Here is a 115,000-nt window from a genome sequence, read left to right on the forward strand (position 1 = left end):
CTATCTCAAAGCCCACCCGCTAGGAAACCACTGCCCCGAGTGAGGAAGCCCAACCTACTCTCGGACCGTGGACAGGATTCGAACCCGTGCGCTTGGAGACCCCTCGCACCCCCATAAGCACGCATGGTTCCACAGTATACTTGTTAACTCTGGGTCTATGTAACGTCTCTACATTTGTTGCACTGATTTTGTTGAGCCTATAGTGTAAAATAAAGTAGGTAAGAATATTCTACGTTTGTCTTGTGCAATTTGAAGTAATGTTCGTATTCTCAAACACTTCTGCGCTTCGCGTCCACTATTTCAAAGGGGTTTATTGAAATTTACACGAGTTTTTAAGGTGTTTTTGCTGTTCTTGAGGTAGAGTGACAAGATTTCTAAATTATTAACTGGAGAGACACTCTTGTACGGTTCTAGAGGCAGAGTGACAGGATTTCTACATTATTAACTGGAGAAACGCTCTTAAAAACCGGCTAACAGTCGTGGCGAGAGAAGAGTATTTTTTAAGGGTGTTTTTGAGGTTCTAGAGGCAGAATATCAAGATTTTTTGCATTATCAACTGGAGAAACCCTCTTGATAAACATACTAATTATCTCTGTAGTCTCGGAAAATAGTCGTGGCGAGAGAGCAAAGCGTTTTTTGAAGGTGTTTTACGGTTCTAGAGGCAGAGTGACAAGATTTCTACATTATCTATAAAAACACTCTTGAAAACCCCGCTAATCACCTCTGTGACCTTTGAAAATAGTCGTGGTGACAGACAAGAACGTTTTTAAGCAAGTTTTTCTAGTTTTAGAGCCAGATTGACAAGATTTCTACATTGTTATCAATAGAAACACTTGAAAACCCGGCTAATAATTTATGTGGCTTTGGAAAGGAGTCGTAGTGAGAGGGAAGAGTTTTTTTTTAGGTGTTTTGATGCTCTAGAAGGAGATTAATAAGATTTCTATATTATTAACTGTAGAAACACTCTTGGAAACCCTGCTTACCATCTCTATGGACTTGGAAAATAGTCCTGGTGAGTGAAGAAGATCGTTTCAAGCAAGATTTTACAGTTCTAGAGGCAGATTGACAAGATTTCTACATTGTTATCTATAGAAACACTCTTGAAAATCCCTCTTACTATTTCTGTGAACTTGGAAAATAGTCATGATGAGAGACAAGAGTGTTTTGAAGCAAGTTTTTACAGTTCTAAAGGCAGATTGACAAGATTTCTACATTGTTATCAATAGAAACACTTGAAAACCCTACTAATAATTGCTGTGGCCTTGGTAAATAGTGTGGTGAGAGCAAACACGTTTCTAAATACGGACCTTAGTGTCATCATGTATTGTTACACTTTCTTATATATAAATGTTGTCACAGAGAGAGAGAGAGAGAGAGAGAGAGAGGAGGATCAGGGCTGTTTTTTCTCTTATCTTCTATTTATTTTTCCTTATTTTTTGTCCTGTGTCCCATATCCATATCATTGGAGAATCTGTGTATTTTACTTCAACGTTTAGCTTTGATATTATCACCACTACCAACTCATTATATTGTGTTCTCATGAATTTTTTCCTCCTCCTCCACTCCCTGGTCTAATATTCTTACTCCTTCTTTCCTTTTTTTCCTTCTCCTCCTTCTCTTTCTCCTTCTCGTTCTCCTTCTCTATCTTTTTTTTCTCTTTCTTTTTCTCTTTCTTTCTCCTCCTTCTTCTTTCTCTTTCTCCTTTTCTTTCTCCTTCTCCTCCTTCTTCTCCTTCTCCTTCTCCTCTTCGTCCTCTTCCTCCTCCACCTCAATTCTTTTTCTGATGAAATAAATTGCGTTTATGATAAGTGTGTGTGTGTGTGTGTGTGTGTGTTTGTGGGGAGAATTTATATGAGACACGTAATGAGTCTCGAAGTGTCAATGTGTCACAAATGAAGCATCTGAGTGTCGTGTCGTGTTCATTGTGACCTGCTTCAAATCACTGGTCTGTCTGATCCATTTAGAGATTCGATAATTTCTACCTATACTCTTAATATGTCCAAGCAGGAAAGGTGACAGTGAGCAGATGGAAGGTTTTAGAATGTAGATTGAGAAGTTCAGTGATTTGTAGTTGTTCCCTGAGAGAGTCAAGGGCGGTAAGGAGGCTCCCAGCTTTCCCCTTCCCGTCATACCTGTGTTAAGTACATTATAGCGGTGCCCTCAGGTAGGCAGCCAACTTATAATACCTAGACAAGTTTTCTGTTGGTTGCTGTTACTATTTCTTTACCTCTCCTCCTCCTCCTTCACTGCCATCCCATTACTAACTACCGAGCTCCTAAAATATGAGAACATGAATCATAACCACAAAAAAAAAAAAAAAATACATAGAAATATATATGAAACAAATACACGTCGTTACCAGAGAGAGAGAGAGAGAGAGAGAGAGAGAGAGAGAGAGAGAGAGAGTAATAAGTGACGCAAGACTATATACGTTTCTCATAAATCTGTGACGTCACGCTCCATCTGGTTGTGAGCGGCATGTATGTGGAGGGAGAGAGGGAGAGGGAGAGAGGGAGAGGAAGAGAGAGAGAGAGAGCTTCAATAATGAGTTCATTGAATGTATCGCCTTTCCCTGCGGCCACTCGAGACAGTATTGGGGAACCGTTTACAAATACAACACTTGAAGCTTCACGTGCGCTCCAATACTCTACATTCCACTGACTCAGACCTGAATTCAAGAAGCGCTTTGATTTCTCACCACGACGATTTTCGATGGCTACAGAGATGACTAGCCCGATTCCCAAGAGTGTTTTTCCTGTTAATACTGTATAAATATTGTTAATCTGTCACTAGAAAGGTGAAAACGCCCTTAAAAACTCATAGCTTCAAGTAGAGGCCTTTGAAAGTAACGGGAATGCAGATGAGAGGTGTTTCAAATGATAGTCCTGAGACACAGCGCATGAATAACATTGACTCGGTTTCCAGTTTGTTATTGTTATTGTTACATTGTCACTAGAATTACAGAAACATCCTTAAAAATCCTTGTATTTCAACTAGAGCCCTTTGAAAATAGTGAAGGTGCTGTGAGGCGCGGAAGTGTTTCAGAATTATGGGCTAAAAAGTCAATGCATGGAATTCTTTTATGTAGTTACGAGAGAAAGGGGTGAAAAAGAAAAGGCGTTACAATTTTAAGCTAGTACAATGCTTATAAGTGAATGTAGAAATCAAATTATCTGAAAATGATTAACTATTAACTATCATGACGCATTTCCACATTCATTCTGGTGACTATTTGGTGATTTTGCACAGCTTCAGAAACTTATGTGGGGAATTGAAATAGTGAAGACTGTGCATGCATGGCCATTAATCTTCTGACCTCCATAGACCCTTCCTAATGTCAATAAAATCGTCTAATTACACCCAAAACTCAAATAAAAATGCGTCCCAGTACTGAAGAGGTTAATAATGAAGGTAAAAGACTTAATGGTGACTTCCTGCTTCCCTCATATCGTTATTCACTTTTTATGTCAGTATAGAGTCACAATTCTGTATTAATTTTCCACTTGTTCTGAGCGTCACTCCTAACCTAGAGACTTAAGAGGACACAGTGACTCTTATTTTCTTTCTTTTTAACCTTCCTTCGCTTCCTCCTCCACTGGGACTTATTAGGAATCACTGAGACACTTTCCCTAACCTTCCTGCCTTTCTTCCTCTCATCGCCTGGCTTCACTGTGCGCTTCAAGGAGGTCACCCTTCATTTGCATTTAGTAGGGGCGACGACAGTGATGGGTATGTGTGTGTACAGTGTGTGTGTGTGTATGCATGGTGGTGGGTGGTGTTTTGAGGGGCAGGTCGGTGCAGGGTCTCGATCATATCACGGACTTGGCGAGGCAATCAATGGCCGAAGCACTTCCTTGGTCTTGATGGTAAGGTGAAGTACGAATAAAGACCATTGATAGGTAATGAAGGTAATGAAGTCAAAGGCACTGAATAGAAGACTGTGGTGACATTCTTACGAAAACCAATTTTAGTGACGTGTGTGAATAAGAGAGAAGGAAGAATCAGTTGGTGATGTTTCTGTAAGTCTTAAAGGATGATTTTTGTGGCCATGGGTAGGGTGTTTGCTTGAGTTAGGGTGTTAGCATTGAGTAGATAGATAGATAGATAGATAGATAGATAGATAGATAGAGAGAGAGAGAGAGAGAGAGAGAGAGAGAGAGAGAGAGAGAGACAGACAGACAGACAGACAGACAGACAGACAGACAGACAGACAGACAGACAGACAGACAGACAGACAGACAGACAGACAGACAGACAGACAGACAGACAGACAGACAGAGATGAGTTCACGTCGCTAAATTAAATTCATTATTACGCCTCTCCACAATGCAACGCTTCATTGAACCTGTGAGCGTCTGTACTGGCTATGGTGCGTGGCGGGGCGGCGGGCACTGCATGGTCACAGCGCTACAGGTGGATACAACTGCATAGACCGAGAGGAACACGTTGCTGCTTCACCTGTCCTCCTATAAATCAGTGTTTTCTTGAGTGTCTGGTAAGGGCGGGATAGTGACGGACAGAATAGCCTCACCTTTTGTCCCTCGATAAAGTATAGAAGTGTTTTGTTGAAGGAAAAGAATCATTAACCCCTTCAGTACCATGACGCGTTTCCATATTCATTCTGCTTACTATTTGGTGATTTTCTGCAGCTTCAGAAACTTGTGTGGAGGGTTAGGTTAGTAAAGACTGTGGCTATTAATCTTCTGACCTCCATAGACCCTTGCTAATGTCAATAAAATGGTCCAATCGTACACAAATCTCAAGGTAAAAAAGTATCCCAGTATTGAAAGGGATTGAGTGGAGAAGGAAACGAAAACTGAAGAATGATGACAAATTTTCACATACGTATTTATTAAGAAAAAAAAAATTAATGGAGTGAAAGCTTAGTTGAATATAAATAAAGAGAGAAAGAAAAATAGTCTTGAAGGAAAGTGCAGTTAAGCAAGAAAAAATAAATGAAATATGAAAGTATAGGGAACAGAAGAAAAACAAGAAAAGGAGCGGAAATGAGACTGTAGGCCGATAGACAAACAATCTCATGTATACCACCAAGCTGAAAGAAAAAGATAAATAAATAAAATAAGGAACCAGGCGAAAATAGATGAAAAAAACAAGGAGTGTAAAAAAGTAAAGAATAGCGCTACGTTTGACCTGCAGGCCGATAGACGAACAATCTCAGCTATTCCACCAAGCTGAAAGAAAAATAATAAGTAAATAAACCAAGAAAGCAGGCAAGAATAGAAAAAAAAAAAAAAAAACAAGGAGTGGAAATGAAATAAAGAAAATCGCTACGTTTGACCTGCAGGCCGATAGACAATCTCCTCTATTCCACCAAGCTTGAGCGATAACCTTTCTACCCCAGACCCGCACCGTGACCCCGAGTTTGTTTGACCTCTTGACCCCACTTGCCCTCCCGCCCCTGAGGGATTCTGGGGCGCGCTGCATCTTTTGGGACTATATCACCATTGGTCATGTAAATGAGATGTATGATTACATAGTTAACGTGGTTGTTGTTTTTGTTTGTTTTTCTTGATGCAGGCGATAAGGAGGAGGAGAAGGACGAGGAAGAGGAGTTGTGGTGGCTGGAGAGAAAGGAGGAGGAGGAGGAGGAGGAGGAGAAGAAGAAGGAGGATGAAGAGGAGTAGTTTTCTGGGATATTTTATTAGTTGTCTTAATTTTGAAAACATTAGTGCAATCGTACTCAAATTTCTAGGTAAAAATGTGCAGGAGGAGGAGGAGGAGGAGGAGGAGGAGGTGGAGGAGGTGGAGCAGAAGGAAGATTTTTCTCGAGTATTTTCTTGGTTATCTTAATTTTGAGAACATTAGTGCAATCGTACACAAATTTCAAGGTAAAAATGTGTAGAGAGAGTAAGGGGAGGAAGAGAAGGATGAGAAGGAGTAGTAGGAGCAGAAGGGATGACTTTTATAGAGTATTTACTTCGCTGTCTTAATTTTGAGAACGGTAATGCAATCGTAAACAAATCTCAAGGTAAAAATGTGAAGAGAGAGTAGGAAGAGGAGGCAAGACTCTTTGGTACTTTCTTAGCTGTCTTAATTTGAGAACAGTAATGCAGCTGTTTGGGAAGGGATACAGTGATGATAGCAGTGGTGGTGATGGTAGCGGCGTTAGATACAGCGCTTACCACTAAGGAAATATTGTGTAGGTACTTAATTATCAACGTTTTTTCCCCCAAGAATTTAAGAGGGATGCATTTCAATCAGTACACGAATGTTGGTGTTGCGATAATATTTATTGTTGGTGTAGTGGCCGCCGTGGTGGTGGTCCGGGGTGTGTGGCGGCGGTGCACCATGGAAGCTGGCGCTAGTGAGAGGATTCTTTGTTATGGCGAAGCTTCATCAAATTGTGTTATGTTGTGTGTGTGTGTGTGTATGTGTGTGTGTGTGGGGAGGTATAGCTGATAGTTTTTTTTATGTAACAGTTAAATTCAGCTAAAGAAAACAAAAATGGTGATTAGATTAAAAAAAGAAAAAGTCTCATTGATGTGGTACTCCCTAAACTAATAGCCGAAAGGAAACTATAGGATTATAATAGGAGCCTTACTATTGGTCATGCCGAATAGAGTGCAGCAGTTCACTAATCCACCGAACCACAACAGACCTTGATCTCTTGTAACATGTTTTCCAGACGACGGCGAGACGGAGGGCGGCCTGGTGTCCCGCATGATGGGTGGGCAGGGCATGGCTGGAGCGGGGGCACTGCTGCAGACTTCCCCTAACACAGCAGCAGGTTCCCGGGGCGCCTCAGATGGTACGGGGCAGTGCGGGGCCTTGAACCAGCCATACGCAGGGGAGATGTGTTCCTACGGTCCTATGTATGGCGCCTATGGGTATGGCGGCATGAAAGCACGCACCTCACCATACCCCCGCACCTCACCTGTCTACCCACCACCTTATCCAACGCCTCCGCAGCTTAACACACAGCTTTACCGCCAGCCACACGCCTACCACGACTACTCCTCCAGATAGACGCCTTCTCTACGGTGCTACGCCTTCCAAGTGCCTTCCAACACCCCATCATGAGCTTCGCCGATCTCGCTAAGTGCTCTCCGCCCCGCCACGAGCTGGAGCGTCACCTCAGCCACTGGAAGCTAGACTAGTGATCACGTGAAGTCTCCTGGTGTGGGTTGTAACTTGTATTACTGAGTAGTGAGTGAGGACGTGGACACATACTTTACTTATTATCCTCCTCATAGAAAGCGGTGTTAGAGAAAGTGATGAAAGTAATTATTTACGATGATGAATAGTGTTTTGTATGCATTAAGAGTTAGTGTGCCAAGGAAGGAGAGTAAAGACAGAAACAGACAGGCAGAGTGGTGCACCCAACAAACTGTACACTTATAATCGCGACAGAAAAAAAATATACTACTAATTATGCATAGTGATAATATTTCTGCTGACGAAAAACACAAGCTTGGAAGGGCAGAAAGTGTGTGTGTGTGTGTGTGTGTGTGTGTGTGTGTGTGTGTGTGTGTGTGTGTGTGTGTGTGTGTGTGTGTGTGTGTGTGTGTGTGTGTGACGTGAACAGCAGGTAGTGGAAAAGTGAGGAGAGGAGGTCAGCACACACACACACACACACACACACACACACACACACACACACACGAATGACATACTTACACATTCCTGAATAAAAAGAATAAATAGAACAGATGGATGATAAAATAAGATAGAAAAATATATCCATCAACTCTAGAGGAAAATTGAACTAAAAAATGAAATACTACAATAAACACGATAGTGATAAAGATGAATTCCTGAAACAAACAGATTAAAAAACTACCTAAATATTTCCCCCTAAAAGAACATGAACCATAAAAAAAAGGAACAATGTAAACTAATCTTAAATAATGATCTGTACTTTGAAACGCTTTGCTCTCTCACCATCACTGCTTCCCAAAGGCTCCAGTTGAAGATACTCGTGTTTCTAAAATCATTTTTCATAGTTCTGGTGATAGATTGGCAAGATTTCTGGTTTATTAAAACGAGAAACTGTCTTGAAAACCGGGCTAGTTGTCTCTGTGGCCTTGGAAAATTGTCGTAGTGAGAAGAGAAGGCTAATAATAACTCATCAAAATAACTTTCGTACATGTAACCACACACACACACACACACACCACCACCACCACCACCACCACCAACAACCAGCTCTTCCCTACCTGCTGTGTTATCGCTTCCAGTATATACCAATGAATGCAATATTGTGCTGTGCCGTGCCGTGTATATAGTGCTGTATATAGTGCGTATTTATAGCGACTAGCCCCCCTGGATGAAGGAAAGAAGGATATGATGAAGTGACTCGATGTACATGAGCGTGTGTGAGTGACTGAGTGACTTGCTATGAAGAAAAAAGTGAATAGAAGGTAATGAGGAGATGGAAGAAGAAAAGGAGGAAGTCAAGGAGAAGAGAAGGACAAGATAATGATGGTAATGACTGGAGGAAAGGAGGAGAATGAATTGATAAAAAGAAAGAGAGAAAGAGAGGAAGAAAAGAGAACAACAAGGAGAAGGAAAGAATGGCAGACAAACTTGAGTCAGACATGAACCAGTATTCCAAAAAACACTTTGCTCTCTCACCACGACTGTTTTCCAAGGCCACTGAGATGACTTACCCATATTCTCAACACTGTCTCTCCTTCTAATACTGTAGAAATCTTGTCAATATGTCTCTAGAAGCGTACAAGCCCCAATAAAAGGCCTAAACTACACGAATACAGTCTTGTAACAGTGGTGGTGGTGAAGAGGCGACGCAGAGGTGGTTTTAGAATACAGTTCATAGATGGCGCTGATTTTCCAAGGAGAGAAACAGATGTGATGCTTTTCTGACGACGGTTGATACACTGAATTTCCGCTCTGTTAGAATAAACAATATGATAATACAATATAATAAAGAGATTCATATATGCAAACTTTATTTTTTCAGTAATATTAAAGGAAGAAAGCATACACACACAAACACACACACACACTATCTCTCTCTCTCTCTCTCTCTCTCTCTCTCTCTCTCCACTAATGACCCGCCGTCCCAGCTCGGTCTTAAGTATTTCCTCTTCTCATTTGCATATATCTTATGGGAGGGAAGAAGTGAGAGAGGAAGAAAGGAAGGACGGGGGAGAAAAGAGGAATATAGGAAGAGAGAAGAGGAAGAGAGAAGAGGGAAAGAAGGAATAATGAGCTGGAGAGAGAGAGAGAGAGAGAGAGAGAGAGAGAGAGAGAGAGAGAGAGAGAGAGAGAGAGAGACAAACACGGAAAATCACATGGGAGGCAGATGAATGTGAGACAGAGAGTATTTAAAATGATGAACTGCCAGAGAGAGAGAGAGAGAGAGAGAGAGAGAGAGAGAGTAAGCGAGCGTGTAAGTGTGAGCCTCTGGGTAATAATGGCACTCTGTTTTTCAACGCTCATTTATTATGTGGTGTCAGTCTGTCGCTTCCGTCCCGCCCACACCCTCTGAACGCCCACGCACCCTTGACACGCACCCTCTCCCACCCACCACCCACCACCGCGCACCTGTAGCCACACACACACACACACACACACACACACACACACACTACTTGCATTTCATTCTACCTCTGTTTTTTTTCTTTTCTATTTTATTTACTTTCTTGCATTTATTCTTTTTTTTTATTTGTTACACGTTATTCTTTTCATCTTCCTTGTATTTCCTTGTCAATATTACGTCTGTTTATATTTTATTATTTATTTTTTATTTTTTTTGCATTTCTACGAGTACATTTCTTTTTATTTTGCTCACTTTCATGCTTTTATTAATTTCTACGTCATTCTTTTTCATCTTTTTTGCATTTCGTTGTCAATATTACGTCTGTTTATTTCTATTTACTTATTTATTTATTTACATTTCTACGAGTACAAATTTTTTCTATTTTATTAACTTTCTTGCTTATATTAATTTCTACGTCATTTCTTTTTCATTTTCCTTGCATTTCGATCTCAATACTACGTTTATTCATTCATTTATTCATTTATTTGTCATTTTTTGGTGCTTTTCGACAAATTCATTCCTCTCTATTATGTTTACTCTCTTGCTTTCATTAATTTCTACGTCATTTTTTTATTTATCTCTTAATTAATTTTACCTTGTGCTTTGTTATTATCATTTTAAGGAAACTTGATTAATATTCCAAACTTTCATGTGTGTGTGCGTGTGTGTGTGTGTGTGTGTGTGTGTGTGTGTGTGTGTGTGTGTGTGTGTGTGTGTGTGTGTGTGTGTGTTCGGGCCAGTACAGTACACAAGGCCTAGCGTGGGAAAATCTGGTAAAAAAATCTACTGTGAATATGATACAAGAACCTCCTCTCTCCCTCCCTCCCTCCATTCCTCCTCCTTCTCTGTCCCTCCCCCCCGTCTCCTTCCGCCCTCCTCCGCCACCCATGTCTCCTTCATCATCATTCCTCCTCCTCCTCGTCCTCCTCCTCCTCCTCCTCCTCCTCCATCTTTCGTCCCTCTCTTCGCTGTTCTCCACATTTTCCTCCCTTGCATCTCTCTCTCTATTCCTCCAAGATGTATTTTTATCTTAATTACGTTTTGCATCTCTCTCTCTCTCTCTCTCTCTCTCTCTCTCTCTCTCTCTCTCTCTGTTACCTTTAAGCAGTTCAAAATAAAGAAAACAACGAAGAGAGGCGAGAAAAAGAAGAAGAGGAAAGAGGAAGAGGAGGAAAGTCGGGAGGTTTTTCTGTACTTTCTCACACCCGAGTGATTTATTGTTTCTGTGACGGCTGGCCTTTCTTAATATCCCCTCGCATTATACCCCACGGACACCCAAGGACTCGGGGCACAGCAGGGCATAGCAGGACACAGCAGGGCACCAGAACCACGCCACACTGCAGAGGATACGCCACGGCACTGTAGTTAAAGGCACGGCTGGCTAAGAGTGGCATGGCAAAGCATTAATGGCACGCCGGGATTCTTAAAGCACCACAACAGATCACCAGGGTGAGATTGACATCCTAAGACAGTGCCACACCAACACCCGCACCTACACACACCGGCCTTAATATTTCCTTCCCCCCACCACACTCTCTCTACTTATATGCCAGCCGCTCACCAACAGGAACACACGAAGCGCGATGCCGCAGCAACACTCCCTTGACAAGCCAGCCTCCCTGACCACTGATCTCATCTAGCGCTGCAGTGAGGACTGTGGTGCTATTCTTGGCCAACGTGGCTGCATCACAGAGAAATGCAGGCACATATTAACTGTTCAGCATACCTTCCATCCACGGCAACATGAAGCGATGAGTATGTTAACTCCTGCCATCATTATTCAAGAGGATAGTGGCGCCATAATAAGGCAGAAACGATGTTGTTATTTAAGACACACCATTAACTCAGGCCTTCAAAGGAAAGAGTGACCCCTTAATTGATATTTCACAAACGTTTTCTGTGACAAACCACCATCTTCAGCCCCTCTCAGATCCACCCACGACAAGGATCACCACCAATCATAACTTGGTTCTCCCAGGCTGTACCGTTTCCATTGGCCGACTGAATCAGTGGTGGGAGGCTGAGCGGTGCGGGGATAATGTCTCTGTAATCGAGGAACAGCTGACGCCCCTGACGGAGTATTGACAGACGAAAACGAATGGTAGGCGGTCTTGTGTTTACGTTGGGAGTCAGGGAGGGAGTGAGGGAGGGAGGGAGAGAGGATGAGAAGGGATGGGAGAAAGAGGGAAAGAGGCAGGCGGGGAGAACGATGCATGAAGAGAATATATATATATATATATATATATATATATATATATATATATATATATATATATATATATATATATATATATATATATATATATATATATATATATAGAGAGAGAGAGAGAGAGAGAGAGAGAGAGAGAGAGAGAGAGAGAGAGAGAGAGAAAATTTTTTTTTCCTGTGTGATGGATGGCATTGGTTTGTTTGGTGTTGTGCAGTGTAGTGGTGTGTAGTGAGCAGCAGCAAGGTGTGGTGGTCGTCGTGAGTTGCTGCACCGCCGCGTGGCTGCACTGGTTCACAATTTGTTCACCAGGGAAGGCTCGAGCATAAGATTAATGAAGATGTCGCATCATAAATGGCGAACATTAGAGTGACTCGTTCACAGCAGTGCTAGTTATTCGATACTACTTGGAAGCACACAGCAGCACCACCACCACCACCGCCAAAGGCAGCAGCAACAGCAAACGCAGCAACAACAGCAACAAATGCAGCAACAACAACAAAAGCCAGATAGAACAACAACAAAAACATCAACAATTACCACTAATAATAAACAACTAACTTCGGGCATACAAAATTGTCTTTTGTTCGTTCTATCTTTTTTTTTTTTTTTTTGCATCCTTTCTGCCTTTTTTTTTCTTCTTTTCATAGCTGGAATGGTGTCTTCCTTGCACTGTGCCTAATTCACGACCCTTGACCACCGTTCACTACCCAATTATCAACAGCAGGAATGGTCGCATTACTCCCAATAGTGTTCTTAAAGCACTAATTAACACTGCTGATCCACCACCACCACCACCATAATCACCATCTACTACTACTACTACTACTACTACTACTACTACTACTCATAATGATGATGATGATAATGTTAACTCGAAGATAGTTAGAGCGAGAGAACACAAATAACGTCATCACCAATAGATTGTTACCGTTTTCCCTCAACGAGCACTCAGATTCTCAGCAGTTACCACTCAACATTCAGACTTGAGGAGAGAGGACGTGCACAGCCAGTACCAAGTATAAGCCCAGGGTAAGCCTCTCTCTCTCTCTCTCTCTCTCTCCCGTCAATCATCCTCCCAGCGCCCGAATTAGCCTTACTCTGAAACACGAAGCTCTTTTTTTATATAATGCTAAATGATCTCTCTCTCTCTCTCTCTCTCTCTCTCTCTTCCCAGATCACGTAAACAGCTTTCTTTCCTCTGCCATGCCGTGTATTATTAAACAGTCACGCCCTGCTGTCGCTGTCTAGTAGGCTGCATGCTGTCTGGCTGTCTGTCTGGCTGGCTGGTTAGTTGTCTGGCTGTCTGGATGTCTGGCTGGCTATTTGGCGGCTGGCTGGCTGTCTGTCTGTCTGTCTGTCTGACTGGCTGGCTGGCTGGCTGGCTGGGTGTGGCTGGCGGTAGCATATATCTTGTGTGTCGGATTTGTCATTATCTTCGCCACTCAGTCATCTTAAGAGACGCTGAAGACTGGATAATATCAATAACTATTAGTATTTTCTTGCTGCATGTATTGTTTTAGTCTTTTTACATGCATATTGAAACATATTTTATTTTTCTTCCACATGTGCATGAGTGATTTATTCATCCATGTATCCACACGTCTCATTCTACCGAATTTTCTGACGCCCCACCGTAGAAAAGTGACCAGGAAACTTAGCTGACCCTTACGATAGCACCAGCAACACCACCCCACCATTAATAGGAGGCGAAGCTCACACACACACACACACACACACACACACACACACACACACACACACACTCATTTTCATTCATTCTATCACCTACGATCGTCTGCTGGTTACTCTATCTCTACGGAGCTCATAGTGACCCATCTTGGATAGGACTGAGACACCCACACCCATCCACCAACACACACACACACACACACACACACACACACACACACACAAAATTAAAATTAACACATTGACACACGCCACATTTACCAAACCTTCACCACACCTGCACACATCTTGTAAATGCTTAATTAAAGACACTCCATATATTACTTGTAGATTAATACTAGTAATTATTGCATATCGTCAATATTTTCTCTAATATCTAGTGATTTCTACGTGTTTTCGTGTGTTTCTAGGTTCAGATGTGTAGATATGGGTAGCAGAAGAAGGAAGAAAGTCGAAATAAAGGAGGATCAGGAAGGAAGGAAGAAGAAAGGGAGGAGGGAGGAGAAGCAGCCAAGCCACAATACCTAAGTCACCCTCCATTTCCTCAATATTTTGTCCAACATCTAGTATTTTGATGTGTTTCTAGGCTCAGGCGGGTAAATTGAAGCAATGGAACAAAGAAGAAGGTGAAACAATGGAGGAGGATGAAGAAAAAATGAGAAATAGAAGCGGAATAGGAGAAAGAGCCAAGATGTAATATTTAGGTAAGTGTCCCTTTTAATATTAACGTTCTTTATAATGCATATTGTTGGTTTTGGGATGTATTTAGGGTGTTTCAAGTGTGTTCAGTAGTGTTATAGGGTGTTATGAGTATGTTTTGGTGCATTTTGTGTGTTTTCAGTGTGTTTTAGGCCTTGAGTATGTGGATTGAGATGTGTTTCAGTATTTGCATGTTTTGAGAGTGTTTTGGGAGCATTTTAAGGGGTTGTGTGGTGTTTTGAGTGTGGTGCCTGCTCAGCTCTAATTAGTAGGTCCTTTCAGCTGACTCAGAGTAGACCACATTCAGAAATGCCTCGCACCCTCACCACAATTAATTTTTCAAGGCCACAAAGACGACTAGCCGGGTTTTGAAGACATTTCCTCCTTATGATAAACTAGAAATCTTATTAATTCATCACCAGAACCATAAAGATACCCTTAAAAGCATGAGTATCTTCAACTAGAGCCTTTGGTAAGCAGTAATTGTGAGAGACTGAGAGGGCAAAGCGTTTCAGAATATAGGCTACCCAGAATCCAGACTTTGAAAATATACAGGAAGTCTGCCAGAAGGTAATCACTTATATGCTCCAGCGGTTAAGATATTCCGGAGGGAAAACCCACAGTCACCTGACAAACGAGAACAGACTCTATTGTTACAGCTTTATCACTTTAGACTATCATTTTTGTTACCTCTGCTATTGTACTTACGTTCACCTGCCTTCACGTAACTTATACCACCACTACTACCTGTTAGTGAATATAATTCGTTGTTTATCCTTCTTAAATGGAAACAACCGGTCTTAAGGTGAGTTGCCTGTGTGTTTTTGTGGAGTCTAGTAGATTGTAAGTGGGTAGCTGACACTTTGATACGTTGATACCTACTGGTGTTACGCATATGATTAGTGACTACACCTCCCTTCGTTCTTGTAGTTGCCATTTCATTTTCTCCGTTAATCTATTGACAACTAACAAACGCTGGTTCATAGGTTAGTAACAGTGATAGATAATAGATATAATGTAAATAGGGACTGAAATGAGCAGTTCTGAGCAAGGATATTGAAATGTTGCTGGTGTCAGGTCTCGTTTATGAAGTTGCTTGTCATATTTACATTCATTAATTTTCTGTTAATCTATTGGAACAGTTGACAAATGCTGGCTCATAGGTTAAAAACAGTGATAGTCTTTTGATAGATATAATGTGAATATGGACTGAAATGAGCACTTCTGAAGCAAGGATATTGAAATGTTGTTGGTGTCAGGTCTCGTTTATGAAGGTTGCCATATCTCCATTCATCTATTCTCCGTTAATATATTGGAATAGTTGACAAATGCTTGTTCATAGGTTGATAACAATGAGAATCTTTTGATAAATATAATATAAATAGGGAATGAAATGGAGCAGTTGTGAAACAAGGTAATTAAAATGTTGCTGGTGTCAGGCCTCGTTCGTGCAATTGCCATATCGTTTTCTCCGTTAATCTATTGAAACAGTTAACAAAATAGTGGTTCATAGGTTAATAATAGTGAGAATCTTTTGATGAATATAATATAAGTAGGGACTGAAATTAAGTAGTTCTGAAGCAAGGATATTAGAGAATGTTCGTTCACTTGGTTGCCTCCCGTACCAAAGAGTGAAGTAGCCCAGCCGTCACATTTGTTATTGGTCCCTATCAGCAGCAGCAGGAGGCGGGTCCGTCCCTCATTATGGTAGGTGATCATGCCTTATTGTGTGAGACCATCGTAACCTTCATAACTCATCTCTCTTTAGTTACTGGCACGGTAAGGTAAGGATGAACACACGTGAGAATCCCAGAGGTGTGAAGTGCGGGGCTGCGAGGAAGGTGTGTCCGGGTCAGATGTTCCGCCAAGTGTCAGCTCAGCACCTCCTCACAGGGGCGTAGCGAGCCAGGTTCAGACAGGGCCAGTGAGGTCAGGTCAGGAAGTTTGGTCTTTCTATTGGTGCTCTCCTGGTGTTTCTGGTCTTTTATTCTCTATTTTATTCTGTCTAGCTTCTTTCGCTGCCTCTCTCTCTTTTTCCACACTCCATAGACTGTTTCCTTCTGACAGGTTGGCCGTGAGCTTATTAGGAGCTTCTTTAAAGTCTAGTAAGGATGTAGAATTTTTCATCTCTCTCTCTCTCTCTCTCTCTCTCTCTCTCTCTCTCTCTCTCTCTCTCTCTCTCTCTCTCTCTCTCTCTCTCTCTCATGATGAAACTACTTTTTTCTAGCACTTTATTTCCATAGCAAATCAGTAGTTTCTATTTTTATATTCCTCCTTTCTCCCAAATGTACAGTTTATCCCATCAGAAAGTACTGTACTGCAGTGAAAACGATAAAATGATTAATAATAAACAGATCAAAATGTGCCTGAAGGAAGTAGTTTTCTTATCACAAAGTTCCACAAAAGTAACAGTCCAAAATTTTGACTGTTACTGCTGTGGAGAGTACTTGCTGCCACTGCTGCCCAAGCCAACCTATTGAAACTTGTATATTTAACCAAAACTAACCTATCCGTAATTTTCACCTAATGTCACCTAGTTGAGTAGACACGATGTATATGGGTTCAAGTTACTTAGAATGAAAAGCTCTATAAGCTTGGTGGGTTGGCAGGGGCAGTGTAAGGGTTGAGGTGGCTGAGGAGGGCGGCATACTCAGGTTGCAGCTTAGTTCATGAGGAAGAGGTGGTGGTGGTGGTGGTGGTGTAAGGAGGCAGAGTTCTCTGCCAACATTCTGTATACTCTCTCCACTGACAAGGACATCCTTGTTCTGTATCTCATGATTACTCTGTGTCGATAAAGATGGTGACATGCTCACTACAGAGGATGGACTGTGTTGTGCACTCACCAGGTGTACGGTAACAGATCCTGGGGATGGTGGCATTATTTACCCAGTCATTTGCCTCCTTTTCAAAGCCCCTGCTAATCCCTTGCTGTAGCTTTGCAATCCTTGCTTCAGTAGAGGGTGCATGCCACATCCCTGGACCTCCAGTACCGTTGTGCCCATCCCAAAAGCTGGCACAGACAATTGTGTTCAGGCCAATATCACTCGCCTACTTCTGCAGAGTGCTAGAGTGTGAATTACTCACCCACCTCATGTTCTATCCACGGGACAAGTTATCTCCCTGTTTGTATGGCTTCCTGCAAGAGAGGAACACATCATTGCCTGATGGAGCTGTAAGCCCTCCTCTCACCCAACAGTGTTGTCACACTTCTTAATCTAAGGTGTGGTTGTGATGTTGCTATCAGAGAGGTTATTTTCCACCAGATGGTCTAGTTTTGTGTACAAGGAAATCTCCTGAGGTGGATTCGTGGTAGGAAGATGAACACTTTGATGGATGATCCTTGTCCACCCTCATGTTTCATACCCAGCCTGTGTGTAGGTGGTGGGACAGTGAGGCAAAAATATTTATTCCTTTTTTTTTTTTTTTTTTTGCAATATGAAATAAATTTTCATATATAAAGAAAAATGTACTGACCTTTCATCTAGTTACTACAGGTAAGCACTTAATCGTACAGTGAAAGCATGTTCCTACTACATTAATAGGCATAGCTAGCATAGGTTTCTCCTCTTACTATTAGATATACATACATCTCATTTCTTGGTACTGCAATGCTGTTACTCACCGCTTCCCTTGTTCACACTCTCTTAACTTTATTCTCCTTATAAACAGGCTTGGAAAAAATGGATTTAAAAACAAACAAACCCACTATTTTTTTTTTTTTTTGTTAGTTTTTTTCTTTTTAGGTCTCATTGCTTTGTGTTTTATTTATTTTTTATTTGTGACAGGTGCTGCTCTTGTTGCAGGAATTAGGAAAACTGCTTCATTCATCAAGTAGGGATCTTTTTGTACATATATAGATCTTATTTATCAAAATAATAAAAAAGCTAGATTTTTATATGCAAATTATAAAAAACATTTAAGCTGTTTTTTTGGTATTCTGAGGTGAGTTTTTTTATTGGTAACCTTGCTTATGATACTACCCAATCATCAACTGGTGGTGCATGTTGCCATCCCCATTGCAATGGTGCTCAGTCCTTTGTAGTTTGATATAGTACTAGACTCAAACTTTTATATACATAGTGTCGACTGGGGAAAATTGGACTGTCCAACGAACCGGTACAATTCGGACTGCCTCATTCTTATTTACAATAAATTCATATATAAATTTCTTTTTGAAGTTTTGAGCATTTCACGATAGAAAGTAACTATTTTCACATTTCTTGTGCAGGTTTGATAAAAAAAAATCGATACAGGAAAGAAATTACAATTATATGACTGAAAGCACTGAATCGTAGCCAAAAAAAAAAGTGCGGTAAAGTTTGTTTACCAAATCAGTGGTTTTGGCGAACTTTGTTGTGGCGGTCAGACGCGGCTAACTATTCTCTTCCAAATTGATAAATATAGAGTGTTTTACCTCTACTTTAAAATGTTTTCACCAGCAATACTTTATTTAGCTTCGTTTTCTCACATTTTGGTTTAATTTACCCCGGTAAGGAAAATGCGGCCGAGGGAAATCGAACCGGTAGTTTTTAGTGCGCAATTGTTTATATTTTGAGAATATGCATTAATATTTTGCCCTGTGCCATCTTTGGCTTATAAAGGGGATTGCTTAGACTCATTATATACCAATAATGATTATTAGGATAATTAGGGTAATTTAGGGAAATTTTTAATGAAGACTATAAGCCTATAAAGGACTTCAAAAAGCTAGGAATTGTCCGCTCACACTCTCTCTACAGGCTAGCGAGCGATAGCGAGCTCAATAATCTATAGAAAAATGAATGTGGAAACCAATGAGCAGTATTTTTATACAAAAAATCAGCTCCCTGTTGCTCGCTAGCCTGCAGAGTGGGAAGGAAAATTAACGTGACCAGTCTTTTGACACCCTGAGCCTATACCCTGTTTTTACTCAGCTGATCCTCTTTCGTCTGCTAGAGTGCCCATTAGTAATATATATGCATATAATCTGCTTATTATATGCTTATGTATCACTTCATAGGGACCTTATAAAAGTACCTTTCACATTCAGAATAAATAATCTTCTTACTGAATACAATAACTTCAAGTGTTACACCAAAACATTGGCTAAAGTAGCCAAGTAAATGAGTAGGCTATGTAGTCTATGAGTAACAGTTTTTTGTTCTACACTGTTTCTTGCCATTGATTTTGTTATTTTGAATGTGAAAGGCTCAATGTTAATGAAATAAAACTTTTATTTTTTGAGGAATTATATCCATTTATATATATATATATATATATATATATATATATATATATATATATATATATATATATATATATATATATATATATATATATATATATTTATATTTTTTTCATTTATAAAGGGTGGTTCAAATTACCCCATGGGTGGTTCAGTTTACCCTGGTGGGGGTTCACATTACCCCATTTTTTTGATAACTGTGAACCACACTTATTACTTCAAAGCTGAAGAATCTGCTATGAATGATTTTTTTTTTGTTAGTGATTTAAAGGCAATAACTTGCTTATGTTTTCATAAAATTTTTGTAAGTGTATCTTAACAAATGTGGGAACAGTATCAAAGTTTGTCAAAACCTGGTCCAAATTACCCCAGTCGACACTATATAATCTACTGTACACTTCTTTACACTTACCACCTCCCTTGTTCTCTCCAGTGGTGTCTTTCACATTACTACAGTACTGTTACTGCTCACACAATGGTCTGTGGCTCATTCTGTGTCCACACTTGACTTGTGCAGTGTTTGTTTTGCGGCTGTGTTTATTTGATAGGAGCCATCCTTGGCAGGCAACAGATAGGTAGATACATAGTGGCGAGTGGCCTAGTATGGGTTCCATGATTGTTCTTAGGCGACTCTCAAAACTCAGGTTATTGTCCCACCATTACAGCTGCATGTTGTAGCTTGGACCTACAGTGTTGTGCCAAGTCAGAGTTACAGTTTTTATTTTGATACACACTGTCCCTCTTCTTATTAAGTGATCCTGCCACTTCCCCTGTAAAGTTTTCTTTTTCTTCTCTCTCCCTCTCCATGCTTGCATAGGATGGAGGTATGATACATACACTCGTACATCTCTGTTGATTGCTCTTTCAGCCACACATACTCACATTGTACACTGCTTGGGCCATCATTTGTACACATTTATGTTTGGATCTGCAAAATCAGTCACTATGTTTTGGTTAAATCTTCCTCAGGCAAACCACTTTTCTTTATATTTATTTCCAGTTTTTTGGGAATTAGTTTTATATTGGCAGCTAATTAGTAATGATATAACATTGATTTTCACTCTTTTTCTCTGTTTATTTCCACTTCTACATTAGCTCGCTAGCCTTTGACTTCCCTTACAAGTCTGTCCCAAACAAACTGAACTGCCAAGGGGACATCATAAACTCATGCCTGACTTTCACCTGTACTCTGGACCTTTTGTTGATTTCCTTCACAAGCAAGCACAATATGAGTACACCTGTTTGAAAACCTTTGATTCTGTCATGTAGTGCAACTTTCTACCCACCTGTAGCATATCCCAGCTTACTCATCATGTGCTGCCTCACTGAATGAAGAAAATATTTTTATTTCTTTCCTCTCTATGATTCTCACTTAGAAATTTTGATTTGCTCATGTTTATTTCTAGCTTTTTATGTTTCTTTACAACTTTGCTTATTGAAATTAGTCTAATGGTTTTGAGTTTTGCTGTATAGTTTGATCAACAGGCTTGCCCTTCTGTAGTGGCCTTTTGTGTGCTTTTCCTTCATGCAGTGGCTGACTGGAGGTGGTGCCTGCTGCTGTGTTGTGGTAGAACTTTCCTAATAGAATTGCAGTTTTATGTACTTATTTTCACACTTTAATCTAAATATTTTTTTGATACTTACTGTTTGTCAGGTAAATGCTGCATCTGTTCAGGGTTCAGGTCTTCAGGGTGTCAGTAAAGGTCAAGAGTGCATGGTGAGGTTATTTTTATTCAATCTTGGGGAAAAGGACTGAGCCTGTACAGTGTTTATGAAATCTTGATACATCACTAAAATTATGTGAAACAAAGAAATAGAAAATTCCGTTCTGATCGAGGGGTTGTAATATATATTGTCACTGGTTTAACCCCTAGCCGGCGGCAGTGGACGTTGGCTGTCTCCTAAAATGTGAATCGTCTATATATAGCTTCTGCCGCCTACTGGTGTGCAGCATAAATTTAGTTACACCGCATTTTGTTACGTTTTGACAGCATCTTTATATAGACTCTACCGCAATTTCGCGCCGTGTTTACAAGTTTCTCAAATCAAACTTTAGGCTTTAAAGTGAAATTTCTTTATATGTTTACTAGAATAATGGAGTCACTCACACCCACATTAAAAAATGTGTCCAGGACTTGTGACCTGGATGTGGTTTCCCTCCACCCTCCCAATTTTTTTGTTTTTGTTTTTGCTTTTCAGTTATGTGATGGTTTCCTCTCTTACTAACTCATCATCTAAATCATGCGCTAGAATCAGCTGTAAATCCTCATCAGTGATTCTCCTCCTTGTAGGAAGCATGGTTTTGCCTAAAATTCCCAAATATGTCCAAGAAATAATACTATATTGGTGGAATGACAGGCAGACAGGAGCACTCCACCCTGCCTGAAAGCTGGGAACAGAGTGTGGTATGAGTGTGAAAAGTCACGTACACCAAGGCCACTATTGACTTGCCAGTTATCATTTTTGTGGCTCGGGGGCACTCACACGTGGCCGTCTATATATAGTCGATGCTTAGAAATACAAGGGATAAATTTTGGAGACGAGTCTATATATAGTCACCCCGCAAATTTTTGATACAATCAGGACCGTCTATATATAGTTCCACCGCCGGCTAAGGGTTAGAAGTGACCTCAGATAACCCACCCATACGGAATTTTACTCTGATCACACATGGCCATTACCGTCAGTGAATGTCCTCAACACATTGATGAAATTGCTGATCGGCCTCAGCTTACAAAAGTACAGTGTTTTACTACTACATAGTATTGACAATAGATATGTTTTTGTGAACCGTAAGCTACAAGAAGTAACTGAATGGATGTTACTTCTTCAACCCTTCACATCTCTTTTACAGTAAAGACAGTTTTCTAATTTTTCCAATTTGTCCATCACAAACATTACTCCCTTGCCCAGCTCGATCTACCTTTAGTTGTTGCAGGAAATTTATTTATCGCTGGACATTTTTTTGTTCTTTTGTTAGAACAGTGATTGTGAAGAGAAGTCATTTTAGTGTGACATGATGAAGACACCTGTGTTGTGTCCGAGATTGTATAAGAGTTGTACAGTTTGCAAGAGTGCTTGTTTATTGTGAGGACAAATGGGAGTGAAAGATTGTAAGCTGTGGAATAAATTGAACATCATCAAATGAGAATGTTTATTGCTATTACAAATGGAGTAATTTTGGATGTTTTCACTTCAGTATATAATTTTCACACCTGCTATTACAAATGGAGTAATTTTGGATGTTTTCACTTCAGTATATAATTTTCACACCTTTATGTAACTTGGTGCCTGACTTAGTGTTCATCTTGCTCATATATTTGCAATGAGCCAATGATAGTCACTGAACGCATACACTGATGACAAACGATTCTCTCCACAGTTGGTCCTTGTGCTTGGAGATCTCCACATTCCCCACCGGGTCAGTTCACTGCCGGCAAAATTCAAGAAGCTGCTGGTGCCGGGACGTATCCAACACATTCTGTGCACTGGCAACCTGTGCACCAAGGAGAGCTATGACTACCTCAAGACCTTGGCTGCCGATGTCCATGTTGTGCGTGGCGACTTTGATGAGGTGAGTCTGTGTGGTAAAAGGAAAATTTTCTTAGTTATTATTACTGTGTTGTGAGTTGCTGTGATTTACAAAGGTGTTAGAGTCAACTGTAGTTTCATCTCTTGTCTGCATATTCTTTTTATTAAAATTCATTTGTTTCTATTTGGGATTACTTGAACACTAATAGAAAATGTAGACGTGAAATTATGAATGTGCAAAAAATCAGCATGGGTAAAAGATTTAAGTTTTGTGATCAGTGTTGTTGTTTTAAAGGCATTATTCCTCATGTGAAGTGACTATAAAGAGCAGCTGTGTGGAAGGTCTAGCTAGTGATGTAACAGGCAGCATAGTGATGTAACAGAAACTCATTCCTTCACTGTGTTGATAAGAATTGTTACAGCAGGATTGAATGAATGATTTTGGTTGAGGGGGTAAATTCTGTTTTACCAGAAAATGATTTTGGTTCTGACCAGAGTAAAATGGACCCTTCAGAAATTGAGATTTCCATACCAACCACAGCCCTTACTATTCTCCTACAAAAACATGCTTATGTGCTTCTTCCTTGCATGGTCAAGTATTTCCATTTACATGTATCAATATCTGCCATTCTTTCTTGCTGGAAGTTTGTCTACATTCAGCCTTTCCACCTTGTCCTGTAACTCATTAGATTGTCCCTGTACTCCATGTAAAGCAGCAGTCACACCAGAGGCCAGCCATAATACATCCTGCAAACAGTGCCAGGATCTGCTGGGATACAGTGGGGACTCATGTTTGCTTAGTGGTGACCAGTCTGCTTTGACAATTGTAATACATGTGGACTAGTTAATTCTGCTCAATATTTGCCCATTGAGAGTATAGAAGACTTACGATGGAGTGGTAACTGTTTACTGGTGTAGTGTGGTGTGGTGCAGACCAGCTTGTATTGGGATTTGGCTTGTGTGTAAACAACTCAGCTAGGATGGTTTGGATTGTGTCTTTCCTTGACATCTGGTTTAGGCCTCTGCTGTGACTGAAAAGTGTCACACCATCACCTGACACACTGACACATGATGGAACATTTAACTCATTAGTTTTGTAGACAGCTTGTGAGGCTTCAAGTTTTTCAGTCTTGATGCCTAAGACTGCTGTAGCTTGTTTGGCTGGCTGGAATGACTGACTATGCCCATTGTTTGTGCCCAGTCCACTGCCTGGCACTACCATTGTGTTGCGAACAGCGTAGGATGACAGTAACCAATAGGGCAGTGGAATATGACTAATAGAAACAGGAAGAGTGGTTTGCCAGACAGCCAGGATGTGGGGAGGAGTGTGGTGGGTGGATAATACTGCTTTCTGTATCTAAAACTACTCGGTGTTTGTATGTTACTTGGTGTCTTTAAAACCACCATTAAATACCTTTAAATGATGCAGTTTGGACATAAAGTAATGATGGATACTTTACCTGCACCATATAGATCGAAACTTATGGTACTGTCGACAGCCATGGCCTCCAGTGTGTACCATTTGCTACTTTGGTGATATTGTGACCTTTGCTTCATTGTGTCCCTGTCGCTGCCTTGCTCTGCCTCCTCATAACATCACTGTTGGTTGGATGCATCATTAGTTACTGACATTCAGGGATTGTTTGATAGATCTGGTTTGAGTCAATTTAGGAATATTAATTAAAATTTGATGTTAGCATTGAAGTGGGCACAATAAGTAGTACAAGTGAATTTGTGTCTGTTCCTTTATTGATTTCCTCTTTTCCTCCTCAGACGAGCTATCCTGAGCAGAAGGTGGTCACAGTGGGACAGTTTCGGATTGGCATGTGTCACGGCCACCAGGTAGTGCCGTGGGGAGACCCTGCAGCACTCTCCCTCATAGCACGGCAGTTGGATGCAGACATCCTCATCTCTGGTCACACTCACAAGTTTGAAGCGTTTGAAGCAGAGTCAAGATTCTTCATCAATCCTGGCTCAGTGACGGGATCATACAGTGCACTTGACGGGTGGGTCTGTAGTGGTTTTATTTAATGACATTTGGCTGTAACTAAAGAGAAGTGTGCCTATGATGTGTGGCTCTCCCTCCTCTTCCCCTCTTCCTCTCCTTCCTAACCCATTACCTCTTCTTCCTCTCCTTCTTAACCCCCTCGTCTTCCTCTCCTCCCTCTTCCTCTCCTTCCTAAGCCCACTCTTCTTCCTCTCCTCCCTCTTCTTCCTCTCCTCCCCTCTTCTTCCTCTCCCTCCTCTTCTTCCTCTCCCCCCTCTTCTTCCTCTCCTCCCTCTTCTTCCTCTCCTCCTCTCTCTTCCTCTTCCTCTCCTCCCTCTCCCTTTCCCACTCCTTCCTAATCCCCCTCTTCCTCCCTCTCCTTCCTAAGCCCCCTCTTCTTCCTCTGCCACTCCTTCCTCCCTAACCCCATCTTCCTCTTCCTAACCCCCTCTTCCTCCCTCTCCTTCCTAACCCCCCTCTTACCTCTTCCTCCCCTATCTCCCTCTCCTTCCTCCCACCTCTCTTCTCTCCCTCTCCTTCCTCTCCTCCTCTCTCTCTCCTCTCCTTCCTCCCACCTCTCCTCTCTCTCCTCTCCTCCCACCTCTCCTTCCTCCCCTCCCACCTCTCCTCTCTCCCTCTCCTTCCTCCCTTCCCACCTCTCCTCTCTCCCTCTCCCTCTCCCTCCTCTCCCTCCTCCTCCCACCTCTCCCTCTTCCTCCTCCTCCTCCTCCTCTCTCCTCTCTCCTCTCTTCCTCCTCCTCCTCCTCCTCCCACCTCTCCTCTCTCCCTCTCCTTCCTCCTTCCCACCTCTCCTCTCTCCCTCTTCCTCCTCCTCCTCCTCACCTCTCCTCTCTCCCTCTTCCTCCTCCTCCTCCTCCTCCTCCTCCTCCTCCCACCTCTCCTCTCTCCCTCTTCCTCCTCCTCCTCCCACCTCTCCTCTCTCCCTCTTCCTCCTCCCACCTCTCCTCTCTCCCTCTTCCTCCTCCTCCTCCCACCTCTCCTCTCTCCTCCTCCTCCTCCTCCTCCCACCTCTCTCCTCCCTCTTCCTCTTCCTCTCCTCCTCCTCCCACCTCTCCTCTCTCCCTCTTCCTCTTCCTCCTCCCACCTCTCCTCTCTCCCTCCTCCTCCTCCTCCTCCCACCTCTCTCCTCCCTCCTCCTCCTCCTCCCCACCTCTCTCCTCCCTCTTCCTCCTCCTCCCACCTCTCTCCTCCTCCTCCCACCTCTCTCCTCCCTCTTCCTCTTCCTCCTCCTCCTCTTCTCCTTCTCTTCCTCCTCTTCTCCTCCTCCTCTTCTCTCCCTCCTCCTCTCTCCCTCCTCCTCTCTCCCTCCCTCCTCCTCTCCTCCTCTTCCTCTTCCTCTTCTCCTCCTTCTCTCCCTCTTCCTCTCCTTCTCCTCTCCTCCTCCTCCTCTCCCTCTTCCTCTCCCTCTTCCTCTCCTCCTCCTCCTCCTCTCCTCTCTCCCTCTCCTCCTCCTTCTCCTCTCCCTCTTCCTCTCCTCCTCCTTCTCCTCTCCCTCTTCCTCTCCTCCTCCTTCTCCTCTCCCTCTTCCTCTCCTCCTCCTTCTCCTCTCCCTCTTCCTCTCCTCCTCCTTCTCTCTCCTCTTCCTCTCCTCCTCCTTCTCCTCTCCCTCTTCCTCTCCTCCTCCTTCTCCTCTCCCTCTTCCTCTCCTCCTCCTTCTCCTCTCCCTCTTCCTCTCCTCCTCCTTCTCCTCTCCCTCTTCCTCTCCTCCTCCTTCTCCTCTCCCTCTTCCTCTCCTCCTCCTCTCCTCTTCCTCTCCTCCTCCTTCTCCTCTCCTCTCTTCCTCTCCTCCTCCTTCTCCTCTCCCCTCTCCCTCTCCTCCTCTCCTCCTCCTCCTCCTCTTCCTCTTCCTCATCCTCTCCTCCTCCTCCTCCTCTCTCCCTCTTCCTCTCCTTCTCTCCTCTTCCTCTCCTTCTCCTCTCCCTCTTCCCCTCCTCCTCCCTCTCTCCCTCTTTCTCTCCTCCTCCTCCTCTCTCCCTCTTCCTCTCCTTCTCCTCTCCCTCTTCCCTCCTCCTCCCTCTCCCTCCTCCTCCTCCCTCTTTCTCTCCTCCTCCTCTCTCTCCCTCTTCCTCTCCCTCTTCCTCTCTCCCTCTTCCTTTCCTCCTCTCCCTCTTCCTCTTCCTCTCCTCCTCCTTCTCTCCCTCTTCCTCTTCCTCTCCTCCTCCTTCTCCTCTTCCTCTCCTCCTCCTTCTCCCTCTTCCTCTCCTCTCCTTCTCCTTCTCCTCCTCCTCCTCCTCCTCCTCTCCTCTCCTCTCCTCTCCCTTCTCCTTCTCTCCCTCTTTCTCTCCTCCTCCTCTCCTCCTCTCCTCCTCCTCTCTCCTCTTCCTCCTCCCCTCTTCCTGATGAGAAGATGATGAAGGGTTCTTAGTGTGCTGGTCATGTTACTCCTGCCTTACTTAAGTGTGCTGGCTGTCATAACTCTTGCCTTGCTTCTTCCGCAGAGAGATCACGCCCTCCTTTGTGCTAATGGACATCCAGAGCTCCACTGTGGTGACCTATGTGTACCAGCTCATTGGTGATGAAGTCAAAGTAGAGAGAATAGAATATAAAAAAGTAAACTAAATGTGTGAAATGATAGTAAGTGTTTAAATAAGAGACAGTTATTTTCTTCTATAGTTAAAAGGCTTTGGTAATTTGCTATTTTATGTGAAAGTAATGTTGATATAATTGAAGTACATTGACTCACAAATCAAAGTTACAAGAGCACTTTCACGTATTGTTCAGAGGATTCCACATGTTAAAGAAGTAATGTCAGGGTTTTTTTAAGCATAATGTCAGGGTTTTCTTTAAGTATGCTTACAAAATCAATGTTGAATTGTATAAGAGTTTGTCGTTGTGGTACTTGAAGGCAGTAGAATCACTATCTCTGCTGCCAAACTTGAAGGCAGTAGAATCACTCTCTGCTGCCAAAATGATCTTAGGTTCTCAGGCTCAGCCAGAAATGTACTGTTATCAAAACGGCTACCTCTTAAATCTACAATACTACATTGTCTCTAACACTTACACACACCATATACATTGTCTCTAACACTTACACACACACACATCATATACATTGTCTCTAACACTTACACACAGTTTAGAAATATATAGCACTTACAAACACAATAATCTTGCAATTCATATATGAAACTTGACCTCGGACAATAAGTTAGCCATTTGTTGCTCAGAAAACTGATTTCCACACATTTTCATGAGTCCTTTCACCTTCAGTACAGGCTTCTATTTAGATCTGAGGATATTTGTATCCCTCTGCATTATATTAATATGACAAAGTACCAAAACATTGTATAGATTTGGCAATAATTGAACACTTTTGTCATTCCTCAGTCTGTTGTCAGTTGTTGTGGATGCAATGATTTGTAGATCACATGTTTTCATCCCCAGTCACTTTTCACCACAGCACTACACAAGTTTAACTTCAATGCAATGCTTCTTCAGAAACTTTGTGTTCTCCTCAAGTAACACAATGAGCAGGATGTCCACTGTTATCAGCCTCAGTGGGTGGAGGTCGTGATTCTACTGTAATTACAGTATAAATTTGGAAAAATTGCTAAAGATACTGCAGTCAGTAATGATTTCATGGTTTGAGCTGTCAGAATTATTTTCCATTAAATGTATGACTTAATAATAGTCATCAGTGAAGCTGTATTTATCGGAATGAAAAGATCTGGTGTTTTTGTACAGGTATACATAGCTAAGTACACAGGTAAAGGATGAGGTACGTCCTGTACACACACAATGTGATTATGTCTGATCCCAGTCCTGAATTATGGAAGATAGTCATTATTTACATGAATTCCATGGCTAAGCATTTCCATATTTTGATAGTGTAACATTTTACAATTTAGTGTAACATTTTACTATTTAAGTTATGAGTTTGAGTATTGTTAGTGATCTTGGTGCATGTAGCTACAGTATTCTGTTATGCTGGACTGTTGAATTTGTTTGTTGATTACAACAACTGATATGCAGTATAGAGTGGACTGTGCCAGTGTGCACTGATGGTGTAGAGTGCTTCCCCTTTGTATGGGAAAGGGGAAGTAATATATGGAGATTGGATCCAGATATATGGAAATACTTTATAGAAATTTAACAGATTTTACAATAATTATAAAGAATTGTTTAATAGAATGATGTTTGTGCCATACCAGTCAACACATCAAGGAGTGGTTTGATGACTGTGTGGATAGTTACTTACATCAAAGTGACCAACAAACAGTCTTTCCTCGGAAGTTTATGGTCTGTGTTATGGGGAACATCCAGCTGATGTCAGTTATGCCTTTGTTGACAATGCATTAACATGTTTCACTTGGTGCAGCTTGTCTAAGAACAAAGAAGGAAATTGCAGTGAGAAGTAGTCATGATACAGTGCATAACACAGTTTGATTCTGTTTGGGATGAGACCTCAGCTCAAGAGGCTGCTGTTTTTTACCTATATTTAAAGAGTGGCTCTTATTTGTGCATGTTTTAAGCTTCTTGATATTTTAAAAACAAGGTATTGATAATATACTACACACAATGATTAATTTCCTTGTATCTGAGGGTATATTTTCACAAATGCATTTATGTAACTGAACTGACAAGGCTGTAGATAACTTTTCCCGAGTCAGTGAACCTTTCCTTGATGTGTGAAATTGTATGAATATACTGAACAACTGTTTTTGTCTCAGCTTGTTTCTTTATTCTCTCCATCTCCTCAGTGGTCAGTGGCAGTGTGCCTGGGGGTTGGAAATCTTGCCATGGTGCAACTTCTAACACATCCAAATTAAAGATTGGAATCGGTTTTAATCTGTAACTTGTGCTTATTTATGTTAATTGTTGGTGCAATCAAATGAACCCAGCTATTCTTTATATGAGCAGCTAAAACAATGTCTGCACAAGGACTGAAGGAGACCTGGATGCCTTGCTGCCCCATATCATGCCATCACCATCATGTAGAGCAGTGGGTGCCTTGCTTCTTGTTAGTGTCCCTTTATGTCAGGTTTCATGACGTGTAGGGAATGCGGACACACATCGTATACATGCCATGTGTCCCGGGGTGACTGCACCCCTGGAACTATGGATCATTCTCCAAAATATTAGTTTTTACTAATATGTCAAAGTTTAATATGCAAGATTGCATTTGATGGCCAAATTGCATGTCGTGTTTGTGACAAAATTCTTGTATACATGAGGTTTGGATTTGTATTTTTATCTATGTAGTTATCTTTTATATTTTTATCCACAGTTATATATATAATGTTGGTGACACACTGCACTGGCTGGAAATTCTGTTGCAACTCTTGTACTACTTGGAGTCTTGATCTAGATGGAGTCATCCCTCCTGCTTTATGGAGGCTTAGATAGTGGGCAGCTCCCTGTGGCAGGGCAAGCAGGTTAAAGTGGCTCTTGGTGATGAAGACAGGGCTGAGCTGTAGCTTTTGGATACTGTTCAACAGTTTGACAGTGGATTGAGGAACGGCCAGCTTTTAGTGGGATTTGACCTTGGGTTGCTGAGGTCACTGTCTGATTGCTGACCACCACTTCCCCTTTTCTGCAAACACAATCTGCCCACAAAGTTATCCATGTTCCTGTAGTGAAAATAGTTGAACATTATATTGTAATATTAAAAATGATACAATTTTAAACAATTTTATGTACACCATTCAGTGCTTCAGGAAAATCCCAGCCTTCTTGGGATTTTTATAATATGTATAAATGGAGACAGGTTTTATTAGCCTTTAGATTATGGAAAGCGAAAAAATATAAATAAATAAAATGATCTAATGGGACCTAAAGACAATAAATTTTGAATAATGTCCAAGCACTGAAACAAATACATATGGTTTACCTTCCCACTTGTTGAGTTCAGTTATACAAGTGAGTGGTGCCTTGGTCTGGTGAGATATAACATGTAAAAAGATTCCAGGAAGCCTTTGGAAGTAATACGATTCATGTTACGTTCTTGATACATGGTAGCTTTAAATAACCAATCCCCTTCCACATTGTTAATTAAGGCTATAGATTTTTCACACACAAATACCTGCTACCAATTCCATTTTATCATTTAGGGGTATTGATTTGAGATTGTCATTATTATACTGATTATTCTTGGCAGCTCAGTGGATAGCATATGTATTCTTCAAGTGGGCCTTTTTTTGTAATATTTTTTTTGCTCTTGGCTGGCGCTCTATCCTACATAAAAAAAAAAAAAAAAAAAATTGAAATAAAAAAATGTATATCAATATGAAGGGTGACCAATATTTTTTTTTTTTAGTAAGCAAAGTTTATATTCTAGCGAGATAAAAATCAATTCAATACAAAAGTTTTGGTCACTTGCCTGGTTCACATGACTAAGATCTTAATGATAGAGTGAAAAGCTCATTCCCTGACCACAGACAAAATCAACTATCTCCTCTTAATATAATATGTGGAGGTGAAGTGGACCTGTTATACAAAATGAATGCTCAAATCCCTCCACCACAACCACCATTACTCATTCCTTTGACAGTGACAGTTACATGCAGAGGAAAGGTGAAGGTGGGGTGGCCACGTGAAGCAAGCGTGTGAAAACCTTTTAGACTTCAAAAATGGTCTATTGTACCACCTGCTCTATATGAATAAGAAAGTGATTCCCCACATTAACCCCTTCAGTGCTATGATGCATTTTAATATCCATTCTGCTTACTATTTTGTGACTTTATACAGCTTCAGAAACTCCTGTTGGGATTAAAATAGTGAAGAATAGCCAGTAATCTTTGGATCTTCATAGACCCTTCCTAGTGTGAATGAAATTTTCTAGTACTGAAGAGGTTAAAAGGTGGGAGCACCTGAGGAAGAAACTTGGATTGGTAATGGGGAACATCAGCATTTTGATACTCACATGTATACAGGCTTCTAATGAGGTGGTGTATGGATGGTTAGGCTGTAGATGTGTGCCTGTTCCACTAACCTGTTTTGCAGTTCAATAACAGTGGATGAGATTTCAGAAAGGTTTGAAGGGGAATAGTGACAGGGCTTTCAGAACCACATCAAGATTCCAAGATGGGACTCTGCCTCACTACCCTCCTGGGAACCTGAATCTCAAAGGCCTTGATTAGATTCTTCATTACTGGGTCATCTGTTGTGTTAAGCCTTTCAGTACAAACAAGCTATTAAGCGTGGCCTTACAATGCTTAATGACTGAGGTCTTCAACACTCTTTGGAAATAGTCCTGAAATCAGAGGAGTTGCTTGATAGTCTCCACCTCACTAGCTGCACTGAGTGAACAATGTGGAAGCAGAGGTGAAGAAGATCCTGCCACAATGGGAGTTTGCATGGATTGCTGAAGGATCAGAATCGTTCTCTTGAGACCAAAGGGTACAACCAGGATGAGCTTGATCCCTAAGAATGGTAGAACTTGTTTATAATTTTTCTGACAACATAGAAGGGAAGAAGGATGTAGAGCTCCATATGGTGCCAGGGCGAAAAGCATACATCACCACTACCACTGGAATGTGAAACAGTGAAATGAAAGTGAAAAATGTTGAGTTCATATAGTTGGCAAACAGATCCAGTGGAGGATGACACCAAAGTTTCTACAAATTGTCACACACCTGGTGATGGAACATCCATTCCAGAGAAATGACTAAGGCTTTCTTGTTGAAGCCTGTCAATATACTGCATTCTCCCCAGATGAACTGGATAAGGAGAGTAACCGAGTTCACTTTCAGCCACTGCAGTGTCTTACAACAGTGTTTAGGGTGGCTAACTTTGTACTCCCTGCCTTCTTTAGGCAAGACATTATCACTTGAGGCCTGTCTGTAGTCCTGTCCCAGTAGCTGAACAGCTGACACTGGAGACTGTAGCCTGGAAAGGTGTGACAGGGAGGAAAGATGCTCAAGCAGAATTAACCAATTAAGCCAGAGGGCAAAACTTGTGAAGGTTTCTGTTGCTTCAGATAGTTGGAGGTTATATGTCAAGTCAGGAAAACTTTCAAGGTTGCTGAGCACATTTTCATTCATAGGAAAGTTGTGCACTGTCTGGGTTCTAGATTGGGCTTCTTCCAACTAATGGTGGTGTTGAGAGCTTTACATAAATCTAGGAGTGTTTCCTTTGCCATCAGTGCCTCTTGCCTGGAGGTGGCTGGCAGGAACCAATCATCTTGGCATTGAGGCTGATGAACTTGCTAGTATGTAACCACTGAAAGAAGAGCCATCACTGGTGAAAACCTAGGGAGCCATCGGTAACTCAACCAGGGAACCATTAACTGATAAGCTTGATTCTCCCACATTAAACAAATATTTCCAATGTCCCTGGTATTCAAGCAGGGAAATCATCTGTTTCAGTTATGTCCTTGAAACTTTAATATCTAAGACTGATTCACATTTTAAAATTACTGGATAGAAGTTAAAAAAATCTTTCTACTTCACTGCTATACAGCAAATTTTCCTGACACACACACACACACACACACACACACTCTTTGCCTATAATACACAGGATCAACAAAATCCATATTGTACAGTACTGGATTACATTTCCTCTCTGTAGCCTTTCTTGATAGTCATTTTATCTTTGAATGTATGATCATGATATATTTTTAAATAAAATTTTAGGCATTAAAAAGTATGCATGTATCTTTAATGATTGATTGCGAGTTCTTTATGCAGAAAAGACTTGTACAATAAAATGCTCATCACTAGACGATACTATTCTGAAACCTATTTTCTTTCAGTGTCAAACAACTTCTCAGTATTGGAGTAATTTGAATTAAAGAAAGGCATGTTGCAAGTAAAAAAAATACTAATATCTGATATGGGGACACTACAACATGTGCTGCATTCCATAATATCTCTTAATGATCTCAGCTAGCATCTCTTGACTCGTTGCTATCTGGTGGGTGCACTGGTATGCCTGCAGGTGAAAGGGTCGTCATTAGATAGATCCCCTTGTTGGAATCTTTAGTAACACTTTTTGCACCATCATAAAGGCTCCTGTGCAAAAATGAGATTTAAAAATGTTTGAGAGAGTGACTTTCTCACACCACCTCCAACCCATCTCACCCAACACGCCTGCTCCACACACTCCACAACTGCACCTCTCACACTACCACTAAGACACACTCACTCCCTGCCCTTTCATTGCATTTCACTTGTTCATACTCAATAAACTAAACTAAGTGCATACACACATTCCTGTATAACTTTGAAGCTCAAAGTATGGTCTTTCTTGCAAGTGAAGCACGTGACCACAATATATTTAGTAGGTCTGAAAAAAAACTGTGTGGGACAAACTTTGCACCATAATAGTACATACGTATGAACTTATTTTGACTTCCACAAAAATTCATACCGATAGATTCACAGTTAACCTCTTCAGTACCATGACATTTGGTGATTTTGTATAGCTTCAGAAACTCATGTGGGGGTTTAAAATAGTGAAGACTGTGGCCATTAATATTCTGACTTCCATATACCCTTCTAATGTCAACAAAATTGTCTAATTATACCCAAAACTCAAAGGTAAAAATGCATTCCAATACTCAAGGGGTTAAATATTACTGAATACAGTATACAGGCCACTACTCCCTTTGAACAAGGTCAGCAGACGATGCAATTGTTAGCTGGATGGGTTCTAAGTCAAGTGTTTCCATGTTCAATGACTTACCTTGATGGAGATACCTCTTACAGGCAGGAGCACCTGTTCACACAGCACAATAAGGGTACGTACATATGCACATGTGGGTATCAAGGAGTCGTCACCTTTCAGGGTACCATGAGGGACCCAGATTCTGTCCTTCTTTGTGGACAGAACAGCTGCTTCAGAACCACCACAGATGATGTACTATATGGCATACTACTGAGTGGAAAACATGCAATATAAAAAAAGATCCTTTATATAAACCAGAAACAATTACTAGATACAATATCTATACAGTACAATCCATTATATAAAAACATTGCAGTGATGCCCATATGTAAGAAAATAATCCACACATGAGAATATTCTTCTACATACATTTAAGGAAGTTATAAACATATATCCCATTAATGTGAACTAATGACAGAAATACAAGACCAAACATGAAGGTTTACCAATACGGAAACACTGGCAGCCACTGTGATGCAGGAGCCCAAATACTGTGGAGGAGACTAATAATCTGGTTGTTACTACTATACAATACTGTATCAACCTGCTGCAGTACGGACCACCCAATGCTTCCCAGAGACGACACTGAAAGGGATGTGCGTGTGGTTCGTGTCAGTAATTGTGAGGATTGCCTGTACTGTCTGTATCCAATGCCTGGCCCTCAGTTTCCCTCTCTTCCTGCCTTTACATGATCTAATCCTATTCTCCTTTGCCTTTTTTATTTCACTGAAGAGACTGGTTCTTGCACTCATCAAACATACCAATATATAAATAAGATTACATATATATACTAGTGAGTAGAAGAGTTATGTGCAATCTTTGTTACTCATTTTTTGTGGCTAAGCTATCTTAAATGTTCTCCTTTACCTTTTCTAGAACTCAACCCTCAATTTCTTCAGCTTAACGTGACATACTAAGTCGTTATTTGCACTTTCAATCTTTTGACATAATGGTGACATCTCAACTGTTCATTTCTGCAGCTTGGAGTCCTCATCTTTATCTTTCATTGCACATTCAAGCCTCACTTGCAACAATTTTTCATGTAGTCACTTATCTCTATTTTTCATGCAATCACTTATCTCCTTACCTCTGAGCTTACTTTTACTCGCCTATCTTTCATCATATACCCTTAAGAATAGACCACACTTTTTCTTGCACAGCTTCTTATCTTGTCCTCCATACTTCTGAACACATGATATCTAAATTCACACACCTCCTCCACTTTCCCTATTTAGTTTACTTAAGAGATTCTTTTCGGGCATTCAACACAAATCTTACATAAACAATCAAAATCAATCACTACATTGTTTTCACTCCCTTCAAATTGCCTTATTTCTAGTTTACATTCACTTTCAATTATCTCATCATACAGCAACCATGAACCTCATTTATCATTACAGGTGACTAACTTTCTTTACTTATATATATGCAGTTACACAATAGACTATGGTTATTCATGGTGACAGCATTTAATTTGTCACCCAGAGGTCTTGAGTTGAGATCTGAGCCAGGCTATTTTTAACCCTGAACCCCTTATTGTTTTGTGGTGATTCTTAACACATCTTTGTAATACCAAGGAGAGGGTTTCCATGAGATATGATTTAGTAATTGTAGTAAATGAAGAGGAGACCAGAGGAGGGAAGATAGGAAAAAAAAGTCATGGTATCCTAGTGACTGATGGTAAATGTGCTGAAATCAATGCTATAATTTGTCTTGCAAGTGGTCATTCAGTGGGATTGGTGGTGGGTTGCAAAATATTACAGCTTTTTAAATGTGTACAAAGAAGTAGAAATAATGAAAAGATACAAACAAAGTGTCCTAAATAATGAGTCATTTGAATGTGCGGAGGAGTTTTCTTACAGATTTGAGAGATGTGTTTTGTCTGATGCAAGGCAAGTTAAGGGAACAGTTGGTTTTTCTGGGGGTGAAGAGACAAGACTTAATATCTGTTTGGTTAGTCTTCAACCCAAGATCTCTTTATAGCAAGGTGAATGCAGCTAACTATTCCATCTCCCACACATCCTGTACACCACACCCTTGACTCCCAGACCAAAATATTCCACAACTGTTTTCAATTTATACACACTTTGCACCATCCTTAAAATGAAAACAAAACAAAAATAAATCGTATACAGCACTAAGCTACTGTAAGAAAGGACTTGTGGGTATACACTGTACACTGTCATGTATATTGTGGTGAAACATCTCCTTGCCATTTGTGCCATTTCCATCAACCATAATAAAATCCTACATGATAAAAATTCCTGAGACAGTGTTAGTGTCTCTTCTAATTGACTTGATACTCTCATTAAATCTGGCAAAAGTTGCTGCACCACCATCCCACAAACCATCACCCACCAACTCAACCATAGATAAAGCTTCCCCTCTCTAGGCACAGTACACCTTCAGTTCCTTGTCACTGTATCAGATCTAGCATGGGAATATCAATGGTGGAAGGTCATCAGTATTGCAATAGAGTAAAGCTGCGATACTCTTTCACTTGTGTCTGGTACGTCACTTGGGTCTAAATCACCTATTTCTCCCCATTTCTAAAGTAGCAAGAGATGGATTCTTATATTTAAGTTTGATAAATGAATTAATTAATGCCACTGATTACACAAATGGCCTCAATGCAGAAGAATGTCCTAAAAACAGATGGGGGAAAACAGTACATGATTACATTCCACCACGGCCAGACTAGGAATCACCTGACAGGAAAGGAGCCGAGAGATGATGTCAGTGCATCCCATCAATTCAAATACTTAATACAGAATATATATTTCATAGATATCCAAAGTGGGATATCAAAACTTGTACATATTGTAAGAATGAAGAACGATCTCTCCTGACCATCAGTGAGTCAGTGAGGGTGAATGCTACCTGGAGGTGCTTCCTGTAACCTGCCACATTTGTACTACTATCCATCACTGCTAACTCTATCCTAAAACACGAAGGAGACACAACTGCGACGTATTGTCTAGGAGACTTACAAAGGTGACGCATGCTTTACTGCCTAGCTGGTCACTTGGCACTAGTGGCGGACTAACCAGCCCTACAGTGTGACATCACTTGTTGTGTGGTGTTGTGGGTCAGAGGCAGGTGGTCTGGACTCCCTCTATTGACTGTGCCTACCACCTGTATGACATCTGAAAGCAAAGATACAAATGTTTATGTGCAATGGGGGATGGGGAGAGAGAGAGAGAGAGAGAGAGAGAGAGAGAGAGAGAGAGAGAGAGAGAGAGAGAGAGAGAGAGAGAGAGAGAGAGAGAGAGAGAGAGAGAGAGAGAGAGAGAAACTTGCTCTACATGAATTCCTCAGATTGCATGATATCTAGAAATACTACTACAAAGCTATCAGTAATTAGAATGTACCCTCAATATCAATAGTGAGGGAACTAACATTGACTCTGTTGTGCATCATTAAAACATGAAATAGTTTAGTGCACAACATCAAGGAAGGAACACTGGTGCTGGTGAAGTGCTGACGTCATATTCCTCTACGTTTGACCCTCTTCTGTATCTTGTGTACATCAATAATACACAACCACTATACAATACTGCCTCATGAAAAACAAATGTCTATAAGTTTACAGGCATCCGTCATATACATACACACAATAGTGGTTTATATATATTTTTTTTATGCAAAAGGGGAAGGTGGCAAAATAAAAAAAGGCCCACTTGATTGCCAGTTCCCTTAAAGATTGATGGAGTTAGCCAAAAGTCAGGGACATATGTCTGTGACTGAATCACAAGTTGGTAGTAGCCTTTTGTTTATTTACTCGTCTGCTTCTGTGATTCAGAATTTGAGGCGAGTTCATGTTAGCCTTTCTCTATAATCACCTTCAACTAACCACATCTTAAAGACAGTCATCTGTGCCGCTGTCAAGCTGTGGATGCTGCAACCATGACAGCCATTTCTTACATTCGCTTAAGTGTTCCAGTAATGTCTTCTCCCTTGAATAAAAGTTTGTTAATAATGTCAATGTAACGAATGGATACTTGCTTAGTTTAAACGTAACATTGTGATCTTTGCTGATAAGCAACATGAATGAGGGTTGCCTGTATTGTCAGATCTACACTACCACCACTCTACAGAACCAATGATCCACAAATGTGTAATATTCAAGAGAGCTACACACCCTGAATATTGAACTTCTTTACTGGTACTGTGAGTGCTCCCAATATTATGTGTGGCGAGGGAAGCCAAGAGCACAAGGAGACTGATCATTACCTGTTGTTGTTGCTGCTGCTGCTGCTGTTGCTGCTGCTGTTGTTGTTGTTGCTGTTGCTGTTGTTGTTGCTGCTGCTGCTGTTGTTGTTGCTGCTGCTGTTGGTGCTGTTGTTGATGCTGTTGTTGCTGCTGTTGCTGTTGTTGCTGCTGCTGTTGCTGTTGTTGTTGCTGTTGCTGTTGTTGCTGCTGTTGCTGTTGTTGCTGCTGTTGCTGCTGCTGCTGCTGTTGTACTGAACCCATAGGTCTCTGCAGATGTGTCAAGAGGGCTCCCCCTTGGCCAGGACCTCCCGGCCCTGCCTGTGTGGCCGCCGTGGGTCCTCCGCCCAGCATCATGCGCTGCCTCATCAGACTGGCACTGGTGGGGCCCATGCCCTGTGCACCTGGGCCCATGCCTTGTGCACCTGGGCCCATACCTTGTGCACCAGGGCCCATGCCCTGTGCACCGGGGCCCATGCCCTGCCCAGGCCCCATGGCTTGCATGCCTGGACGAGTGTATGCCTGGTTTCCACTCATCATGCCCATGCTGCCGTTAGCACTGGGACCCTGAGGACAACACCGTTACTGTACTCTCTAAACTCCTTCATATATTTTGTTAAGAAGAAAAAAATCCTGATCTCTAGTAAATCTGTATTTCAATAATGAGTAAATCAGCAAGTACTACTTTACTTGTTAACCGAGTTGATTTGAATCAAGGAGCATGCTTTGTTTCCAGGTGTTGGCCAAATATGTAAAGTGTGTCATGACGAGGGGCTTGTTACTCTGATCTCCCACATTGCCTGCTGCACCCGCCACTTGACGGTAGCAACGCTGGGACTAACTCTGTAAACCTATAGTGCTAGTATCAAATGTTAACTTTTTAGTGTCACTTATCATGTCTACAGTTTTAAGGGAAAGGGACGCAGTAGCAATCCAACACACGATTACATGGCAATAATGTTTTGGTGTTGTGTTAAATGAACTCACCTGCATGTACTGTGGTCGCTGAACAATTTGTGATGGACTCATGCCCTGGCCAATGTAGGCACCACCTGGCTGTTGCTGGCGCAGGCCCATCATGGTGGGGTTGCCCTGATAGCCAGGCTGGTATCCCTGACCCATCATGGTGGTAGGTGGGCCACCTGGCCCTGTGGGCACACTGCCTCCACCAGGGCCCTGAGCCATCATTTGGCCACTAGGCATGGGTCCTTGTTGATAGGTACCATACTGGCCCATGCTGCCCTGGCCCGGGCCACCTGGCCCACCAGGGGGCCCTCCTGGTCCTGCTGCACTCATGGCTGAGTACATCTGGCCTCCCTGGCCTGGCATTCCCTGTGGCATGGGGCCGGCCTGCATGGCCCCACCAGCGCCATAGATTGGTCCTTGCTGGGGTCCACCCAGACCACCTCGTAGGTTTGGTCTGTTGAGGCAAGCACAGGTTTTAGAAAATATCCATTGAAGTTATGTTTTGATTCTGAGTTCTGATAATGCATTGGAGTTTGCTGTATACACACATATAGGTACACATTTGTAAAAAATTTGTCTATATACCTGGCTGAGATCATGACATTACCTGAGAATGGGTCCCTGCCGTGCCATCCCCGTCATGGCCCCAGTAGGCATGTTGGTGAAGGCTGGGTTGGCGGGCTGGCCTGTCATGATGGCAGGAGGACCACCAGGGTGACGCTGGCCAAGCATTTGCCGGATGGCCACTCGACTGTGTGACATTGGTGAGGAGAACCTGGTACCACTTGCTGCAGGTCAAGAAACAGTGGGAACTATCAGTAATAATAAAATGAAGGAAGATCTAAAACTTGTATTCTCAAACACCTTCATCTCCATTATTTTGAAAGGCTTTATTTTAAGTTACTTTAAGTTACACAAGTTTTTAAGGTGTCCACTAAAATAGGCTAAACAAGAAACTGATGTTACTCTAGAAAGAAAATCCAGTTAGAATGTTAAATTGTGAGGCTGAAGTTTAAAGAATTGATGAAGGTGGATGTGGATGGCAATGTTAGCAGCATCAACACGCAGAAGCAGCCAATCACACATTCACCCGATGGCACAGGTACTTGTAAATTCTCACACACACTTGGGAACACATGGCACCAGTTTCTAGTTTCAGACAAGCTATCACAAAATATTAAGTTGTACGATCAACTTTACAAATTTTTCACTTCTTTCTTCTTGAGAACTGTAAGAGAGATAAGACTGCCTCCATGAAAACCTCCTTTCCTCTTTTGTCTGGTGAATGTTTCTCTTTCAAGTCCTTTGGTGCATTCTTAAAAGCCTATGGTGTGGCAGGCCAGTTATTAAAAGGTATTATGGTTTTTAAAGGCATTATGGTTTGTAAATGGAGTGAAGGTGCTTGAATGATGAATAAAAGCCCCTCTATCTATATCACCCTACCTCACTAGAGCAGACCTTGGATACAAGTCAGGGATAAGTAGTATATGAACATCAAGCCTAACCTGGCCAACAATATCTTTCCTGTGACCAACACATGATGTACTCTCTTCACATTATCTTTACGCAATGGACATCTGAATTTGTTAAGAGAGGATTTGGACTTAAAGCAATGTGGGGTAGAAAATGAGATACACCAGCAGAGTTTTAGGTATATAGCACTGTTGTTGTCTTTAGAGTGTGCAAGATGGTGTACCTGGTGGGAGGGGCTGCTGATTGAAGAATGGCTGCTGCTGCTGTGGAGGTTGCTGCTGACCAAATCCTGTGTTCCACTGGTTGGGTGCAGGTCCTGTGAAGCCTGTGGGCTGGTAGGTCATGGCCTGCATAGTTGGCTGAAAAAAAATAATATACAATTGTAATGAAATCCAAAGCTTTATGTAGTACTGTAATCTTAATCCATTATTCCTGATTCCTTGTGAAATAAAGAAAAAATCCAGCTTATTTTTGCTCACTGAGGGGAATGAACATCTTGCCATGATCTGTGTGGTGCAACTTACACTGGCCATGTTGTTGACGGTGGGCACGGGGCGAGATGCACGGCGGCGAGTGCGCTGGTTTTTGCATCCCCGTTTGGAGGCACCTCGAGGGGACTGGTCAGAGGTGGGGGTGTCTGGGGCCTTCACTTCTTCCTTCACTTGCTGAGGGTGCAGAGAAAAGATTGACCATGACAACATATTATAACCATGGCAACATATTATATCTTGATGCTCTCCACTGTGCAAGCCAGGTGTTTCTGGTTGGTAGAGCTGTTTATTACAGAAAATATTCAGTTATATAAATTCAATCCTGGCAAAATACAGCAATTTATGGGTGCTACAGCAAATTACCCATCAAGATGCAATGTAGATGACTGTACCATATGAGGTAATGCCCGGAAGTTATCAATGGAATATAATCTATTACAGTGAAAGTCATGGAAGATAGCATGAGTCAGGTATGCAGTTGCTTCCTTGGTACATTCAGAAATGGAAGTAAACAGTGGTGGGTAAAGGGAGTAATCGGCAACATTTATATATCTAAAGGCTTCCTAAGAATGGGAAAAGTAAAGCCAGTGATTATGTGTTTGTAGCAGGAGACTGTCCACTCATTTCCTTGTTTGTGACTGATAATTTCTGCTTTCAGTTTGTTGAAGTAACTCATCCTAGGAATGCTTGACATGCATACACACATTTCAGCAAGTGTGTATGTGGAGAAGCTGAACTTCTGTGACCTCTAGTGTAGCAGAACAACAAATTATAAAATGAACCCATTTAACTTTAGGAATGACTTTATGGAAGTGACTACCCATCAAGTAACAAGACCAACAAATGGTTTCATGCATTACCTGCTTGTCTGGCACTGGCTCCAAATCTTCAGGGGGGAGAGGTGGTGGCTCCAGGTAGAAGGACAGAGGCTTGGTGACTGTGTGTGCGTGGAACCTGAAACAAAACATATTGGTTTAGCTCACCTTTGCTCTTTACATTCTACCAATATATCTGCTTGGCATTTCCTTGGAGGAGATAGCCATGATAGGGTGTCCCCATGTATACATTCACAAACAAGCAGCATTTCCTTGTATTTTCACTTTTATGTCTCTAAAGGGGATGTGACCAGTCCTCTTTGCATCACTTTATGCAATGCTTCTTCACTTACACAGAATACCTGGCAATACTTGCTGCAGAGCTTGAATATCCCTCTAAAATGACCAATCCCTTTCGGTCACTGTGACATTACAATTCTAAGGAAGAAAGTGATACAATGGATAACAGGAAATGACCAGTTATGGTCTTCCAGGAATGTGACCCACCTCAGCAAGCGATGAGCCTCCTCGTACTTGAGAGGTTTGCGCTCCAGCCGAGTGGCTCCAAACCACGCCCAGGAGAGCGGAGCAGGGTTGCGGTGTCCATCAAGGAGATCCCATGGACTAAGCTTTTGCTTTTCTGCTGCTTGTAGGCCCTATAAAAATAAGATTTTTTCATTGTAAAAAAAAAAAAAAATCCTGCTGCTTGTAGGACCTATAAAAACAAGGTTATTTCATTGAAAAAAAAAAAAAAAACATTTTGCAACTGAAATGAGAGGTAGAGAACAATAAAGAGCATATTGATGTATAGTGTACTCACATGCTTTTTATCCTTGTCAAATTCTTGAAGGCGATTGCCTTTAGTGTCAGTGACTGAGCCCCACGGTTCCAGCGTGATCACCTCTGCCTGCAGCTTTGGCAGAGGAATGAGCTGACGCACCAGTCGCAACGACACGTTGTTTCGCTCACCAATGTCCTGAAAGACAACAATGTTACTCACTTACGATGATCTTCACAAAGCAAAGCACATATGATAATAAATGGATAACCCAGAGAGTTTTGCACACAAGTGCAACATTCTATTGATCTTCTCCATGATGCCTTGCTCCTCCTGGGAACACCCTTTGAGAAGGAGCATCCTCCTCTCTCTTCCTAAATGTTCTCTTCTTGCAAAGACAGGAGAAAGCAGGGACTTCTTACCACAGCCATTTCCTTCCACTTACAAATTGCACAAAGAGCTAAACTTGATTCTTCACCTCTAAAGCCTTCATTACAGTACTTCTCATGCTAATGTACACAAGGGACAATTAGGACATTTGGTATTACCTTTTTGATCTTCTTGACCAAGTTGTAGTAGTGTCTCCTGTTCTCCTCTCGAGACTCTGATGGTGCGTCGGACATAAGGGTGGAGTGGATCAGTGTTGCCAGCATGTCCAGCACTGTGTTGAACAGCTCACTGCCACAGCAACACAATGCATCAGTGTTACACAATTAACAAGAAATAAAGTCTCAACTTCAAACTAACATCTTCAAAGGTAAAATTATCAATCATACGAAAAACTCAAAAAGTCTGTTCATCAAATAGCATCGTTATATTCAAACCCTTGATTCATTGAAACACAAATATGTCAAACAATCAAGACAGTTTCCACTAGCAGGCAGGCGAGACAATTCAGGATCAACAACACATAAGGTGTACTGGGCGTGAAACCTTAGACACCTGAGACTGACCATAGCTTAATTTTTCAAGTAAATGAATTATTGCAAAGGAAGAATCATTGGTTACTTTTGTATCACCATCGAGATAAAAACAAACATCTCACCTGTTGTTTGTTAGATCTATGACTCCAAAGGTGATGAGGTTGACAAGCAGCAGCGCCCACTCAGTGATGATGGAGTTGGAGTAAGAGGAAGTGATGAAGTCAAACAGTCCTCCCACAAGTGCAAACCTCAGACTCAGAGCTTCCAGCATCAGCTGCCGACTCCGACAGTCTTCGGGGAACGTCACTTGCAGTGCTCCGGGTTTTTCCTGCATAACATGTAGTGTGTTGGAGAGTGCACAGAGCAACACTCAAAGTACACCATCCTAAATAGTAATCTCTAATCAACTAATGCTAAATAATTGAAAAAAAAGAAAAAAGAATGCTATCCCTTCACTTCTAAAATAGAGAATAGGAACAAAAATAAAACATGAAATGAAATGCAAAATATCAGCTGTCATAATAATACAGTGACAGGTAAATACATAACAGGTGTGTACATAGCTATACCTTACGTCCCTTCCTAAAAACTCCATGAAGGCTACTTTCTCTAAAACCTTTCTTACTCTTCATTAACCTAATCATTTAAAGTTCTACACCACTTTCACTTACAATCTCTCCATAAAACCTTCTAACTATAAAACATTTCAGGAATGGTAACAAATCTCACAAATTTTTCCTGCCTTTATCCTTGTACGCCGAATATATTTTCTACCTTCCTGTGTGATTTCGTGCATCCATTCAGTCAGGCTCTGCACACCTCAACACCTCACCCCTCATTCCATTTCCACACACTGCCTCCCTATTTCTTAAAATTCCTATTGCATTCATTAGTACCCCTCTTATTTTCTTCAGTAGTAACCACCACCACCACCACCACCACCACCACCACCACCACCACCACCACCCACCATTCCAGGACACATTAGAACTGCATCACCTTTGCTTTTATGCCTCATCACATCAAACTTTTTTTTCCATCCAAATTTCAATCAGTCTTTTCTCTATCCATATTCATTTCAACTCATTCGATTTGCTGCCCACAATAATTTTCTTGTCAACCTAAAGCCCTTCAGGATATATCTTTACCATGAGTTTGGGTGTGATTAGACAATTTTATCTGCACTAGGAGAGTCTACGGAGGTCAGAAGATTGATGGCCAAAGTCTTCACTATTTTAATACCCTACACAAGTTTCTGAAGCTGTATAAAATCACCAAATACTAAGCAGAATGAATATGGAAATGCATCACAGCACTGAAGGGTTAATGTTAAATACATGTTCATCCAGCACTATCAAATGCTTCTCAACAGTAACTTCATTCTGATTCTGATCCTAAATATGAATCCAATGAGGCATTTGCTGTTACATTAAAAAAAGAAGAAAAAATCAATAAGGTCTGGTTTCCTGATTACTCAAAGGGACTGTGTAAATCTCAAGGAATTGAAAAAAAAAAAAAAGAAATAAATAAAAATAATAAATAAATAAATAAATAAAAATAAAATAACTGAAGAAAAAGCTCAAGTCATATCTATAAAATTCACTTCCATTGTGCCATTCCCATTTCACCACTAAGACAAGACAGTTCAGGTACAGTACGGAAAACAAGAAGTATAAATATAGCTATACAACACTTAGTGAGTCTGCAATAAAGATGATAAAATAGCAACATTCCTGGGGTTCCTCAATTCAAGAGTTTATGTCATAGTTCACTGTTACTGAAAGCAGGACTCAACTCTACTGTCTCATGCAAGTAATGTCACTAAAGCCACAAAACAGCCATTCATGCTCCACACTGCCTCTGAATGCAGATGGTATTAAACTCTACCAAGATGAGACCAAGTGACTTTCCTCAAAATTGTTGACTCAGAAGCAAGATTCCTTAGACGTTTAGGCACAACAAAAACAGGAATGCCAAATCTTTGTTGCAAACCAAAATTGTACAATGTTATTTATAATGTTGGCTTTTTTTTTTATTGTCTAAGTTCTTAATTAAAATAAATTACTTACCATTTCCTAGATTGCAGTAAAAGTATGTAAGATAGAGGGAGGTATAATGTAGGTAAAGGCCTAAATTCTGGGACTCTGATCTCAAGGAGGTATCTTGCAATGATCTCTTAATCCACTTCAGTAACATCCCATTGTGACAAATAGGGAACACTCTTATTCTGATGCCACTATACAGCTGAACTAAGTCAGGATAAGACATTTGTATTGGTTACCATTAACTGTATGATTTATCTTACATAACTTAGGTTAATAACAGACAAAGGTGCAAAGTCATACCTCTTTTGGATAGAAGAGTGACTGTGTGAGCTGTGTTCTTAAAGACTCTAACAGTTCAGATAGCTGGTCGTCCTGGCCGTCCAGACACATCAGCACCAACTGTAGGAAAGGGACGGTGAGACGCCAGGGGCCAGTGTCCCAGAGACCTGCCACCACAAACATTCTCCATCCCGTTGCTGCTGCTCACACTGCTAGGCTGGCTGTGGCTAGGTGGGGGGCTGGTCACCACACCCTCAGTAGTAGTCGTCTCATCATCTGTCGGCTTTGAGTTACCAGAGTATGCTCCAAAGTTTACAGACTCCAGTACTTGACCTAGAAGAGGAAAAATAAATAATAAATAAATGAAGAAAAGATAGTAGTATTAGTTGCTACTCAATTAATCTTATGAAATTTGGACAATAATATAGATTTTCAGCAAAGTTCATAGAAAACCATGTTCCAATTTCAAAATTTACAGGATAAGATACCTTTTCATTTTGACAGTCTTATTCTAGCACAACCAAGCAAGTAAACACATCCTATTCCTTATGAAAGATCTATCAATTCCTAAGATGACTCTATCCAGCAACTCTCAATATTTCTTAGCAGATACCTAACTCAGCATGAACTAAGCATCTTATACAGAGAAGCAACAGCAAATCCAACTTCTAAACTATCACTCTAGCAATTTAGACTGTGGCAGTGTAAACCGTATGTTGTTCAATGCCTCACAAGCTCAACACAACACAGTTCTCAGTCCATCACATACCTGCCACCTTGAGCACTCTGCCCTGCACAGCCTTGGGGAGCTTGGAGATGAGGGGAGCCACGAGGCATATTGACTGAGGCTTACAAGTCCTGAAATGTTGCAAAGGCACAATGAATACACACTGTTCATGTCTTAGGATCAAAATTATGTTCAAGTAAATGATGAATAACTGATCTGGAGTATTTATTTATTCATTTTTAATGTAAGAAGGGAAATCTAGCCAAGAGAAACAAAAATTATTACACAAAAAGGCCCACTGAGTAGGTCTGAGAGAATTAGTCGAAGGAATGGAATAAATGTATTTAGACCTCCCTCTTAAATAAGTTCAGGTCATAAGAAGATGGAAATACAGAAGACATTTGTCCCTTTATTTCGGCTGACCCTTCGACCAGCAAGGGAACTGGCAAATAAGTGGGCCTTTTTTAAAATTTTTTGTTGCCCTAAGCCACTTTCCCCCTTACATAAAAAAAATGAATAAAAAATAGGGAGCCTAGTGTTGTTTTATTGTTCTTTGAGATAAATACCAACACACACTTAAGAGACGAGGGACAGTTACCGGTGATTGGAGAGTGAGTGTGACATGGGAGACTGGTCCTGGTCGTGGTTGAGGTGGAACACTTCTATGGCTGCCTGGGCCACGTTGTCCAGCCAGGTGTTCAGCTCCTGGGGTGAGCCTCGCTGCTGCTCATACATCAAGTGCAGGTCCAGCCAAGAGATCCGTAAGCTCCACTCATCGAGGTCCTGATGTGTTATTATTTACAAACATTACTGATCCAGCCTGTGTTTCCTTACCTTTACACTCATTTGTCCTCCCTCTATACATTACTATACTTCTCCAACACTGGAAATACTAAAGGCATCTCTCAGTTCCCATTCCTATCATCTGTCACAAGTCAGCTGCAGGCACACTCTATCATGAGACTGGCATGCAAGAAGATATGTTGCTGCTGGGTGTAAAAGAGGCAAGTCTTGTTGAATAATTCCTTCCACACACATTTCCTATTTTTTTATCCATTTCATATAATTGTGATGGTTCTTAATTGAGGATGTAAAAAATTGTCCTACAGGCCAACTGAGTTTTTCAATTTAACGTCTCCTGAATTCAAAGAAAAAGTGGAAAACCAAACTAATAAGCTTATTTTCTGTAAGTTATTCTAAAGATACACCACCACTGGCTCACCTGGAGAATGTGGGAGATGATGGTGCGCTGGTCTTGCGAGGAGTCATTGTGAGTGCTGGGGGAGTCAGGGTGGCAGATCTGGTGCAGCAGTCTCTGGGCCTGAAGCAAAGCAAAAAGGTCAACCAGGCAAATAAATTCAGTTAACCAAACCATCTTGGCAAGTTTTAAATAAAAGACAAGCATGCATTTCCACTGACAGGAATCCTGAGAAGAATGAAACAAATATTACCTGTTTTGTACAGTCAAGCCATTCTAACCAAATTATCAGAGGAAACAAGTCTTTACAATCTTTCCTTCTTGTACGGTACAAGTGTTTCCTAGTTCAACCAAGATAGAGATAATGACATGACACAAGAATCACTATACTGTTAGTGTAATAAAAGGGCTTGTTCCCTTAAGTGTAAAGATCTCACAAGCCATGGCAGATACAGACATTTATCTGTTTATTTGGGCTAACTCTTAGACCTGTAAGGGAACTGGTAACTAAACAGGGCCTTTTTTTTTATCTTTATGTTGCCCTTGGCTAGCTTTCCCCTCTTGAATAAAAGAAAAAGAAATCTATCCATCACGCTCACCTGTCTGGGAGTGAGGGCGCTGTCCAGGAGGTTTTCAGCGCTGCACAGCTCCTCAGGAATCTTGAGGCAGCGTTCCCTCACCCACTCTTGGGAACAGATTTGCCTCAAGGCATAGCGGGCAAAGTCAGCCAGGCTGGCTTTCTCTGCATCTTTCCTGCAGAGTTTGATCTCATTAATTTCTTAAAAATATAAACAAGAGATGAAAAGAAAAAAAAAAAAAAAAGCAATGAAAAAAATTATGCTTTTCTTCAAATTCCTGTTTCTAATTACAAAGTAGTTAATTCAAGCAAGTGAATTACTCCTAATAACATGAAGATTGAGTCACTCACTACAGTTTGGCTACCTTTCTGGGCAGCCACGGGAAGTAATTCACACTTTACCTAACTGAGTGAGAGATAGAGAGAGCCTTGTACTTACCCCATCATATCTGAATCATTGGAGCCACTACCTAAGTCAGACGTTCCAAGGATATCAGATATAGAAGCCTGACTTTTGCTCTGTCCACTCAGAACATCACTGACAATCAACATTGCCTGGAAAGTAAATATAAAATCAATTCCAAGTGGCATAAAATATGAAACAAATATTTTTTTACAGTCAAAAAAGAATAGAAGTGGTGGTACCTTGAGGACAGCCAGAAGAGGACTCAGGGTGATGGCTGTGTGGGCGGCAGCCAGCAGGTGGCGGTCACAGCTCAGACGGATGCTGCGCTGTGACATTCCAGCTGGCACACTCTGGGACGAACCTGAACAAAACAACAAACACTGTATAAAGATGAAGGATTTGATTTGCAGGATTTGCTTCATAAAGGGAGTGACACTAAAGACAGCTTCCTAGATAAGGATGTGTCAGAGAGAGACAGTAAATTTGTTTAAGGTGGTTTTCTTCACATGAAAACCTTGATGGTATGGAAAAAATCAAATGGAACAAGCTTATTTTCTTTCAGAGTGGCCTAACACACAAGTCAAGGCTGTAGGATACAAATACAAGATATGTATGAATACCATTTGGAGAGCATGTCGGAGTTACACCTATGAAAGTTGATAATTACACTGGAACTGCCACAAATTTACATATGAATATCTGAATATCAAATCATAGGAGCTTCAAGTTTAACATCAGGAAATAATCCTAGATCATCTGAACAATTATTCAATGATGAAATACTCTTCACTGATTAAAACATGTAAATGTGTGTTCAGAGGGAATAGTAGCAAGATAAATTTGGCCAAGGGCTGCAGACACTCCAGTGAGATCTTGCATAGTTACTGACTGGAGGGAAGAGGAATGAAAAAAGTGATCTTTGCACAACTGGGTTACAAGGAAGAGTGGGAAGGTTTATGGCTACCTAGTTCATGAAGAAAATGAGTATAAATATAGCATGAGAGTCAATATTAAGACAAACATCAATTAGTACAATATAAAGGTATGCGTGTAATATGAGGCTGCAGAAGCACTGACCTGCTGAGTACTGTGCTGGCTGCGGCGTGTCCACACTCTTGAAGATGCGCAGCAGCAGGTGGCAGGTGAGGCGGGCACCAGGCTCAGCATCAGGGTTGCCCTCCCCTGAGTGGCAGAATCATCATTTTATTACTTGTAATGTCAAATGAGGCTTAGTTTAAGACAATAATGAATTCATGTCCTCTGCTATTTGAACAGTTATTTTTTTTACCAAACATCAGAGGAGATATTTTGTGGTTCTGCAGGGAAAAGTTATCATTAGGAATTATTGTGCTCTTCAGTATCTGAGAGGCCCAGTTAGCTTCTTACCTGTGTTCCATGCTTCCATTAAAGACGGCAAAGCAACACACTTGAGGAAATCAGGGAGAGTGAAGCAGTGGCGAGCGATGAGTATTGCCGTGAACACTGCCAGGGAGCTGTGGATGGTGGGCGTGGAGTGAGGGTCACGCAGACCAACTTGTCCCAGCACATCAATGTATCCTGGGCTGTCCTTGGAGGAGCAACACAGAGCATTCAACACTCCTGTAACATGAAAATACACCATACATCACAGAGCCACACAGGAATTACAAATGACAATTTTCTCCTTTCTTCCCTTCGCTGGATATTTACCTTTCTATTACTACTCTACAACTTCACTGTCCTTATGCTAATGAACTGAAGTCCTTGGAATTTTTAACCACCAAGATTTCATCACAATTCATTGATTAAATAAAATTTTGCTGGATATGCTCACCAAACTTGGCTGAAATAAGTATACAACAAATATTTACAAGTATTGGTCTTCATACAACTGATTACAATGGCTAAAGGATTTATCAGTCACAATCACGATCTCAGTAACTATTCTCTCACCTAACCACTCAGCCGAGAGTGCATTGCAGGAGGCTGTCAGCTCTGCACACAGGATAGCCATGTCATTCAGCTTCTCATTGGAGGTGTTGGGAGAACAGGCATCAATGATTGCATTACACACAAAGCTGTACCGGTTGGTGGGGTCCGTCAGCTGCTTCAGGATCCCTGCATCAACTTTCAATCTGGCAAGAATGGACAGATTCAAGGAATGTTTACAAAACTTACTACTCAAACACAATAAACAACAGATAAATCATCTCATAATTAGTGTTCCTGAAGAAAAAAAACCTGTCACATCACACCACAAAACATGATGTAATGACAGTTATAATCGTGCTGTTAAAATTATTACATTACAGAACTGAAGATAAGATATAGAGTACAAACAGCTGAATAGTGTAACATATGGCGAGTGAATTTTCCCATTAAACTAAGCAGGTGATAATTAGCCAATTCATTAAACATTCCGGTTACCGACCACTTCTCTAACATTTTGGAAAGCGCAGAGTAACCTGAATGACATGACTGGAACTTTTGGCCAAGAATGTACTGGTTTGCTAATCCCATTTGGAAAGATTTTATTCTCCAATTTGAGGTAAAAAGTATCTCGACTGTACAAATATATTCAAATCACTCAAATTAGCATTTTCTTTTACTCTCATTCAAAGGTTAAATTGGAGGTTTCAGCCTTTTAAAAGAGAGCAATTGAACAAGCTGGTGGTGAGTCTGCTGCCCATGTCCCTGATCAGCATAAAGAAGGCAGGTTTCTTAGTCTTCATCTTTGCAATTAACAAAAATCTGAAATAACGTATAAATATACTGTTATCTACTTGGTTGCTTTTGTTATTGTTTAATATATACACATATATATTTTCCTTTCTTCTCATTTATAAATCAGCACTCAGGCTTGCCAACCTCAACTTCAAGGCTGCTAACATGACTGACAAATTCTGAATCATGGGGTGGCATGTGTGTTTGACATATCCACATGGCCAGTTTGCAGACTAAATTACAGTTCCAAGGTTCACCTCCAGAATATTCAATGAATCAGCTGACAGTATCAACATGTCTTCTTTCCCTAACACTTCCTATATTCTTTTGACTATCTTAACACTGGCACACACACTGCCTGGTCTCAAACTAATCAAATCACACCTTCCAGCGATACACAGTTTAACCCCTTCAGTACCATGATGTGTTTCCATATTCATTTTGTTTACTATTTGGGGATTTCATTCATTTTCAGAAACTTATGTGGGGATCAAAATAGTGAAGACTGTGGCTGTTAATCTTCTGACCTCCATAGACTCTTCCTAATGTCAATAAAATGGTCCTATTGTACACAAATCTCAAAGTAAAAATGTGTCCCAGAACTGAAGGGGCTAAAAATATCACTCATCTCATGGTATACTAAGCAGAGGCTGTGGGTGGAATGTGATCTCACTGATATAGGACAGTGCTACAGTGAAGAGTGAGACTGAAAGGATGGGAGAAAGGATTGATACATTGCATACCCAACTCTGCCCACTTCAGACTACAGGTATTTGTCCTCCCTCACTACTGGTTGGTTAGCACACAGCATTATACAAAAGCAGCTGGCTATGACAAGAGGCCAATCCCCGAACACACTAAAATGGAGTTGGAAATACATCCTATTCTATAATTTCCCATACACTTTAGAAATAACACTACTATGCTTAATGAACATTAGCTGCACTCACAAACAGACACAATCACACTGTTATTTTTAAGATGCAGGGGAAATTATATAACAGAATACATTTTTAACTCCATTTGACAGAGGTTGGCACATGGACCCTTGTTGCAGCCTGCTATGAGTGCGTTATGCCCAGTTCTCTGGCTTCTTTTCTCCCAGCCTCATTCCCCTCCTTATCCAGTATATCAGGTCAGTGTAAGAGAACAATAATCTGAAAGTTTGGTCCCATGTTTCAAAAAGAGAAGTAAATTGATTCAAGTTTTGATAGAGTGTGTCACCTAATAGACTAATGGTTGAGGAATAGTGAATGATGGTGAGGACTGTGCACTGTATTTGCTGGAGGGGAGAGAGAGAGAGAGAGAGAGAGAGAGAGAGAGAGAGAGAGAGAGAGAGAGAGAGAGAGAGAGAGAGAGAGAGAGAGAGAGAGAGAGAGAGAGAGAGAATAAATGGATGTTGTCTGCCATGGACCTAAATCATCCAAGAGTTTTCAGAGACAGATTTTAAAGTAAACTGACGGAAAACATTTAACCCCTTCAGTACCATGATGTGTTTCAATATTCATTCTGCTTACTAGTAATTTGCTGATTTTATACAGCTCCAGAAATTCATGTGGGGAATTAAGATGGTGAAAATTGTGGCCATTAAACTTCTGATCTCCACAGACCCTTCCTAGTGTAAATACAATGGTCTATTATACACAAATCTCAAGGAAAAATGTGTCCCAGTCCTGAAGGGCCTATGAGTAAGCCTAACTCCAACTTTCAAAAACAGATTCTGCTTTGAAACACAGGGCACAGCCTACCCAACAGGCCTTACAGGGACTGACTGGACAATGACTGTTCTCATCACCCTTCTGAAACACTCACCAGAATAACACCGTCCAAGCAAATGCAAGTCACACTTTAATGACTCGTTTAACAACACCTCGGATTAACACATTAGAATCAACACAAATTTATTCCATCCTGGCACCAACTTGCCTTAGACACTGACACCACAGAAAAAACACAGAACACACAATTCCTCCTTTCCCTGCTTAGCAAAAAAAGACACTTATAACACAACCTCACTGGGAGCTCTTTGGGTCCTGCTGCTGGCCTTTGCTGGATTCTTGGGAGCTGCAGGTTTCCCATAATAGGGGACCTGAGGCAATTGAGCAAGTAAGTCTGGACTTGTGATGATAATGTGGATGCATAATAAACTGTAACACACATGGGTCTCAGGGAAGCATACCAATCAAGAACTAGGTAGAAAAATTTTGTGTATTAGATATATGCTATTCTTAAACCTTCCATATTAACTAAATCTTTCTTTTGGCTTTTGATGGTGCAAGTGATACACATCTGTTAGAAACTGTGTTCTATGATCAGTGCTCTATTCATTATTGCTACTGAGTTAGAAAGTGGCTAATCTTGGCAAGAAACAAAGCTCAACTCTAGAACTATGAACAGTTCATCGAGTAGTGGAGTTCCATCAACATAACAGCACCATGCAAAGAGCAGCATGCATCATCTGCTTCAACAAGCTCAACATTGTACTTGATCTCTAATCTATGCAATATGCTAATAAGATGTAAAATCTTTTATGTAACCAATTAGTTTGTAATTTTATCAATTTTGCTACATCAAGAACAAGAAAATGATCTCTTTAGTCTTGAAGGTGCACAGAATGAGTAACTTTGCCTTGAAATAATTGAAAAAATTTTAACACTTGTATTTAAGCATGTCTTACAAGTTGTTCATCCACATAGTTAGCCACAAATCAGGGTACTACTGTGTGGATATAAATAGGGTGATTCAAACTTACACTAACAAAATTACAGGGTGAGATCCTAATATGATAAAACATTAAATGCCTAATCCAGAACTGAGGCTGAACAATGAACACTTCAAACAAACCCAGCACTAGCACCACACCACCCACCCACCCACACACCATTCCTCTCTTGCTAATAGAGGGAAGATGGTCAAATATCTAAATGTTCATCAGTCTCAGTTACACAATTCAAACAAATCCATAACCCTAAATAAGCCTGAAATTTAGTGCATGATGGATATTACAAACTGCTCCCTCATGTTCAGTCTGTCAGTCTATCCAGAATAAGAAAAGGTGTGATATAATATTAGTGATATAGATGAAAATAATGATGACACATGAGTACTACAAGAGTGCTGGAGATTACTTACTTTGGATTCTTTATGTAATCTTCCATAAACTGCAAATTCCAGCGGTAAGTGCCCTGTGCCGGGGTGATGCTGGCGTACAGTGTCTGCTTCAGCTTGGGGTACATGGTGGAGAAGATTTCATGGTGCTTCGACTGAAAAGATAATTCTAAATGAGTGAAAAAAGACACAGACACCCTTGCAAGATATAGCAAATTCATATTATTCATTTATTGAGCTATAAAAGAATTTGTTTCATTTGCTCCAATCCGTGAATAAATTTAACTCCTTGGGTATATATTGGGATGCATTTTTACCATGATTTTTTCGGGGGGCTATGATAAGAAAACTTTATTTGCATTAGGAAGGGTCAATGGATATCACAAGATTACTGGCCAGTCTTTACTATTCTAATTCCACACAAGTTTCTGAAGCTGTAAATAATCAAATAGTAACCAAAATGAATATGAAAACATGGCATGGCACTGAAAGATTAAGATTGACATAAGAGAATTAGTATTATTTCCTCCAGCCCATCAACAAATTCAGATCCAAATGAAGCAATCCTCCACACAGTTTACCTTGAGGAAGGAGCAGGAGGCGTACAGATCATAGAGGTAGGAGAAGACCACTCGCTCTGGGGAGGTACACTCTGAGGGGTTGGCCTTCACCAGCCGACACAACCCTTCAAAGATGGCCGAGGTCTGCTCCTGTGACACTGAAACAGCAAACATTCATCACCACCACAAGCACCATCAGGTCATTTATCAACACATTTGTCCCTGTCCTTTGGCTAATTCTATCGGCTCTGTAAGGAGACTGGTGACTGAGTGGACCTTTTTTCTTTATATTCTTATTGCCCTTGGTCAATCCTCTCAAGAAAAAACTAAATAAAAAAAAGAAAAATAATAAAATAAGTAAATAAATATGAATGACACTCTAGGTAACAAAATTCACTAAACCTTTAAAGAATCAGCCTTATAAAGAATGTATAACCAAGTGAGTGTCCTCTAAGGGGCAGCCATGACAGGAGAGCGTACACCACTGCCTAACCAAACAATACTTTTTTCCTTGTGCCTCTACTACTACCATCACCACCATTACTGCTACCATTATTACTACCAACAGCACCACAACTAAACTCTAGACCTCCCAGCCTGCTTCTCTATTTCCATCTTCCTATGACCTAAACTCATTTAAGAGGGAGGTTTCAAGACATTTATCTCATTCTTTTTGGCTAACTCTCTCACACCTGCTTGGGGACTGGCATCTAACTGGTTGTTTTGTTTAATCGCTTTTGTTGCCCTTAGCCCAGATTTCCCAGATAAAATAAAAACCTGATGAAATAACAATTATATCACATACAGATTAAAAAAGGTGATTCCAGAAAAATTATTCTTTAACCCCTTCCGTACCAGGACACATTTTCATTGCTTACTATTTGGTGATTTTACACAGCTTTAGAAACTTATGTGGAGATTACAATAGTGAAGACTGTGGCCATTAATCATCAGACCTCCATAGATCCTTTCTAATGCAAATAAAATTGTCTAATCACACCAAAAACAGGTAAAAATGTGTCTCGGTATCAAAGGAGTTAATACGTTCCAAGCTTAACAGAACACTCACCCAGCAGGCAGCAGTGGTACTTCCTGAGCACTCCCACCACATGAAGCAGCAGCGTGGGGCAGTACCAGCCAGCCAGGCATCCTCGCTCCACCAACTGAGCCTCTATCTCATTCACTTCCTTTATGATCTGTAACCCCCAAAAATCAACCATCTATACCACTAGAAAAATTATCTTAAGTAAATCTAGATTATTATTGGCCCCTGTGAAAGGTTAGGGCACATGGAACTGATGGCAAGGATAAGGTCATGGTTAGGCAACAGGCAAGTCAGAATTAATGGCTCTAATACCAAGTGGGGTCAAGTAATAAGTGGTGTGCTGAAGACATGATGTATTTAAAGTTATATATTGGCTATAATCACGAGAGAGAGAGATTCGTAAAAAAAAAAATCAGACCTGGATGCAGAGTTCAATAAGGCCGTGCACATTGAGAGCCACCTCCATAAGATCCATAAGGAAGGCAATGTGGTCATGGGTGGGCAAGTAGTTGGACATCCCGGAACCACAACCTGACAGCATTTCAAGGACCTGGAAAGACAATGAATAATGGTTAAAACTTGACTTACATTAGCCTGCTAGTGTTCATGGTGTGGCATTCTGAGTGTGTCCTTGTGATGCATGAGAACTGGTACATAACTTACACATAACTTCAGTAAACCATAGTGATCTTAGGAGGCCAGAGCTTTACTGTATTGCCATGGAAAACGAATGTTTGTAATGATTATGTGTGAATACTGGACACTGTTTTAGATTTTGCATGCATTTTTGACATCTGAGGAGGGTATAATTTGCAGTGACATTTATTTAGTACCTCTGAAACAAATGCAATATTTATTAACCCTTTCAGTTCTGTGATGCAATTTTACCATGAGTTTTGGGTATGATTAATCAACTTTATTTATATTAGGAAGGGTCTATAGAAGTCAGAAGATTAATGGCCACTTCACTATTTTAATCCGCACCTGCATTTCTGAAGCCGTATAAAATTACCAAGAAGTAACCAGAATAAATATGAAACATTGTCATGACACTGAAGAGGTTAATAAATGTGCAAAGATGAAGCTTCAATAGCCAAGAAAGGAAGTTCCTCTAGATCTGGTCCAGTCAGCTAATAGGGATCCAAAGGCAAAGAAGTGAGGCAATAAAAGCAAATCTTTAGACTATTCAACATTTCAGTGATAAATATGACAATGCTGTGTATTTAAAGCCAAGACACATGACAAATAGAAACTTTAGGGCAAAGAGACAGTGAGCAGAGTCTTACCTGGGAGGCCACAGTGCTGGTGATGTGGTGCTGGTCAAAGTAAGACAGGGCACAGAAGCGACTCAAAATGTTCTCAAAATTAAATTCTCCACGTGATGATTTCTTTACTTTGCCGCCTGAAAATAAAAAAATACATGATACAAACTAAAAGACTTGTTTAAATTTTGGGTTTTATATTTTCAAGTGATGTAAACTTCTAAAATAAGAGAAATAATAGCGACAATAAAATATACTGCTAGATACTGATATTAAAAGCTACACTACCAAGAATAACTCTGAAATCTTTTAATGAAGGTAAGCAATATGGAGATGCATTCCAAACTTCACCATCCACTAACAGCACAAGGACCACATTCTAAAACACTTCTGCCTCAAACCTCCACAGCTTCCAAATGACTTTAGTTGAAGTGATGCATGTTTAGCCTGGTTTTTTGGTATCCTAGTGACAGATTAACAAGATTTTTACATTACCCTTGAGAACTCAGCTAATCATCTCTGTAGCCTTTGAAAATAGTCGTGGTGAGGGAGCAAAGCATTTCTGAATACTGACCCCACATCAGAGGTGACAATTTTCTATATATGGTATGGATACAAAACACAACAAACCTCTTACCTTCTGCGATGTCATTACTGCATTTCTTACTGAACAGTTTGCTGATTTCCTTTGTTAGTTTCTTGACAGCAGCTCGAGCTTCATCCCTTGCCTTGCCCACTCCATAAAGCAACACGTACCGCTGCAAGATCCAACAAATCACTCCAGTGACAATCAGTTCACTCATATTTCCTACAGGCATCCAACATGTGAGACAGTTTTCAAGAGTTAAAACTACAAGATTACTTTCCAAATTATGTAGATGACTTCTGGTAAATGTATGATGATCAAGCAATTTCTGAGCATTTAAGTCAATGATGGAGAAATATTCATGGTGCAAAAGGATAGATGGCTATATTTCCTTCATAATGGAAAGGTGTGTTTGTGGGATAACTACTTTTTTTAAAACAAGAGGGGATACTGGCCACAGGCAACAAAAAGGCCCATGTGATTGCCAGTTCCCTGAAGATTAATAGAGTTAACCAAAGGTTTGGGACAAATGTCTTGAAACCTCTCTCTTAAATGAAGTCAAGTCGTAGGAAAATGAAAGTATAGAAGCAGGCAGGGAGTTCCAGAGTTTACCTGGTTGATCTCATGCATGTAAGCGTCATCCTGAGGGAGGGGAAAGTGCTGGGCATACACAAGGTGCCTTGGTGGTCGCTGCTTGCCCTCCACTCCCAGCTCTCCTCTTCCCCCTGAGCCCGACTCCTCCAAGCTGGTGTTGACTGCAATCTTTTGTAATATCTTCCCAAGGTCATCGTCAATGTTATCAGTGCCGTCCTGAAACGAGGCAAATTATGATACTTTACACACAGCCATGGCCAAGTCAGCATCCATAACCCTAAACTCTTTATCAACATGAAAGGCACAACAAACCAAAGTGTGAAATAAAAGTGAGTAAATTGAAACTTTTAGAATGATGTTGATTCAAGAACAGTAAAACAGCTTACTTCTTTCTTCTCCCCAAACGACGAGTCCGCCTTCAGATCGGGAGTGCCGGTGGCCAAGTCTCCCCGGGAGATGAGGGTGCACATGTATGTGTCGTGACTGAACACATCTTGACGAATTAGCTCAGAGAATAACAGCACCAAATTACCAAACTCTTGAGACCGTACAGACAATGCATTCTCATCTGTGGGAAAAAAAGACAATTCATTGCAATCAAATCAATACAGTGATATGTTCTTTGTCAATTGATATTGTGAGGGGCAGCGCATTATTTATTTGATTATATTATATGTGTAGCCTCTGGCCCAAGCGCGGGCTGTTGCTGTTCCGTTGTGCGGCCAAACCCCCTCTCTTTGTTTCCACCATTTTGTGCGCCTGCGAGCTTCACATTAGTAATCAGCCAGTCTTCAGCGGAGGTAGACACATGCGCTCTTGGTTTCTGGCACAGGGTGGAGACACGTGTTGCTGGGCTGTTCTTGTTACTCGCTAGTCATTGGTCTGGGAGTTGTGCCCTCCTGTTGAGTAGCTGGCTTGCTACTGGGTAGACCGTGGCTGTGTAGGACAACGGGCTTGTTGTCCTGAGGAAAGTGTAGCCGGTTGGGGCTGCATTTCCTGTTGTGCGTTCGTCCACTCGGGTGTGGCGCACGCGGAGGGACGCGTTATTGTTTCGTCCTGTTTGCTGTTGGTGGCTGTGGTCACCAGTGTGTTTGTTGGGTGGCTGTGTGCCCCACCATCTTTTGTATAGTTTCAGTAGTAAACTGTATTGTAGTGGTAGTAGCCACGCACACTATTGAATGCTGAGAGGCTTCATGTCGGCCAGTAGTGCGTAGTTCGTCCGCCAGACTTGTCTGCGAGTAGTATATAGTGGGTGTCACCCGTAGGTGGTGTCTGGGCTTGTGTGTACATCACCTGATGTGCTGTACACATCATATATTGCAGTAGTAGTAGGCCAGGGATGTCAGTCTAACAGGTGTTAGTAAGCACTTGTTGTAGTAGGATAGTATAGTAATATAATATACTGCGTTGTTCCAGTCTGTGAGTTATCACAGTCTGTGGACAAGGCGGGTGGAGAGGCATTAATACTTCTTAGAGAAGTGGGTGGAATTGTCCTTGTGGGCGGTTTCTCTAGGGGTATTAAGGCCTCGCCCTGTTACACATAACATCTGCCATTTATAAATTCTACTTGGTTGGGTACAGGATGAGAAGGAGTTGCTGAGGAGATTCCCTTACAGTGGGGAAATTATACACTGTTGGCGACCTTGAAAGAACCTGAGGGTTACGTCGGCTGTGAGTTATAGTAGTGGGGACTCTGTGGAGTGTTTTATAATCCCCACTGTACTGACCGTAACAAAGCTGGCGATTTTGCCAGAATAACAGTCTAGTGAGCTGTAGCAGCTAACCGCAGCCGGGTGACGACTTACGCAAACCGTAACAGTGGCGACCTCGCCAGGATAAACCAAGTGCTTTATAGTGTGTAGTGTTATTGTGTGGGGTATTATTACTTATATTATTTTATTGTTTGTGAGAACGAGTCCCTGTGAGCACCATGGAGAGAGTTACTGGTCTTTTCACCCCAGCAGTGGAGGGTGAGGATGCGAGTGTGAGCCGGCGAGACTCACCACGTGGGTATGATGAGTCGGTGGCGCGTGGGGTCAGTGAGGACGCATTTACTACGTGTCATGATAACGCACGTGGCGGTCCCAGTGAAGGTGATGTGGGATATATTAGCCCTGGCAGAAGTATCGGAAGCAGGGAAGGCTCCCGACGATCTAGTCCAGCAAGCAGTATTGCTGATAGTGTCCAGTCAGCTGCCAGACTGGAGGAACTGCAATTAAAGCTGGAAATGAGGAAGATGGAGATAGAAGCAGAAGAGAGGCGAGAGTTGAAGAGATTAGCTGCAGAAGAAAGACGAGAACTTCAGAGACTAGCAGCAGAGAAGGAGGCTAGAGAGATGGAGATGATGAGATTGGAGATGGAGAGAGAAAGGGCAGATAAAGATAGAGAGTTGGAGTGGGAGAGAACTCGCCATGCAGTAAGTACGCCTGGAGTTGTTGGTAGTGTAAGAGGAGGAGGAGAACAGAGTGTTGAGCGTACGTTAGTTCAAAGTCTCCAGCTAGTCCCCGAATTTGATGAGGCTAAGGTGGCTGAATGGTTTGTCCGCTTCGAGAGGAAAGCCAAGGAGTTTGCTTGGTCTCGAGAGAGATGGGTAGGCTTGGTCGCGAATAAACTCAAGGGAAAAGCCTTGAAGTTTATGATAAAATGTCAGCTGATGATCTGGATGATTATGAGGAGTTTAAGGCTGACATTTTGCGGGCATATGAGCTGCGACCAGAAGCCTATCGCTTGCAATTCAGAGGAAAGAGGAAGCGAGCAAGTGACTCCTACCTCGAGTGTGCTCGTTCACTGGAGCAAGTGTTTGAGAGATGGGTTGCTAGCGAGGGTGTTGACTCTCTCGAGGCTTTAAAGGAGTTAGTAGTTATGGAGCAGTTCATTGACATTGCTGATAAGGAGCTGGTACCTCTGTTGAGGGAGAAGAGGTTTAGGACCTTGAAGGAGGCTGCTACATGGGCTGATGATTATGTGTTGGCCCACCGTCCTGTGCAGCAGCCTGGGAGTTGGAGTCGTAAGGAAGGTGGTCCTAAGGGAGGCCCAGGGAGTGGTGGCAGTTCTTCCTCGGGCTCTCCAGGCCACTTTAGGCGATATACTGGATTCGGCAGTAAAATGGGGTTTGGAAAGCCCCAGGCCCCCACCCCTCCTTTTTCTGCGAAGGATCGGACGGCGGGAAGGCGGCCTCTAGAACGCCCAAGTATGATTCCCAGCCTACGTGCTATCACTGTCGAGGGAAAGGGCATTTTAAGTTCAATTGCCCAAAATTAGTAACAGCTGAAACCAGTTGCCTTGTTGGTGTGGCCAGATAAAGTTTGTGGTGATGAGTTGACTGCTCCTTCAGGCTTTAGAAGTGAGAAGGCACGGCGTGTGCCTGAGTTGTGTTTGGAGGGGAGAGAGCAGGTTGGCCCACCTGTCCCTCCCCCTGTTGCCTCGCCCGGTGTTGTTAAGGATAGTGAGCTCGACTGGTGCCGTCCTTTCCTGTGTGGAGGCACTGTTGAGATTGATGGCACCAAGTATCCCATCACTGTACTGCGTGATACAGGAGCACAGCAGTCAGTGTGCCGAAATGTCACTGGGAAGAAGGTGACATCTAGTAAGGCAGTGTTGTGTCGTGGACTTAACACTGTGGAGGAGTTCGTGACGGCTGAGGTGACGCTGTCATGTCCTCTTGTCACTGCTACGGCGCAGGTAGCAGTGGCAGACGAACTGCCAGTCGCAGGAGTGGACTTCCTGCTTGGGAATGATTTGGCTGGTGGTCGTGTATGGATCCCAACCTCTGATGAGGATGAGGTTGCTGAAGAGTCTGGGCCAGTGGTGCAAGACTCTGTGGAGTTGTTACCGCTCTCAGGCCCGCTGGGCTGAGAGAGAGCCTGTTACTACCCAGGAGGTTGCTAGCAGCCAGGTGGGATTGACTCCAGATGGGAGTAGCAGTGCTGATGTGGTGGAGCCAGTGCTGGGCTCACCAACCTGGGCCAGCTCTCCGTCCTCGAGGCCGTGTGGGACGTAGGGTTGCAGCGTTGCCTCAACCCCATGACCCTATAGTCCCCCTTTCTCTTACCCAGCTAGAGCCTGCAGAGCTCATTTGTAGGCAGCAGGAGGAACCGGCGTTGGCCTCCTTCGTTGCTCGAGTGGGTGAGGGAAGTGAGGAGTTTGTCTTGTATCAAGGGGTGTTGTGTCGTAGATGGCAGAAGTGTGACGGTGGTGAGTTATTGCAAGTAGTTGTGCCGCAGAAGCTGTGTGAGGCACTTGTGCTGTTGGCACATGAGGGGCCCATGGCTGGACACCTGGGCATCCGAAAGACCGTTGCTCCCTTCACGCCTGCTCACCTGTCGCAATTTTGGTGGCCCAGCATGTCTGGAGAAGTAGCCACGATTCTTAAGTGCTGCCACACTTGTCAAGTGGTGGGCAAGCCTAATCAGACACCCCCTGTGGCGCCACTCCACCCTATCCCTGCTGTTGATCCTCCCTTCACGAGGGTTTTGATTGATATAGTAGGTCCTCTGCCTACTACCAGGGCTGGTCACAAGTATTTGTTGACCATAATGGATGTTACCACGCGGTATCCTGAAGCAATTCCCCTGAGAAGCACTCACTCTAAGGTGGTGCTGAAGGCTTTGTTAACCTTCTTTACACACTTTGGATTGCCAGCAGAGCTGCAGTCCGATCAGGGGACCAACTTTACTTCAAAGTTGTTTAAGGATACGATGACTGCGTGGGGGATCAAGCATATTGTGTCCAGTGCTTATCATCCACAGTCTCAGGGAGCCCTGGAGACATCATCAAACTCTCAAAACCATGCTCAAGAGTTTCTGCATGGAGAGAGATAAGGATTGGGACGAGGGTGTCCCCTTTGTCTTATTTGCGGTGAGAGAAGCGCCCACTGAGTCCTTGGGTTTCTCACCCAATCAGCTAGTGTTTGGACACCGAGTGCGTGGACCGCTCGACGTTGTTCGGGAGGCTTGGTGTCAGCCGTCGCCTGAGCGCCCTGTCTCACTGCTTAAGAGCCTCATGAGCAGTCGAGAAAGATTAGCCAAGGCATTAGAGGTGGCGCAGGCCCACCTGTGTAAGGCCCAGCAGAGTATGAAGGGGTATTATGACCGAAGGGCCGAGTATCGGAGTTTTGCCCTGGAGATGAAGTGCTCGTGCTGTTACCACTTCAGGGCCAGCCGCTTGCTGCCCGCTATAGTGGCCCCTATGTTATAGAGAAGAAGGTAGGTGACCTCGACTACCTGGTGGTCACTCCTGACCGGCGCAAGAGGGCTCAGCTGTGTCACGTTAACATGCTGAAGCCCTATTTTCGTTCTACTAGCCAGAAGGGCTCTTTTAGTTCTGCCGTGCAAGAGGCATCTTCAGTTTTATTTTTCTGCCGGGAGGGAGAGGCTCCAGAAGTTATTGGGCCTGAACCTGTTGTTCCTACAGGGCAGTGGGAACGGAATAGCCTCCATCTCTTGAAAGAGAAGGTTGAACATTTAGGGATCAGCAATATGAGTTGCTTCGGCGGCTGAGAAAGTACTCTTCAGTGTTTAGCAGTGTCCCGGGCAGGACACAGTTGATAGAACACGATATTGATGTTGGGGACGCAGAGCCTGTCAAACTGCCCCCTACCGAGTAAATCCTATGAAGCAAGCACTGGTGGAGAAGGAGTTGGAGTACATGCTTGAGCATGGGCTCATTACTCGGACTTACAGTCAATGGAGTTCCCCAGTCACCCTGCAGCCTAAGCCTGATGGCAAGGTCAGGTTTTGTATTGACTTCAGGCGGGTTAATGCTCTAACAAAAGTAGACACTTATCCCTTGCCCCGTGTAGATGACTCTGTGGACCGAATCGGGTCAGCTACTTTTATCACCAAAGTGGACCTTGTCAAGGGTACTGGCAGGTCCCATTGACGGAGCGGGCTAAGGAGATAGCGAGTTTTGTGGCCAACGGCGCTGTCTATCAGTGCCAAGTGATGCCTTATGGGCTGCGAAATGCCCCAGCCACATTTCAGCGTCTCATGGACCGAGTTACTGATGGTCTGACTCACTGTGTCGTATACATTGATGACGTGGTCATCTATGACACAACATGGGCTGAGCATCTGACTAATGTAGAAGCCCTCTTTGCACGACTCCAGGAAGCGGGATTAGTTGTCAACTTGGAGAAGTGTGAATTTGTACAAGCTCGGGTGCAATACCTGGGTTACCGAGTGGGCCATGGCTACATCACTCCTCCTGAAGCCAAAGTAGAAGCGATCAGGCGGTTCCCCGCACCGACCTGTCGCCGTGCCTTGCAGAGATTCTTAGGAGTGGTAGGTTACTACCGTCGTTTTGTACCGGGTATTCGACCCTCCTGGCACCTCTTACAGATCTCTTGCAGAAGGGTAAGAAGTGGGTCTGGAGTGAAGACTGTGAGAGCGCCTTCCACCGAGTTAAGACCATTTTATGCGAGATGCCAGTGCTCCAGGCCCCTGACTTCAGAAGAAGTTTTGCTCTCGCAGTAGATGCCAGTCAGGTGGGAGTAGGCGCAGTTTTATTGCAGCCTGATGACCAGGGTGTTAACCACCCTGTGTGTTATTTTTCGAAAAGTTTACTCCCGCCCAGAAGAACTATTCAGTCATTGAGCAAGAGCTGCTTGCCATTTTGTTAGCCTTGCAGCATTTTGAAATTTACATCCCCGCTTATGGGCCCCAAGTAGTCATCTATTCAGATCATAGTCCCCTTCAGTTCTTAGAAAAGTTTAAATTTAAAATCAGCGTTTAACTCGCTGGAGTCTTCTACTCCAGGAGTACAATATCATTGTCAGACATATAAAAGGAGCAGACAACGTTGTAGCTGATTGTCTGTCCGGGGCCATTCCCTTTAATCAGTTCCATGCCTTTTAAAAATTTTGTAAATGTTTTGTTTCCAAAATTTTTTCTTTTAAGGAGGGCGTGTGAGGGCACCGCATTATTTCCCCTTTATTTAATTATATTATATGTGTAGCCCACCCAGCGGGCCCCTCGGGCTGTTCTGTTGAGCAGACAACCCCCTCCCTCTTTGTTTCCACCATTTTGTGCGCTGCGAGCGAGTCAGTACCAGCCAGTCTTCAGCGGAGGTAGACACGTGCGCTCTGGCACAGGCACAGAGACACGTGTTGCTGGGCTGTTCTTGTTACTCGCTAGTCATTGGTCTGGGAGTTGTGCCCTCCTGTTGAGTAGCTGGCTTGCTACTGGGTAGACCGTGGCTGTGTAGGACAACGGGCTTGTTGTCCTGAGGAAAGTGTAGCCGGTTGGGGCTGCATTTCCTGTTGTGCGTTCGTCCACTCTGGTGTGGCGACGCGGAGGGACGCGTTATTGTTTCGTCCCCTTGCTGTTGGTGGCTGTGGTCACCAGTGTGTTTTGTTGGGTGGCTGTGTGCCCTCACCATCTTTTGTATAGTTTCAGTAGTAAACTGTATTGTAGTGGTAGTAGCCACGCACACTATTGAATGCTGAGAGGCTTCATGTCGGCCAGTAGTGCTAGTGTCGTCCGCCAGACGTGTCTGCGACGAGTATATAGTGGGTGTCACCCGTAGATGGTGTCTGGGCTTGTGTGTACATCACCGGATGTGCTGTACACATCATATATTGCAGTAGTAGTAGGCCAGGGATGTCAGTCTAACAGGTGTTAGTAAGCACTTGTTGTAGTAGGATAGTATAGTAATATAATATACCACACATTGTTCCAGTCTGTGAGTTATCACAGTTTGTGGACAAGGCGGTGGAGAGGCATTAATACTTCATAGAGAAGTGGGTGGAATTGTCCTTGTGGGCGGTTTCTCTAGGGGTATTAAGGCCTCGCCCTGTTACACATAACATCTACCATTTATAAATTCTACTTGGTTGGGTACAGGAGGAGAAGGAGTTGCTGAGGAGATTCCCTTACAGTGGGGGGAAAATATACACTGTTGGCGACCTTGAAAGAACCTGAGGGTTACGTCGGCTGTGAGTTATAGTAGTGGGGACTCTGTGGAGTGTTTATAATCCCCACTGTTCTGACCGTAACAAAGTTGGCGATTTTGCCAGTATAACAGTCTAGTGAGCTGTAGCAGCTAACCGCAGCCGGGTGACGACTTACGTTGCAAACCGTAACAGTGGCGATATAAATAGCTTATAGTGTGTAGTGTTATTGTGTGGGGTATTATTACTTATATTATTTTATTGTTTGTGAAAACGAGTCCTTGTGAGCACCATGGAGAGTGTTACTGGTCTTTTCACTCCAGCAGTGGAGGGTGAGGATGCGAGTGTGAGCCGGCGAGACTCACCACGTGGGTATGATGAGTCGGTGGCGCGTGGGGTCAGTGAGGATCTTTTCATGCCCACTCACCATACACAGGTGCAATATGAATAGTAAATCAACAATCTTTTCAACAACAGTCCTTGGTGTCCAAAAACTTCAACAACAGTCCCTGGAAGGTGCAGCCGCCTGGCGTCACCATCTGGTTTGACGTCACCGAGTCTTTTTCATCTGGCATGTCATTTTCAGCTTGGGAAAGATTATTCTGTCTCTTCTCCAGGAGGCGAGCCACAACCAGAGCTCGGTGTTCCCCGCAGCGCTGCACAGACACGGCCCACTCACACAGGGTCCTCACAATGGCTTCATCACTATTGTTGGCTGCATTGTTGCTGCTGCTACTGCTACTGCTGTTGTTTCCAGGGTAAGCTGTGCTGCTGCAGCTGCTATTGCTGCTTGGGTTCTCATTAGTTGTTTCCTTTGAAGACCCAAATATTTTGTTATACAGAGTGTCGAGAGAATTGTTTGAGTCGACGCGATCAAAGCAGTGACGATCCAGAGAGTCCAGCGCACCCAACACCCGGTTGATGGTGGAGCCAGCAACATTCACGGCATACTTGTCCAGCGACCACCTGTTCTCTGCTGACCGACTTCGTTGACGAATGTGTTCCTCCATGACACGCAGCTGTGCCCTTATGTGCTGATTGTTGTAGCGTGGGGGCATGGGCAGGTCTGAGGGGGGGCAGGGGAGGAGGTCTAGAGGGGAGCCAGTCAGCCAGGAAGATGCTTTACCCTCCCCAGCATTGTTCCACACCATGGCAGTTGGACAGTCAAGGGTGATTGCCTGGAAGGAAAGCATTTTTTGTCAATAACCATCAAGAGTCTAGTACATACATATACATAGTTACATCTCAGGGTTTGTCTTCTTTAATACATGAAATGGTAGATGATACCTTTGTTTATTTGTGTGTCTTAATGGAACAGCACTTGCATATACATACTAGTAACTCCCACATCCCTTTCAGTGCTTCATGAAACCCAACCATTCACATGCACTCACTATTGTTGCCCTCTGTTCAACTTCACCACATATGCTCTCTCTTGCTTGCTGCACAACTATCCTTCTTTCAATCATTGCTCGCTTCAAAAGTTCAGTAAAATATGGAAATAACACAACTAACTCTTAATTAAGAACCCACCATTGGTTCAAGCATCACTGAGTTGAGTGGCAAGAAAATCTGTGCAATATGTCCCTCCCTAAATTTGTGTTCAGTTTTGTTGAATCTAAGCCCTAACCTAACCTAACCTAATGTAGTAACGATATATTTACAGAAACATTCCCATTCACACGTTTGTAATGCTAAGTGTTTTTCACCTGGATAAAGCACGAGGTAGCTTGAACAACAGGCCGGTGTTGGTGGCAAGACAGCAACTCCTGGAAGGTGGACATGAGAGGGTTGACGGTGGAGCCTGCTGGCTGGTTACTGCCTGATGCTGGGGCACTCACACTGATCCTGAAACACATACAAAGATTACTCATTATAATCAACAGGAGACAAATCGCTGAGAAATACATGACTGTAAATGATAAAGAGAGTTGATGTCTTGTAATGAACTCTTTCTTTCTTAATCCCTTCAATACCGAGACATATTTCTACCATGATTTTTGGATATGATTACACAATTTTATTTGCATTAGAATCGGTCTATGGAGGTCAGAAGATTAATGGCCAGAGTCTTTACAATTCTATTCCCAACATATGTTTCTGAAGCTGTGTAAAATCACCAAATAGTAACCAGAATGAATATGGAAAGACGTCCTGTTACTGAAGGGGTTAAAATGAAGGTGCAACTCTGCCCTATCAAATGAAATCCTGACACACAAAGAATGAACAGAGACAGCCAGCATACTAACCCATTACTGCTTGGATTAACAGGTGACTGAGGTCTTGGAGAGGAGTAACCTGAATCGTGGCAGAGCTGGGTCAGTTTTACGGCGGAGTAGTGAGCCAGTTTACGGGAGAGGTACTCGGATTGAGTGATTTCATCGAGGTACTGCAGAGGCAAGGGCAGCACCACCCTCAACACGACGTCATGCTCACTCCCTCGCCAACGCACAAACGCATCAACCACCCACTCCAGCAGTTCCTGACGGTCAAGTAGCCCCTCCTTCATGGAAAAAAGGATAAACCATTGTAGTAAGGATGTACATCTCCCAAAAACACCAAAAAACCTTCTTAAACCATTGTAGTTAGAATGTACACCTCAAAACTTGTTTATTACGCCAATTATTTTTCTTCATATTACAAACATAGGCTTAAGTCATGGATGTAAAGAAAATTCAACCTTTTTGAACCTTTTAGATAGAGTAAGGTGTGTCACAGCAGCCAGTGAACCCTACAGAGGATGACTCAACACACCTGATACATGAAGTGAGCCAACTGAAGGCAGTAATTCCAGTTACGCAGCACATGAGCCAGCTGGGCGGCTGTAGTGTTCTGTCCTGTCCCAGCTGCTGGTGTGCTTCCACCAGAGGATCCTGACAAACCTAGAATGTAGAAGTTTGAAGAAAATTATTCTTAAATGTCTTATTTCTCAGCACAAGGCAGCCAGGGACTCTAATCCACCACCAGTAATGGCTGGTTTGGTTGCCATTGTTCAGCGAGATGGAAAGACATGTAACACTAACAGGTGAAAGGCTCAACTGTCAATGTCAAAATCTACACACACACACACACTCCATAACAAAGCCTAGAAAATAATGAATCAATTAAAATTTTGAAATAACGAATGTAATGTAATGTAACGTACCTCAGCCTCCTGCGATAAATACAAACATGGGACAATACTCATATAATCACAGTATTACGATCATCATCAATTTTTGTATAATTTCTGTATTCTTTGCCAGCTTCCCTCACACATTCCACTAACTCTCTTTTGTCCAGTGGTGTGGCTGACTCACCTGGATTGTGTGGGCTGGACTGCGGTGGCTGGGCTGGTGTGGAGGAAGGGGTGCTGGTGACTGAGGCTGGTGAGGTCATGGTGCCGCCCGGTGTGCTGCTCCCTGCTGGTGCTCCCACAGGTGGCGTGGCAGCGGAGGGGTTGCCAAGGTAGATCTCCGCTATTTTGTTCAGCTGTTCCCTCAGGAGTCTGGTCAGAGTCTGTGTCCACTCTGTCAGGAAAATGAATACATGAAGAGAATCAAAATAGAAAATAAGTGAATGAATAAATAAATTAATAAATATACACACATACACACACACATCTACATATCAGATCAAAATCCTATTATGCCTCAACTCTCATCAGGAATAGAAAGAGAGGAAAAGGTTCTCAGTTTTGTTTCTTTTGGTTAGCTTTTCTGACATGGAATGAACTAGTGGCTTGTGTTTTGGTGCAAGTATGTCAAGCAATCCCTGCGTTACAGTGCCTACCATGGGTGGACACACAGTCTGCTTACCTTGTGCAATGTCTGGCTGTTGTCGTTTCTTGATCTTTGATTCAGCCACTTTTGACTCCTGGTAAGCAGACGTCATTTTGATGAACCATGTTGCCCTCAGCATGGGCACCGAGTACTCACACAGCGTCAGGAACATGTCTTCGCGTTTGCTGAAGATTGGAACCTGAAATGTCACAAATCCATTAGAAACTCAAAATAACTACTATAAAAATATCAAAGAAAAAGGCAGTTCACAACATACTTATTATAACTATGAGTAAATGCACCACACTTCTCACTTTGCATCCACAATGTAAAGCACAGAGGAAACACATGCAGTGAACACAATATCAATGACAGCCCATAATGACTTCAGGGACTACCAAATGTAGGTCTGATAACTGATAGCTTCTTGCAGCTTCCCTTACTTTCTGATGCTCTTATATTAATACTAAAATGCTGAAATTCAAATTTTGCAATAGTGAATTTGAAATAAAACTTACCTTTTTTGCCAGGGAGGTCAAAGGTTTGGAGCCGGCAAGGTCCTTGAACCAAGCTTCAATTGCTGCCTTGGATCTTGGCGTGACAAGCCAGAAATTGTCTTTAATATTAATCTGTTGTTTCTTCCTGGCTGTGTCTGGCAGCTGGTTGCACTCTGCCTTCTTCTTGAGGATGGCATTAAAGTAATTTGCAACCTAAAAAGAGATGCATATCATTAGCTGAGAGTAAATACAAATAAACAGGATGCATTTTGAATAATTGTGTATGAAAGTAAATTGTACAACTGCAAAAAGTTACTGTTACAACATATTCATGTGTTACTGTTGTACTGTTGCTGAGTTACAAGATGCCCAATGCTGTCTTTCTTCCCTTTAAGCTGTGTATGGCCTTCATTGTCATTGTGATGTGTTACTTATCTTTATATCTGTGTACCAACACTTCATTACTCTCCTGGTGATGGAAAGATGGGGCAGTTTAAATGGAGTCTATCACGAGATGTCACTTCTGCATCCAACTCTCAAGCATGCATTCAATCACAGTGAATTACCTTTCCTGCTGTGAGAAACTGTAGTATACTACTTGGTCCAACTCGAGGCTGTGACAAAGCTGCCTGGGGTTAGAATCACATCAATGTAGCTCACTACTGCTGTGTACAAATATTACTGTGCACACACAGCAAAATACAAGTGGAGTCACTCTGCTAATCTGTGCATTTCTAGTTTATCAGATAAACTCAAAATGCATAGTACATAGTATACAAATCAATATGTGCACACCTCCTTGCTCTTATAAACAACTTGCACTTCTACAAGGAATGACATCAAAACTTGTTGACAAACTATCAGTAAATATAAATGTTTAGGTATGAACAACAGAAGTGGATACAGCTTCCAAACATGTCATAATACATTAACATTGAAAGGTCCCTCTGAGGTGGGAATGACTGTCACGTGCTTGTATACTGAGTGCTGCACTTCACAATTAATATTGAAATCAAGAATTATGTTAATCAAAGTAAAATGGTACACTTCCAAAATCTTAGCATTATGAATTGGTAGAAAAGTACAATTAATATATCAGTCATTCAATAATCCATACAGTACATCAATGGGGAAGCATAACTGTTTCACTGATGAAATATACAATGCTATAATTTTCATAGTAGAGAAAAAGAAGAAATGCACAATTACTAAATCCACATTAGAGACCTTCAATAAAAGAGAACTGGTGTGAGGATGACACCTGGTGATACAAATTCTTCCCAAGACATTCCACTGTAGAGGCTGTATCATGTACAGTAATAGGATCAGATCCTAATAACATCAAAGCAATTATATATGTCAACACATGACAGTTTCCCCATTTCTGCTGATTTTCACTCCACTCGTATATTTAAATGCATCCAGATTAGTTTTATCACAGGTCCTGTATTTTGTAATAAATCACCTTATATGATGGCAATGCTTTCAACACACACATTAGTTGAATCAGAGCCTCAATCTTGTTGCTAGATCTTTAAATATTATATCATGGAACTGATTCTTAGCAAATAAACATCATCATAACATTTGTCACTACTCAACCTTATGAACTTGTTCCAGTGTAGCTATAGCCACGTATCACACACAAGTAACCCACTGTCTACCACAACACCACACACACTGACACATACCTTGGCCGGCGTGATGGACGTGTTCTGAGCGCTGCTGTACTCATCCTGGATCTGTGGCCGGTGAGTGAACCCCTGCTTCACACTCACATCATCCAGCTCATCCTGAAAGTATACACCACAAAAACATTCAAGAGGATCAAATACTGAGCTAGTATATACAGCAGTAAACAATGCAGTATGATTTCCCTTTTCAGAAAACCATGAAAGAACATTTAAAACCAGAATACAAATATGATTCAAATGTTGCCACAAAATGCACTTTTCCTATTCCCCTGAAAGCAGCTCTGAGTGAGTGAATGAGGCTCTTCTGCCAACAAACACATGCTTTTGTATTGTATCTGGATGAAAAAGGAAAAACTGAGAAAAGTACAGAAAAGTAATAATGATAACATACACTAATAATAAATACAAAAATAGGCTAAATAATAACAATTCTATTAAAGAAAATCATGTATTGTCTCCCTGAGTAGTGAAAGGGATCTTACATGATTCACTCTACATGTGGCAATGTTCTGTGGTAGGCATGTTTAATAGTCTGGTTCTAGTGACTTATTCTGTGCATATGTGTGACTGAGTGGGGTGTGTCACATTTATGGCTCCGTGTTCCACCTGGTTTGAGTTTTGGTGCCTGTCGTGTCCAGCAGGGCATGAGATAACTGTGCCTTGTTTTAGTGAGGTCACATAAGCCTAACCTTGTCCTGTGCATAGACCTACAATTTTTTATGTCCTTGCCTCACACTCCTTTACTACATCAATCCCTCCAAGTTGCTGCCTGCTTGGGTGAGTGTTAGTAGTGGTTGGTCTGCTGTGGTCTAGTGTAAGTAGTAGTGCTGCAACAGTTGGCTTAACTGCTTCAGTACTGGGATGCATTTTTACTATTAGTTTGGGTATGATTAGATTAATTCACTTACATCAGGAAGGGACTCTCTCCATTTATTTAATAGTTAGCATGTAGGTGAGAATACATAAGAATCAATATAGTTTTAGTGTGTTGTGGTACTTGGACGGTAGAGAAAAAAAAAAAAAAAAAGGAAAAAAAGAATCACCCTTTGCCACTAGTACAAAATTGTGGTCCCAGGCAGAGAAAAAGGAAGTCAAACTGGTCATGTAAGAAAACCTCACACTTTGGCACATATTAGAGGTGTTGAAAGCATCAGTCTCTTGGATGGTAGAAAAAAAAATAATAGCACAAGCACTCGTAAAACTATGTGGTACCGGGCTGAGAAAAAAAAGAAAAAAGTCAAACAGCTCATCCCGGAAACTCGTGGATTTGGGTACATATAAGAGGTGTTGAGGGCATAAGTCTCTTGTATGGCAGAAAAAAAAAAAAGAAAATAACACAAGCTTTAGTAGAGAATTGTGGTCCTGGGCTGAGAAAAAGAAAGTCAAACCCTCGCACTTTGGCACATATAACGTGTGTTGAGGGCATGAGTCTCTTAGATGGCAGAAAATAAAATAGAAAAAAAAATCACGGAAGCTCTAGTATAGAATTATGGTCTCGGGCTGAAGGGAAAAAAAAAAAAAAAAAAAATCAAAACTCATTCCGGACACTCGCACTTAAGCACAAAAAAGACGTGTTGAGGGCATATAAGAGGTGTTTAGGACATAAATTTCTCGCAGCACACACTAAAATCGAGTCTGCGTCACCTATGCAGTGTGCTGGACCAACATACAGGTCAATGGGGGAAGGATTGGACCAAGGGACGGAGGTGAGGGACACAATAACACTCAACATATGGACTTCACTGCTACCATTCAGCACTCTTATTGTGAAGCGTGAGTCACTGTACCTCTTTCTGTTTGGCATCTTGTGGATAGACGTCTGGAGGTCCTAGTTTTTGACGTTTGAGGGGCCGCTTCTCAGCTGACGCCACGGCCATCATCTTGGCGGAGTTGTTGTGGTGACGGCGCGCCTCTTCCCAACGGTACTCCACCCTGGCCAGAAAGGAGAAAATTTAATTAATGTGATGACCTACAGAGAAATAGAAAGCAAAATAGGTTAAAGAAAAAGTAAGAATGTAATTTGGTGCAACTTACAAGTGTTTTAGGACATGATCTATATGAAACAAAGCAGAATAAGACAAAAATGATAGTGTGTCAGAAATATATGCGACTTTCTTCCGTGTCTCTCCTTATGAGGTTTCCTACTATAAGGTCGCGTTTTCTTAGGATGACGTTAGCGAATGGGAGGAATTCATTGATACGTAATATTGATACGTCGTATTGTGGCATTGTACGACCTATTGCACACACACACACACACACACACTGCGTAGTGTAGTGGTTAGCACGCTCGACTCACAATCGAGTGCGCCCGGATTCCAGTCCCGGGGGCGGTGAGGCAAATGGGCAAGCTTCTTAACGTGTAGCATCTAGCTGTAAATAGGTACGGGATGTAACTCGAGGGGTTGGGGCCTCGCTTTCCCGGTGTGTGGAGTGGTCTCAGTCCTACCCGATTATCGGTTACTACGAGCTCTGAACCCTTCCTGTAGGGGAAAGACTGGCTGGGTGACCAGCTGACGACCGTGGTGAATAACACAACTGGTGGTAGCAGTCACCATACACGTACATCACAGCAAAGCACAGCACACCACTACCACCACCACTACTGTCACACACCATAACATACCACACAATACCACCACATCCGGTATCTAGGCAACCGAACCCTTCCCGTCTCGCCCTATACCTGTACCTGTACCTGCTCCCGCACCTACGCCTGCGCCCGCGCCCGCACCCGCGCCTACGCCAACACCCGCGTCCACGCCCGCATCTTCTCCACCAATCACCGCCCACTTTGCTCAGTTCCGCACCCTCTCCACCAATCACCGCCTTGCTCCAGGCCCGCTCCTTCGTCTCGCACCCGCCCAACTCCACCCTGCATGGTCGGCCCTGCCGCCTTCCTCTACTAGGGAAACAACTCTTTAAACGTATTTTCTCAGGTTTTGCATGCGTTTCAAAGTGTTTTCGGGATTCTGGGTATAGGAGGGGTAGAGGAGGAGGAGGAGGAAGGGAGAGATAGAGTGTGAGAGTAAGGGAGGGGAGTCATTCTCCAAACGTATAAAGAGAAAAAATGCATCTCGGCGCAAGGGTAAGACTATTTCTCTTTTATAAATGGAGTTGGCATTGTTCTGATATCTGATTTGTTATTAGCAAAGCAAAGCAAGTTTCAAGCAGCAATATAATCGACTTTAGAGGTGTTTTGTTTAACGAAAAAATAACATTAAATTCACTACATAATATATATATCTTTTTTAAAAAGCACGCCTAGGATGGTTTTGGTGCTTGATATAACACTTGGAAAATATGAAAAACATGAACCAAGTAATAATATTCCCTAAAATTTAGTCCAACTATTCGTATTTTCAAATTTTAAAAACTTTAACGGTACCAAAATAGAAAACAAAATTCTTTATATGACAAGGAATCTGTCTTTTCATTATTTGGCTGGAAAGCAAAAATTTTCGTATTCAGAAAATGTAATATAATGTAGTGTGGCTGTGCTTTCCATCTCGACATCATGATGTATTTGTGACACCGTTAGTTTGAATACAGACCGCTGATTGGACATCGCTACGTAAACAAAAGACTCGGTAAGATTATTCTATTTTGGTTATTAGTTAAACTATTCATTGCGTCTAAAAGTGTAGTATATTCCAGTCTGGGCGCCTTTTTTCTTCTCGTGATTTTTAAAATGAATTACGTACGTACGTAAATATTGGGCTACAGCTGGGCACCTCAGCCATCCCTTCCCCCAATGTCAGTCCACCAACGTTTGCCTGCACTCCCTTGTGTTTCCAGACCCAGAGAATGAAGCCAAGTCAGAATCAACTAATAAAGTAGATAAATAGCCCATTACTGTGTTAAATAAAGCAATGGTTATGTATACCCCCGTTCAAACCGCCCAGCGCTCACCATGACCAGGATCAAGTCACTCTCCTCCACACACCCGTCTCTCCCTCTGTCAATTCATCAATATTTCCTTCAGTTCTTAGTGTTTCCTACTGTTGCCTGCCTGAAATGCATGAGTGTAGTGATAGGAGAAAGAAATGAATGGAAATGTGTGTAAAGGTATAGTAGTAGTAGTAGTAGTAGTAGTAGTAGTAGCAGGAGCAGCATTATCATCATTATTGTTATTAGTATTATTATATATGTGTGTGTGTGTGTGTGTGTGTGTGTGTGTGTGTGTGTGTGTGTGTGTGTGTGTGTGTGTCTGAGGAGGGCTGTTCAACGTAAATTATTCTCCCTCTCCCTCTCTGTCTGACAGTCTTTGACATGTCACTAGAACCATAATAAACACCCTTGAAAACCTGCATCACTATTAAAGAGCCGTATTCTGAAATTATCTGCTCACACCACGACTGTTTTCCAAGGCAACAGAGATGATTAGCCAGTTCTCAAAAGAGTGTTTCTCCTGTTAATAATGCAAATATGTTGTTAATCTGTCACTAGACATTTACTGCGCAGACGAGTTATTCTGATCTCTATAGAACATTATAGTGCTATTACATACTCCGCAGCACTGTATAGACTCGATTCCACCCAACAGAAAGGCGGCCACACGATAAATAGATCAACAGAAAATAACCCAGATATCAACGGAGAAATTAGTGCGACATTGAATATGAAAATTAGTTTTAACCTAACCTTTTCAATACTAGGACGCATTTTCACCTTGAGATTTTGTACGATTAAGATTATTTCATCGACATTAGGAAGCGTCTACGGAGGTCAAAAGATTAATGGCCACAGTCTTCACAATTTTAATCCCCACACAAGTTTCTGAAGCTGTATAAAATCACCAAATAGTAGCCAGGACTATGAAAATGGTACTTATGGGGTTAATTAATGTTACACGGTTTGGACTTTTCTGTTTACCTATTCACTTACTTGGTTCATGTATGCAGAGCTGTAGACATTTAATACAGCGAGGAATCACTGATCGCTAACACAGTGAGTGCTTCGTAAACACCTTTGTCAACTACTAAGCGTTTCAGAGAGTTTGAGGGCACGTTTTTCTAGAATAACTTTGTAAGGAACACGCATATCATTATGAAATTTTGCCACAGTACTTGACACCCTCCCCGAATATCCCAATGTGTCAATAATCGTCAACAGTATATAATAATGGCACTTCTCCCTATAAAAACAGGAGAAAGTCACTTATCCCTCACGAAGAAATGGACAAGTGGTGAGAAATGGTGACGTAGTACTATCTGTGACGTAGTAACAAGCTCCACCCACATAGTCCCTCCCCCTGCTCCTACCCTCCCTCTCTTCCATCCCCCTCCCAATATTTCGCTCCCTTCCTTAATTGTTTTAACTTCTCAGGTTTCAGGAACGTGGCATTATCCTCACGTCAACTTATCTAACATGATCCAATTATCGAATCAAAAACATTCTCCCAACCAATTGTACCTCATTTCTAAAGCCATCTTACTGTCAGCCGCAACGAAGGTAGCTGTGATGTTGCACCGCCTAGGAAATTAAGAGTGACGCCTATATTAACTTACCTGCGAGCTGGAGTGGATACGTTGAAATTATCATTGATGGTACCAGGATTTGATTGCCCTGGGAGGTACTGAGGAAAATAATTAAAGCTGCTAATCTGTCCGGGAAAGGCAGCATGCTGACTGTAGTTCAGGTGCCTGTATGTCTGTGTGGGTGGAACGAAATCGGTGCGGTGTATCGCTGTCTGTGGTTCCTGCCAATAGCTTGTACATAACGGGTGTCTGTCAAGTCCCGAGAGGTTTTCCAGGCCCGTGTTATACAGAGAGTCGTCCTTAATGGTCCAGGTGCCGGGACCACGCCACATGTTGACTACTTTAACTTTTTCTTGTATTGGTAATCACACAAATTTTCTTGTAGAGTGGTTAATGATCGTCACCCAATTAGCACTGAATTTTCCTTCTTGGTCTGACAGTCGCCAACAAAAGCAGGTATCTTTTTTCTCACGTATAAACTCGTCATCCTGGTCGGTCATAGGCTTAGACCAAACAACGAAATTTGTGCTTCTAGAATCTATAAAAAAGGAACAAAATCTGCAGCCCCTCGATGTGTCTGTGTGGCCGCACCACAACTGATCTTCTATCGGTCTTTGTGTGAGGGAAATGACCCTCACTTGGTACAAATTGATTCAGAAAGCTTCACAGATATATTTCGAAACTCATCACTCAACCATTTGTATTACCAGATCCAATTGCCATTCTCTTTGTAGCTATCTGCATTGTCTTGAGATTATTTGTTTCAATCTTTATACTTTACTTTGCTGTTTTGTTTCCAGGTTTCTTTGCTGAAGCACAAAGAGCATGACTCACTCCGTGGTAAGACAAGGATAGAAGCAGCTGGCATGACTATTCTGTGAAGCTTTGAGTGCTGCGCAGTGGAAAAAAAGCCGTTATTTGTTTGGGAAAAGCGTTTTCAATAATTCTCTTTACATTACAAACCATGATTACAACATGCAAGTTAATCCTTACTGAGTGTAATAATATTGAGTCACTATTCTAGGTAAATGAAATGTATAGATACCTTATTGATATACTGTCACTGAAGTGGCTTAAAATATTGAAGACTCTTGGATATAAGGTGGATCATTACTTTCTAATGAGTAAACATGTGCTGGATATAGCTGTATTTACGGGTTATGAACAAAATAGCTCTGTTTATGATGGCGGGATTTGCATAACCTGTTTTTAATTGCACCATGAGGAAAAATTGATCTATATATGCCTGGCTGGACCTCGCTTGTGACGCGTTTCGGAGCATCGATCACTTGCTTGTTGCCGTCTTTCAAATGGTAGTCTATCCTAAGAAATTACATTCACTCTTGCTACATTCCCACTTTATTTCATATTTCGCAGCCTGTGACGGGAAAGTAAACCGTAGCTAGCAACAGTCGCTCGTGCAGCAGGCGGTGTGTACGGTGACGATAGGTATACTAGACCCGTCAGGTAACATATGTAGAGCTGACTGATCACAGGATTATGCTTACACAGTACAGTATTGTTGGCCCGCCGGCTCTACCCGTCACTCAAACAATTTCCAGGGACTGACGCATAAATATGAATGCTGATTGTTTTTACGAATAAATGCAAAATGAAGAGACTGCTAATGATTATGATATATTACGAAAACATGTATGAATTTTCTAAGGAGAAGTAAATAAACGATTTTTTTTAAGCAGGTGCGTCATTGTGACCATGGAATGATTGAAAAACGTAATTATCAGTACCGAAAAATTAATGCCAAGCGTGCATCAGTATTAAGATTTCTCATACGATCCCAAGGTAACTCACTGCGTCCATATCCAGGAACCACAACACTGCTGCTATTACTGCTGCTGTTGTTGCTACTGCTATTGCTACTGTAGACGTGAAGGGTACCGAAAAATTAATGCCTAACGTGCATCAGTATCAAGATTTCTCATACTATCCCAAGATAACTCACTGCGTCCATATCCAGGAACCACAACACTGCTGCTATTACTGCTCCTGTTGTTGCTACTGCTATTGCTACTGTAGACGTGGAGGGTACAGAAAAATTAATGCCTAACGTGCATCAGTATCAAGATTTCTCATATGATCTCAAGATAACTCACTGCGTCCATATAGGAACCACAACACTGCTGCTATTACTATTGTTGTTGCTGCTGCTATTGCTACTGCAGACGTGGAGGGCCGTGTGATTCACTATTCCCTTTAGCAAATAACAGGAGCAGAGATGAATGATGAAACATGTCTTCGTATAAAAATGGACAGCTAAAAAAAGGTACTAAGTGTGTATCATAAATTTTCTACCATAATAAGAAATTCCTCCCTAATCAATGTAAGTAATACGTTATGGTATTGATGGCTGTGGTAGGTTAGGTGCCATTATTCACGTCCCATTCTCTCTCTCACCCCCCCTCTCTCTCTCCAATGTAGTAAAAAGAACCCTTAAGATGTATCCTAAATTTTATACCTAAGGATGAAAGACCAAGCAGGAAATAATGGACGTTAAGTATTGATTATGTTACGGTAGGTTAGGAGCCATTCTTCATGTCCCATTCTCTCGCCCTCTCTCTTTTATCTGTATTAGGAAGGACAATACTGCTAAAAGACAAAACCTCTTTATCCTGTGCATAATAGGAGTGGGGCAACAATGGCTAACATATAAAGGATGGCGCTAACTTTTATTTATCTTTTTTCATTTGGTGTTATTGATAGTTACAAGCTTTCTGAACCTTTGTATCTAAGTAGTAACTGTTTTTTTTTTATCTGTTTTATTTTACATCAATGGATATCAATTACAAATATTACCAACGTGTCTTTGAATCCAGTGATATCCATGTTCTTTAGCGCATATTCAGAAACGCTTCTCTCTCTCTCTCTCTCTCTCTCTCTCTCTCACCGCGACCATTTTCAAAGACCACAGAGACAATTGGCCGAGTTCTAAAGGATATTTTTCCTGTTGGTAATGCAGAAAACTTGCTAATATGTCACTAGAATTACAAAATCATCCTTAAAAAGCCGTGCCACTTCAACTATAGCCCTTTGAAAATAGTGAAGGTGCTGTGAAGCGCGGAAGTGTTTCAGAAGATGTACTTTATTTGCTTTCTGTAACTCTATATCTTGCGTTTTCTCATTATCAGCGGCTCACGGTATACACTAAATGGGTTAAAATCATCACATACCCGCTACTTTCCACCTCAGGACACAAAACACATGGGAGACACTCAGCGTCGCAAGAACCACCTCGGAATATACAAGTTACCCATTTAAGAAGTTCCGAATGTGTTTTAACTCCTTCAGTACTGGAACGCATGTTTTAACCACGAGTTTTGGGTATGATTGGACGATTTTACTTACATTAGGAAGGGTCTATGAAGGTCAGAAGATTAATGGCCAGTCTTCACTATTTTAATCCCCTATCTAAGTTCCTGAAGCTGTATAAACGAAATAGTAAGCAGAATGAATATGGAAACACGTCATGTTACTGAATGGGTTAAGTCGACGTTCGATCTTGCTATTCTGCCATCAAATACATTCACGAGGAGAAGGAGACGCGAGGGGGAATGTCCACAGGGAAAAATCTATATAGGGAAATATGTGCAGTGAGGAAGGAAGGTGGGTGGGAGGAGGGAGCGGGACGGAAGAAAATGTCAGGAAGGGAAAATGTGCAAGAGGGAATATGACCGCATTCCTGCCAAGCCAGAGTGGAGAGGCCGGGAACTCTTTGGCATTGCAGTGGGAATCATCACCCGGGAATGGAATACTGAAGTTCATCCATGTGTTTCGGGAATTGCCATCACTTTCCTTTTTTTACCCCTGAGACTCAACTGGCGATCAAGTTTCCTATTGGTGTGTATATTATTTAACAAATATTCCTGTCAATGCTATTTTTTTCTTCATTTATTTGTGAGCTTTTCTGGCTAGCTGTGTCATGATTTCCTTGGTATTGTCATCTCCTGACTTGAAGCAGCAGTTTTCTTGCCTTTAATTCTAACAAAAGTGACATTTGTCTATCATTCTTTCTTTTCATAGCAGTTGTCATTGGCTAAAAGTGACTCTGACGCGTATTTAAGCCTGTGTTTTTACTCTCCCCTTCTCCATACACCGCTTCCCCGTCTCTCATCTTAGCCACAATGCTTCTCATACTTTCTTTTTATCACCTCCCCACAATGTCTCTCTCTCTCTCTCTCTCTCTCTCTCTCTCTCTCTCTCTCTCTCTGTGTGTGTGTGTGTGTGTGTGTGTGTGTGTGTGTGTGTGTGTGACCTCAGTGACCACCTCCTCTCGGGTCACAGTGAGCTCGTAGTCCAGGGAGTGTGTGTGTGTGTGTGTGTGTGTGTGTGTGTGTGTGTGTGTGTGTCAGCGTATTCCACATTCGCACATAACGCTCACCTACAACTCATGGATTGGTCTGTGGTGAAGGAGACTGGCTTTCGTCTTCGCCGGGAGGGGAAGCTGGAAAATCGAAAGAATTCTCTAAAGTCTGTGCTTCGTCGTCCCGTTCTTGGCGGAGTCGTGTTCACTTTCCTGTTCGACGAGGCCTTCATGTCTGTTTCCATATTCTCTCCTCGCATTGTTTGGACGCGTCGTCAGCCTCTCCGTCATTCTGGGCTGGTGAAGGCAGGATCTCTGGTGCCGAGCGCTGTGCCCTGGGTGAGCTGGCGGACACCTGCCACTCCCTAAGGTCTAGCATCGGCCCACAGATTTTCTGCACCAGGAACTGTAGCTTGACTTGAGAGGGCTCGCACTCTCCTATTCCTGGAAGCTGCACGTCTGGACCGCTGGGCTAGATGGCCGCTTGTGTCCCACCGGGTAAACAGGCGCGGGTTGGAGGGGTGGGCGTGGGTGAGGTACGCGTCCTCTTTGTTGAAGACAACCACACGAAGAATCTCCAGACAAGCCATCACGACTGCTTTCCAGAAGCAGTGTTGGTCAGCAGGTACGCACACGATGCTTAGCAAGCTTTGGGAGGGACACTTCTGAAGTAAAAACTGCGCTCTGTGATTGGTGGACTGCTTGGAGTGGCGCGCCGTTAAACTCAAATAGCAGCAGTTTGTAGCTTGAGCATATGTGCGCATGCATGCGCGCGTGACTATGTATTTCTCTTGATTTTTTGGAAATGGTAAATAATTCCATCGGGAAATGGAAGAAAGCTGATCCACCGAGATACCTCACGGCGACAGGGAGAAAGAAAATCAGGTCAAAACTTCGGAGATCAAGACTGACACATCGGCAGGTGGAGGAGTGGCGGAGGACGCGAGATGTTCCTAAAAACATCTTGGTTCGCTGGTGTTTCAGCTTCAGTCTCAGCACTGCATCGCAATCGGGAGGCTTTGCTTTATAACGGCAAACTGTATGCTATTCCTCAAGAAGCCGCTGTAAGTCATTCTGCATAGTTACTTATGAGCATGGAAATCTACAACACTATCTTTCCGGCGAGCGATGAAGGAACACAAGGATCGCGTCACCCCGCCAGCAGAGATTATGGTTCTTTATTTGCGTCCCTGTAGTGCACCCGCCTCTTGTAAGGTGAAGAGTTTCCACTGGTGATGAAACTTTTAATACTCGAGAGTTATGTGTTTCTACCTATTGTACAGCTCCAGACGAGGTGAGTCACGGACAGACAGAGCGACGCACCAGCAGCCCTGCACCACTGCAAAGTGTTAGCGTGCCAATAAACTGCACACATGCACTCACTCGGTGGGATTCAAAATTAGATTAACAAGAGAAACTAAGTGGCAGAGTATCGAAGTGAGAGAGAGAGAGAGAGAGAGAGAGAGAGAGAGAGAGAGAGAGAGAGAGAGAGAGAGAGAGAGAGAGAGAGAGAGAGAGAGAGAGAGGAGAGACTTAAGCCGGAAAGACAAGATTTATGTGGACAAGATTCCTCAAACGTTAAGTGGAGGGTCATTCTCCATTAACTTATTTTCTGAATTTAATGAAGTAAAAAATGGTCGGCAGGCTCGCGGCGCTAATGGTGTCTGGTGCCTCCTGGATTAGTGTGAGGGGGGAGGCAGGATGGGGGAAAGGGGAGGTGTAGTGGTGGTGGTGGTGGTGGTGGTGTGTTGGAGCTTAGCGAAGAGATATTTGAGACGGATAGTGATATTTGCAGTAGTATTAGTATTAGTATTTGTAGTAGTAGTAGTAGTAGTAGTAGTAGTAGTAGTAGTAGTAGTAGTAGTAGTAGCAGTGTAGTAGCAAAGATAGTACTAGTGTCAGTAATAGAAGTAGTAATAGTAGTAGTAGTTGTTGTATTAATATTATTATTATTATTATTATTATTATTATTATTATTATTATTATTATTATTATTATTAGTAGTAGTAGTAGTAGTAGTAGTAGTTGTTGTTGTTGTTGTTGTTGTTGTTGTTGTAGTGGTAGTAGTAGCAACGAATGCAACATGATTTCATTGGTCATTTTGATTGCATTGGTTGTATAGGTGGTTATAAAGGCTGAGAGAGAGAGAGAGAGAGAGAGAGAGAGAGAGAGAGAGAGAGAGAGAGAGAGTACCTCATGGCAAACCTTTACCTCTACACTATTGAAACGCAGAATGTATCTACCGTTTAGCGTGTCCAACCCTCAGACTTATACCAGGTTAGAGCCTTCCCGAGAGTGCCACAGGGAACGCTACCAGCCCAACATACAAGCAGAGTTCGTCAGTGATTGTCCTCCCCGTCCTCTTCATTCTACTCCTACGCTCTCCCTCTTTCCCTTCTGCCACTTTTGTAATTTTGCAACGTTAAAAGTAAAGGCCGAAAAAAAAAGTAGACGCGTACTTTTAACTATGAGCAATAATGTCGTCCGGCAATGCAGTGATGAAGAGGGATGTTCTAAATATAGCAGTGGCGGGTACTGGTCGGCAGCGTGAGAGCGGAACAACTACCGTTCCCCGCTCGAGCCAGGAAGCAAAACCATGCAATTGGGTGGTAATTTCGCTCAACCTGTTTACGGGGAACTGACCAATTATAACTTCTACACTATTATACGTTTTCAAACATGATGTGAGGCCGAGGGCACTGGATTTATCGATTATTTACTTTACAGAACGGTTAGAGATGCACGGGGATTGCACTCCGAGACGCGGGTTGTTGTGCTCTTCGTCAACACCGCCCGAGTAAAGTAAGTAATAAGAACGAGAGAGAGAGAGAGAGAGAGAGAGAGAGAGAGAGAGAGAGAGAGAGAGAGAGAGAGAGAGAGAGAGAGAGAGAGAGAGAATATCAGCTTTACAGATGAAGAGCGAAAGGTAAAGCACATCTCTTCAAATATCTGGCTATAGAATTTTCTCTTTGTTTAGCTACGCCTTATGTTTTTTCCCATATATTCAACGTCTTCTCTCGCTATTGTCGCCGTTAACATGAGCACCAAGCAGATAAATAGAAGCAGGTCACTCCTAACCTAACATGTGCATCTTCCGCCACTGTAACTGCTCCTCAAGATTCCTCGTGTGCTTCCATCTCACATCACAAACACACCCCAGCAAACACCTCACTGAAAAACCACATCTCCTTTGATCAATTCCTTCCCTAACCTAACGACTTAAATTAATAATAGTAGCATTTTTTTTTGGTCTCAATCTCGTGTGAGGAGAAAATTTATATGAGGAAACTTTATGTATAAGCCTAAACTGTACCAGATACACATCCACACATACTAAATCTCATCTCACTTTATACTTCTTCCAGTGTCTCTAATCTTAGTGTTATCCATATGTCTGACCCTTCCTCCGCCCCTACACACACTTGTACCTTTCACAGCACCCCGCACACACAACTATACACCTCAAACCACCGCCACTACACGTGTATATGTTGCTAACGTATCTACGAGTATTCTGTCACACTTTTCCGTACCCTTCATAGCGCCCCGCACACACAACTATACACCTCAAACCACCGCTACTACACGTGCATATATTTCTCATGTAATTATTCTACAGTACTTCTCTGTGCCTTTGAAGCGACCTTTAACTCCTTCAGTACTGGGACGCATTTTTACTTTGAGATCTGTATACGATTAGACGATTTTATTGACATTAGAAAGGGTCTATGGAGGTCATAAGATTAATGGCCACAGTCTTCTCTATTTCAGTCCACACATAAGTTTCTGAAACTGTATAAAACTACCAAATAGTAAGCTGAATGCATATGAAAACGCGTCATGGTACTGAAGGGATGAAACACAACTTTATACCTCCAGCCACCACCACTACACCACACTCACACCACACCACACCACACTACACAGACACACACACACCAGCATCCATACATCACCTTCTCCACCATCACACCTTCCTTAATTTTCAACACACCACCAATGAACGACTTGCTGAGAAGCTCCCTCGACATCCCAGTCTTTTTTTCCTCCAAGGCCCGTCACTCACCGCCACCACTAAGCCGAGGCAAGCCGCCCCTTCCATCCCTTGCTGCCTCGCTACCAGATTGCCTTCCCTAAGCTCTCCTCTATATGGGGAAGTTCAAGCGCCACGCCACCCGCTCTATATACTCTGATACCTATGCCTTGCCACACTTCATAGCACGCCATAGGGAGCTTGCACTTAAAACAGAACACGCTACATGATACCTCCGGCCTTCTTTCCCCTCTGTCTGCACTGCGTTCTCCCTACATTGTGAGTCGCTTCATGGCTCCTGCGTCTGTACCTCATTAATCAAGTTAGTTAGGGAGAGAGAGAGAGAGAGAGAGAGAGAGAGAGAGAGAGAGAGAGAGAGAGAGAGAGAGAGAGAGAGAGAGAGAGAGAGAGAGAGAGAGAGAGAGAGAGAGAGAGAGAGAGTAAAATGAATATGGAAACGACAAAGAGAAGACGAAGTAGAGGAAAAGAAAAGGAAAACGAACCTAGATAGAAAAAGCAATAAGACAAAAACTACCGTAAAGGATCAGAAAGACAATATAAGAGACGTATCCTTCGCAGAACATAGCATAATAGACAGGCCAGCCCAGCACGCCAGCGAAAGTCATGCATGGGTAAACCGGGGCAGCGTGACACAGTGTTAGCCAGTGTCTTCAACCTCTGTGAATATATAAAAAAAATCTATATAGGCACTTGCATGTACGAAGAAGTGTAATATAAATGTTATTTTTCCATGTTACTCCTTACACAAGCCGTTTCAAGGTGAAGTGGTAAGGTACTGCAATCAAAACTCAGGTGAAAATGTACGCAGTCAAATAATCGTATACAGAGGAGAAGGAGGAGGGGGAGGAACAGCTTCAAGACGGTGGCAGATATGTGGAATAGTTGAGGAAGAAGAAAAATGAGCTATATGGAGGAAAAATATAAAAGATGGAGAGGAATAAGAGGAGAGGTGGATAAAGAAGTATATACACAAGAGAATTAGTGAGAAGAGGAGGACTGTGGATCATAGGAACATAACCCTGGTACTTGAGAATTGTGGATATTGTGGAGTTTAATGATCTTCCTTCCCAGCGAGTCACCGTCACCTATGATGTATCATTTAAGTTATTGTTGTTGTTTTACTTCAATGTTTTCTATGTGGCAGCTTCAAGAACAAGAAATAAATAAATCGATGCCTTAGAATGCACACTCATACACACACACACACACACACACACACACACACACACACACACACACACACACACACACACGGAAAAAACAACAAGGAATATAAATCACACAATTAAACTTTCAACGCAAATGATGCTGGTCAATAAGAGTACATGGTGTTGAGAGAGAGGTGATTTTATACAGCTCCAGAAACTCATGTGGGGGATTAAAATAGTGAAGACTGTGGCCATTAATCTTCTGACCTCCATAGACACTTCATAATATTAATGAAATAATCTAATCTTACACAAATCTCAAGGTAAAAAATGTGTCCCAGTATTGAAGGAGTTAATGATAGTTTTTAAAGGGTGAAATCTGAACGCACAAAGTCAAATAGACGATTGGACAGAAAAGCGGGTCAAACCATTTACTGCTCAACACATGACTCTTGAGAACAAACAGCTGGGTAAGTGACGCTCTCGTTCCTGACAACCTGAGTCTTGTGTGGCGACTGACAGCCTCATATGTGGTGGGCGGCGGCTCATCCATCATCGGTCTAAATTACAGCCTCAAATACCATTGCCGGGCTCCCAAACTGCGGTGCTCCAATCCTTTTAATCTCTCGGCATTAGCAAATTTATATATCATGTTTGTTTAAAGGCTTAAGCTCGGCGAGAGAGAGAGAGAGAGAGAGAGAGAGAGAGAGAGAGAGAGAGAGAGAGAGAGAGAGAGAGAGAGAGAGAGAGAGAGAGAGAGAGAGAGAGAGAGAGAGAGAGAGAGAGAGAGAGAGAGAGAGAGTTGTACAGAAAAAAGAGAAGAAACAAAGTGCGAGCGGATAAAACAGCAGTAAAAGTATTCGTGTAGAACCAAACTATAGCCCTTCCCTTCTAAATAATCCCTGCAGAACATCAATAATTCCTGCCACCCGTACGAGGACACGACACACGGTCACCCCTCACTCGCGGGGTTCGGCTCAACCAGAATGTGAAATCCGTGAGTTACATATTGAACAAGCTACGAAACTACAAAGAATCATTCAAATCGAGTAAATCAAGCTTGGGGTTCAGTACCTATCGCTCCTCCATCACGGGCCACAGTGTACGATGATGTCTGTAAGATGAGTTGCAACGAGGAAACGCTCTGAAGATTATATGACGATGCCTTTAGTGTGTGTGTGTGTGTGTGTGTGTGTGTGTGTGTGTGTGTGTGTGTGTGTGTGTGTGTGTGTGTGTTTACCTAATCACCTAATTGTATTTTTACCAGATAAAAGTCAAGCTCTCCGTGTCCTGTCTCTAATACTAGTTTATCATACACTTATTCCTTGTGTGTGTTTTTTATGGAGTTTCAACACACCCGCTGTCTTGGGTAAAGGAAGCTACGTGGAATCTTCAATAGTGCTAGATGGAAAAAAAAATGTTCCTGCCATATTTTTATAAGAATTATGATCTTATATAATTTCTTCATGATTTATAATCGTTAGCTGCTTCTAATTTTGTCTTACTTAATTCACTTTACGATATTCAAACTCCTTACCTTTTTTCTCCTCTCTTTCAAAGTCTCTACTACACTCTACGCCTTATATATCCATACTTTCTTCATGATATTATAATCGTTAGTTGCTTCTAATTTCGCCTTACTCAATTCACTTTACGATATTCAAACCCCTTACCTTTTTTCTCCTCTCTTTCAAAGTCTCTACTACACTCTACGCTTTCCATATCTCGTTATTCATCGTGCTACTCTAACCAGAATATTTTTTCCCTCATATTAATCTCGTTTTCTATTACTGAGACAGGCCTATCCCCATTCAGACCTTTGAGAAGTGTAGCATTAAGTCCTCGCTTGTCCTCGGGCTTTCAAAGTAATCACCTGATGGAAATCTTATTCAAAACGCACATAGCCAAAACTTCTACCATTTCTTCTATTTGAGAGTATATGAAGGCAAATCCTGAAATGTGACTTAAGGGATTTCCTGCTCCGTAAAAAGTGAGTTACTTCTATTATTAGCCACTTTGCCTTGCCAGCTGTCCAACTTAGCATTCAGTTTCGCTACATCATAAGCAGCAATTTTGTATTAAGATTTGACTTCAGTTTTTTTTTTTATACCATGTGGGCTTTTCACGGGAATTTATGGGCTAAAGGGGATAATTTTTTGGGGTACCTCCTATCTCAAAGCCCACCCGCTAGGAAACCGTTGCCCCGAGTGAGGAAGCCCAACCTACACTCGGACCGTGGACAGGGTTCGAACCCGTGCGCTTGAAGACCCCTCGGACCCCAAAGCACGCATGGTTCCACTGTACCACGGTTCTCTCATAGTTAACCAGTAATGAAGAGCGTGTGGGTTTTCCTTCAGCGGTCTCGTGCAAGTTAACTCATATATCAATTCAGGAAGCGTTTGAACAGTTCAGATACTTCAACATCGATGGGTTTGTTTTTTGCTCAGTAAAATCTCTAACCACTGAACTGAAAAAGGAATTGTCATAGAGTCATTAGCAGTCAGTGGGTTTGTTTCAGTAAAATTCATTCAGTAAAAAAGGTATTGTAGTTTATATTTAGTAAACTACATCAGTTCTAATTTACCTCGTCTCTCATTCTCTGAAAGCCTCCTGCGGGGTTGCCTCTTAGAAGGAAAAGTGTGTAGTGAACTATATTATTACACACACACACACACACACACACACACACACACACACACACACACACACACACACACACACACACACACACACACACACACACACACAGAGAGAGAGAGAGAGAGAGAGAGAGAGAGAGAGAGAGAGAGAGAGAGAGAGAGAGAGAGAGAGAGAGAGAGTTTTTGGTCGGAGGTGTCATTATTAGTTTCCTCCTCTTTGCTGTAACACTTCATCCGCTTTGCTAACTAAGTTGTACAAAATCACCTTTCCTTTGCTGACAACACTCTTTTGTAACGTTAAATACTGGCATCATAATATCATGTGATGGTAATTACTGGAATCATAGCATTACTTATCACTGTGGCTCAAAGACAGCATTATAAGCAATTTAATTAATTCAATCTTAACACAACAAATGAAATAAAAAGAGGGTAATTCTTTCCGCGTATTTCCCCATCCTCTCTGATGTAGCACAGTGTACCTTGTTGGCTATTTCAATAATTTCCGCTGCAAGATAATGTTATTTGAGCAGTCACGGTCACGCCCTACCTGTAAGTACTGTTACCTGAATCATATCGAGGCGTTTCCTTTATCGTGTCTCCATGCCTCGTTCTTAGGAGTATAGTTTTAACCACTGAGACGCAATTTTACCATGAGGTTTAAGTGTGATTAGGTGATTTTATTGACATTAGGAAAGGTCTATGGAGGTCAGAAGATTAATGTCCAGGGTCTTCACTATTTTAATCCCCACATAAGTTTCTGAAGCTGTATAAAATCACTAAATAGTAAACAGAATAGATATGAAAACGTGTCATGGTACAAAAGAGGTTGAAGTGATACATGTACAACTAAAGAGAAGAGGCTAGGTTAGGTAAGGTTAGGTTAGGTTAGGCAAGGTAAGGTAAGGTTAGGTTAGGTTATGTTAGGTAAGGTTAGGTAAGGTAAGGTTAAGTTAGGTTAGGTGAGGTTAAGTTAGATAAGATTACGTTAGGTTAGGTAAGGTTAGGTTAGATAAGGTTAGGTTAGGTTAGGTAAGGTTAGGTTAGGTTAAAGGATCCATAGAGCTGACTACCTTCGTGGGTCAGTCAGGGTCATGTTGCCAGACTCTCCGCCCTTAGTGTCAACAGTCCCACTAAAGCCGCCGCCCTCCTGACCTCCCTACACACACACACATACACACAGACACACACACACACACACACACACACACACACACATTCATAATCTTTTTCATTCTACCCGTGTTACCTCAGGAAAGTTAATTAATCTCACCCTAATTAATCTGACAGTTAATTTAAATTCTAAGGATATGCCTAATTTATTTATCTATCTGTCTATCTATCTATCTATTTGTCTATCTACCTACCTATCTATCTATCTATCTATCTATCTATTTATATATCTACTATCTATCTATAAATCTATATATCCATCTATCTATCTGTCTATCTATCTGTCTGTCTATCTATCTATCTACCTATCTGTCTATCTATCTATCTATTTATCTATCTATCTTTATCAGTTCATCTATCTATCTGCCTGTCTGTCTGTCTGTATCTGTCTGTCCGTCTGTCTGCCTGTCCGTCTATTCATCATTATCATTACTGCCTTCATCATAATCATCATTCTTCTGCACACACAAAAGCTAATTTGAACTGGCAGTAAGGGACAGAAGCGGCAGTATCGCCAGTAGTAGTAGTAGTAGTAGTAGTAGTAGTAGTAGTAGTATTTCTATTTTGGTGACAGGGCAACCTATCCTGAAATACATAAATATTTTTTCAAATGATAAATGTTGATGATAAATAAACAAAATAATGATATGTAAATGAGAAACAGATGACTAAAAATGTTATTGTTGGTTTTGCTATTACTATTATTATTATTATTATTATTATTATTATTATTATTATTATTATTATTATTGTTATTCCTTTGAGCTTTCTCTGTCTGTCTGTCTGTCTGTCTGTCTGTCTCTCTCTCTCATTCCACACACACACACACACACACACACACACACACACACACACACACACACACACACACACACACACACACACACACACACACAAACAAACAACAAGCAAACAACAACAACAACAACAACCACAAGAACAACAACAACAACAACAACCACCATATAAATGTTTCCAAACTAATATCGGGAGAGGGAAAAAAAATATTACTCTGAAATGAAAAAGCTGGCCAAAACACAATGCATCGCCGCCATGATATGAATACGCGAAATAAAAAAAAAGTGACATATTTTAATTTTGGCCCGAACTATTACCTTCGAAAATTAACTTGGCGCTCTATTAACATCTGGAAAATACTTAAGACATCATACAGAAGTTATCTTACAAAATTACTTTAACTTTAACCCCTTGAGTACCATGTCGCCTTTTCATATTCATTCTGCTTATCTAGGGATTCTATACAGCTTCAGAAACTTATGTGTGAGGATTAAAATAGTAGAGAGTGTGGTCCTAATCTTCTGCCCACCCATAGATTCTTCCTAATGTCAATAAAATGGGCTAATCACACACAAAACTCAAAGTAAAAATGCGTCCCAGTATTGAAGGGGTTAATTGCTGATCTGAAAAGTGAATAAATTGTAATTCTAAACTACGTGAATGAAAAAATAGATATAGTACTCAAAATTACACAGAAGAAAATGGATATATAATAGTTGCTTTAAAAGATACTGAATTTTCACTATCATGGAACACACGCACTAAAAATAAGAAAGTTAAGAAGTTCTCAGCTGCTTAAGTCAATAATCCGTAAAAGATTTCCCTAAGTGGGCCGGCACGTGGCCAAGAATCGCCCTTCACAGTTAGTAAAAATACACATTCTCTCTCTCTCTCTCTCTCTCTCTCTTTCTTGTTTTCAGTCACGTTGCTAATTATAATTCGATTTAAAGGAAGGCACACTTTTTTTAACAGAACAATATAAAGTTGACCGCATTTCTTTGCTAAACGGAGGAATGAAAATTAAGATAAAATGTAAATATGAAAATATAAAAAATTACCAAGAAATAAGCTCACATTTTGCTTTCATCGTATATAACAGCCTGCTCTTATTTGTAACTAACCCAAAAAAAGTCCATATGGAAGCGAAGACAATCCAGTGGTGCTGTGAGCGAGGAGAGAAGACATGGAGCGAGCGACTAAGCAGTGACTAAGAATCAAAGGGGGGGAGGGTATAATGGCATTAAGTAAAAGCAGCTGAGCGAAGATAACGAGATGGTGGAGGTGACGCGGTAACGACCCCAGCACATCCCAGCGCCCGTGATTCCCGCGCCCGGTGAGGCACGAGGAGTACGCGGAGCAATAACATATTGATAGGGATGCCAGTGCAATACAGAGAGGGAGAGTGTGTAAATACGTCACACAACATCGAACTGCTGTAAAAAAGGGAGTGAATGAAAAAAGTCTGTGTGTGCATGTGTGTGTGTGTGTGTGTGTGTGTGTGTGTAATTCACCTCGGGCGTCTGCTGGTCACCCATTACAGAGCGAGCTCAGAGCTCATAAACCGATCTTCGGATAGGACTGAGACCACAACACACTCCACACACCGGGAAAGCGAGGCCACAACCCCTCGAGTTACATCCAGTACCTATTTACTGCTAGGTGAACAGGGGCTACACATTAAGAGGCTTGCCCATTTGCCTCGCCGCCTCCGGGACTCGAACCCGGACGCTCTCGAGTGTGAGTCGAGCGTGCTAACCACTACACTACGCGGTGTGTGTGTGTGTGTGTGTGTGTGTGTGTGTGTGTGTGTGTGTGTGTGTGAGAGAGAGAGAGATAGAGAGAATGAGTGAGGGGAAGGAAGGCAAAGGAAGGAAGAGAGGAGGGAGGAGGGAAGGAGGAAGGGAAAGGGAGACAGAAAGGCAGATAAAGAAAAGAGAGTGATGGGAAGAAAGGTGAAAGGATGAGAGAGAGAGAGAGAGAGAGAGAGAGAGAGAGAGAGAGAGAGAGAGAGAGAGAGAGAGAGAGAGAGAGAGAGAGAGAGAGAGAGAGAGAGAGAGAGAGAGAGAGAGAGAGAGAGAGAGAGAGAGAGAGAGAGAGAGAGAGAGAGAGAGAGAGATGGAAACTTACAGAAATGACTAAAATGTTCACACGAGGTAAGATTAGCGGCAGGTGTTTGTAGGATAGATAATGAAGTATTAATTAAAACATCGCTGGCGTGAAAGGAAGGAGCCTCGGGGTAGCACGGAAATGTCAAAGCGGAAGCTGCTATCGCCTCTGAGAACGCGAGCTGTTGAGGATAATGTTAATGAATACGATGATTAAGATAATAAGGATAAAAAAAAGGAAAAAAATAAGAATTGTATGTTTTTATATCTTGCTTAGCGCTACTGATGCTGCTGCTGCTGCTGCTGCTCCTGTTACTCTTACTACTTCTACTACTACTACTACTACTACTATTACAACAACAACAACTTGAACAACAACAACAAGAACTACTACTACTACTACTACTACTGGTATAACAACAACAACAACAACAACAACAACAACAACAACAACAACAACAACAACAACAACAACTACTACTACTACTACTACTACTACTACCACCACCACTATTACTACTACTACTACTACTACTACTACTACTACTTCTACCACTACCACTATTACTACGACAACAATAACAACAAGTACTGCTACTACTACTACTATTTAGCCCTAAAACATACAAATAAAGGAGGATTGCATTTACCTCGAGTCTACGCTCTCTTCTGCATCATAATAATATTTAGGCATAAAGCTTTCTCCTGAAGACATTGTTCAAACAGCAACAACAACAGGAACAATACCAACAGCTGTCACTAACATATACATTTAATCCAAAAGAAAAAAAAATAAATAGAAAAAATGAATGAATAAAAAAGATAATTAAAAAAGAAAACAGCAATAACAACAATGCTACACTCAACATCAGCCAAAATGACAAGCAAAAACTACAGCAACAATAATAACTCTATGGCCAGCACCACCATAAAAAAATATTACAAGAGTAGCAGCAACAATAGCAACATCACCACCACCACCACCACCACCACCACCACTAACAAGAACAACAACAATAAAAAGTCCCACGCACCTCCACCGCTGAGTGTTACAGTCGAGAACGAGGACGACGATTATGACACTTGGTTTAGGGAAAAGACTGCCTCGTATGGACCATCAGATCGGAATAATGAGCATTTCAAGGTAATTTCAGGCAATGTTCTCTCTCTCTCTCTCTCTCTCTCTCTCTCTCTCTCTCTCTCTCTCTCTCTCTCTCTCTCTCTCTCTCTCTCTCTCTCTCTCTCTCTCTCTCTCTCTCTCTCTCTCTCTGTGTGTGTGTGTGTGTGTGTGTGTCTGTCTGTCTGTCTGTCTGTCTGTCTGTTTGTCTCTCTCTCTCTCTCTCTCTCTCTCTCTCTCTCTCTCTCTCTCTCTCTCTCTCTCTCTCTCTCTCTCTCTCTCTCTCTCTCTCTCTCTCTCATGCATACCTACAAGATCGTTGATCGGTTAATTGTTAGCAACTGATGTTAATTTTTTCGTTGGCATTTTTAACTTTCAAGATAATTTTGAAATTCTTTGTATCCATTTTTATCTTACTTAAATAGGTTAATTCAAGTTTACTAACCTTAAAATTGCATTATCAAATGGTTGAAAGTGTTTCTTATATGGTGGTTTCAAAGCAGACATTTGTGCGACTCATTATTTTACTAACCGTTGTGTGCTCTCAACAACTTTGAACGTATTGATATCGTGCAACTGACCACTGCGAAAGCCACCAGACCAGCGGGCACAGGCTCAGAGACTAGCTCGACCTGTGCCACTATTGCTTGTTTACGTCAAGAGAAGGAGAGAATCTTGTTATCAACTGCAAGTTGTATTTGCTCAAGAATGTGCCAATCAAAGTGCACATAACAAGCCCGGCAGGCTCAAGCACCACATCACAAAGACCACCTGACACAGCTCAAGCTCCGAGGAGGTCAAGACAGATGCATGTCGTGGAAAAGCCAGGCAGAAGTTTTCTTCTGGTCTCACCCGTGACAACAGCGACACAGGAAAAGAAAATATCTATGGGGCATGCTTCATCGTGTTGCGTTCTTATTTCATATGATTTGAGAATATATATGTATATATATATATATATATATATATATATATATATATATATATATATATATATATATATATATATATATATATATATATATATATATATATATATATATATATATATATATATATATATATATATATATATATATATATATATATATATATATATATATATATATATATATATATATATATATATATATATATATATATATATATATATATATATATATATATATATATATATATATATATATATATATATATATATATATATATATATATATATATATATATATATATATATATATATACGCCCTATGGGCGAAACGTTGGAGAAATAAAATACTCCTGCTACTCCTGAGTTTCTTTCCATCACCCACCAACCATATATATATATATATATATATATATATATATATATATATATATATATATATATATATATATATATATATATATATATATATATATATATATATATATATATATATATATATATATATATATATATATATATATATATATATATATATATATATATATATATATATATATATATATATATATATCAGGCCTACATGTGTCATACCCTATATTAAAAAAAAGAGACATGTAGTAGTAGTAATACAAGTAGTAGTAGTACTAGTCGTAGTAGTAGTAGTAGTAGTAGTAGTAGTAGTAGTAGTAGTAGTTGTTGTAGTAACGAAAATAGTAGTAGGAGCATAAATAGTAAGACATGAGAAGGGATATAAGTAAATACGCAAGTTAAAACCAATGAGTACTATTCCTCTTGCCTTGAAAAGTCTACGGTGAGAGCGTGCCACGTTTGACTTACTCTGCGGTGAAAATCCCGAGACTTCAGAGTTACTTGTACGATTCCAAGTGTAATGTATGACCTGTTCGTCACTTATTGAGATGTTTCGGGGTTCACAATGGTATGTAAAAGGTTTTAATAGTGTTTCATTGGTTTACAAGGATTTTTAAAGGTTTATATCGGATTTTAATGGTTTGTAAAGGGTATGTTTAATTTTAAATGTTGTTTCAGTGACTTGAAACTTTGGTTATAATTTATGTGCTTTCATAAGGTTTGTCAGGGATTTATGAGGGTATATCAAGGGTTTCCAATAGTGTTTCATTAGTTTACAAGGAATTTTAAGGAATTATATCGTAATTTTAAAGGTTTTCACGTTTTTAAAGATGGTTTTGTGTTTAAAAAGGTGTTCCGTTTCGTGTTCAGAGTTGCAAAGATGTCGGAATGGTTTAGAATAGTGTTTTAAGGGTATTTCATTGTGTTAATGGTTTACAGGCGTGTTTTAAGGGGTTACAACACTATTTTTGTTGATTTTCAAGTGTTTTTAAGGTTTAAATTCGTATGAAAAAGATGAGTAAGAAAACAGGGAGAAGAAGACGGAAAGGAGGAAGATGACGAGGAAAAAGAGGAGGAGGAGGAGGAGGAGGAGGAGGAGGAGGAGGAGGAGGAGGAGGAGGAGGAGGAGGAGAAGAAAGAGAAAGAGAAAGAGAAAGAGAAAGAGAAGGAGAAGGAGAAGGAGGAGGTGGAAGAGGAGGAGGAAAAGGTGATTAGGTACACACACACACACACACACACACACACACACACACACACACACACACACACACACACACACACACACACACACACACACACACACACACACACACACACACACACACACACGACCATATGACTCTCTGCCTGCAACACTTATAGCGATAATAGCGACAGTTACGGTATAAGTCACCTTATCTATCTTCAGCATGAGAATAAAAGAACAGAAGAGGGAGGAAACACATCAACAGGGAGCACATCCACTAGTATGGTTAAACGTCCTTGAGATAACTGGCCAGCGCTCCACAAACGACGTCTTAATGTGGTCTCGCATTAAGCTATCTACCACCTGGCGCCTCGAACCATAACTATTATCTCACCTGCCTTTTCATCATGGCTTGCTTCTGTTACCACTTCCCATCGAGAGAGAGAGAGAGAGAGAGAGAGAGAGAGAGAGAGAGAGAGAGAGAGAGAAATCCAAACCAAATAATCCTGAAAGGTACAAATGCTATCCTCATTGTGTAGATTCCACTGAGTGAGACTGACAGAAAATAAATAAATAGATAAATAAATAGCATACGAATGGAAGAAGAAATATTAGATACATAATTTCTGAAGGGGACACAATTAGTAGTTATCAAAATACTTAGAACACTGCAGGCTTATCTTTTCCTCCAGAAGCAACATGGGAAACAAAGCATTAGGCAGCGTTGGATTTACTGTTGGTTTATTGGCACGTATTCTGAAACGCTTTGCTCTCTCACCTTCACTGGTTTTCAAAGGCTCCAGTTGAAGATGCTCGTGTTTTTAGGGTATTTTCTTGGAGCTGGTGATAGATTGGCAAGATTTCTAGTTTATTAAAAGAGGAAACTGCCTTGAAAACCCAGCTAGTTATCTCTATTGGCTTGAAAAACAGTCGTGGTGAGAAAAGTAAGCGTTTTTAAGAGTATTTTTGTGTTTCTGGTGATAGATTGGCAAGATTTCTAGATTATTAAAAGGAGAAACTGTCTTGAAACCCGGCTAATTGTCTCTGTGGCCTTGGAAAATTGTCACAGTGAAAGGGGAAGGCGTTTTTGAATACGGGAGATTACTGTACATTCATTTCTATAACCCCAAGAGTACAACACACTTCTCTGCTTTCATATGGTTAGCCCTTTCCAGATTCCCTCCCGGTACAGAGCTAATGAACCGGGTATGGGTAACACTCACCACCTTATCCTGATGCTTCTAAGCCCAATCATACTTACCAATACTAGCACAAAAGATAAACCAGGGAGTATATGTTCGTGTTATGGTATGAAAGAATAAGGTTTTTTGTTAAGAAGTAAGGAAGTATACACGTAACTATCCCTCACCACTTTATTCTGATGCTTCTAAGCCAATCATACCTACCAATACTAGGACAAAAATAAACCAAGGAGTGTATAATCGTCTTACCGTGTGAAAGAATAAGGTTTTTGGTTAAGAAGTAAGGAAGTGTACACATTTACTGTTACTCACCCCCTTATCGTGATGCTATTACCAACACTAGCACACAAAATAAATATTTGTTTTTATCAGGGAGTATATGATCTTACAGTGTGAAAGAGTATAAGAGTTCTTGGTAAGGAGTAAGGGAGTGTACAAGTTAACTGTCACTCACCTCCTTATCCTGATGTTATTACCAACACTAGTACAATAAATAAATCTTCGTTATTACCAGGGAATATATGATCGTCTTACAGTGTGAATGAATTAGGTTTCTTGGTAAGGAGTAAAGCAGAGTACACGTTAATGAATTGTCACGATGAAGAGGTGCGAAGTGTGCCAATTGAAAGCCATCCAGGTGCATCCCTCAACTTCAAGGTATGTCGCTGAAGGTAAGAAAAAGTTTGGCGGGTGTCGGACGAACTGTGAAAAAAAAAGTTTAGACTGTACCAGGGAATTTTAAGGCAAAAGTTGGTGTATGAAAAATGTAGGCCACACATTCCTATAAAAAAAGAAGACAAGAAATAAAATGCAGAGGAAGCCGTCAGAAAATATCACATCGGTGGCTATGAAGCGGCTATACTTGTACTAGGAACTGTATACAGGTGATGAGAACTCAGGTAATATTGCAGTACACTAACAGTAATCTAATACACGTACAACTGAGAAGCATATTAGTGTGTGTGTGTGTGTGTGTGTGTGTGTGTGTGTGTGTGTGTGTGTGTGTGTGTGTGTGTGTGTGTGTGTGTGTGTGTGTGCCGTAAACAACCAGTGCTAAAATAAAAAAAAAACAGATGAAATTTAAAAGGTGTATTAGAAACAGGTCTCACATACGCTATAAGAGAATAATCTTTCCTAAATATTAAATCCCTATCGACTTATAGAAGAACAATTCATTATGACTGCAATTTTGACCGCTGAACACTATTTTTAGCATCACTGGAGAGCTATTTAAATTCCCAGCAGTCTATTTATTACGTGAGACATCTGTACTGCCGTGTAGGTAGGTGACGTTTTTAGGAGAGATGGAGAGTCAATTTACGTCCTAATCATTTTTATATCACTGGAAGGTTTTCTGGAGCACACTTACCATATACGTAAATGATAAGTGAGTGAAGTTATCATCGAGGTGAGCCTTCTGAATGAGTGATACTGATTACTGTTATAAGAAAAATGTTTAAGTATCATTCCAATATTTTGTGAACAGTTGCTGAGATTATCTGGAAGGTTGTGTCGTGTTAATAGATTTTTTTATATAATTGAACTACACGAGGTTCTTTTGAGTCAAATGTTAAGATTTCTTTGCCTTATGTGACTTATTGAGTTCCTAAAAGAGAGAGAGAGAGAGAGAGAGAGAGAGAGAGAGAGAGAGAGAGAGAGAGAGAGAGAGAGAGAGAGAGAGAGAGAGAGAGAGAGAGAGAGAGAGAGAGAGAGAGAGAGAGAGAGAGAGAGAGAGAGAGAGAGAGAGAGAGAGAGAGAGAGAGAATGAGTTTGACATCATTGTTTGAGTGAATGGTTTGGTTGCTCGGTTATGAAGATCACGGAACTATAACAGGACAGAACCTTGATGGATATTAATGATAAATTTGATAATAGACTAATGAGAAAGAAGTGAATGCATATCCCAGGAGTAACATTGCAGGACGGTCAGGAAGAAAATTTGAAGTTGCAGAGGGAAAGACAGAGACCGTATCGTACAATACAGACGTTTTTTTCATTATTATTTATACCATGTGGGCTTTTCACGGGAATTTCTGGGCTAAAAGGGGATACTTTTTTGTGGTACCTCCTATCTCAAAGCCCACGCGCTATGAAACCGTTGCCCCGTGTGAGGAAACCCAACCTACATTCGGACCGTGGACAGGATTCGAACCCGTGCTCTTGGAGACATCTCGGACCCCACACACGGTTGAAGAACGGAATAACAACGCGTTTGGTTGCCATTTTTTATAATCTAAGGCTGAAGATGTGACCTTTCATTCAAAATATGTTTTACTTGCATTTAATATAGCGATGTATCTAAAGTAAAATTAATCTAGAGATGTATCAGAATATAATTACGAGTAAAAAATACATAAAAACAAATTCTAATATGGGAGACAAAATGAAAACTATATATAGAAAAAGGAGCGATTCGACACCTGCGTAATGCTCCAATTGGAACTTAGGGTAAAGTTAAGATATTTGTCTGTCGCGGCCAACCAGCTCAAGGGATTATGTACGAGATGAAGGGCTCTCTGTAAACAAAGTTACACGAAAGTAATTTACCTTATGGAATCAGAGACGTGAAACTTAACTAAAGTTCTGGAACATAAACTTTGCAGAGCCCAGAAAGAAAAGGGGAGAAAATTTACAGGGGTTAGGCATTAACATGGATAAACAAGAGAGGAAAAAAACCCTGGGCAGGAGGTAATAAACTAAAGGTGAGCGTCTTCTCTCACCGCCATTACGGAGAAAGAATGGTCGGAGGCGAGTCATGTTACGCGTAGAAAAAAAAAAAAAAGCTACCAAAAATTATGATTACAATAAAGTGAAAACCTTGAAAATAAATGAATCCAAGGCCGTCAAGTAACGATATAAAACTTAATGGAAAACTAAATACAATGAACGAAGGAAGAAAGGAAAAGAGAGAAAAAATGTAAAAAGTATATTTATAAAGAGAATATTTATCAGCTGACAATTAGTATGATGATAACAATGATAAAAATGATTATGGTATTAGCACTGGTGGTGTTGAGCATGCTTTATCATTATCATTATCATTACTATTACATTATTATCATCTCAGTTAACATAATCCTCGTTGCCAACTTCACCACGAGATGGAAAAAGGCCAAGAGCTTGTTGTGTCTCGCCGGAAGCTGTTTAATCCCTTCAGGACTGAGACGAATTTTTAACTTGATTTTTGGGTATGATTAGACGATTTTATTAGCATTAGGAAGACTCTATGGAGGTCAGAAGATTAATGGCTAAAGTCTTTACTATTCTAATCCCAACATATGTTTTTCAAGCTGTCTAAAATCGGCAAGATGGTAACCACGATGAATATGAAGACCCGTCCTGGTATTGAAGAGCGTATGGGAGTCAGCGAGAGAGAGCTGGAAATTCTGTTTTAGATATTTTTTCACCCACAGTGATATAACGATCTCATGCCTCGTCTATCTCTTTGTAAGGGGACTCTCAGCTTCATATATAGAAAGGTATACATAACTAAAGCAAGGAGACGGTGCAACTCAAAGGCAGAATACTCTCTTTGTATGTCGAAAGTCACGGGTTCAGTTCAAGGCACGTACATAAGCGGAAATATTTCTACGTTGAGCGGCGAGGATGAAACACTGCCGCAGCTGCTCCTCTTCCCTCCTGATATGCGACTGAAAGAATTGAACTGAGGCAACTGGGAGCCCTTTACTCTTTACTCTTCTCTCCATAAAGATCCCGACTCTCGTTTCAGTTTTTTATTATTGCTATTACTGCTACTTCTACTACTAAAATTACTACTTATTCTACTACTACCACTACTACTACTACTACTACTACTACTACTACTACTACTACTACTACTACTACTACTACTTCTGTTACTACTGCCACTACTGTTATTACTGCTGGTTCTACAACAGCAAGAAGAACAATAACAAAAACTGTAGATACAACTCAAGCATTTCCTCCTCTTTCTTTTCCTCTTCCTCTTCCTCTTCTTTTCTTCCTCTTCCTCTTCCTCCTCCTCCTCCTCCTCCTCCTCCTCCTACATCTACTACTATTATTGCCGTTACATTTCACCACTACCACCTTTCCACCATCACTCATTCATCTCCGCGATAATTCTCTGATGGACAGTTTAATTCCTTTCACGATCCCTGCGCGTAGCGGGCACATTTTCCGCCTTCCAGTCAGCCAACCAATGAGTCAGGGAGGCATTCAGTCAGTCAGTGAGCGAGGCAGTAGAGGCAGTCAGTTTCCCTCAACAGGCAGGTGGTTGGTATAAAAAGAAGCCTTGAGTTGATGTTTGGTGTTTTGATGGGAAGGCTCCTCAACTTGGTCACTTTAGGGAACATGCACGTCTATTACGGTAATCGGAGTCTGATGCATGGTGTTAGAGTTTTAATGTACTCCCATCGCTCTCTCTCTCTCTCTCTCTCTCTCTCTCTCTCTCTCTCTCTCTCTCTCTCTCTCTCTCTGGTTGTGTTTTCAGTCTTTCTCTTTTTCTTTCTTTCACTTTCTATTTCTTTCCCGTTTTGAAATCTATGCTTGTTTTGTTTCTCTCTCTCTCTCTCTCTCTCTCTCTCTCTCTCTCTCTCTCTCTCTCTCTCTCTCTCTCTCTCTTTCTTTCTGGTTGTGCTTCATTGTTTCTTTCTTCCTTTTCTTCTGTTATGAAATGTATGCTTGTTTTGTATTGCTCTCTCTCTCTCTCTCTCTCTCTCTCTCTCTCTCACACACTCACACACACACACACACACACACACACACACACACACACACACACACACACACACACACACACACACACACACACACACACACACACACACACACACACACACACACACACACACCGCGCGGTAAACGATTTAGTATCAAGGTTTCTAGGAAAAAGATTTACGGGAGAGAAAAATTTCCGAGCCATAAAATCAATTAGCCGATAGCACGACCAATTAACTGAGCTGCTTCTTGCGACTGCTGGTGATGAGTTCCCCGCTAGTGCTCCCTCTCTCCTCCCCTCCCTTCCAATCGCCTTTTCTCTCCTCCTACCTGCTACCTTCTCCTCGCCCTGCCACACCAACCTTTTCTCTCTAATCTCCACTCCTTCTTGTTCTTCTTCGCGTTCTGGTTCTTCTTTTTCTTCTTGTTCTTTACCCAAACCTACCGACGTCTCTTCTTTTCCAAGCCTCCTTCTCCTTCCAGCGCCTTTCCCTTTTCTCCTTCACTCTCCACTCTCCCCTCACGCTCACCCTTCTTTCCCTTCACACCCTCCGTTACCTCCTCGCACTTCATCCCTCCCCGTCCTGCTCCTCGGGATATCCATCTTTAACAAGAACGTAAAGCTAAAACTGTTTCATTTTGCCGTAGAAGACCTAATGTGTGACTTGATGTGTGGTAAAGTAGTAGTAATTTATTCGTGATGGTGTGTGTAACTGTCTCATGAAGCAGATAATTTTAGGAGCGTTTACCAGCGTTTCTTTTTTCGAGTGTTTGCTAATCGTATGTAGAGGAAGGTGATGTTGTAAGGTAAAAGTAGTATTAATATATTCGTGTAGGTTTGTCTCATGAAGTAGATAATTTTAGAAGCATTTACCAGTGATTTCTTTTTCTTAGGAGTGTTTGCCTCTAGAACCATAAAAACATCTTTGAAAACTCGTGTAAACTTAAACAAAGCCTCTTGATATAGTGGAGGTGAAGCACAGAGGGGTTTGAAAATACGAGCTTTAGTCAGGTGGCCTTGGGTGCAACTCCAGCAAGGGCAAAAGAAACCTGTTAACTTTCCCTTTCAGCAATCAGACCAGCATCAATCAGTACCTCCGCCTAGTGAGTGTCGGGGAAGGCATGGCAGCTTCACCTCCATTCATCCTCATCAGCTTATATGATTATACAACCGGATTAGCTTCACTTCGCCTCTTCCACTCACCTCCGCTACCTGTTCCTCTACTCCAGCTGTTATTTCCTCCGCTATCTCTCCGTTCTCCGTTTTACTCCTCATTGCTAGAATATAACACTCACATCTCCCTATAACCCGCATCTTGATCACAGCTTTCTATATCTCACTCACCGCACTGCACTTAGTCAAACACAAGGCGAGTGGATCTTTTCCAATCTCGTTCTCTGATGTCGATGATTACCAACGTGTTAGGAGAGCAAAGGTACGCTTCCCACCACCTTGACACAGTGACATTGGGTGATCTACTCGGCGATGGAGAGAAGAACGTGGTCTGTAGGAGGCTGGAGGGGGCTTGTGCGTGTGTGTGTGTGTGTGTGTGTGTGTGTAGGTTGGGTGGAGAATCATGAGGCGGCTGTACCAGACTGTGTGTTAAGAAGATTCGTGTTGTCAGTGTTTCTGTTATTTTCCATGAACACAAATACTTCCTCTTTAAGTGGACCTGTGACGCTTGTATGTGTTTCACTGTTTGATCTGCTGCAGTCTCTGACGAGACAGCCAGACGTTACCCTACGGAACGAGCTCAGAGCTCATTATTTCCGATTTTCGGATATGCCTGAGACCAGGCACACACCACACACCGGGACAACAAGGTCACAACTCCTCGATTTACATCCCGTACCTACTCACTGCTAGGTGAACAGGGGCTACACGTGAAAGGAGACACACCCAAATATCTCCACCCGGCCGAATCGAACCCCGGTCCTCTGGCTTGTGAAGCCAGCGCTCTAACCACTGAGCTACCGGGGATGTGTGTGTGTGTGTGTGTGTGTGTGTGTGTGTGTGTGTGTGTGTGTGAGAGAGAGAGAGAGAGAGAGAGAGAGAGAGAGAGAGAGAGAGAGAGAGAGAGAGAGAGAGAGAGAGAGAGAGAGAGAGAGAGAGAGAGAGAGAGAGAGAGAGAGAGAGAGAGAGGGGGGGGGGAATGGATGGCAGATAATGGTAATGAGCCTCATGTTGCTAAGTATGCATTAATTAGGGACTACTAACAGAGGGGAGTCTTGGAGGCGCGCGCGGAGTGTCTTCCAGGCTAAGAGTTAATAGCAAGCTAATGAGCGATTGAAGAGAGAAGTCCAAGTATTCTGGGGCAGGCGGAGTTTATCATCAAATTTATTCACCGCTAATCGCTTGAGTTGCAGTTACTTTACTTGAGCGGTGACTGATTGGGGCTAATGGCTGGAGTTGGGCGGATGACGGAGAAGCTGCCGAGAGGAGTGGGATCCAGCCAGATATGCCAGGTTCGGCTGCTACAGTGAGGCTCAGCAAGCTTTCTCCGTCTTTATCTTTCATTGTTCCTATCTGGCTGCTACTCCACGCTAGTCTCTCCACACGATTTATCTCTGTTCATTGACTGTTCGCTCTTCCCTTCCCTGAGTGTTTCCTTCCATCTCCTCCTCGAAGATTTAGCTTATTGCTGTTCCATTTTCGCTTGATGTTAATCGCTGATTCCTGTTGGTCATGCAGGGAACAGGACGCGTGTGTTTCAGTCTCTCAGTAACCTTGCGTCACACCATCTGTTTGGAAGGTACAGTCGAGGTGTGCATCCCTTCACCTTTCATAGCCAGTCTTGGGTCTCCACGAGCTGATTCATAGATTTCCTCTGTGCTTTGTATTAGATTTAATGTGACTGCGGTTCTGTTACTGTCCACTTTGAAAATTGGTAAGAATTCACAGCAGAACGTGTATGCATTTCCTCTAGATTATCTGTTGTTATTGCAAGCACAACTATTCTTTGTTGGCGGCAAAGTGGTAAAACAACGCCACAGTTCCTTTTACCAGCACCTGAGAGGGCGACACCTGGTGGACGCCACTTGGGCAGCCACACCACGAGCTGCCTGCACTTGAGAACAACGCGCATCATTCCTTCCAAGACTTTGATTCTTTGCACGTAATGACTAGCGCGGTCCACATTCACATATTTTAGTTTTTCCTACAACATGAAGCATTGTAGGCAATTAACAATGAATGTTAATATGACGCTTGACGTCTGGCATCCATATCTGTCATTGCTAATTTAAATCGTAATCGAATCATAATAAAACTCGAATCATAATCTATCATAACCAATTCAAAGGATCCTCTGCTTATTGCTTTGCCCCTCATTGCAATTATATTTGCTGATGCTCATTATCATCGTATTTACAGTATGATTATATATATATATATATATATATATATATATATATATATATATATATATATATATATATATATATATATATATGTGTGTGTGTGTGTGTGTGTGTGTGTGTGTGTGTGTGTGTGTGTGTGTGTGTGTTGCCCTTAACAGCATTCCGCTGACAAATGCAAACTCACCATTACTTTGTAAGAGCACGAAGAAAGGCGCGTTGATACCCTTGTTGGCTGGCACAGGGACGGAACACCCGCAGAGTTTGTTGACTGCTCTGTATGGACTCTCCAATGTTTACTTTCTGATATTTGCAACAAACAATTACAATGTTACGCATCACCTGCTGGTGCGTTTGTCTGATGCAAGACAGATAGAGTGGCAGTGACACTGGACAGTTTGTATCGCAGTAGCCTGTGATGACCGAGAGAGTGGCAGTGACATTGGATAGACCGTGTCGTGGCAGAGTTGTAGCCTGTGATGACCATTAGAATAGTAGTGGTATATAAAAGTTTATATTGTGAAAGAGTAATCGTCTATGATAATGGTACATTACAGCTTCTGTAATTTTCTAGTGTTCTATACAAAACACAAGCTGAACTGTGTCATGTCGCACGTCAAGACAACTCTGAGGTGCTGGGCGGTGCCTTCTTTTGCTACCCTTCTGCTTCTTTTCCACGTTACTTTAAAAGCGTTGGGACACTATAACAATTCAACCTGACATTAGAAGACGTGAGAAGTACCAAAACATAGGATATTGTTCTGCATGACTAACTAGTTAGTAAATAGACAGTTTATAACTCAGAACACTATAAGAAGTCGGACAAGTCTACGTTTGAAAAGACTCTAACAAGCAAAGTTTAGGCAATTTAAGGTTTCTTTCTTTGCGCAGTGAAAGGTGGATAAATTCGTCTATCAAAGTTTCCTTTGCAGAAAGTAACATAATCTCGCCACGCTGCTTAGCGGGCGAGCGTGGCAGGGCAGCAGGACCAGCAGAGCAGCGAGCCAGGCGGTGGAGATGGACTGTGCATGTGACGTGGCGCATTGCATATCAGATTCAACTTTTCATGCCGGCAAGCACCTAATCAGGATAGAAGTTAAGGGATGCGTATGAGTTTTCGTCTGGTCAGAATGCTATAAAGGGTGGCTGCTTTAGGAAACACAGTGGCAAGGAACCGCCTGGAGGAGGGCAGTACAAAGGCGTGACGAATATTCCAGACACTTTATTGCCACGGAAAATGATTTGTAGCTGCCAAAATCATATACTACAGACATCGCTATACATCTAAAATAATGGACTGCTGCAAAGATGGGTGGAATCACATCGTGTGAGCCTTGAGTGTTCGTAATGATTTTCTTAACGACAGATAAGAATGAATGACAATGGGTCAGGGAAGGCCTGTACAGTTCTCAGGAGACGATGTAACTTTCGGTAACAAATATTTTGGAGGTCAAACTAAATGGTTTTATGAAATACCATCGCGAATTGTCCTGCTGTATTCTGGCTGAAATATTAAAAATAATAAAAGGTATATTTGAATCACGATGTTGATTCTTTGTGCAAAAGTATTTGGCAGAAATTAAAACATTTTTATAGGAGTGAAACAAACTCCGTAGAAATTGAAAATGTCTTTTTATAAATCAAACTTTATTGGAGATCATAAAAAAGTCTCATCTTAAACTGAAACATGTACAACAATGAACAAGACATCACAGTGTTGCGACATCTCTCAGCATCAATAAGTGGCGAGCGTAGCTAACACTGATGTCATCCTGTCTTGGCGAGGGCTGTCATCAAGTCGTCATGCTCGCCTCGTGCGTGTGCCTAACCTAACCGTACTGGCACGCGGCTCACGGTGGCGAGGGAGACGCGCCACAGCCTTCCTCTTAAATTTCCTAAGTTTCATGAGCAGTAAACTGAAATTCCTGAAGCTCTGAACAAGTAATTAGAGTTGTTCTCGGACACTCGTAATTAATATTTCCAAAACCAAAACTAAGAATCAAACGTAAAGAAAAAAAAAAAAAAAAAAACAGGCAAATCTATATAATGGAACAATTGGTAGTTTTAAACTTGAAAATTCCTGGATACAATACTTCCTCTTCTTTTTTTATAAAATATTGAGAACAGGAAAACTTGCTGTCAACACTCATATCTCAGGGCGGGGACAACGATCACTTCACTCAAACTTCACCACTTGCCTTCACTAACAGTGAAAATCTGGTCATATTGTTATTTGCACAAGTTGCAAAGTTTTGCCTCTTTGTGATAGACAAAGACTTGAAAACAATATATGAAAACAAACTATCAGGAAAGTATGCACAGCTGCGAGTAGACCTCAGCGTCAGGTTAACCAAGACTGAGCTATCTCCTTCAGAGTACAGAGCTCCGGGATCGGGATAAAGATAGTGAGAACAGATGATAGGTGTGAATAGGATAATGGGATATGATGGCATGAAAGCATATCCACAGCATTGAGGAGATCCATAAAGAGACTGTCCGCCTCCTGTTTGTCTACTCGTATTTGTCTGTCTGTCTGTCTGTCTGTCTGTCTGTCTGTCTGTCTGTCTGTCTGTCTGTCTGTCTGTCTGTCTCTCTCTCTCTCTCTCTCTCTCTCTCTCTCTCTCTCTCTCTCTCTCTCTCTCTCCATTCATCACGCGCCTTCAGAGTTTCAATCATTTCAAGTTTATAAAGTAAGCGTAAGTTATTTTTTCGTCAAACAACTACTACGCTCAATGATCCAAGAATAACCAGAGTGTTCCCTTCATGTCTTGTGTCTGCGTGCGATCATGAGCCACCTCAAAGATGCGGCCTTTAATGGAGCCACTCTGCGAACTGCTTGGCTAAATATTTCCAGTGAAGTACCTCGTGACGCCCTTTTTTTATTTACACCGAGAATGAACGTAAGAGTCATGTGATGAAACCTATTTCCGCCTCTTGAATGCTTTGTTATGGACCTTAAACACAGGGAAGAAGAACACTTTCCATCTTGTTGGTTTATACACTGTTTACTTACCAAATCCGTCCCGCTCCGTCCCGCTCCGCCCCGCCCCGCCCCGCCCCATTCCGCCATCCTCCATCCCCCTATCCCGTTCCTTCCTCTTGAATTAGATGACTGATTTGCTGCTTCTAACAAAGGTGATGGTTTCTGTACGCGTAAAATCGTAAATACACACACACACACACACATACACACACACACACACACACACACACACACCCGTTGTTGGTTGGGTGGTGGTTGAGTCGCGCCTGACGGGTTCGCAATGGCAGGAGTTGGTAGTGGTGAAGGCTGCCGACTTAGGGCCGGGTGAGGGAGGTTGCTTAAGGATAACGAGTAAGAGGAGAAGGTTAATGAATGAGGGATAATGAGTGTGTTAACGAGGCAAGGTTAATGAGGAGTGGAGATGTGGAGTGCGCAGGTGAGGGCAGGCAGGGGGTGGTGCGGGTGGCACTGAGCGGAGGCTGGTGGAGGGAGTCAGCAGTGCCAGTCAGGTTGTGAGCGTTGCGCTGCCACCACCGTCCACCACCATCTCGCTCGCGCCTCGCTCCTCGGTGTTGTGAGAGCCTTGCGTCCTCGCCTTCCACAGCTCCGCTTCTCGGCGTCCCTTGGCCTTGCCGCCAGCGGGCACCGGCAGGTCTTGAGCTGAGCCTCGGTGGTGTGGGTGACCAGTCATGTCATCCACATTGTTCCCGCCGTCGTCCGCTCCGTCTCCATCTGTGGGGGCGGTGTCCTCGGGCGTGCCCACGGGACTAAAGGCTCTGGCTCAGACTCTTCCCGTGCTCAAGGTGCCCAACGTGACCGACAAGGAGGAGGATTCCGTGGAGGCACAGTACAACGGTGGAATAGTGAACGGGAACGAAGAACTGGCCACGGTTCCTGCCAACACTCGAATCCCTTCCGTCATCGTGGACGTGGTCAGCATGTGTTTCCAGTATGACAATTGCACCACTAATGGGACGGAGATCGCGGCAAAGAACTGTACCGTGAATTGTACCTCGGAAGACCCTTACGACACGGAGAGGAACTACTGGACTCTGCTGCTACTGCTGTTCCCAGTCTTCACCGTGTTTGGCAACATTCTGGTGCTCATGTCCGTATACAAGGAGCGTTCGCTGCAGACCGTCACCAACTACTTCATAGTGTCTCTGGCGGTAGCTGACCTTCTCCTCGCCTCCTTCGTCATGCCCTTCGCCGTCTACTATCTGGTAGGTCCCTTTTCTGTTCCACTCGTGCGCTTTTCTCCTAAATGCAGACATGCGAAACGTTTGCACAATAAGTGTTCACGAGGAGTACTGATCACCAAGCAACGCTCGAGTCTATCGTGAGCCTTGGACTCTTGTGTATCCCTCCCAGCAATACAATGAACGGTGAACCAAAAGAAACTGGCAACATTATTATAATTCATGGCAAACGCACCTTTTCATTCTCGTGTTTGTATATTTGAGTGTGTGTGTGTGTGTGTGTGTGTGTGTGTTCACTATCAGTATGGAAACATTAACGTGCTTTCACTGTACAACATGAGCGTGAATCAAGTAAAAATGAGACCAAATATGAAAATGCCTCTCTGTTTAGCGTTGAGTCACGGCTTCGTTTCCTTCACACTCATACAAACTCGCGTAAACACCCGCGCCTTGTAAGCTGCCTTCCCTCCACTACTGAAGGTGTTTCCCCCTCGCACACACACACACACACACACACACACACACACACACACACACACACACACACACACACACACACAAATGTCCTATAAGACCGTATACTACCATAATACCGATCACAATAGTAGTAGTAGTAGTAGTAGTAGTTAGTAGTTGTTGTAGTAGCATTAAGAACAACTGTAGTGATAGTAGTAGGTGCTGTAGTTATTACTATGGTGATGGTAGTAGTCATATTATTATCATTATTATTATTATCATTGTTATTATTATTATTACTATTATTATTATTATTATTATTATTATTATTATTATTATTATTATTATTATTATTATTATTATTACTATTGTTATCATTATCGTTATCATCATCATTATTATTATTATTATTATCACCATTATCATACTGTAATCGTCATTAACATCATAATCGGTAGTAGTAGTAGTAGTAGTAGTAGTAGTAGTAGTAGTGGTGGTGGTAGTAGTAGATGATTGATGGCAATAGTAGTAGTGGTAGTAATGATGGTGATGATAATGATATCTATATTAATGATGGTGATAATGATAATGATGAAAATAAAAATGACAGTAATGATAGTAATAGTAATGATGATAATAATAATGATAATAATGATAATAACAATAAAAATAACAATAATAATAATAATAATACGGCATGAACAGCAACAACAACAACATCAACAGCAGCAGCAGCAGGAGCGATAACAGTGAATAAAAATACTAACAACAACAATACTCTAATTAACAGAAAGGTGAAGAGGAAGAAGAGGAAGAGTAAGAGGAAGAAGAAGGAGGAGGAGGAAAAGGAGGAGGAGGAGGAAGGAGGACGAGAAGGAGGAAGTGAGGAATAAAGATAAGGAAGGGTAAGAGGGTAGAGAAGAAGGGATGAGAGAGGAGAGAAGGGAGAAAAGATGAGATGAGACGAGATGATATGAGATGAGATGAGAGAAGATGAGAGAAGAAAAGAGAAGAGAAGAGCTATCAAGTGACAGAGGCAAAATGTAAAGAGAAGACAAAAATAAGAGTGAGAGAAAAACTTTTTGAGATGAAACGTCGTGGTAAGTTGGTGGGAATGTCAAAGCACTACTGTGTCTGCTAAAGTGTGGAGACGTCACTCGCTTTTGTCTGGTCTGCTTGATCTGCCTTGCGCTACCTGACGCCTTCCAAGAGACGTGACGGCCCACACCCACACAGCAGAGGCGTTAGGTGTGAAGTATCTCACAATAAGCGGGCGGCGTGGGCGGGCTGCGTGGGCGGCAGTGGCTCAGTACCCAGAACAATGCAGACGACTTAAACGATTTTCTTCGAGGAAATTTCTTTCATAATCTTGTGGATGTGTTTCCGTGGAAAAGGTAAAATTGTTAAGTGCTATATTTTGCTTTACGGAAATACAACAAAGTGACGTGAATGGCATCATCAGCTGGATTTATTGTGGTGCACACATGCAGACTGACGGAAGAGTGGTAGTTATTCTCTCCCTGCTCCGCCTGTGAGGCCATCCGTGTCGCTGGGAGAGTTTTCAATTTGACTAAAGAAACATGTAAGTCTCTGTGTATGTCTGATACCATGATACGGGCAAATGTTTTAATTTCCTCTGCACAACACACACACACACACACACACACACACACACACACACACACAAATGTACCGATATTCGGCATGAATTAATACGTCGGGCAAAATAAACGACTTGCACGTTCATGTGATTTATCGGACAATTATCAGTGTTCAGTAAATTTTGAAAAAATTCACACTTCATAACCTGTCATGTTGGTTATCATTCAGAGTGGTGCGCGGAACACCGCTGCTGGTGACTTGTTGAAAGAAACTGTGCTGTTGGCTGACATGTTACTGCCCTAGTGTTTGATGGAGGTTCACTGCCCCTCAAGGGTTACAATTCACGTCGTGATGTCACAGTATCTTTTCTTTCTTAGACCATGTCATGAACGTATAATGGCAGGCGTTAATATTGGCGCATCGCGGCAGATGAGTCTCTGCGGCACGCGCCACGCTTATCTTTGGACTTGTTTACTGTGGATCGGCCGCGCACTGGTGGCTCTGATAAAGATACCAAGTGATCTGAGTAAAAAAAAAGTCAATGAAAGTGTAGTCAGTGTCATGCATGAATGAAATACTGAAATGCAAAACAAAAGAAGTCCACGCTACATTGATTCAGTGCATCAGTGCGACGAACTTTTCTGCTGCTCAAAAGAACCGAGCAGCACGGCGCCGCTGTGGCTGCTGCTGATTGACAAGTTTGGGAGTGGAGGCGTTTGTAGGTCGGAAGAAGCCCCTCCTCAATGAGGCGGGTGGGGCGCCCCTGCCGAGGGGTCATAGAATGGCGAGGTGTTGCTGCTGGGCTGCAGAAACATGCGTGCAGTGCCAGTTGGAGGCCACAAAACGTGACGCTGGTAACACGAGTATTACCGACACGGCAGCAACAGGTGATGCAACACCTCTCTTCTGGTGCTATCAAGATGTGCTTCACTATTTATTCCCTGAGAGTTGCGTTATGATTACTCAAGAATATCATATCTTTACTAACGACAAAGATAAGCAAACAACCCAGCAGACAAAGTATTTACAGGCTCGATGGCGACTAAACATTGTTAACCTTTTCATTGTTAATTGGCAAATCTTTCCCAGATTAAAGACCATTCTG

The 115,000-nt window shown here is 41.9% G+C and overlaps 4 protein-coding genes across 5 annotated transcripts in view; 3 read left to right on the forward strand and 1 right to left on the reverse strand.

Annotated features, from left to right (window-relative positions):
* Positions 1-7,541, forward strand: part of LOC123504462 (T-box transcription factor TBX1-like) — a 53,397-nt gene extending 45,856 nt beyond the window's left edge. The window contains exon 8 of the mRNA XM_045254986.1: positions 6,647-7,541. Within this exon, the coding sequence (XP_045110921.1) occupies positions 6,647-6,987 (341 nt within the window). The 3' untranslated portion in view covers positions 6,988-7,541. The remainder of the gene's footprint in view (positions 1-6,646) is intronic.
* Positions 7,542-14,812: 7,271 nt separating this feature from the next.
* On the forward strand, positions 14,813-29,552 carry LOC123504464 (vacuolar protein sorting-associated protein 29). 2 transcript variants are annotated; one of them, XM_045254987.1, is made up of 4 exons: positions 14,813-14,928; positions 22,730-22,921; positions 24,652-24,884; positions 27,325-29,552. In XM_045254987.1, the coding sequence occupies exons 1-4, from the start codon at positions 14,908-14,910 to the stop codon at positions 27,443-27,445; spliced, it is 567 nt and encodes a 188-aa protein (XP_045110922.1). In that variant the 5' UTR covers positions 14,813-14,907; the 3' UTR covers positions 27,446-29,552. The 2 variants fall into 2 exon arrangements, with proteins under 2 accessions (XP_045110922.1, XP_045110923.1); XM_045254988.1 differs by lacking the exon at positions 14,813-14,928 and adding an exon at positions 15,676-15,830.
* On the reverse strand, positions 28,515-79,147 carry LOC123504465 (mediator of RNA polymerase II transcription subunit 12-like protein). The gene is given in 40 exon segments (XM_045254989.1): positions 28,515-33,760; positions 38,729-39,271; positions 39,692-40,124; positions 40,278-40,458; positions 41,367-41,502; positions 41,668-41,808; positions 42,495-42,588; positions 42,957-43,105; positions 43,270-43,425; positions 43,776-43,905; positions 44,273-44,495; positions 46,489-46,606; positions 46,608-46,807; positions 47,244-47,332; positions 47,800-47,984; positions 48,424-48,522; positions 48,999-49,152; positions 49,416-49,531; positions 49,622-49,743; positions 50,460-50,564; positions 50,769-50,981; positions 51,315-51,496; positions 55,218-55,348; positions 55,775-55,911; positions 56,823-56,949; positions 57,217-57,348; positions 58,085-58,200; positions 58,698-58,818; positions 59,259-59,456; positions 59,627-59,808; positions 67,556-68,306; positions 68,838-68,976; positions 69,378-69,631; positions 69,883-70,010; positions 70,428-70,637; positions 70,926-71,088; positions 71,408-71,599; positions 73,078-73,179; positions 74,868-75,012; positions 78,591-79,147. Coding segments are annotated over 40 exon segments (7,389 nt in total). The 5' UTR covers positions 78,893-79,147; the 3' UTR covers positions 28,515-33,670.
* Positions 79,148-111,116: 31,969 nt separating this feature from the next.
* The window catches only part of LOC123504466 (dopamine D2-like receptor), a 553,454-nt gene continuing 549,570 nt past the window's right edge, over positions 111,117-115,000 (forward strand). Inside the window, exon 1 of the mRNA XM_045254990.1 lies at positions 111,117-111,861. Coding sequence (XP_045110925.1) covers positions 111,328-111,861 — 534 coding nt within the window. The 5' untranslated portion in view covers positions 111,117-111,327. The remainder of the gene's footprint in view (positions 111,862-115,000) is intronic.

The sequence above is a fragment of the Portunus trituberculatus genome, chromosome 16, assembly GCF_017591435.1.
Source record: "Portunus trituberculatus isolate SZX2019 chromosome 16, ASM1759143v1, whole genome shotgun sequence".
NCBI classification, from domain to species: domain Eukaryota; kingdom Metazoa; phylum Arthropoda; class Malacostraca; order Decapoda; family Portunidae; genus Portunus; species Portunus trituberculatus.

What these genes read in the sequence shown, in the direction of transcription:
- LOC123504464 (XM_045254987.1), top strand. Translation starts at nt 14,908, where the DNA reads ATGGAAACAACCGGTCTTAAG. An exon ending in TGGAAACAACCGGTCTTAAG is followed by an intron (nt 14,929 to 22,729) that starts GTGAGTTGCCTG and finishes TTCTCTCCACAG; the next exon opens with TTGGTCCTTGTGCTTGGAGA. An exon ending in TGCGTGGCGACTTTGATGAG is followed by an intron (nt 22,922 to 24,651) that starts GTGAGTCTGTGT and finishes TTTCCTCCTCAG; the next exon opens with ACGAGCTATCCTGAGCAGAA.